This window comes from Schistocerca americana, chromosome 4 (genome assembly GCF_021461395.2).
Source record: "Schistocerca americana isolate TAMUIC-IGC-003095 chromosome 4, iqSchAmer2.1, whole genome shotgun sequence".
NCBI lineage: Eukaryota > Metazoa > Arthropoda > Insecta > Orthoptera > Acrididae > Schistocerca > Schistocerca americana.
Window position 1 is genome coordinate 535,870,097 of NC_060122.1, and position 144,179 is coordinate 536,014,275.

The following is a 144,179-nucleotide window of genomic DNA, read 5'->3' on the forward strand; positions in this document are numbered from 1 at the left end:
CTAGAACTAATAATTCAGCAGTGTTCAACTACAATAGGTTATGTACTAATCAATTGGTCGCTGTGAAATATAAATCTGCACAAAAATGAAAAGCGAGGCGAGGCAGACTGCGAGCGCACAGCAAACGGTCATTTGCTTGCTCCATAGATCACATTCGCGATACCCGATATGCTGTGGCATATGACCTTTGTAAGCGGATTGTAATTCTGTAATTTAAATCTCTGTATGGCTGCAGTTTGGTAATTTGCTACGTTACAGCTGAAAAATGTTGACCACTGGTAGTAAAAGGTTGCAAGCTTTGTTGATCTTCTTATGTATGATATATTTATTTATACACTAATAACTTCTGCGCAAGGACTTCTCTGTGACATGGAAGATGTTATCTGTGAGATCAACCGCAATATGACGCTGTTATCACGTAATAGGGGAGAGAGTGTGGCAGATATGATACGCGAGTTGGGATGGAAGTCATTAAAGCAAAGACGTTTTTCGTCGCGGCGAGATCTATTTACGAAATTTCAGTCACCAACTTTCTCTTCCGAATGCGAAAATATTTTGTTGAGCCCAACCTACATAGATAGGAATGATCATCAAAATAAAATAAGAGAAATCAGAGCTCGAACAGAAAGGTTTAGGTGTTCGTTTTTCCCGCGCGCTGTTCGGGAGTGGAATGGTAGAGAGATAGTATGATTGTGGTTCGATGAACCCTCTGCCAAGCACTTGAATGTGAATTGCAGAGTAATCATGTAGATGTAGATGTAGATGTAGATGTACAAGTACCTTTCTGTTCCCTAATAAGAAGAAACATTTCACGTAACACAAAAAATTATATTTACGTACTTCTGAATAGCTGGAGAAAAACTAGTTGTCGTGAAAAATGAAAAGACGACTGAACATACGTAGTAGATTTAGGTAAACTTTACGCCAACTTCTTAAGGTGCCAATATAAAGCATGATTTTTCACCTTAGGACAAAGTATTCATCTTAAAAGAATTTTTCGAAAAACGTTATAGACTGGCCAGCCACCGCTGCTATATAGCATGCTGAGAAATAAAACAGCTTCAACTGTAAAGTCTTTTTATTCTCTGCCACTATCTGTTTCACAGCACCTATAGCTGCGTCTTCAAGTGCAAATTTGCATAAAAGGGGAAAAACAATCACGTAGAAAAATAAATAATCGAAAACCTAAAATGAAAACGTAAAGAAAAGTACTCACTACAGTGAAGTCATGCTATACGTAACATATTGTGGGAAGACCCAGCGTTCTAAGTCAGTCCCATGCAGGAGATTAACTGCAAAAAATGTAAATGTTCTAAATGAAATAAGATATTGTGGCGAACACTAGCGCAAAACGTATGGAGAAGGGGAAAAATAATTAAGAGGAATTTTACCTAATACCATAATGGATAGGAAGAACATGTAAGAGGCACTCACCGAAGTCAACGTGTAGAGGTGAACAATCACTATCACATGGTATCTAAGTAACAGTCCACCGTCTAAAAACTTTTGCAGCATTAATAACAATATATTAAGGAAAATGGACTGTAGTGTAAGGGTTCCCATGGAATACTGCGAGACATTCTTCTTTCCGTCGCTGTGTGTAGCTGAGACGGAAAAAGGGGAACCGGCCTGTATTTGCTGAGGCAGATGGAAAACCGCCTTAAAAACCATTCACAGGTAGGCTGGCACACCAGAGCTCGACACTAATTGGAACCGGCCCGTATTTGCCGAGGTAGATGGACACCCACCTTAAAAACCATCTAAAATAACAAGTAGTCGTAATCCATGACGTGAGTGTTTAGCTAGCCACTCAGTTAAGTTGCACATGGCATGAAAATTAAACAGACAGAAAGGGAAAATAATTACGTGTAGTTCAGCAACAACAATGAGCAAACGAAATCGTACCCAAATATAAAATTTTTAAAAGCTGTTAGAAGGTAGTTGGAGGGTACGTGGTGCAGATATATACACGAGCAATTGAATTACAGACACTTATTGTGTGACAGAGACAGCAGACCTGTCACCATGGAGGAGGATACCGTGCGGCGGGTCACGTGACTGGAATACTGCGAGACATTCTTCTTTCCGTCGCTGTGTGTAGCTGAGACGGAAAAAGGGGAACCGGCCTGTATTTGCTGAGGCAGATGGAAAACCGCCTGAAAAACCATTCACAGGTAGGCTGGCACACCAGAGCTCGACACTAATTGGAACCGGCCCGTATTTGCCGAGGTAGATGGACACCCACCTTAAAAACCATCTACAGGCTGGCCGGCACACCGGAGCTCGATACTAATCCGCTGGGCAGATTCGTGCCAGGGACCAGCATTCCTTCCCACTTGGGTAGCAGCGTGTTAGACCATGCGGCCAGCTGGGCGGTCACCAATTGGAAATAGTGACAATGATATGCAGCATCATAATTGAGCTGTGCACAGCTCGTGTTCATGCCGTTTATTGCTTGACGTCTTGTCTTTGCGGTATTGCCGTCCCGTTTCTTATTCGATTAACTGGCGTCACTAAGTTGCTGCCTTGCCTGCCCGTGAGTGGCAGCAGCAGCACTTACCGATAAGAGTACTGTCATACTGTCTTTGGAGAGGCCGCTAGTATTTCAGGGTCGTTGTGTGTCGGGAGTTCAATCGGGACGGAGCAGCAGTGAGGTCCGGAGAGCCATGACTCGCCTGACCGTTGCCGACACACATGACTTGAGTGGGGACGACCTTGGTTGGTCGTTCGGTCGATCGTCTCACCGGACGACGTGTATTTGGTCACCGACCGCTTCTGGTTTCTCTGTGTGTGTCTACTTGTGATTCGTCCTTGTTGTTCCACAGTCACTGGTTTTAGTATTGCTCAAGTTGTTTGTGGAAGTGTTTTCGTGGAACCGTGTTTAGCTTGTGTGGTTTTGACTGAATAGCTATTTTAATGCTGCCTGCGCCCTGCATGGAGTCGGTCGGTTGGGACAGAGCAGCGAGGAAGCAGTCTCCACCGCGCTAGGACAGGCCGGGACCGCTAGCGGCATGCATGCGCAGTCAGATTGTGAGGCGCTAGCAGCGAGAGCTACAAGTTCGTTGGCTACCGTACCTGGGCACTGGAGTTGAGTGATCAGTCAACCTGTTATGAAACCTCCGCTGCTGTGACATCTCTTCGTTCATTGCCGGTTGTTGCTTCCTGGGCTGTTGTAAGTAGGCTGTTTAGGTTTTTATGTTGGTAACATCACGTAGCGCTCTGTATGAAAATCAGTGGCTGTGCTGTGTGCAGTCTGTGGCTGGTTGGCATTGTTGAAATATTCTCTATTGTAATGTTGGGCAGTTGGATGTGAACAGCGCGTAGCGTTGCGCAGTTGGAGGTGAGCCGCCAGCAGTGGTGGATGTGGGGAGAGAGATGGCAGTATTTTGAGAGCGGACGATCTGGACGTGTGTCCATCAGAAAGAGTAAATTTGTAATACTGGATATCATGAACAGATATATATACATATGTATATATGATGACTTTTGAACATTATTAAGGTAATACATTATTTGCTAACTATTCTTATCAGTAGTTAATACCTTCAGTAGTTAGAATCTTTTATTTAGCTGGCAGTATTGGCACTCGCTATATTGCAGTAGTTCGAGTATCAAAGATTTTTGTGAGGTAAGTGATTCATGAAAGGTATAGGTTATTGTTAGCCAGGGCCATTCTTTTGTAGGGATTATTGAAAGTCAGATTGCGTTGCGCTAAAAATATTATGTTGATCAGAATAAGTAAAGAGAGTACGTTCAGTTATGCTCAGCTGTTTGAAAATCAAATAACGTAAGAGGTTTATCAGCACAGTAATCCAATAATTTTTCTAAGGGGAGGATTTATATGTCGACCCTTAGCCGAGGATACCTCACTGGAATCTTCTGATTTTTTCTTGTAGTTTGTGTAATTAGTGTAGCTATTGCGCGTAATTGTAGAGAGAATTTCCTTTGTAGTTGTAGTTTTTCATTGTTGTACTGTAAAACAGTTGTGGCATGCTTGTAGGTTTGCATAAAGTATTTCGCAGCTGCGCTTGCAATTAACTAGATATTATTTTCAGTCCTATGTTAATGTGTTTTCTTATTTTACCCTTCAAATTGTGCTTTTCTGTGTTATCGTGTGAAATATTGTGACAGTTATGGCGTGTGAAAAACGTAATACTAGGCTCCGAAGTAAACTCAGAAATGACAGTGAAGGCGAGAGTAGTGTGTTAGCGCCACCGTGTAATGAATTAACTAATGTTAAACACAGTAATTTGGTAATTGTGCATAGCGAAATAGAGCGGATGGCAAATAATGGTGTAAACAGTGAAACAATTAGTGAACAGGGAAGCATTATCGATCGATCAATCGGCAACAGCTCGCCTCAGGATTCCGAAATTACAGGACACAATTTTGCAAATACTGTAGATTCAGGTTTTTCGTCCTCACCGTTTTCTCAAATACGTCAAGACACATTTTCTGCTTTTCAAAATGCGGATATTGCCGGTTCAAATGCACTGCCGAATAGTACTGAGGAACATGTTTCAGACACCACTGCATTGTTATTACAATTAATACAACAAATGGGACAAAGGCTTCAAAAGTTAGATACAACACTTGAACAAAATCAGAAACAACTGGGACAAAAGCTTCAAAAGTTAGACACAATGGAACAACATCTTCAAAAGCTAGACACAATGGAACAAAATCTTCAAAAATTAGACACCACGCTTGAACAAACACGTGATGGTTTAACTCTGAGTTACTTAAAATCAAATCGAAATGCCAGAAAGTCTGTAATGACGTAAAAACACAAATTTGTGAGCATTTTCAACCTATTTTTTCACGACATGAAAATGCATTACAGAATCACGAAGCAGCCATAAAAGAACTGCAAACTATTGTTCACGAAAATCACGACACCTTGCAAGCCAAAATTGACTCAACTGCATCGAACGATTCGGTTACGCAACTTGCAAAAACTCAAGGAAACTTAAAGGACATAGTAGATACGTTTTTACCACAAATGGACACACTGAAATTTGGTTCAGAAAAACACACTGAGGAAATCAGTTCATTATCGGAGAAAGTAGCAGAACTTTCGGATCAGTTCACTAACTTACCTACAAAGGTAGGTGATGATCTGAATGACACAAGACCGGTAGCCTTCACTGACACAGAAGAGTATGAACAAATTAGAAAATTCAAACAAAATCATAATCAACTCAATACACAGTACAAAAGAGAAATTCGGGAATTACAAGATCAGTTGACACAGGTGATACAAGAATTACATATTTCAGAGGACACTCGCGCTCCAATACGGGAAGAGGGACATGGAAATACGGAACAGCCACAAAATAATGACACAGGGCACTTCGGAAATTGTGAAAGAAATTGGCAAGGTACACCGAATTTTGAGATGGAATCGCCGAAACGACGTAACAATGACCGACACGCGACTCACCGACATGATGATTTTGACTATAAGTTGTTTATTACTACACGTAAATTCAAAACATTTCAGAATTCCGGCAACAACATTCATCCACAAGTCTGGCTTCATCAAATCTCTCATTGTTTTCCTCCCAACTGGTCATTAGAGCAGAGATTAGAATTTATGTGTGGCTATTTATAGAATGAACCAGCTCTAAGAATGCGATCGGTCATTCACGATTGTCACAGTGAAGGAGAATTTTATCATGCATTCCTCTCAGCATATTGGTCTCAAGCTACACAAGACCGAGTAAAAATAGCATCATTATGATGAAACACTTTGAACAATCTGAATTTTCCAGTCTTGTGAAATATTTTGAAGACATGTTGCATAAGAATCAGTATCTGTCAAACCCATACAGCCCCTCAGAACTCATCCGCATTTGCTTAGTCAAATTGCCTGAACATTTACGACATGTTATTTTGGCAGGACGTTGCAAAGACGACATTGAAGCTTTTCAGGGACTGTTACAAGAATTGGAAATTGACACTGACAATCGCAGGACGCAAAAACAGGAACACAACAATTACAGGTCACATCTGTCACAATTCCGCCATGAAAGGAATAATAACTGGACACGACAAGGCTATTCTTACAACGCAAATCGTGAACAAAACAGACACCACCCGTATGACAATCGTTGGCAGAGTAGTAATAATTACAGGGAAAGATCACCTCTCCGTGGTGATGACTATGACAGAGACAATCAGAGAAACAGACAATATGGGAACCAAAATAATTATTAGCAGGGGAGACAGAACAATTTCAGACGCAACGGTCCACTGTGCAGTTACGATTCCGTGAGAAATTGTCCACCACATGACCGACAAAAGAAGGAACTATGGAAACTACCGACGTAATGACAGACCTGAATTTCATCAGAACTGGCGAGATTCAAACAGGGCAGGGCCCTCTTGGCAAGGTGAATTTATAGAAGTTAGGTCTCCTAAACCCAATAACGAGGCGCGCCAACAAAGAGACAGTAGGCAGTGTCTCACACCACTGGCAGCCACAAAACGTACTCATGAAGCTGACGACGTAGCTGCCGTGGGTAGTAATTACGTAAAAATGGGAGACATTAGGGACATCTTACTCCAGGAACACGAAATAAAACATAACAACATTGCATATCCTGTGATTCACGTTACAGTAAATGACGTAAAATTTACGGCAGTACTTGACTCTGGCAGTCCCATTTCAGTAATTAGTGAAACAGCCTTTAGCAAATGCAACAAATCGAACGATTGCCCCACACTTCCCTTACGTAAGATTAAACTACAAGGTGCAATCGTTGGAAAAGTGTAGATTTACGCCAACAAAACAACTTAGAATTCTTTAGTCAAAGCCACAGTTTCTCTATGAACTTTCTTGTCGTTCCATTATTGTCAACAGGAATTATATTGGGAGTAGACTTTTTGAATGAATACAAAGCAATCTTAAACTTTCACGTTGCTGAAATAAGTTTAGAGAAAGGAGGTAAGGCAATAGCTTTGAAATTTGAAGATTGGCTCTCAAACCATGACGAGGAAATTAATCGGCTTTACCTTCTGTTAGACAACAGTTCGGAACTTGACACTAACAATCACTCTGCAAGTACTGACAGGGATGATATCGACGGCATATTTGATACTAATGAGTTAATTCAGAATAAAATTCAAACAATTGAGAATTGTAATAACACTGATAGGCAGGACCTTTTTGAGATTTTACAAGCACATTCCACAGTTTTTACTCACAAAACAGGAACAATCAAGGGATTTCAGTACCAATTTCGTGTTCGTGAGCAGACTAAATTTTGTGTTAGACCATACATAATTCCGGCATATCATAGGAACTGTGTTAGAACAGAAATACAATCTATGCTTGGCGAGGGAATTATTGAGCCTGCAGTAAGCTCATACAACAATCCATTACATGTTGTCGAGAAGAAAACAGGCTTGTCTTAGATTCGAGACAAATCAATACTATCATCATTCCTGAAACAGACAGGCCGCAAACGTTGGAAGAATTTCTTCAAAATTTTAATGGTGTAAAAGTGTTGTCTTCTATTGATCTCAGATCCAGCTTTTATCAGATCTAACTTCATCCAGAATGTAGAAAATACACAGCTTTTCTTTGTTTCGGCGTTTGTTATCAATTTCGGAAACCTCCTTTTGGTTTGAACATTTCTTCGACAGCATTCATTCGTGGGCTAAATTCCATATTACCTGAGTTCTTAAAACGTCACATCACCCTATATGTGGACGATATTCTCATGGCAGAAACCTCATGGGAACAACATATTCGCATCCTCAAAAGTGTGTTGCGTATCTTTGCAGAATCTGGAATTACAGTTAACTTGGAAAAGTCTGAATTCGGTAGATCAAAGGTGAAGTTTTTGGGCCATATTATTTCTTCTGTAGGCATTCAGCAGGATCCTGAAAAGTTAGAAGCAATCAGAGCCACTCCAGTTCCATCCACAAAAAAAAAACAAGTCCGCCGTTTTCTATGTCTCGTAAATTTTTACCGTCGTTTTCTGAATATGCAAACTCTAGTTACACCAAAACTTTGTTCTCTCACTGGAAAAAATACTATTTGGAACTGGGACGAATAGACACAGTTGGAATTCAATTCTTTGAAAGAAGCGCTGCTTAACGCGCCAATACTAGCTCATCCAGATCTGTCACAAGATTTCTGCCTTAGCACGGATTCTTCTAAAGTCGGTCTTGGTGTCAATTTATTTCAAGAAGCCATAGAAAATGAAATGACACTACTGTTTAGAAAACCATTGCTTTTGTTAGCCGAGTGCTAACAAAATCTGAAAAAAAATTATTCCGTTACTGAATTAGAAGCTTTAGCTATCGTTTGGGCATTTAACAAATTCCGTTTCTTTCTTTCTGGTAAGCACGTAAAAGTATACAGTGATCACTGTGCATTACAATTTCTTATGTCTTCAAAATTAAATCATGACAGATTAAAACCTTGGGCATTGTTTCTGCAATAATTCCACTTCACAATTGGCTACATTGCCGGCAAGGAGAACATTGTTGCGGACGCACTGTCACGTGCACCGGCTGGACTTGAGAAAAGTAAGACAGAAGGCAACCTCGAGAAAAATTTCAGTATTCTTTACATTCAGAAACCCGCCTTTGAACACTTCATCACCACATCTTTAAAGGACATTGCTCATGAACAAGATAAAGACACGATTTGGAAAGACATCAAAAGTCAATGGCATGAAAAGACACACACACAGATTCGGCATTATTATCTGGTTGGAAACAATATACTCTTCAAACGCTGCACTGTTGATGACAAGCTATGGGTACTTTGCATTCCTGACGATTTTGTTAGTAAGCTCATTTGTTACATTCATTTCAGCTACGCACATTTTAGTCCACGAAAATGTTATCATATTCTTCGGACGACTTGTTATTTTAACAATATGGAAAAGAGAATTCGAAGAGTCTTGTCTATTTGTAAACTTTGTCAAAGGGCTAAATCATCTACTATCTCACATCGTACTCCATTGTTTCCTATCATTCCTTCTAAATTAAAAGAATTTGCTGCTGTTGATCTCTTGGGACCCCTTGTCAGAACATCGAATGGATTTTCGTACGTTCTAGTCGCTGTTGAACTTACTTCAAAATTTGTTTCTTTCACACCGTCACGTAAAGCCACTGGACGGTCTGTATCCAACGCCTTTGTTAAAAATTTCTTATTCGAAGTTGGACACGTTAGTAAAGTCATTTCAGATAGCGGACCGCAATGCAGATCTGATGTTTGGTCACGCATGCTTCGGAATCATAAAATCAAACTTGTTTTTATTTCATTGTACTTACCACATTTTAACCCGTCTGAACGTATTATGAAAGAAATCAATAAGCTTTGCAGACTTTATTGTCACAGAAGGCATCAGTATTGGGACAGATATTTACACTTATTTCAAAACGTGCTGAATGAAATGCCCCATGACTTCACTGCTTTACCACCTATTCTTGTACTGATGAATGAAGAACCATCGAACAGAATCAGAGAGCTTGTACCTATTCTGAATGCACGTAAACTTCGACCCAAAGAAATAATTGATTTGGTTATTAAAAATATAAATTCTGCAGCAGAAAAAATGAGAAAACTTCACGGTAAAGCAAATGCAAAGAAATTTTATATTGGTCAAAAAGTTCTCATTAAAGCTCATTCATTGTCACATAATAGGAAACACTTGAGTCACAAATTCTTTCTGATTTACAATGGACCTTACAGAATCCGACGTATGCCACATGATAATTGCATTGAAGTTGAAACTCTGCGCACTAGGAAGAGTAAAGGATTGCACCACATTTCACATGTAAAACCGTTTATTGACAGATAATCTGCTTTTTAACTTACTCTTTGCCATAAAATTTTTCACTTCACGTTACTATTACGCTTTGTCACACTTAGAAACTGTTAACATGAAACAATGTTTGGAAGTTAACTATCCAGTCTAGATCCTAGGGCACTTATTTAGACAGTAATTACAAATGCATTGTTATAGTGAACCGACGACACAGCGTTATTGTGTGTGTACATTCTTGCTTGTTAGTTGCACGATTACGTAACATCTATAAGGCTCACATACTTAGAACATATACCGCTACTGCTAACGAGATTTTAATGCAACATTTTGGTTTACTTGAAAATACATTTTGGATTTAAAGTACATTCTGAGAGATACCAGATGACACAGTGGTTAGTTTATTTGATAGCTACACGATTATATCACGACACTACTAATGAGTGACACAATTTGCATTGTTGCTTTTGCAGTGTATCTGTTTTATATCTGTACAGTTTTTCTGTATTATTCTGGAAAGTAAGACATGTTTCAGTAGTAACTTTTGTGGTACAGCTACAATGAGACAGCCTTTTCCGTAGCATAACAATACGTTACAGTATAGTACTTTCTTGATCACAGTAATGTACGTAATAACTACGATATCTATACACATAGCATTTTACTTTTGTTTATTACGAGGTAAGTACATTGACTTCTGCAGAACTTTGCTTACGGAGGACGATAACTACGACACTTCGACAGAATTATCTTACAGCAAGACGCACAGTTTAGCGCTACAGTACACGTATCTGAGTGATTAATTTTGTGCATAAAACCTTTATTTATAAAGATTTTTGAATTACAAAGATACAAAGAAAGTTTTCCGTGATACATTTCACTCCATTGCTGTAATCTATAACATCTGAGGGTATAATTACATTTATCCTCAGGGGGGTACACACCTACTTTGTGTGCTAAGTGTGTGGCGAGCGCTAGGAGCCCTAGCTAATATAATATTTGCTTATACAAGTTTACACATCGGTACCATATTTCTCTAACACAGAATTACACAGCTATCTGATTATTTAACAGAGAAACAAACATTTTTTTGTCAGATGTCTACGCAATTACACAGTTGGATAACTTCACACTTATGAAATTGTATTTTGTCTATACTTTGTGAACTGTTCACCTTCTTTCGGAACCATTTTGATACTATGCGAGCTTTGAATGATGTATTTGGTATGGGATCATGATTTTTTAAGTACGTTTGAGGAAGATGACATTATTGAAATGAGCAGAGAATTTTTTTTTAGGTTTTGAAATTATTGCCGAAGGATATGACGTTTTTGAGATTTGACTGAGGTGTTATGATATTATTATTACAATGACGATGTGTGTTATGCTGTTGAGGTATGTTTATGATCAATAAGCTAATGCTATATGAGGAATTTGATTATGCTACTTATTTTTTATGATGAATTATTGAAGAAGTGTCGTCGAGTATGTATATGTGTAATAAGGTAAGGAATAATGAGTAGTGGTTAGGGACTCTGATTTCTGAAAAAGGATGTTGGAAACCAAGAATCATACTTTAAAAGTTATGAAACGTGTGTACATGTGTGAATGTATCACAACACTGCTATTCATGAGATTTCGTTTCTACACATTTCTACTGTAATTTTTAGACCTGTGAAATTTTATTGGTATCAAACTGTCACTGTAGCGGATACCACTGTCGTAAATATTTTGGTAAGAAAGCTAAGTGACCTTGACGTAATGCATTGTGGGCACCAGCTGCGCCAGTAGCCTGGAGATAAAGCCATTAGGTGGAGAAAAAAGAGGCCATTAACCTCGCTATTGACATTCCTTTGTAAAAAGCATCGCAAATACGACACGCTCATTACTTGGAAACATATGATTACACTTTGGAGCTCATACTTTGTGCTACTTACTAAAATGCTTACGAATTTATGGGAAATATTCTCACATCTGCACTCCTGAATATGACAAGTTGCTTTCTAAGAGAGTTGAAAGAATTTCTACTGACTTATGAAATGCCACATGGCTATTGGATGATGTTTTTATGCTTTACTTTGTACACAGTTGCTTATTTCATTTGATATCTGGGTTCTGGCTGTGTTGCAGCATTGGTTTTATAAAATAAAATTAAATGCATTTGCTAATGTGAACACTTTCTGTCAACAGATCTGTGAAATAATAATTTTATGATCCACATTCTTCAAAGAAGGAGCACTTGGAAAGGAAAGAACAATAAGAACAGACTAATAAAAGTAACTGCATACATAATTTTCTTTTCAAGCACTTGGTAATTTTTTTTTGTAGAATAAGTTGTTGTGGTGCACCATTTTAATGACATAGACATTAAGATGTGAATAGACATTTCCCTTGTCCGCATTGTTGTCTTTAGTGTACTATTTCTTCTGCTTGAATTATGTCATATTTAGGTATAAGTTACTGCACTTGCTACTGCTGTTTGCCAGGCATAGTGCTACTGAATTTCGCTTGGTATTACTCTGTTAAGCTATTTTTAACGCTGATTTTTTTTCTTGTTTGCTGCACATTGCCTTATATTAGTTGTAATACTCCTTTTGCTTTGCTAATTTAGATATACTGCTGCTTGCTTCGCCAATTTCCTTTTTTTTTGTCATTGCTGTTTGTGGATTTTTATTTTATTTATTTTATTTTATTTTTTTTTTTATTTTTTTTTTTTTGTTATATTGCATCGTCCCTTAGTATACAGGGTGTTACAAAAAGGTATGGCCAAACTTTCAGGAAACATTCCTCACACACAAATAAAGAAAAGATGTTATGTGGACATGTGTCCGGAAATGCTTAATTTCCATGTTAGAGCTCATTTTAGTTTCGTCAGTATGTACTGTACTTCCTCGATTCACCGCCAGTTGGCCCAATTGAAGGAAGGTAATGTTGACTTCGGTGCTTGTGTTGACATGCGACTCACTGCCCTACAGTACTAGCATCAAGCACATCAGTACGTAGCCTCAACAGGTTAGTGTTCATCACGAACGTGGTTTTTCAGTCAGTGCAATGTTTACAAATGCGGAGTTGGCAGATGCCCATTTGATGTATGGATTAGCACGGGGCAATAGCCGTGGCGCGGTACGTTTGTATCGAGACAGATTTCCAGAACGAAGCTGTCCCGACAGGAAGACGTTCGAAGCAATTGATCGGCGTCTTAGGGAGCACGGAATATTCCAGCCTATGACTCGCGACTGGGGAAGACCTAGAACGACGAGGATACCTGCAATGGACGAGGCAATTCTTCGCGCAGTTGACGATAACCCTAATGTCAGCGTCAGAGAAGTTGCTGCTGTACAAGGTAACGTTGACCACGTCACTGTATGGAGAGTGCTACGGGAGAACCAGTTGTTTCCGTACCATGTACAGCGTGTGCAGGCACTATCAGCAGCTGATTGGCCTCCACGTGTACACTTCTGCGAATTTTTCATCCAACAATGTGTCAATCCTCATTTCAGTGCAAATGCTCTCTTTACGGATGAGGCTTCATTCCAACGTGATCAAATTGTAAATTTTCACAATCAACATGTGTGGGCTGACAAGAATCCACACGCAGTTGTGGAATCACGTCATCAACACATTTTCTGTGAACGTTTGGGTAGGCATTGTTGGTGATATCTTGATTGAGCCCCATGTTCTTCCACCTACGCTCGATGGAGCACGTTATCATGGTTTCATACGGGATACTCTACCTGTGCTGCTAGAACATGTGCCTTTACAAGTACGACACAACATGTGGTTCATGCACGATGGAGCCCTGCACATTTCAGTCGAAGTGTTCGTACACTTCTCAACAACAGATTCGGTGACCGATGGATTGGTAGAGGCGGACCAATTCCGTGGCCTCCACGCTCTCCTGACCTCAACCCTCTTGACTTTCATTTATGGGGGCATTTGAAAGCTCTTGTCTACGCAATCCTGGTACCAAATGTAGAGACTCTTCGTGCTCGTATTGTGGACGACTGTGATATCCGCCGTTCTCCAGGGCTGCATCAGCGCTTCAGGGATTCCATGCGATGGAGGGTGGATGCATGTGTCCTCGCTAACGGTGGACATTTTGAACATTTCCTGTAACAAAGTGTTTGAAGTCACGCTGGTGCTTTCTGTTGCTGTGTGTTTCCATTCCATAATTAATGTGATTTGAAGAGAAGTTATAAAATGAGCTCTAACATGGAAAGTAAGAGTTTCTGGACACATGTCCACATAACATATTTTCTTTCTTTGTGTGTGAGGAATGTTTCCTGAAAGTTTGGCCCCGTAACTTTTTGTAACACCCTGTATATATATCGGAGCGCAGTAGATTTAAGTTAACTTAAGAGGTGGTAGGCTATGTAAGAGAATGAACTGCAGTAAAACAAACCCTGTCCTTTCCTTTTGTGTTATTCCGCTATGTATTTGTGTACCCTTGTGTATTAGTGTTCGTCCTGTCTTTATATGTTTATCTGATAAGTTATATTGCAGAAATTTTCTAATAATATGTTATTTACTTTGTAAAGATGTTCAGACATTATTTATTCTGTTTTGTTTTAATGCTCATGTGTGAAGTTGTTTCGAAAGTTATTCTGATCTTTTATGTCTTTACCTATGTCATAATTCCTGTAACACTGATGTATATGTTATTTCGATTCTTTTGTAAAGCCCGTATTACTACAAATGTTATCTGTATTGTTATGTTCTTTAATGATGTATTTTGTACCTTTGTAATTGTATTCTCATGTCGTAAATTTATTATTGTATAGACACCAGATCTTCAAATTAAGTTTCGTTTCACTGCATACGTTTCTGTTGGTCATAGTATATGCACAATATGTGAAAAAAATGGACTGTTAGTGCTCACATGTGTGTTGATAATTCAACAAGGGACTGGTTAACAGCATTGCTGGTTCTAAGGACATACCAAAAAGTTTGTGAGTGCACAAGTGGTGGTTTATGGACTTGCTATATTGTCTGCAAGATGGTGATTGTGCACCTGCACAGTCGCAACAGATGTCTGCTGGCCATCTCTACAAGGACTACAATGGGTCTACACCTTTGATGATCCACCAATACCATTATTTCTACAAGGACTGCAGTGGGTCTGCACCTCTGGTGGCCCATCATTACCATAACCTCTACCAGGACTACAGTGGATCTGCTCTGTGATGACCTACCTACCAATATTCTTCAAAATTTCGACTGACTCTGCTGTGGGTTTGCTCTGTTGTGGTCTATTACCTGTCTGCACGTCAAGAGTCAGCATTGTCTTTCCGTTGGAAGGACAACGCTACTTCTTTAAGACTGCATGGAAATCCAATACTTGCATGTGCATTTTCTTTTACTGCTCATACTTTGAGAAAAAAACTACAATTACTACTGTGATGAATGATCAGGATCGTCTTCATGGACTGTGAGAAAATCTTTGCTTTTGACCAACAGTGTATCAATAAGTGTGTTCATTTGATATCTTTGTTATTGTAATTATGAAAAAATTTTTCATATCTGTATTGGCCACTGCCCAAAACAATTTGTAAAATTTTTTTGGGGTGCATGGGGCCCATGTAAGTAGGCTGCTTAGGTTTTTATGATGGTAACATCACGTAGCGCTCTGTATGAAAATCACTGGCCGTGCTGTGTGCAGTCTGTGGCTGGTTGGCATTGTTGGAATATTTGCTATTGTGGTGTTGGGCAATTGGATGTGAACAGCGCGTAGCGTTGCGCAGTTGGAGGTGAGCCACCAGCAGTGGTGGATGTGGGGAGAGAGATGACAGAATTTTGAGAGCGGACGATCTGGACATGTGTCCATCAGAAAGAGTAAATTTGTAATACTGGATATCATGAACTGATATATAGGATGACTTTTGAACATTATTAAGGTAGATACATTACTTGTTCTCTATCAAAATCTTTCATTTGCCTATTTATGCCTATCAGTAGTTAATGCCTTCAGTAGTTAGAATTTTTTATTTAGCTGGCAGTATTGGCGCTCGTTGTATTGCAGTAGTTCGAGTAACAAAGATTTTTGTGAGGTAAGTGATTCATGAAAGGTATAGGTTATTGTTAGCCAGGGCCATTCTTTTGTAGGGATTATTGAAAGTCAGACTGCGTTGCGCTAAAAATATTATGTTGATCAGAATAAGTAAAGAGAGTACGTTCAGTTATGCTCAGCTGTTTGAAAATCAAATAACGTAAGAGGTTTATCAGCACAGTAATTCAATAATTTTTCTAAGGGGAGGTTTCACCGTTCCGGCTTAAGAGTGGTTATTGTGCCTCGGCTGTTTATAGACACCAATTTTGAAGACGTAGTGCTGCTGGTATCTTCGTCCTCGGCTGATATTTTCTGTTGCCGTACCGTTGGTCAGGCGTAAGGGAATTGATTAGGTTGCGGGTTGGTCCTTCAGCCGTCCCTGGGTCGAGTTGCCATCCGATTATTTAACCTTACTCTCGGCTGCCTGTCTCACCTCACCTTACGTTAGAGCTACCCCCCCCCCCCCCCCAGGTCAGCCGTTGGAACACTTCTGAGCATAACTGTTCTGTTGGTTTTAGATTGTGATTTTCTTTTTAGTCTGAGGTATTGTGCGAGGCCTTCAGCTGTCTATTAATTTACTTTGTTTTAATTTTGAGATAAGGCCTTCAGCCATCTTAAATTAAAATTTGGAGATTCATTTGTTTAAAACTAACTTTTTTTAAAAAATTAGCTCTATCTGAATGTTTTTATCTAGACCCTAAGCCCTGAGTTGTTCTATGTCTTATGTGTCGCCTTCAGCCGAGTATGTAAGTGAAATATTTTTTAAGTAAGGCCTTCAGCCGCGCATATTCTTTAAAGCAATTTTTTTATAACTTGTGTTCAGGCCCTCAGCCATTCTTGTTTTTGGTATGGTTTTGGGCCTTCAGCCCAGGAGGTATCTCAAGTTTTCTTAACTAGGCCTTCAGCCATATTGCTTTATTTTGATCCTTTTAAGACAATGTGTAATTAAGTGGTTCCTAGGAAAATAAAGATTTGTGTGTTTTGTACAACTGATTATGGCCCCCTCCACAACCATAACCTGATCCGCTCTATCCTGCGAAACCAGATTTCAATAATTTTTAAGAAGTTGGTTTTTTTTTTAAAGTCACATAGAGAGGAGGAACGCATCCAGCGCTAGGAATGGAAGGAGAAGCTATGTTCAGCTCATATCACCTACGTAATCGTAAGTGCACAATCTTGCCCTCTAAGTTAGCAGTATGACAAAGCATCTTACATGTACTGTATTCTGATCTACAGGTATGGAATGTATTATTTTATATCTATTTTAAAGTAATCCTTAACAAGTAGAGAAAATAAAATAAATTATGGTCACTTCCGATTTTTGTTTGGCATTACAATTCCTGTTCGATATTCTCGACTCCAATCTTCTTTATCAGTACACCATGTAAGAGCTCTAGGCTCTTCTAGCTGCAGAGCAAGTTACAGAGTGCTGACAGGGGATTAGGGGATCTTCCTTCTATGCTTTCTGGGAGCGAATTTCACTGCTGGACGCAGTTTACAAATGTTCAAATGTGTGTGAATTCCTAAGGCACCAAAGTGCTGAGGTCATCAGCCCCTAGATTTACACACTACTTATACTAATTTATGCTGAGAACAACACACACACCGATGCCCGAGGGAGGACTCGAACCTCCGGTGGGAGGGGCTGCGTAATCCGTGACATGGCGCCTCAAACGGCGCGGCCACTCCACGAGACCACAGGACACCCTTTGGACAACAACGTGTTGGTGACAGGGGAGTGACCAACGACAGTGGCAGATTTTGACCATAGAGTAGATATGAAGGGCCATTACCTCCACTTTTCTGTCTATAATGCTTCTGAAATTAATGATCCAAACAAACAGAAAGAAAGGTTCATCTTTAGCAAGAAGCCATATGCTTGAATATTTCTGGTACCTCAATTGCAGATTTTTCAGCGCTCATTTAACTATAGGACTCTGTATCTCACAATGAACAAAAATGGATTTGTACCACTATTGAAATAAGCCCTTCATACGGCCTGACATGAAAAAAAAAAAAAAAAAAAAAAAAAAAAAAAATTGGCCCGCATCTCGTGGTCGTGCGGTAGCGTTCTCGCTTCCCACGCCCGGGTTCCCGGGTTCGATTCCCGGCGGGGTCAGGGATTTTCTCTGCCTCGTGATGGCTGGGTGTTGTGTGCTGTCCTTAGGTTAGTTAGGTTTAAGTAGTTCTAAGTTCTAGGGGACTGATGACCATAGATGTTAAGTCCCATAGTGCTCAGAGCCATTTGAAAAAAAATTGGAACATCTAGAGAAGTTGTGAGATATAAACGGCAATTGATAGGAGTGTTTCTACGTATGAAAGATGATGTATATACAATTTCCCTTCAGTGACGCTAGTACCGTCACTGTGAGAATGCAAATCAGGTTTGCTTCAAACACACTCTGTAGCGGTCGTGAGTTTTAGTTCTGTTTCAGATTAGACAAAGATGCCATTACCAGCATCTCACTGTGTTTGAACAAGGTCGTTAATAGGGCTACGAAAAGTGGATGTTCCTTCTACCGTACTTCAGAAAGCCTTGGCAGTTATGTAGCCACTTTCCGTGATTGCTGGCAGCGCTGGTCACGAGAATTTATCGTCGCAAGAAGGCCTCGCTCAGGACGGCCAAGTGGCACTACATAGAGGTAAGACTATCGTGTTCCCCGTATGCTTCTGATACATCGCATTGCATCTGCAGTAGCAGCAGCAATTTGAGCAGTAGTTGGCACCGCAGTGACTCAACGAAATTGGTTACTTCAAGGATAGCTACGAGCCAGACGCCCTGTTGCGTGCATTCCACTGACCTCAAAACACAGCCAATTGCGATTTCAGTGGTGTCAAGGGAGAGATCATTGGAGGACAGGTTGGAAGTCTGTTGTGTTTTCTCATTAAAGCTGCCTCTGTGTAAGTGATGGCCGTGTGTTGGTTAGAAGGCCAGTTGAGGGCCTGTAACCAACCTGTCTGCGTGCTAGACATATTGGGCCTCCATCTGGTTTTATGATCTGGGGTGTAATTTCGTATTACAGGAGGAACACTCTCGTGATTTCCTCACATGGTTACCCCACATACCCTGACTGTAAATGTGTACATCAGTCTGGTGATTCGACCTGTTGTGCGGCCAATCATGAACAGCATTCCAGGGGGTGTTTTCAACAGGATAACGCTCGCCCCTATACCGCTGTTGTAACCTAACATGTTCTGTAGCGTGTCGACATGTTGCCCTGGCCTTCTTCATCACCAGATCCGTCTCCAATCGAGCACGTATGGAACATCATTAGACGACAACTCCAGCGACATCCACGGATAGCATTAACCGTCCCTGTATTAACTGACCAAGTGCAACAGGCATGGAAGTACATTCCGCGAACTGACATCAGGCACTTGTATAGCACAATGTGTACGCGTTTGTATGACTGCGTTCAACATTCTGGCGGTTAGCACCGGTTATTAATGTACCAGTATTTCACATTTGCAATGGCTTACCTCGCGCTTACGGTAACCTTTGATTTTGCCATGTTAATCACTTAAATATGTTATCTAGACAAATATATATTTGAAATTTCGTCACGCTATACTAATTATTTTCTGTTGTTGCGTTTTTCTTTTTTTCGTCAGTGGATCTGTCGATTGAGCGTTCACTAAAGCAGAATAAAATTTTTGTCGCCTATAAGTGTTACCTCCAGGGTCATGTACTTTTGATACGGCGTAAGGTTTGTTTTAACCGATCTGCAAATTTCGAAACGCCATTATATCGTTATAAAGGCAGATCCCTGTCAAAAGTATCCTGGATTTTGTACAATTGTTTCTTAGGAATTTTAACAATTTGCATTCGATACCGGGAACGAACTTATGTACTGGTGTGAATGGGTGAGGGGATGGCGTTCTCTGATGGAGATGACGTGGAGGTGCAGAAGATGTAGGCAAACAATGGTTGACGAAACAATTTATTGACTTTCTTGTTAAAAAGGCGTAGAAATGGTGAGTCCACAGGCGGTGGGCGTCAGGCGGAGAGAAGTTAACCTCCTATATGGACCGATTAGTATAGTCGCTTCCCGCCCACGCAGCCCTGCAGTGGGCGACGTTACTGCCCGTGCCTACCATACTACCTCGCAATGCCGCGCCAGACGGCGGCGCCTCAGCTTTCGTATCTGTGAGCCACATTCAGTCCAGCGGTATTCGGTGGCATTGCCCAGGGTCAAAGCCCGGACCGGTGGCTGAAAAGCGGCGGCTGGCATTGGCGAATTCGAATGCCTCGGGGCTGGGAGGGCCTTAGTTCGTCCCTCGGCCCAAACGAGCTGCCACTGAATCACCAGGTCGGCGGTCATGTCGAGATGGTGGAAGAATGTTGGCGACCTCACGGTGGAAGTTAACACAGGGCAAATGGTTCAAATGGCTCTGAGCACTATGGGACTCAACTGCTGAGGTTATTAGTCCCCTAGAACTTAGAACTAGTTAAACCTAACTAACCTAAGGACATCACAAACATCCATGCCCGAGGCAGGGTTCGAACCTGCGACCGTAGCGGTCTTGCGGTTCCAGACTGCAGCGCCTTTAACCGCACGGCCACTTCGGCCGGCTAACACAGGGCAGAAGCCGATTCGAAGCCCAGCTAGTCTCGTGATCGGCCTGGACAGACGGCTAGCTTTTCTATACGACAGTACAGTCCTCGTTACTACAGGAGTGAGGTACACGGTTCTTCAAGCGCCGCCGCAACATCTCTAACGCTGTCCTTTAGCCCAGACACCGGGTCGTGGTTGCTGACTGCTGGCATCGCATTATGCCGAGCCAGTGCGTGACAACAAGCGTCCGTCATCAGTGTCATTAATTAGCTTGAAACTATGATGAGATAAACACAGTGGCATTTTGCTTGTTGGCGCCACGCGTCACAGCTCATAAGGGAAACTTCCCCTCGCGCCCCCTCAGATTTAGTGGTAAGTTGGCCCAGAGAGTATCCCGTCAAAAACTGAACTCAGTTCAAGCCTGAAAACAGGAAGAAAGTGTATTGAACTGTGAAAAAAATAAAAATAGAAATAGTGAACGGCCCAGGAACAACAAATGCAATAAAGAGCATCCTGTAACAGCAATGGCGTCGTGGTTGAATATTTACGGTGTTGGACTGCCACGCGGGGACACACGTGTTCAGAACTACTTCATGCCATTTACCTTTTTTTTCCAACATTATGAACTATCCGTCTGGTCACTGAAATGTTTGTTCTATTTCTGGAGTCTTGACAGTTGTCATACTGTACATCGGTTACATAATATGATGTACTGTCCTGCGGTCGGCAGCAAGAACTACCAGTCAATTTGAACACATTTTATTACAATTAAAGAAAAGACGCCTTCTTGGCATACAAGGAGCTTTAAACGCAGGACAAACAGAAAAAAAGCAGAACTCTTTGGTGGCAAAACAGATAAGGAAACAAGACAATGGAAAAAAATACTGATAAAAACTACTCTACAAAATACAACGTGCTACTACAAGACTACGGCGCGTGAATACAAGGCTAGGGCCAGCCGGAGCTGTTCCTAGTGGTTGGTAAACACTGCCGGTCTGACAACCTAGGCGTGCTTATAAAGCCAGGCCGGCTTATTTGGAAAGTCTTTTGTTTCTGTCCGCTGACGATGTTTCTCTCCGCGCTCCTGAACAGGAATCGGCAACCCATCTTGCGAGTCGGTTCTGCGGGCCCTCTAACAATAAGGGGCCGCTACGCCATATGAGTCATGAGGTAAGAATAGGTTACCGTCGCAAGTAAATGTGATGAATACTGAGAGCAGGCGAGATACCACATAGACGTCTCACAGAAATGGAAACAACAAATAAATGGGTTTGAACTGTGTTACAACAAAGGAATCCAAGAATCAAGACTTCCAAAACAGAATGCAACTTCAAAAACGTTAAAAACACATGTGACTGTGAAACTGTTGCGTTCATTTGTTGCAGTTTATTTGACAAACTATTATGTTTTCATCATTTCCTTGGGAGTGATCACATTCACATTCATACGAACACCTATACCGGGTAAGGAGGCATATCTCACTCACTTACCAGTCGTACAAATTAAGTGCGTCGATAAGAGATCCTATCATATGAGACACGTACTGTCACTAATGTATGATACAGCAGACGTGTTTTCCGGTGGAGGTCTGACTTATTGCCTTGTCATCAAACGTTTGCGATTCCCATTCGAAAGCCACTTCCTTTTGGCTGCTAATACTGTTGAGTACTTGTGCAAAATCAACTGTCATTATAGGTCTCTACCTCATACCTTGCTGTTGCAAACGGACGTTACACCATGACACAGACACAAATTTGAGTGAAGCGTACAGCGAAGAAGGAAAAAGTAATTGACACGAAGGAGGTTTGAATACAGCTCGCCCGCTTGGCATTCCAACACCGTAACCACCTACCCAAGACGCCATTGTTGTTGCAGGTTGCTCTTTATTGCACTTCTTGCTCTTGAACCATTCACTGTTCCTGTTTTGCTTCTTTTCACAGTCATTATATCTTATGTGTACTGCATTTTATCGTATTGCCAAGACTCTGTTTTAACTAATTATCCTGCAACAGAGTTCCTAAATGTCTTCCAAGTGCGCCAAAGTGAAAGCGTCCGGAAAAATATTGGATTTGGATCTATGACATGTTAAAAATAAAGATTTTTAACACAATGAAATATTTTTAGGAAAGAAATTGTTCCGTTTACACATAATGGTGCCATAACTTAAATCTCCGTTCATCCTTAGAGGAAGTAAAATATTACTAGGAGATACTTATTCTCCATGTCATGCTTCCTCGTATTACAGTTTTCTGTTGAGAATACCTTAAAATAAGCGCAATTGGAGATCTGTGTAATTCGGAGGAAATGACTCGAGCCGGCCACTGTGGCCGATCGGTTCTAAGTGCTTCAGTTCGGAACCGCGCTGCTGCTAGGGTCGCAGGTTCGAATCCTGCCTCGGACATGGATTTGTGTGATGTCCTTAGGTTAGGTTTAGGTTGGTCTAGTCTAGGGGACTGATGACCTCAGATGTTAAGTCCCATAGCGCTTAGAGCCATTTTTTTTTTAATTACTCGGATTATTATATACTTGGTGGTCAGAAACAGTCTGAAAAGCTTGCAGGGGTGTTGCACGGTAGGTTGTGCTGAGAAATTATTGTTAAGAAAAAAATTCGATGCGCTGTGCCGTTTCCGAGTTAATTAGAAGAATAGAATATTAGCCAGTCACGCTGTTGTGTGAGCAGTTTCAAGCAGCCTGCCAGAAACAATTAGTACGATATCCCACTGCCTGTGTTATTCCGAATTACGTTGCATCGTAATTCGGAGTACCGTACTTGTATTCGCATGGCTGACGATATATGGGAGGTTGTGTCTGGCCGGGAGTCGTGCTCGGACAGCCTATTGGTAAGACGGCCGTTCGTGACAAGCGGGAAATCCGGGCTCGATTCCTTGTCCGGCACAAATTTCCACTGTCGTCTTTCCATCATACAGATGATAGTCGTCCGTATTCGCAATTGCGAATACATTTATTATACGAGGGTAATAACAAAAGTAAGGTTTCCTATTTTTTTATAAGTACATAGACCTGTTAATTTCTACAATGGTTCACATCAGTTCATCAGTTTACAGCTCGAACATTTAGCTACACTCCTGGAAATTGAAATAAGAACACCGTGAATTCATTGTCCCAGGAAGGGGAAACTTTATTGACACATTCCTGGGGTCAGATACATCACATGATCACACTGACAGAACCACAGGCACATAGACACAGGCAACAGAGCATGCACAATGTCGGCACTAGTACAGTGTATATCCACCTTTCGCAGCAATGCAGGCTGCTATTCTCCCGTGGAGGCGATCGTAGAGATGCTGGATGTAGTCCTGTGGAACGGCTTGCCATGCCATTTCCACCTGGCGCCTCAGTTGGACCAGCGTTCGTGCTGGACGTGCAGACCGCGTGAGACGACGCTTCATCCAGTCCCAAACATGCTCAATGGGGGACAGATCCGGAGATCTTGCTGGCCAGGGTAGTTGACTTACACCTTCTAGAGCACGTTGGGTGGCACGGGATACATGCGGACGTGCATTGTCCTGTTGGAACAGCAAGTTTCCTTGCCGGTCTAGGAATGGTAGAACGATGGGTTCGATGATGGTTTGGATGTACCGTGCACTATTCAGTGTCCCCTCGACGATCAACAGTGGTGTACGGCCAGTGTAGGAGATCGCTCCCCACACCATGATGCCGGGTGTTGGCCCTGTGTGCCTTGGTCGTATGCAGTCCTGATTGTGGCGCTCACCTGCACGGCGCCAAACACGCATACGACCATCATTGGCACCAAGGCAGAAGCGACTCTCATCGCTGAAGACGACACGTCTCCATTCGTCCCTCCATTCACGCCTGTCGCGACACCACTGGAGGCGGGCTGCACGATGTTGGGGCGTGAGCGGAAGACGGCCTAACGGTGTGCGGGACCGTAGCCCAGCTTCATGGAGACGGTTGCGAATGGTCCTCGCCGATACCCCAGGAGCAACAGTGTCCCTAATTTGCTGGGAAGTGGCGGTGCGGTCCCCTACGGCACTGCGTAGGATCCTACGGTCTTGGCGTGCATCCGTGCGTCGCTGCGGTCCGGTCCCAGGTCGACGGGCACGTGCACCTTCCGCCGACCACTGGCGACAACATCGATGTACTGTGGAGACCTCACGCCCCACGTGTTGAGCAATTCGGCGGTACGTCCACCCGGCCTCCCGCATGCCCACTATACGCCCTCGCTCAAAGTCCGTCAACTGCACATACGGTTCACGTCCACGCAGTCGCGGCATGCTACCAGTGTTAAAGACTGCGATGGAGCTCCGTATGCCACGGCAAACTGGCTGACACTGACGGCGGCGGTGCACAAATGCTGCGCAGTTAGCGCCATTCGACGGCCAACACCGCGGTTCCTGGTGTGTCCGCTGTGCCGTGCGTGTGATCATTGCATGTACAGCCCTCTCGCAGTGTCCGGAGCAAGTATGGTGGGTCTGACACACCGGTGTCAATGTGTTCTTTTTTCCATTTCCAGGAGTGTATTTTTCGACATAATCACCAATTCTGTCGATGCATTTTTGCTGACGCCGTGGCAGTTTCTGTATGCCCATGTCATACCAGCTCGCCGCCATGCTGTTAAGAAAGTTATGAACCTCTTCTTTCACCTCGTCGTCGGAGCTGAGTCGCTGGGACCACAATTAACGCTGACCGGTAGTGTGAGACTCTGAAAAAACTCAAACGGGCAATTCAGAACCGGAGAAGAGGAATGTTGAGCAAGGGCGTACACATTCTCCACGACAACGCTCGCCCACACATCGCTCGGCAAACCGATGCTCTCCTGCAGCAGTTTCAGTGGAACATAATCACCCACCCACCCTATAGTCCTGACTTGGCTCCCAGTGACTATCACCTGTTCCCTAGGTTAAAAGAACATTTGGCCGGAAAGCGATTCAGCTCCGACCACGAGGTGAAAGAAGAGGTTCATAACTTTCTGAATAGCTTGGCGGCGAGCTTCTATGACATGGGCATACGAAAACTGCCACAGCGTCTACAAAAATGCATCGACAGAAATGGTGATTATCCAGAATGAGACATTCTGGAAACATCCCCCAGGCTGTGGCTAAGCCATGTCTCCGCAATATCCTTTCTTTCAGGAGTGCTAGTTCTGCAGGTTTCGCAGGAGAGCTTCTGTAAAGTTTGGAAGGTAGGAGACGAGGTACTGGCAGAAGTAAAGCTGTGAGTACCGGGCGTGAGTCGTGCTTCGGTAGCTCAGTTGGTAGAGCACTTGCCCGCGAAAGGCAAAGGTCCCGAGTTCGAGTCTCGGTCGGGCACACAGTTTTAATCTGCCAGGAAGTTTCAATGGTGATTATGTCGGAAAATAGCTAAATGTTCAAGCTGTGAACTGATGTAAACCATTGTAGAAACAAACAGGTCTATGTACCTATAAGAAAATAGGAGACCTTACTTTTGGGATTACCCTCGTATGTCACTTGTTCTCATAGCGTAGATAAAAACTCACGATCTGCTCAGCCTTTGGCTCGGGTTCGATCTTCACTCCCATGCTATGTCCAATTTCTGTACCACTCTCTTGTTCACTTTTACGAAACCAAACTAAGTACACGTTTGGCGACACCGTAACTGGCGGACCGCTTGAATTTCCGCTCCTAACGACCCGACTGGCTAACTTCAATACTAATTGACTCGGAAACGGCGCAACGTATCGAATCTTTTTCTTGGCAGTCATATGTCAGCACAACCTACCCTGCAACAACCGCACAAACTTTTCATACTGACCAACCTGTACAAATATTATCTGCATGTAAAAACTGCTCTAAATCTGTATACTTTCAACAAATTTACTAATAGCGCTCTGCCAACGATCTGGCTTACCCATCAGTTGCGTTGTAACCCCGTGTCCGAACACTTATATAAGGCAGCCCTACAAATTTAGCTCTTCATTTTATTGTGTCTCGACACACATTGAGCACCACGTAGAGAGCCTCTTACTTGTGTGACGCAATTATACCTTTGTTACTTCACTATGAAAGGTGAAGTTTTCTCATTTGATGTTTTTCAGTTTGCATCCGTAGGAGCAACAATTATTCACAGTTTCTGCTACTAATAAATAAATGCGTAAAAGCGTAGCAAATAACTATAATATTAAAGTTCCGTTATTAGAACAAAACATAAAAAACAGAAGTCGCATGTCAATTGCTGTTTGATTTTGGCGGCATGAGCCGCAGACTGTTCTCGCTGCACAGATATTCCCAATCTGCGTCTGTAACAACAGGCAGAACCCTCAACGCTGCATCAGATCATTCACATACATCACTCGGCAAACGACGAGCAGTCATAGCATGCAGAACCACCTCACAACGGGGTACAGCTAGTGAATTTAACCATACATCATTACATATTCAGATACTAGCGTGAGCACAGGAAAACAGTCACTGACTGCTCGAGTCCTGAAAAAAGGAGAAAGAGAGAAATTATTGAGTCACTTGTGGGTGTTAACCGCCTCACAAAAAAGTGATGCACACGGAAGACAGGGTCGGATATAATTGTAATATCATACACGTACACACCGTCAGTGCGTATGTAAATCATTAGACTCGCGGTTCTCTGTAACATGTAGAACATCCAACAGAATGCAGCAGTGTTGTTTGTGTTTAGTGTTGTTACCAGTTCTGGTAGCGTATACACGAGGCGTGAACGGAGCCAGAAGCTAAGTGATCATTGTGAAGGACAGGGAGATGATGCGCACTCGTGTGCGGCAGCGTTATTAGCGCCTGACACAGTTTAAAAAGGGTCCGCATGTAGCTCTGCATTTGGCTGGTTGGTCGAATTGTGCAATAATCAGATTTGTGGGGCACTCGGATGAGACAGTTGCTCTACGTTGGACTGCTTGTTCGCAAGCAGTTCAACATCAGGCCACTGCGAGGGTAAGCATCTAATACCTTCAATGTTGCAATCTTGGGCCCTTTGACAGATTAATCTAGTTCATGGCGAATTTGCCCAGACTTACAGGGACCATAAATTCTCAATTAATATTACTTACGAGCTCTACACATCTACGCAGGAAGCAATGCATTCTATCTAATTCTTCATTTTCCTTTAGTAGTTCTATGACATTAATGCTTCCTGTGGCAAATCTGTAACAAATCGGTAACAACAGAAAGTGTTCGTAGTTTAGTTGGTAACACCTTCATGAGGGGTGCGGCTTGCCTAATTTGTTGCAGGTATATCCCTCAATGGAAACAAAGGCCCACTAAGTTCTACTTCATACTGCCGAAGACTAATTTTGGCACGATGTTTCTCGAAAGAATGTAGACCAAGAACTGCTGAATACCCGTCGCCTTCAGTGTACTCTTGGAAGTCTCTCGTTTCAATATTGAAACTGAGGAATGTTCTATCCACCAACTCTGCGCTATTATCACCCATTCCACTCAATTTATAACGTGGGGACCCCAGTCTCTTCCTGCCTATGAGGTACAGACTGATGACTGACTCGTTTGCACCTGTGTCCACCAAACGTTTATGTCTTTCATCTTTTACACAGCCTGAAAAAAAATCCATTTGCACATCTTCTTATGCAATGTTACGTCCTCGTGGGAATGTTCTCCAAAGGTCAAAACCTCCACTGGCATTTAACAGTTGCCATTTCTTCTCAAAGTCCTGTGGTCAGTCTCCAGTTTGGTCACGCTTTTAGCATCAGGTTGCTGACACTGCTTCTGTATGTGGTCTTAACGTCCTCTTCTATGGGGTGTCCCAGAAATGCAGCAAAACACTTTGAAGGGTTGTCAAGGATGCCTTGAGGAAGAAAACGAGGATAGAAACCTTTGTCCAGAAACCTCATCCAGTGACGTTACACAGGATCGAAATTATAGATGCCAGCCCCTGCCACTATGCCATCCCTTCAGCAGCAAACGTGACTTTGTGCACTGATGCACCACAGGCAGAAGGCCTTGTAATGTTGTTTCTTATTCAGTGATCGCGACTGATTGCCACGATCGCCAGTGAGAAGCTGATGTTGATGCTTATGTTGATTCTGAATCACCATCTGAATTGTTACTTTCTCACTGACAGGCGTTTTCATTTACTGCTATCACCACAGACGTACAGTAAATCCAAACAGAGTAGAAAGGAAAGGAAAAAAACACAACCTGCCACCCCAAACAAAACTTCAAGTCCACACTTACTTAAAAACTTTTACTGATTTCCACTGCTGCTGCATCCTCTTCCGTTGGTCGCCCACAACAGCCTCTAACAGTTGTTCTGACACCAAATGTAACAGGTTGTTGTTATGGGAAGATGCCGACAAGCAGTTCTCTGCTGGAGGCTGGTGAAGGCGCTGACGATGTAGGCAGTCAGTCTGTTGCCAAAACTCTTAATTAATAATCATATACGAACGTAGGGCAATGCATCTGCAACAGGCGGTCAGTAGATGTCAAGTGGTAGCCAAGGCTAGGCAGGCGAGTTCAATAGGACTACCCAGGCGATGAACATGGAGCTGCAGGCTGGAGAGTGGTGGTGGATGGCTGTCGTTGCTGGGTTGTTCAGAACTCATGGCTAGGCCTGATCGACAGAGACGGTGATAGATGCTAGTAGCCCCAGGCTAAGGCAGTCAGCTCTGGTCAGAGATTCATGGCCTGGAGACGGCAAATATAGCAGTGTCGTAAGTATGGTGGAAACTGGAACGGGCTGTATGTCATAGTAGGGACCAGTTGTGCCAATGACAACGAGATGGACCTGGGGATTTAAATACTGCGTCCCAGAGCTGAGTTTGTAGAGGAACAGTGTTTCTGTGTCGCCTAGAAATCTCTGGAATGGAGACCGATAGCTGTTGTAATATATGCAGTGAAATGTTAGCAATTCGTGTTGCTTCTAATATTTGTCAGAGATAAAGTAACCATGCATAGGAGCTTGTAGTACGAGATGTGAATTTCTGTCACCTTCGAACATGACAATCTGGCCACTGAAAAATGTGATAAAAGTAATTACGTCCATCTTAAATTCCCACTTCACTCCTGTTCTTGATAGCTTACGCTAATTATTGAATCAAGAGAGGTATATGTATTATTAAAGTAATAAAATATTTTACATTAAGAGTCTGTCACGCCTATGACAACTCTTTACCCATCTGCATTCCCAAGCCTCGTAATATTTATCAAACAAAGCTAAGGAATTTAAATGCCAGAGAATGGAAAAGACGTCTTAACAATTTATAGTGTGCTACGTGTCTTACCTGAATCGGAAGTTGTTTGGGACAATATAATCTCAGATCCATCAAGGCAGAAAGAGAGACTTGCAGTCTTGTTATTCAAATCAGAGATTATCTTTTATCGCAAAAGCTCCCAAGAGAATTGATTTCTCTGTTTTCTGTGTACCACCAGATAGGGCAACCAGTGGTAATGTCTGTTATTTTGTCTGCCAAGTGTTTGCATATCATAAACTATCGACCATGTCCAAAATATGTTTTGAGTTGTTGACGTATTTTGCAGTTTACAGCATTATAAGCTGGCTTGCGTGAACCTTTAAAAAAAACTTTAAGAAATTGGTGAACTGAGATATGATACGTTAAAGGAGTTTTGTTATCATTATTGCAATGTTATGCCAACACTGGTTCCCATCAGATCACCGAAGCTAAGACCTTGTATAGTCACCATCTGGGTCTGCGGAGTACTGCTGGCAAGTGGAGTGCACTCATCCCTTGTCAGGCCAATTGAGGAGCTACGTGACTGATAAGTAGCAGCTCCAGTTATGGAAACCGACATCGAATGGGAGAGATGTGTGCTGACCATGAGCCCCTCCGCATACGCATCCAGTGACACCTATCGTCCGAGGATGACACGGCGGTCGGTCGGTACCATTCAGCCTACCGAGGTCTGTTTGCACAGAGTTTAACGCAATGTTATAAAAAATTCTATGTTTCTATGTTTCATGATCTGTTGAGTGGGCAGCTAATAAAGGGAATACAAAAATTGTGGAACGTCAAGAGAGGAGAAACGATTGTCTGTGGAGCATCATGTGCAAACTAACAAAAAGTTATGTTTGTTCTTAGTGGCTTACTTGCATCCAAACGGAATGCTTAGAACGCCTCAAAATTCAGTTAAGAGTGCTTTATTGGTTATTAAAGTAGTTTTCGTGTTATATTAATAATTTGCTGCAATTCAAGTGCCAAATTAGCAGTCTGACGCAGCAATAGGCCCAGATGCTTTTAGACTGTTTTTTCGTACGAACTTACCGAGCAGCTACCACCGTCTCGAAAAAGAGAATATAGTAATACGAGTAGATCACAGTATTAATTATTTTGGTATTAAACTCTTTCATTTTCCAATTTTTGGCCAGATCCAGGCTATAGTAAAGATTGCCAAGCAGATGATCGTGGAACCTGAACAGGTTAGCGACATAATATTGAATCCTGAAGTGGGAGGAACTAGCACTCAGCACTAGCACTCAGGTAGTTGATGGATCACATAACAGAACTTTTTAAGCAACTGGAATTAATGTTTTCGACGCTGACCAAATTGGCAAAAAAGCCGGATGCTAAGTCGACAGATATTTGAAAGATGTCTACTGAAACTACGGAGAGTTCAAAAATGCAGGAAGCTATTGCTATCGAAATTAGGGATAACTCAAAAAGACTGGAAGCTACATGTACCGAAAATTCGAATCTTTCAGAAATCGCAGAAAAACAGAACACACACTAGTCCGAACTTATCGAACTTTCAGAAGGACAAAAGAATTTAGTAAAGGAGTTATCTACTGAAATATCACGATGAAAAGTACGCCCAAGCTATACACTTATTAAATACAAGGGGACATAATTGTTCCGATAGTCAAGCAGGAAATGAACTGTGTAAAAAAATTAGGGCTAAGTTTATCGTTATTGAAAGATATTGTAAATAAATTAATAGGAAATGTTAAATGAGAGATAGAAGAAGTAAAACATATGAAAGACATTCAGTCCATAGCACACAGTTCTGTAAACAATTTTACTTCCGAACGAATGTTGATCTGGATGTAGCAAATGCAAGCTGTACCAGCGACTACTTTATTGCACAATGTGCAGCGCAATATATGGGCTACGTCATTTTATGCCGTGATGTTAATGTGACGTCGTCAATTTCAGAATTGCTACCAGACAAGAAGTCTATTCATCCCGTCAGATATATTCGCTTATTTCGTGGGACTATGCCAAAGTCCAGGTCAGATGATCAGAAAATACGTTTTTGTATGGCATTATTCAGGGCGAAGCCACGATGTCGGCCACAGAAGCTGCAAAATAGGACATACGATGAGTCTGAAAAAGCTTTTCTGGCAAAGTATTTGTCCGACAGAATACAGAAAAGTCTTTGTAAAGATGTATTCAACGCAGAACCCGTTTCAAGTCTATCAAGGCAACTTGTGCAAATAGTTCGGAAAATATATTATTAAAACAACATACTTGGATAATCTAGTATTTCACAGAGATGTGCTCCAGATAGTAAAAGCGATACTGTTGGTGCACAAACCGTAAAAATTAATGCCTGTGTCACAAACGAATATGGAAGACTTTTTATCAGTATTGACTTTATACAAGAAGACATTAAGGCCGTGTCCAACAATGGACAATTTATCAGAAATAGTAACAAGAGAAGTGCTTAGACCAGAGTAAAACGATGGTTGATGGGTGGGATAGCAGCGAAAACTAATCAGTCCAGCCGGTATGATTCGAGGACAGAGGTGACATCAGGGTCAAACTATATTCTAATGGTGCTAAATGCGATAGTTGGCATATACCTGTACCACAGTCCCCTCTAATATTTATGTAGGCGACATCTTAACCACGATGGTACGGATGCCGGTTACCTCCACGTACTTATACTGAAGAATGCGCCAAAATATGCATGCACTCACTTTACCCGTTAACAATTTCAAGAATATGGGTGCAACAGGGACCATATCTGGGAATAGCAAATGGCAGATTCGGGTAACAAGCAGAGGTTAGGTTGTGGCTCCATCATCAAAGTCAAACCTAGTACAGTGATGGTATCAACATATTGGTCTCTCGTTGGGAGAAATGTGTTCCTTTCTAGGGTGGCTATGTTGAAAAATAACCATGAAGTCATGTAGAATAAAGATTGAGAATGTAGACATTCTTTGATAGGCAATATTAATGAAAAATGACATACCATTACAATTCTTGTACGGGGGAAGGTTACTTTATGTGTTCAAAGTGATCTCAGTTAGCAGCCAAACAACGTCGATGCTGCTGAACTTGTGACCAAACTATGGCTGTCAGTGTTGCCAGTGTGACATCCACACAGGAAACCTTGATAGTTTCTTTACAAGTGGCCTCAGTTAATAAATTTCATTTTTCAACGTCTCCCATAGGTAGAAGTAAGTTTTGCAGACCATGGTGGGTATTCAATGGTTCCTCTTCGACCTTTCTGTCGTCCAGATAGATTTTCATCCAAGTAGGTTCTGACATCTCTGTGATAGTCAGGAGGAGCGCAATCTTTTTATGGTTGATAACTTTCAGTGTCAAACATCTCTCAGATGCCAGGTAAAATAGATGTCTGCAGCATATGAAGACACACCTCATCAGTTATGATACTTTCAAAGAAGACTGTGCGAATCAGATCATGTGAAGGCAAACCTCACCACACATTAATACCTGGTAGATTAATATGTTTGTCCACGTGAATGTGAGGATTTTCAGGAACCCAGTACACTCGTTAGTTGCGGTTTACGGCACTGTTCAGTTTAAATTGCTCCTCGTCAGACCAGATAACCATCCCTGCAAACCATTCATCCTTATGAAGCATGCCTTCAAACCACTCACAGTACTCCAGCCTTTGATCTGTGTCGTCCTCGTTCATAGCATGCAACAATCATGAAATGCACACTTTCCACTTTATAGCCTTCAGAATTCGTCATATGCTTGATTGGCTTACCCTGCTTTCATGCGCACCCTGCTTCACAGGTTTCTAAGGTGACCTAGCAAAATGATGCAATGCAGCAAATGTTGCATGGCCTGATCTTTCATTAAACATATCCTGAACAGTGCCATCGGCTTAAAATTTATCCCAAATATGATAAATTGTTGTACATGTTGGTAGCTGAGTTCCATACACATTATGCCATTGCTGCTGTGCCTCCATCACTTCAATATGACCTTGCATAGTTCAAACAACAAACTTACTACATACATTGCTGCACTTTCATCCACTGGGAAATGTGCGCCAAGATCTGGTCTATGCTACGGCGCAAAACTGCAACGATATCTCATTGTATTCCAAAGATATTAACTATCGAAGAGTGTCTACATTTTTCTGGACCCCTCTGTCTGTATATATATAATGTTAAAGAAAAATAAGTTTATGGGTATATCCACATAACAGCAAAGCAATTAAAATAAATTTAGGCAGCAAGAATTATCCATTTTCCATGTAATAAGCTAGATACCGAGGTTTAGCAACTGCTGACTTCGAGTTGTTATGAGTCCTCAAAAGGACCTAAAGCTACTATCAGAATTTTGCTGGTTATTAAGAGGGAGTTCTAATTTTGTTGTACTGCTCAATCTTGCTGGTGATTCATTTTCTTGCTGGGATTGACACAAGTAGGTGCAATAGAAAATACATAGTCAAATAACAAATAGCAGCATATGTGTTCCATATTTAAACAATGCCTGTGTGCATACTAGACACCAGCTAAGAGCATATGTAAACCAGCCCTAGGGCAGAGGTGCTTAAAGAGAATCTACATGCTTAGATTAAAAGAAATGCTTGTATAGGTAGCATAATATTTCATTGGTATCAGGATAATTAGCAATCATGTGAGATTTTGGATAAAAGTGTAACAGAAAATTATTTTGTGAGGAAATGATACATGTCAGAGAGATTTGTATATTGCAAATTGACAATATAAAAATCTAAAACGTTAACTAGTCTAACTAAATATATGTGAGCTGGTGCTATGCCATGGACCTGAAGGGAAGGCTTTAGTTGTGGACTCTAAAAATAAATTGTTAATCCAAGTTACTTGCAAGCAGTGGCCTCAATGGTGAAGGCATTTCTTCAGTGATGTATAAATGATAAAAGCACTCAGCCCATGAGCACACCTGCAATATGTCAAGAAGAGCTTTTCTACATGCCACATGTAGACTGAGTGAGATCTCATTACAGCAGGTAACTGTCAATCAGGTTACACGGTGTCATTGTTAAGGAGAACAGTGTGTGCTTCTGAGACTTTTAAATTTGATAATGTACATGTGTTGCTAAGACTGCAAACTGGCTGGCTGTATATATATATATATATATATATATATATATATATATATATATATATATATATCTGTGTGTGTATGTGTGTGTGTGTGTGTGTGTGTGTGTGTGTGTGTGTGTGTGTGTGTGTGTGTAGCAGTCATAAAAAGTAATAAACCTTTTGTAAACAGAGAGTGTTCTATACACCAATAGGTGATGGACAATAATTGTTTTTAACAAGGGGACAAATTATGTTATGACAAAACAATAGAATATAATGTAGACCTTACCTCCCTAAGATCACGACTCTGGCTTTGCTGCTAATTAATTATTGCTGTGCTTTTTCCTCCATAGGAATCTGTTATTATTTATTTGTTCTTGCTGCCACAACCGATCGGTGGCACTCCCACAAGCTGTAGCCTTTGCTGCTGTTGTGAGAGTTCCTTTTCATGTGTCAATATGTACACCCTTGTCTAGAACAACAGAATGCTGATCCACTGACGAATCAAGAGGCTAACAACAACTCCAACTTAACATATGTAATTTAAGCAACTAATGAAAGAATTTGGTAAAACCCACGGCTTTCCCATAAAAATTACTTATCAAAAGAATAAACTTAAGAAACAGTTCAATGTAAGGCCAAAGATTTCATTCATGATTTTGCCCAGTTTTCTATCGAACATAAACCAAATAGAGAGGTACAGTTAAACTGATCAGAGACTGTATGAGAAATCTGATCTTAAAATCTGTAATGTAAACAAGGATCGACAATGCAAAGAACTATGGACAAGAATGTAACATCAAACCAATCTCTGAAAGAAAAAATCCCATAAAAAATAATCTAATAATATCTGTAACCTAGGTAATCAAAACTGTATCCGCAAAAAAGAAGCTATGACCATATCTGTCAGCCAAAAATAATCAGAAAGAAGAAAAGATAAAACTTGAACTTGGCCACATTAGCAACCATGTAACATGCCAGAGAGTAATGTCAGAAAGGTGTCAGCCTTCTTTATCCTATACATAATGTCTTCTGGCATTCACTTGCACTTCATGGACAGTGGTATAACCACCATCACTTTATATAAATCTTCATCTACAACTTGGTGCATAGTAACAGAATTACTTGTATTAGTGATATGTTTATTGCATTATTCCTGGTTATAACAATAACCATGTTTAGAAGCTTGTAGCGTGAAATATGAATCTCTGTCACCTTCAAACATGACTCAGTGGCATTAAAAAATATAATAAAAGCCATTACAACCGTTTTAAATTTCCACTTTGGTTCTTTCCTTGACAGCTACTGGTATTCATCGGTGCAAGGAAGGTGTATTTATTCTTAAAGCATTAAATTACACACTGATCAGCCAGAATACTACTGTCAATGTAAACCCATCTGAGTGATATCAACGTCACCAAGTAAGAAATGATCTGCTAGTCAGACACACACATGGTGCATGTGGTATCAGTGAGCGAGCTGTCCATTTGTAGAATGGGCAAGTTGCGATCTATCTGAGTTTGACTGAGGGCAGATTGGGATGGCCTGTAGGATCAGCATGTCGCATCTTTGAGGAGTGCTGTGGTGAGTGTCCTCAACATGTGGCGAAATCGAGGTGAAACCACATCTAGACGTCGTTGGATCGGGCTGCCATCACTCATTACACATGGCAGATGTTGCAGGTTGGGCAGACTGTTAAAACAGGACAGGCAGCGAACTGTGGCAAACATCAGACATTAATGCTAGGCAGAGTAGAAGCGTATCTGAACACACAGTGCACCAAACACTCGAGACGATGGTCCCACTCAGCCAACGACCCACAGATGTGCCAATGTCAACATCATGACATCAGCAACTATGACTGAAATGGACACGTTTAGTACTGGACGTTGACGCAGTGGGAGAGCATTTTGCGGTCTGATGAATCCCAGTGCCTTCTTCATCGTGCCAATGGGAGAGTGCTAATCCAATGTCTGCCAGGGTAACAGCACTGCTGGAAGGAGACAAGCTGGCAACGGACGCATTTTGCTCTGGGGAATGTTCACTTAGCCGTCCATGGGTCCAGTGGAGTTCATGCAAGGCACCATGACGGCCAATGAGTATTGTACACTGGCTGCACACCGGTTAAACCCCTTCATGACAATCATGTTTCAACAAGATAATGCATCATGTCACAAGGCCAGGAGTGTGATAGAGTGATTCAAGGAACACAATGGCATGTTACAATTGATGTGCTGGTTCCCCAGCTGTCCATATCTGTAACAGAACAAACTCATCTGGGACGTGACTGAACATACGGGAATTAGGTGACTTGTGTGTGCAGATGTGGTGCCAGCTCTCTCCAGCGACCTATCAAGGCTTCATCGCTTCAATGCCCCGACACGCCGCTGCTGTTATCAATGCCAAAGGTGGGCAGACCAGCCATTACGTAGGTGGTCATAATGTTCTGGCTGATGAGTGTAATCGTGTTAAAGCTTACATACATATTCTACATTCTCATTAGGCTCCTTCACGCCTCACAGTATTTATCAAACGAAACAACGAATTTAAGTCCTAGAGAACGGAAATGAATTTTCAAACAATTTCTAGTTTACTACGTATTGTGTCTTGTCTGATGGAAGTAGCTAGAGAGGATACAGGCTCGAATCAGTCATGGTAGAAAGACGAACCTGCAGCCTTTAGTGGCCTTCACACACTCAGTATTTATTGAACAATAATATTGTGTAACTATATTGCGAAAAACTGCAGAGACCATGAACGGCATAAAATTATTGAGTTATGTTTATGTCAGGACATATTGTTAGAACTCTGCCTTTGTGGTGAATGTGTTGCACTTGATGATGTAGAATTCACATGTACTGCATCTGCAATCGCTGTGTGCTAAGAAGAAAAAAGAAAGCATGACAATGGGTGAAAAATTGACTTGGTAGTCGTTCTGCACATGGCCATAATAACATACAGAGACCACTTGAAGCAGAGCCAGATGATTATAGAAAAATTTTAAAAATGATCTAGAAACCTCTCTGTGGATTGGTACCTTATGTAAAGATATTGTTGGCATATACCCGTCGGATTTCACTTTTTGTAATGCTGTGAGCAATCCATAAACATGAAAAGAGGAAGATACATTATTGTAGAGGATAGGTAGGTAGTGCCACGGTGTGTTCCTGCAATAAGCAATTCAAGCCTCTGAAATGAACAAATAACTGGTTGCAGTGTTACTTCCCTGTACTTAATCACTTTTGTTGAATGTTTCTACAGATAATTAGTGGATAAGTATTAAATATGTAATGAAACTTCTTCCCTGAACGCACTTTAACAGACGATTCCTTTCATCTGTCATTCCTGATGTACACATATTCATGTGACTTTACTGTATCAGTATCCACAAATCATGAGGTCTCAGCAGGAACAGCCTTGTCCTGCACAATACCAGGCTAACACAGTGCAATGTACGATTATTTTACAATGTATTGAGCGAGTGTCAATATTTTTAAAGCTCTACAGACTCATTCAAAAATGGTTGGTTCAAATGGCTCTGAGCACTATGGGACTTAACTGCTGAGGTCATCAGTCCCCTAGAACTTAGAACTACTTAAACCTGACTAACCTAAGGACATCACACACATCCATGCCTGAGGCAGGATTCGAACCTGCGACTGCACTGGTCGTGCGGTTCCAGACTGTAGCGCCTAGAACCGCTCGGCCACTCCGGCCGGCTCCAGACTCATTCAGTGCATCACCCAAATCGTCTATACCACTATCATACAGTAAATATTATTGTACAATACTCAGCATTGTGCAATAAATATTGAGTTCCTGAGGGCCCATTTACTAGTCACCACAGAGATTATCTTTTTTTGCAACACTCAGAAAAGAATTAATTTCCCTGGTTGCCATGTGTCACCAGATAGGGCAGCCAATGGTAATATATGTTATTTTGTCAGCTACATAGATTTGCACGTTATACTGTGATCTGGCAGCTGTCATGGGTAGTTGGTCATACTGTATAAGCTTCCTGGCACTCCAGATCATTGGTACGCAAATGGATGCTGACGTAGAAGTGGGCACTTTCTACTAACTTTCGGGGGCATCGTCGGTGATGTATCACAGTAGCAGCCTGATTTCATTTCTAGGCTGCTTTCCATGCCGCTAGACTTTAAACCGCTACACAAGTAACACAGCTCGATGAAACGTGGGCCATACACAGTAAGAACTACTACAGTACAGTATAGAAGATAACTGAAAGAAACGCGCAATTAGACTAATAGAAACGACGCTTTTATTCAAAGACGATAATTACACTGCAGTCACCACGATTTATAATGGTCCCTGGATGTTAGAAAAGGAGCACATGCTTCTTAATAGGATGTGTGTTCAACGCAGATGGCAATGCAATGTGCTTCCATGGTCTCCACAAGGTTGGTAAGGAGTTCTTATGATAGGGCTTCCGATTCCTCCACCAACGCATTTGACAACTGTTGAATGGCCGTTGATGCATATGGATGTGCTGCAGTACATGACTCCATCACACCCTGCACACGCTTTATTGGATGTAAGGTGGATGAATCGGCAGGTCAGTTTATTTGCTGTATATCATCTTGTTCCAGTACCTCTTCCACCAGCATTACTCAAAGGAGTCGCTAATTTTCATCCCTAAAAGTGAAGTCATGGCTGTATGCTCCCCTCAAAACACACATGTAAGGCAGAAGTGAAGTATCACAGTAACATTGATCAGTGAGTGTACCTTTTCAAACATTTGGAAGTCAGTATGGCCCTTCAACATTATGCCCCCTCCCCCTACACCATAACATCTGCATCACCAAAACGATCATGTTCAATAATGTTCCTGAGTGTATTTCATGTTCCTATCTCTTATCATGTGAGGGCACATCCGGAATCACTACCCACACTAAATACACTCTCATCTGAGAAGAGCACATGACCCTACTCTCCATTGGTCCAATCTTGCCAATGTGTGGGTGTCAAAAGAACATGACATAGCCAAAGAGGCCACCTGTGTGCAGGCCTGTGCCACTGTTTATTGTAAGATTGTGTGCCTTGCAAGCATGTTAAATATGTTCACAATAGCGTCGACTGTTGAACGTGGGTTCCTCTTTGCCTGTTGCTCAATGTAGCAGACATGTACTCCTGTAGTTAGCTGTGGTCAGCCACCTCCTCTGTTTCAGACTGGAGTGCTACATCATCAGACTTCAGTGTGCTTCCAGTACCCTGGCCACCTCCTCTGCTTCAGACTGGAGTGCTTCATCACCATACTTCACCCTTCTTCCAGTACCCTGACGATTCTTCTCCATGTGAAGTCATCCAAATGTTCCTCTGGGCCATGCTGTTATGAGGAACGCTACCACAGCGCACCTTAACTGATCACTGACTGATAAACACTATCTTTTCCCATTCCTTCGAGTGCCTCGGTTTTCTGGACGAGCCTCATTTGGCTCTATAGTCACGCTGACCTTACGCCATGTGGCGTCTAGCTTCATGTGCACGACTGGGCAGCATCTGCCAACATGCTTCCACACTTTCATTCATTTCCACCAAGTTGTTAATATGTTATGTTACTTTATCTATCTTGTCCAAGTCTGGCAAAGCAGTAAATATACAAAAGAAACTTTTCAAGAAGGAATATATAATTTCTGGAATGGAGCTACAGTAAGTCTAATGATTTTAATAAGATTTTATTCTGAACTGTTTTCAAATTATTTGGGTGTGCAAAAAGTCTTTCTGTTCAGCCATTTTTGTGTTCTACTTTTGAAGATCTTCAGAGGGACATGAGTTTTCAGTGAAAGTTACGACCTAAATAGCTTTGTACTTACATATTTATAAGTATATCTTTAATGCTGATGTACAGAGTGACTTAGGCTATACCACTTATTGTTTTCTTCTGTGTGCAAAAGGTAACTGTTTATAAAGAGTGATAGGACCCATATTACATTTTACGTTTTAAGGTAAAGCTCCCAAAATATTTTACTTTGAGAAACTGCAGACATATGTCTGATGGGCCTCTTCTGTTAGGCAAAAATATGTCTTTCCCCTGAAGGAATATGTGCTGAATATCATTCATTCATTCCTTCACTCCCGCGATCAGGCCCAGTGAACCACGTGCCACCACAGTTAGAGCTCTCCATCTGTCTCTGTCTTCTGCTATCTGTCTCTAGTTTTCCGTGACTCGCAGCCGCAACGAGTCTTCTCTCACTCCATCAATCCACCTGTTTCTAGGTCTTCCCACTGGTCTGCTGCCTGATGGGACCCAGTCCATTGCAACTTTGGGCCACCTTGTTGCCTCCATTCTACTTGTCTAGCCCATTGCAGTCTTTTGCTTCTCACCACTCCCGAGATGTTAGGCTCCTTGTATAGCTCTTCTAATTCTGTGTTATGGAATCTTATCCGTTCTCCAGTAGCCTCATCTCGGACTGGCCCAGATATTTTCCTGGGGACCTGTCTTTCAAATGTAAGCAGTCGGTTAAGTTCTTGTTTTCGAGTGCTCCAAGTTTGAGAACCATAAAGTACTACTGGCATTATTAATGTCTTAGACAACCATAGCTTTAGTTGTTGAGTTTTAATATAGGGTCTCGAGAGTGATAGCATCTGTTTCCCACCTCCAGATGCGCTTTTATCTCTGCTTTAGTTGATGTTACTTCTGTAAAAATTGATACTAGATATTTGAACTCTTTCACGTGTTTATGCCTAGTGTGGTTCACACTTAAATCTTGAGAGTTTTGGATCCTTCTTCCTATGGTCATATACTCTGTCTTTTGAGAGCCAATTAGTAGACCAATATTAGCTGCCAATAACTCGAAGGTCTGGATACTTCTATTCAGATCTTTTTGTGTGCTGAAAATGGTGAATGAATAATGGTTCAAACAGCCCCCCCCCCCCTCCTTATTGGGTCATTACCTGCTATACATGTGTTGTAACCTCAAGCCGCTGCCTCACAAAAGTCTACCTGTTGATGTCTATAGGTCAATTCGCCCTGGACATCAATGGAACTGAAGGCAACATCACCATCAAATGGAGATGTGTTCACAGATCAAGGAACATCAAGACAGTGTGACTTCACTTATCCCAGTACTAAGGGATAAAACAGAAGTTATGAGACACCGTTATTGGAATGTAGTACGAAAAGTATGGAATCAACAAAGATAGAGTTTATTACTAGGCCTACTCAAAGCAAATTTACGTCCAATGTTCTAGAGAGGGGCTGTTTGTTAAATTTCCTGTATTCAGCTGAGAAGTGAAAGAATAGAAAAAGTGTTTTCTAAACATTTCTAAACATCAACATCTATTTGGTAGAGAGAATATTTACACTTTAAGACATTAATCATTATGGTTTGTTCTCTTTCTGAGTATCAAATAATATCAAAACGAACTGTATTTTTCATCTTCAATAGATCTTTTTTTTCACTGTTCAAAAAGGATTTTCATTGAAACATGTTCCATTAATTTACATCCTCATTTGTGCACATACACCACTGTTGTAGAAGAATACTCATTAGAAAAAATCCAAGTCCTCAGGATACCTTTTGCAACATGTCATGGAAACAAATAGAACAGCAATATAAATATTTAAATAACGCAAAAGAACAAAATTCACTATTATAACATGAACGAGTACAACGAGAATACGTCAGATGTTAGTAACTGAAGCCTGTCTCCCCCCCCCCCCCAACCAACGTCATAGTCAAAATTCTATTCCCAAAAATCGTTGATGTTTCCATCACGTTCCATTGTGATTTGTTGACCATTTCTGCCATTGCCACTCTTTGGAATTCAATGAGGGTTATTTTGACGTTTTGGTCACCAACATCTAGTTGGAATAGACCAATGTGACAGTACATTTGGCAGTAACTAATCGAACAGTCCCATGACAAAAAATCTTTTATGTGCAGACCTTATCACAATTCCAAGCATAACAGACATAAAACTAACCAAGCAAAAGTAGTTAAAGAAATCTTTTATGCTCAAGTTCAGTCTTCCTGTGATATTAAGATCACTTCACAGTTGACATGAACGGAATGTCAAAACATTCCAAAATGCATTCCACATAGCAGCGTTCACATAAGCCATCAATAGAAAGGAATGGGATGTCAACATCGAGGTCTCTCTGGGAGAAAGTAGATACTGGTGGCTTTGTCTGCTAGTATTGGAAATTAAGTGCACATAGTGCTGACAACATCTAATAAAGTACTTTGTTTCTGTTGCTGACAGTTTGGTATTATCAGGTTTAGTAACCAGTGCAATAGAATATCTGAAACCAGGCCTACATATAACATTGGTGAAATGGAAATGACACTCACTTCTCCCAAATAGGTAGCATCTATCATAAAAACCTTAAAATCAAAGTATTCCAGTGGTTATGGTAAATATCAATGAAATTAATCAAAGAGTGTTCATAAGAATAGAGTTCTATCTTAAGTCATTTGTGTAGCCAATGTCTTATCAGCAGAATATTTCCACACTGGCCAAAATATGCTGAAGTTACACCTCTTTACAAGAAGGGGATAAAGAAATACCGTCAAATCATCGACTGATATTACTTTTGTCAGCTGTTTTAAAATATTTGAAATGTTGCATTCAAATTTCTTCTTAGGTATCTAACTACAAAAATATATTGTGGAAGCCACAGTTTGGCTTCCTTAACAGTTCCGATATGGAGAAGGCTGTTTACACGTAGAGTGAGAATGCACTTAATTCATTAGATAACATATTAGAGGGGATTGGCATTTTTTGTGACTTGTCACAGGCCTTTGACTGTGTGACTCACAGCATTCTCTTAAGTATATCAGAATGTTATGGTGTCACAGGCAGTGCCGCAAAGTGTTTCAAGTCTTACATAACTAACAGGAACAAAGGGTGTCATTGTGCAGTACCTCTGGAGTAAGCAATCAGTCTTCATCTGATTGGGAATTAATTAAATATGGTGTTCCTAAGGAGTCCATCTTGGGTCTACTGCTTTTTTGTGTGTGTTAACGACCTCTCATCTATTACTTTGCCAGATGCTAAGTTTGCTTTGATTGCAGATGATACAAACATTGCAATAAATAGCAATTCAAGTACAGATTTGGAAATGGCTGCTAATCAAATTTTCACTGACAGTAATAAACAATTTAAAGATAATTCACTAAAATTAAACTTTGAAAAGACCCACCATATGCAATTCAGAACCTGTAAGAGATTTCCTTCCAGCATATGTACAAAATATGAAGACATGCAGACAGAAGCAGTGGACAGTGTTAAATTTCTGGGATTACAACTCAATAGTAAACTCAGTTAGGAATGGCATACCACAAACTGCTGAAGTACCTAAATAGGTCTGTATTTGCAATGATAATGATGCCAGATCTAGGAGATATAAATATTAATAAACTTGCAAACTTTGGTGACTTTCATTGTATTATGTCATATGGGATCATATTCTGGGGTAACTCATCAAACCAAGAAAAAAGTTTTAGAGTGCAAAAGCATAGAGTGCATAAGACTCATTTGTGGTGTAAATTTAAGACCATCATGTAGACACCGGTTCAAGGAATTGGGTATTCTAACCACTGCTTCTCAGTATATTTATTCCTTAATGAAATTTGTTGCAAATAATATGTCTCTAATTCCAACCAATAGCCCAGTACATAGTATCACTATTAGGAATAATCTACATAAAGACCTAAAATCTTACCTTGGTCCAAAAAGGGGTCCAATATTCAGGAACACTCATCTTCAGTAAACTACCAGCAATCATTAAAAACTTGGTTTCAGATAAAGTACAGTTCAAACAGAGTCTGGAAGACTTTTCAATAGTTAAGTCCCATAGTGCTCAGGGCCATTTGAACCATTTGAACTTTTCAGTACGCAACTTCTTCTACTGTAGATGAATGTCTTAACAGGGCCTGTTAGATCAGCTTAAGTAAAAATGTCTGTTAGATTTCAGTTTTGGCAGTACTTGGTCACAACAGTCAAGACTAGGTATTTTGTGTGTGATAAATTTATGAAAAACGTGTAATTATCATTTATTCTGACAGTGTACTAATTCTGTAACTATCAGCAGTTCTAGTTTACTGTGACATATTCATGAATCTTCACAATCTGCTGATAAATGATCGGGGAAGTGGGCATTATATTCAGATATTTTATGTTTTTTAAGTTATACTTCCTGAGATTTTCCACATGCATGAGAATCATCTCATTTTTGAGTTTATGCAACGAAAACTGAACCTAGTCTAACCTATTCTCACGTCACTTATGTTGCGGCAGTAGATTACATAGCTTCATTTCTTCTTTGTCTTCATTTTAGTGTTTGCTTTGGTTCTGTAATATGCTGCAAATATTTTTAAATCAAGAATCGAAAATTAAGAATTCGTCATTCATCATTTTACAACGAAACAGGCTTCTTCATTGTTGTGTAATACAGGATGAAGTAATACTTATGGGTTTATAGTGATATAAAATAACTTCAATTAACTGTAGTACACATATTAAGCATTATAATAATAAAATAAACTTCAGGTAAATTTCTAAGAGCTAGTGTCTGTAAGTTATACTATAGTGTAGTATGGTACAAACACTTTGCAATAATAATTGGACAGAGTATGTAGGACATGATTATACAAAATATACAAGCCTAATTATACAAAGCATAAACATATCACATAATGATGGAGGAGATTATTGTTTAATGTCTCTTCGATAAAACGGTCATTAGAGATGGAGTACAAGCTCGGATCAGAGAAGCATTGGGAAGAAAATCATCCATGCCCTTTCAAAGGAACCATCCCATAATTTTCCTGTAGCGATTTAGGAAAATCATGGGAAACCTAAATCAGAATCTCTGGATATGGGTTTGAACCATCATCCTCACAAATGCGAGTTCAGTGTGCTAACCGCTGTGCCACCTGACTTAGTGGACATAATGACATGGTAGATCATAGGAATATTTGTTTAGTACTAATATCCTCTTCAAGCATCTCAAATAATTATTTAATATGATAAAGTGGGTGACCTGATAATCAGATGTACCACATGATTGTAAAAAATTTTAGGTCCATAGACCGAACAGACTGGTACTTTCTTGAAAATTCTGAGTGTGTTCACTTTGTAAGAATTTCCTGTACTTGTTAACCTGTATCTTGGTATATCTAAATTAGCCTTAGCTCTGTTGCTGTGTTCATGAGTTTCCCCCCTACAGCAAATCCTGAAATATTATATCTAACATAGAGAAAAAACACATATAAGTATACATTTATAATTTTGAGTATTCTGAGCCTGGAAAAAATTATACATTGGACTTTTATTGTCTTTTTAAAATGTTCTTAATGTCATGGGATTGTCCCCATATAATCAGACTATACAACATACGTGACTGGAATAGTCCAAAGTATGTCATCCTAAGGTTATCCACATCTATGTCTATGTGATATAAGGTCAATAAATCCTTAGCTTCGAAATAAAGTATGACACCCAAGACACTTTTTCCGATATGTGATTGATATGGAGTCAGCGGAGTTTGGAGTCAATGTAAATACTTTAAAGTCTTACTGACTTATTTTCTATTTCATTAGACATTCCGTGATTACTTGACTATTTTTTCCATGAGCATTCTTCTAGAGGCCTGAAAGCAAAAAAATGATTTAGATTTTCAATACTTGGACAAAGGAAAAGCCTATACTGTGTATAAATAAGAACATAAATAGCGAGAAGACAGATCTATTGAAGTAGAAAGTACAGATGTTTTTATGTTATTCAGAACTTTAAAGAAAAATCACAATGGGTAAGCTATTAAATGCTCTATATTTTGGCTTATATATATTATCTGATGTGTCTGTAGGCCATGGTATATTTCCTCTATCAACAACAGCACGATGTTTTCAAATGTTTGGACAATACTTTTCCTATCGTTTCACTTCTCAGCACTTTGTACTACAAACTTCTCTTGTGTAATAGTGGAAAAGAATGAAAAAAGTTATTTAAATTTATGGCTCATCTTGATTAAAAGAAAGGATTGGTTATTGAGTGATAGAACACATCCTGAGTCATCTACGAATCGTCACTTTGGTAATGTAGGGACAGTGAACTAAAAATTAAAGAGGGAGGCAAAAGCTTGACTACAGTAAGCGGGTTCAAACGGATGCACGTTGTAGTCATACTCCACGCTCTTGGCCTATGACACGGAACTTTAATGATTGCAGAATCTTGTGTTGGTGGCAGTCAGTGATCTCTATAGTATGGCAGCTGTTGATGACAGAGTGGAGGCAAAGATCCCGTTGCAAAGATCCAAACTTGTTTTCGTATGTATAATCTTTGGCACCACGGTGTTTTACTGTTTGCATGGAGGTAGGAGTTTATTTGTGGGCTGTATGTGTTGTGTACTGTAGAGACACTGAGTTGTTTTGAAAAATACACTGAAGTTGTCTTTCAAGATACGTTCTTGTAGCATATTTTAGCCTTACCTGTTCTGTATGTGCTGTAATCCAGTAGTAGTTGTGTTTCGTGAACATAACCTGTAGGCTTCATTTCCGTCACTTGTGAGCATTTCATTTAATCTTTGCCTTGTAAACAGCTATTAAGTTTTCAGTACCACTTAAATATTATTATTTTAGTAAATACGCGTAGTAATGTACACACTGTAATCACAAGTCTTCGTAGCGGAGGATGTGTTGTTATCACTCACTATGAAAGTGTTATTAGCTAGATGAGCCTTTAGACATTCTGTCCAGAGGTGAAAATATGCAAATGCGGCCATGAAGGAAAGTAAGACGTTTCAGTTTGTTATTGAATTTCACAAAGAATTCCCAGGGTAAGGAAGAAATGAGACGATCTCGCCCATCATTCAAGTAAACTGAGTCAGTTTATGCAAACCTGATAACCACTCAATTCATTTGGCACTAAAATCATAGATTTCGTGTCAAAGATTATTTTTCGATGAGAATCGTGAGCGAGTGAATACAGTGTGGATTACCCATAATACTTATAGAACATTGTAGAGTGTGATATGTAATTTGCTTCATTCCTGTGATGAAATATCTAACTTATTACATACATTATAATTCCAGTTGTGATCGTTGTTGGAGCGCTCTTGTAACAATGACGTCATACTTGTCAAAAAAAGATGTAGAAGAAATGAAACCTTATGTAGACAAAGCAGTCCAAAAGTTTTTGGGCTTTAGTGAACCATCAGTAGTGACTGCAGCTCTTAACTGTCTAGCATCTGGATATGACAAGAGAAAAACCTCAAGTAAGTATTAATATTGTATGATTCGTTCTGTACAAAGTGTTTACAGTGTTACATATCCCATGATTTATGTAATAAGAGAGAATTTAGTATCCATGAATGCTGTTTTTTATGTGTATGGTATATTTACAGATAGAAACAAAACATAGAATTAGCAGATTCTGTCTCAAAAGCCCAAGTAGCATATATAAATTATGTAACATAAAGTAGGACCAGAGGTACCATACACACAAACTAAGTAGAACTGTGTGCTGTGTCTGATAGGAGGAACTATAAAGGCATTTCTCGTTTACGTTCACTCCCATCAGCCACTGCACCAAGTGGCAGTTTAGTGTGCATACATAGTACTGTTTTTCACATCAGAAGTTACAGTATAATTAACCATAGGCATACTTCATGACACTGATAATTTTGATGTGGAGTAATTAGAAACAGGGATGGGAGCTGTGTTGTGTATTACTGATTTGTATGATATTCATCAGGCATGAATTGGTTGTTGTTTTCCCGTGTATAACTGGGCCCACCTGTGTACTTCTTGATCTGGTGAGATGGGACAGTGGGTGAAATGCTGGAGCCGTTTCAAGTGTGCAAGTGTGTCGCTGTGAGATTATGATTCAAAGGATGTAACTGACTTGTAATTAAATGTTATCAGTAGCTATCTTGGTGGAAATACGGAAGTGTCCGATTCCACCCGTCTGCTTTGACCCATGACGTCACAAATATGGCGGAAACGACCATCCACTAAGACTCCAATATGGCGCCTATGATGTCATTACCTAAACATGACAACAAACACGAAAATACATTGTAAAACCAACAAACACACCTTCCACAAAAGCCTAATCAAACTAACAGGACAAGTATGGGAAATTGGGAGTTTTTGGGTGGAGACAAACTAAATATAAACACATGCCACTACATCCAATGAAAAAAAACACTAAAATAACAAGACACCATAACCTTCCCATATTCCACTACACATAAAATCTACTGGAATTGATCACTTCCCTTGACCTATGTAGGTCAACAGCAACTAGTGATACCACACTATAAATCTCAACACTTTCACCACCACCACCACCACCAATTTCGGCCAGCAGTACAGACATTTGCAAAAATGTTATGAGGGGTGACATGTTATCCCCCATCTCAGCATGTAACCGCGAACTGTTAAATTTCACTGTCATATCGATGCCTAACAAAAAAAGCCACAAAATAAATTAAATGCCTTACCACATGACAATCGGCAAACCAATACACCAATTGACCTATCAATCACATAAAAAAAAAAAAAAAAAAAAAAAAAACTGCCATCTGGTTTCTGTACAAATTATAAATAGCCTTTCGCTCCCTGTATTTGACCCCTGCCACCTTGAGAATTTGAAAGAGAGTATTCCAGTCAACATTGTCAAAAGCTTTCTCTAAGTCTACAAATGCTAGAAATGTAGGTTTGCCTTTCCTTAATCTAGCTTCTAAGATAAGTCATAGGGTCAGTATTGCCTCACATGTTCCAATATTTCTACGGAATCCAAACTGATCTTCCCCGAGGTCGGCTTCTACTAGTTTTTCCATTCGTCTGTAAAGAATTCTCGTTAGTATTTTGCTGCTGTGGCTTATTAAACTGATAGTTCGGTAATTTTCACATCTGCCAACATCTGCTTTCTTTGGGATTGGAATTGTTATATTCTTCTTGAAGTCTGAATGTATTTTGCCTGTCTCATACATCTTGCTCACCAGATGGTAGAGTTTTGTCAGGTCTGGCTCTCCCAAGGCCGTCAGTAGTTCTAATGGAATGTTGTCTATTCCCGGGGCCTTGTTTCAACTCAGGTCTTTCAGTGCTCTGTCAAATTCTTCACGCAGTATCCTATCTCCCATTTCATCTTCATGTACATCCTCTTCAATTTCCATAATATTGTCCTCAAGTACATCACCCTTGTATATACCCTCTATATACTCCTTCAGCCTTTCTGCTTTCCCTTCTTTGCTTAGATTGGGTTTCCAGCTGAGCTCTTGCTATTCCTACAAGTGGTTCTCTTTTCTTCAAAGGTCTCTTTAACTTTCTTGTGGGCAGTATCTATCTTACCTCTAGTGAGATAATCCTCTACATCCTGACATTTGTCCTCCAGCCATCCCTGCTTAGCCATTTTGCACTTCCTGTCGATATCATTTTGAGACGTTTGTATTCCTTTTTGCCTGCTTCATTTCCTGCATTTTTGTATTTTCTCCTTTCATCAATTAAATTCAATATTTCTTCTGTTACCCAAGGGTTTCTGCTAGCCCTCATCTTTTTGCCTATTGGATCCTCTGCTGCCTTCACTATTTCATCCCTCAAAGCTACCCATTCTTCTTCTACTATATTTCTTTCCCCCATTCCTGTCAATTGTTCCCTTATGCTCTCCCTGAAATTCTGTACAACCTCTGGTTCTTTCAGTTTATCCAGGTCCCATCTCCTTAAATTCACACTTTTTTGCATTTTCTTCAGCTTTAATCTACAGTTCATAACCAATAGATTGTGGTCAGAGTCCACATCTGCCCCTTACAATTTAAAACCTGGTTCCTAAAGCTCTGTCTTACCATTATACAGGGTGTTACAAAAAGGCACGGCCAAACTTTCAGGAAACATTCCTCACACACAAAGAAAGAAAATATATTATGTGGACATGTGACCGGAAACACTTACTTTCCATGTTAGAGCTCATTTTATTACTTCTCTTCAAATCACATTAATCATGGAATGGAAACACACAGCAACAGAACGTACCAGCGTGACTTCAAACACTTTGTTACAGGAAATGTTCCAAATGTCTTCCGTTAGTGAGGATACATGCATCCACGCTCCGTTGCATCGAATCCCTGATGCGCTGATGCAGCCCTGGAGAATGGCGAATTGTATCACAGCCGTCCACAATACGAGCACGAAGGGTCTCTACATTTGGTACCGGGGTTGTGTAGACAAGAGCTTTCAAATGCCCCCATAAATGAAAGTCAAGAGGGTTGAGGTCAGGAGAGCGTGGAGGCCATAGAATTGGTCCACCTCTACCAATCCATCGGTCACCGAATCTGTTGTTGAGAAGCGTACAAATACTTTGACTGAAATGTACATGAGCTCCATCATGCATGAACCACATGTTGTGTCGTACTTGTAAAGGTACATGTTCTAGCAGCACAGGTAGAGTATCCCGTATGAAATCATGATAATGTGCTCCATTGAGCGTAGGTGGAAGAACATGGGTCCCAATCAGGACATCACCAACAATGCCTGCCCAAACGTTCACAGAAAATCTGTGTTGATGACGTGATTGCACAATTGCATGCGGATCCTCGTCAGCCCACCCATGTTGATTGTGAAAATTTATAATTTGATCATATTGGAATGAAGTCTCATCCGTAAAGAGAACATTTGCACTGAAATGAGGATTAACACATTGTTGGATGAACCATTTGCAGAAGTGTACCCGTGGAGGCCAATCAGCTGCTGATAGTGCCTGCACGCGCTGTACATGGTACGGAAACAACTGGTTCTCCCGTAGCACTCTCCATACAGTGACGTGGTAAACATTACCTTGTACAGCAACAACTTCTCTGACGCTGACATTAAGGTTATCGTCAACTGCACGAAGAATTGCCTCGTCCATTGCAGGTGCCCTCGTCGTTCTAGGTCTTCCCCAGTCGCAAGTCATAGGCTGGAATGTTCCGTGCTCCCTAAGACGCCGATCAATTGCTTCGAACGTCTTCCTGTCAGGACACCTTCGTTCTGAAAATCTGTCTCGATACTAACGTACCGCACCACGGTTATTGCCCCGTGCTAATCCATACATCAAATGGGCATCTGCCAACTCTGCATTTGTAAACATTGCACTGACTGCAAAACCACGTTCGTGATGAACACTAACCTGTTGATGCTACGTACTGATGTGCTTGATGCTAGTACTGTAGAGCAATGAGTCGCATGTCAACACAAGCACCGAAGTCAACATTACCTTCCTTCAGTTGGGCCAACTGGCGGTGAATCGAGGAAGTACAGTACATACTGACGAAACCAAAATGAGCTCTAACATGGAAATTAAATGTTTCCGGACATGTGTCTACATAACATATTTTCATTATTTGTCTGTGAGGAATGTTTCCTGAAAGTTTGGCCGTACCTTTTTGTAACACCCTGTATAATCTATCTGAAACATGTCAGTATCTCCAGGCTTCTTCCACGTTATACAACCTTCTTTTATGGTTCTTGAACCAAGTGTTAGCTATGATTAAGTTGTGGTCTGTGCAAAATTCTACCAGGCAGCTTCCTCTTTCATTTCTTACCCCCAATCCACATTCACCTATTAATTTTCCTTCTCTCCCTTTTCCTACTGTCGAATTCCAGTCACCCATGACTATAAATTTTTCATGTCCCTTCACTATCTGAATAATTTCTTTTATTTCATCATACATTTCATCAATTTCTTCGTCATCTGCAGAGCTAGTTGGCATATACACTTGTACTACTGTAGTAGGCGTGGGCTTCGTGTCTTATCTTGGGCACAATAATGCGTTCACTATGCCTTACTCGCACTCCTATTTTTTTATTCATTATTAAACCTATTCCTGCATTACCCCTATTTCATTTTGTATTTATAACCCTGTATTCACCTGACCAAAAGTGTAGTTCTTCCTGTCACCGAACTTCACTAATTCCCACTATATCTAACTTTAACCTATCCCTTTCCCTTTTTAAATTTTCTAACCTACCTGCCGGATTAGGGGATCTGACATTACGCACTCCGATCCGTAGAACGCCAGTAGTTCGAAAGCTAATATGATGAAAAAGATGCATGCGTTTGTATGAGCCTATATTGAATTTTTAATTTTATTTGGTTCTTTGCACATTTTTACTATCAAAATGTCTATACATGCAGTCAAATATGGTACCAAGAACTGCTTTGCACCTGGACACTTGAATCTCCAGACAGTTTTCATGGACATGGGACAGGCTTCAAAAACCCAACTCAAACATTAATAAATAAAAGTCTAAGTAATTGTATTCCATAATACAGTGAGTTATAGTATACCAGAATATGAGGGTAATTTACAATTAATCGTCAGATGTGCTTTCAAGATTACAAGCTGCCTGGTGATATTTTCACAGACTTGGGCAACATAAATTAAAATGACAACTACTGCATTGAATGAATGCGTTTCCTCACATGCATAACGAACTTCAGAGTTTGTAAGGAACAACAAAGTTCATTGACATTTTGAAAAATTTCTCTTTCTTCTGACTATTGGAAGCAAAACATGTATAAAGCACATTTACGTACATATTGGTGCCGAAAATCGGTGATGTCTGATTCAATGTATCGCGATAACTTCTTCACGAGAAGCACTTTCTTGTTTGTTGTCAGTCAGAAATGAATAAGTTTGTAGGTACGTGATAAAGTTTTTAACTTGACTATAGAAATAAGTGACATAATACTTGCTGTAATAATAAAAACTGTTGTTGGTGGTGGTGGTGTTGTGGTCTTCAGTCCGAAGACTGGTTTGATGCAGCTCTCCATGTTACTCTATCCTGTGCAAGCCTCTTCATCTTCGAGTTACTACTTCAACCTGCATCCTTCTGAAACTTGTTTACTGTGTTCATCCTTTGATCTAACCTCCACAGTTTTTCCCCCCCAGTACTAAATTCGTGATCCCTCGATGTCTCATTGTGTCTCCTACCAACTGATCCCTTCCATTAGTCAGGTTGTGCCACAAATTTCTTTTCTCCCCAATTCTATTCAGTACCTCCTAATTAGTTACATGATCTACTCATCTAATCTTCAGCATTCTTCTCTAGCACCACGTTTCAAAAGCTTCTATTCTATTCTCGATTAAACTATTTATCGTCCACATTTCACTTCCGTGATGGATACAATCCACTTCCATACGTGGCTACACTCCGTACAAATACTTTCAGACAAGACTTCACGACACTTAAATCTATATTTGATGTTAGCAAGTTTCTCTTTTTCAGAATACCTTTTCTGTTCACTGCCAGCCTACATTTTATATCCTCTCTACTTACGCCATCAGTTATTTTTCCTCCCAAGTGGCAAAACTCATAACTACTTTAAGTGTTTCGTTTCCTGATTTAATTCCCTCAGCATCACCTGATTTAATTTGTCTACATTCCATTACACAGTGAAATAATGTTGGAAATTCAATAAAAGTACATGCAAACATACATGTGTTACCTTTCAAATGTAATATTACTTGTGTTGCAGAAATATAAATGGAAAAAAAAGAGTAGTAGGAGTCAATCCAGCTATCTACTAATTATTGCAAACCACGTGACTGCTGTCAGCTCGTGCTCAGTGTCACAATACACCAGTGCATCATAGATGCATAAAACTTCTCTTGTGATTTTCTCAAAATTAACCAAGTAGTAAGCCTTATTACTTGCACATTGTGTTGTTCTAATGGACTACTGAAAGTGCATGAAGTTTGAAGTAAATCAGTGATGCGAATGTTGTGGCATTCCCTTTTTAGTACTTTTCTTTCTTCTCTTTTTAAAACTGTGATAGCAGTTTTATCTTACTCAGTTATGGCCTAAAAATTCGATGAGAGAATGTGTGCCATGTTTACTCGTGGATAAAGATTAAGAAATTTTTTTTAACAAAACAAGAGCAACATACACTATACTTTACAGTGGAACCTTCAATTGAGTTTCTGTAAATCCTCTTACAGTTGTTTATGTCATGTCTCTCTTTTAACTGTTGAATTACATTAGTACTCCAGTTTCTGTATTTTACAAATTGATATGTGTGTGGTACTCAACTCTTGCATAGTTGAATTCTTGGATTTGAACTCTCTTGATGTTGCGAGAAGAACCTGTAAATAGTACACCCCATTGTTATTCATGCATTATCTTAAACTCTTTATTGCCCTTTGTGTTGTTAACTCCCTAGATGAAAAACTTCTTCTTTGGAAACCTCAATTTTTCTGCTGATTTTTATGTAGTGTCGTCTGTTTGATAACATCATTCATTTGTGATTTTTGTGTTATTGCTGGTACTACTGCCATTATCGTCAAAGAACTGTCATCCATACTGGTAAATTAGATTGCATTTTGTTCCAGATAAGTTGGCTTCACTCCTCGATGAAAAGAAAGCAGCAAAATTTGCGGAAAAGCTGTTTGATTTGGCTGAAGACATAAAATCTGCGCAACGAAATAGCAGGAAACGCCATCATGAAAATGATACAAGGCAAGAAGATAGTTCCAAAAAGGCAAAAACCAAATTCACTGAGGCTGAGGCTCCAACAATTCCAGCAGCTGCTCAGCCAAGCCCTGGACAGCTTACAGCCATTCAGGTGAGTTCATCTTTTATACATTAAACTCTACAAAACTGTATTTGTCTTTCAATGTAGACTTATCATGACAGTTAAAAAATGAAACATTGCATTTTGGGGAAAATGCACCGGATGTGTCCTGCCAAAAATTGGCAAATTCAAATAAGGAGCTACCTCATATTTACTTACTATCCGTTGATGTTTTGTGTGAATGTAACTTTGCGTAAATAGTAGAAGAAAAACATAAAAGGACTACTAAAGAATACAGTTGATGTTTTTTGTAGTAGAAGAGCTCAATGTCAGTAAATGCTATGAAGGCTTGTACAGCTTGGGGGCAATAAGAGCGGAAACCGGAACTATGGGAATGTTGACTCTGCAAAAGAGTTAATCCTTGCTACGATCAGAGTTGTTTGACTCCTTCCATATTGCATTACACTTTGTCTTTCAACAGTGCAAAAAAATTCTTTTACTCTTTGTATTAGAGACCAAGTACTGATTCTGAACAGCTACGGTGGCACACTGCTCTGTTCTTTCCATGAGGAACCAGATAATGTGCCACTTTTACCACACATTTAGCTTTCTGAAGATAAGTTCCGACCTGCAATTCTGCCTCATGATCCACTTTTTTTCTTGGCTGAATTTTCCCTTGCTAAAATTGTGGGCTGAGTTGCTCTTGGCTGATCCGTTGTGTGCTGCAATTTTGTAGCGTGTCTTTACAAGCAGTAGATCCAGCGAAAAGAGGAAAGATGCTAACTTGACTATCAGCCACCTTCTAGTACGTGGTTTAGGATTTAATTACACAGGTTACCTCTAGTGCAACCTCTTCTTCCTTGGTAAATATAATTCGTCCCAGTTAGTGTATTCTTCGTAGATTCTCCTTTTACAGTTCACTCATCAGACAGCTGATCTACACTGCAGCTTAACCCCGTAGCTTCCTCCCGATTTCATTTAACATTTAAAAAAAGAAATTGGATACGTGGTCCTAAAATAATTTTCTAAATAGGACAGGTTTCCAGATTACAGAAAACTCACTGGGCTACATTAAATTTGTCAGGAATTGTGCACAAAAGTGTAAATTTGTAATCATGCACAGATTTGTGTACTCCTGCTCAGTAGTTGTTCATAAACTGTATATTATAAAATAAAACAGTAGACTATTAAACCAAATGATAAATAATATTGCATTTCTGCGTGTTTACTCTAACTTTAATTCGTTTGTTGTTGTATTACATACATATTATTTCTGTATTTATTTGCTTTTTTTCCGCATGTCACAGAAGGTAACAATTTTGAATTTCCTGTTCAAAGTTACTTTTTCTACACAATTTTTTGTATTATACAATAATTCAAACAGCTTGGGAGAATTTGTAGGTGCTGCAATCTGCGCAACATTGTTTATGCATTTATTAGTTTCTAGTGGTATTAATTCTTCCACGAACATCATTTTGCTCCTCTTCTACTTCCTTTGTTTCTTCCTGGTCATATTCTTTGTTGCAGATTTCTATTAAATCTGTTGCTGAAGAAAAAGTAGTGTGAGTTGACAGATAGTCACCACTTCGAATATAGTCATCTACACTACATGAAATGTTTCACGTTTTAATTGATTCAGGATTGCTTCTGCATTTTCTTGAGCTTCAATGGCTTACAAACCCTGCTTAATTGAAGCCGTTTTAACAGTTTTGAGCTTTTACCCCCTTGCTGCATCCAGGACAGAAACTAACCCGCAGGATCAAATGCACTTTTGACTTCTTCAACCCTAAGAATAAGAGGCTACATCAATAATTACCTATGATTGGACGTGAGAGTATAAATAACACCTTGGTCCATGGGTTGTGTTGATCCTGCGGTCTCAGTGAATCAAGACACAAAAGAATTAAAGACTTAGTTGCCAGTGGGCATTGATTTAAGTCATTAGGGAAAGTTGAAAATTTATGCTGGACCAGGATTCGAACCCGGGTCTCTTGCTTCTTGGCAGGTGTGCTGACAACTATTCCATCTGGACATAATGGTCAACACAACTGCATGGAGTAACCTAACTTGCCTCCTGTCAGACCCAATTTCTTAACTTGTCCACTACATCACTAGTGTGTGGATAAGTTGAGACAGTGGATCTGACAGGAGACATACTTGCGTAGTCCATGCAGTTGTGTTGACCACTGTGTCCGAATGGCACAGTGGTCAGCGCATCTGCCTAGTAAGCAGGAGATCTGATTCGAATCCCATTTTGGCACTGTCACATCCAAATGTCCCACAAATCTGGATATTACATGATTTGACCAACTGGCCAAATTGAGACCCACAATGAGGCCATTTCAAGCTCTGTCAAGTGATGATAGCATTCTGTCATATGAGTACACAGCATCTCTGTGTTTTATCACAGTGATCACTCAACATGTGATGCTGTTTTCGCCCCTTACACACCCTACTAGGCCTGGTAACAACACTGATGCATCCTTATGGCCCATTTACCTGTTGCAGTGAATTGCAGGTCTTAATAATCATTTACATACCCGCTGATGATGCATAAGTGAATGAAGTTACATTCGACCATGTCGTCTGTGTGCTTCATCTTTTTTTGTCAGGTGGAACATACATACAGTAATCAGCAGCTAAGGACTATGACAGTTGTCTATCTGAAGCCAGTAAAAAACATTTGGCAACATCTCTTTTTCAAGTCACACTCCACCAACTTAAGAGCACCAGATCTTGCTATGCCAACAAAGTTGCCATGCTTTGTTAGGTATTGTTGGTCTTGGATTCTACAGCCATTACATCCCACATTACTAGTTGTTGCCATCTGTAATCTTGTTTTAATAATATTGTTTTCACTATTTGATTCTCTATGTGTAAGTTGAAAAGCCTGAGAAATAAAGCTAACCACTCAATGTAATCTGGAGGTATTTGCTAAACAGACGCATAAACAAGATTGAACTTACAGCATGTGCAGATTTATTTATTTTTTTTTTTCATTAAAAATCAATTTTGTGTCCTTTGTACATCACAACTGCTATAGCGATACCGAAAGGTAGAAACAGACGGTGAAGAGAACCTAAGTACTAACAGCATCATTCAGATTCAGAATTGTTGTAGATGATAGTTGGGGACAAAACTAGATAGGTTCAGTTTTGGTAAAAATGTGTATGAATAAACAAATCCTAATGATATGTGGACTGGTATGAAAACAGAAGTGATTTCTCAAAATAATGTCCACCTGTGTTGTCGTTGTCTCTAAGTTTCATTTAAACCTGTGCATGGATTTCTGCATCCTGATTTCCTGCAGTTCTATAGGAAAACAAGCCATATAAAATTCCTGGATTATTTCTGAAACTGAGTAGTGATTGCAATCAGTAACATCAGTACTGATGCACATGGAGAAAATGTAAATTACACAGAGTAAACTTTGCACTTTTTCTCCTTAGGTTCATTACTGTAACATTAAGGTGTAATGTATCAAGTCATTGTACTGTGTATTTCACCAGATTTCCTATTGTATTGAGTGACAGTAGTGAGATTTTGTAAATAGTGCATGTAATGGATCTGGGAAATGTGTTATTTTTTACCGGATTTGTCGATGCCAAATTGTAAATGTTTTCTTATATTTTTGTCAGAATATTTTTTTATTGTAATTTGCCTTATTATATGCTAATTTACTTATATTTTTGAGAGTGAAAGCATATTGATTACTGTTAGTAATTGTGACGAAGAATATCAAAGAGACTGATTACAAGTGGAAGCTTGTGTGTTGTGTAAAATGTCTTTGACACTAGAGTAGTTTTTGACTGTAGTCAGTCGGCAGTGAACTCTTGGTGTCCATGGTGTTGACGGTAGAACAATGCGCAGGTTGCCGTCATAAATAATTTGTTAGTGAACAGAAAGAATGAATTATGTTACCACTTTTTTTATATAAACTTTAAGAAGAAACCACATTCGAAGAAATGGTATTTGAAGCACCAAAAATGAGGCAAACACATTGAACCAGGTCATTTCTGCAACCGACAAAACTGCATTGTGGAATCATACTTCCACTAGTCAACTGAAGCCAAGACAAATATTGCCGTGTAAACATTTCACGGAAGAGGTACTGTCACGAAATATGCCAAATTTAAGTAAATAAAAAGTAGTGACCATATTTCAACTGGGGACTGTAGCCGGGATATTGTGTTCACGAGATCTTCAACAGTGCTACGAGGAAGAAAATTTTTGTGTGTTAATACCAGTTTCTTCAGAATGTGTGTTACAGTATTTGTGTTCATCGGGAAGTAAAAGTTTTGGAGAAGAAATGTTTCGGCAAAAAAAAAATTTTCGACAGAAGAAGTAATTTCAAGAATTTTGGTCAACAGTCACATGGATGGAAAACGTGGATTTGCAACAGTAGAAGAGTGTTCCAGATAAGTCACGGAACCCTCGTATTTTGTTAAAACAATCTTTTTATCTTGTTTTGTATTTTTGTGTATAATTTTTTTTTCTTCGCAATGACTTATGAGATTTTCAAGAGTATTGTGCCTAAAGTAGAAAGTGGTAATTTAATAGACTTTGAAAATCAGGACAGGTCAAATGAAACAGAAAGAACCAATCAATTTGATTTAAAAAGTTTTCTTGTGAATTTCACGAAAGAAATTAAACAATCAGTTCACGACAATAAGACTTACTGGGATGAAAAAATTGATAACATTTTGTTGCAAGTCCCAGCAGTCAATACCCAAGTGGGCGATCTTTCGAACAGGGTTGGCAGTGTTGAGGAAACAATTGAATCTGTGGAAGCAAAAGTAAATGAAATTGATGCTAAATTGAGTGATGAAATTAATACTGTAAAAAATGAGTTACTGGCAGATAGGGAAAGAAATTTAATTGATTTTAATGAGATAAAAGGGGAAATTAAAAATTTAGATGAGAATACAAAAGTTTTAGTAAAGAATGTACAACAAGCAACTGACAATCGTTTGGTTACTCTAGAAAAAAGAGTAGAGTGCAATGATTTAGAAAACAAAAAATCTGTCAAAGAATTTAGCGTAAAATTGAAAGTTTTGACATTGAATTTCAAAGCAAAAATAACAATATCAACACATGCAATCTTGTATCTAATATTCCAGTGAAGCACTTTTCGGTAGATGGACCCTTACATCCCATTGATTTTTATACAGTATTGTAAGGATTGTTTTTTTACCTCACTCACCAGATGATATGAAAATTAAATTTGTGAAAAAATTCTTGGAACCTCGAAGCTTTGACTTGGGCAAACCAGATTGTAACTGTGGAGGTGACCTTCTCAGAATTTGAATCAAAATTTCTGGAAAATTTGTGGGATGATCTTAAGTAAACTAGAATCAAAAGTGAATTTTTGAATGGGAGAAACTATAGAGAATCAGATGGGAGCATGAAACAATTTTGCAAAAGTGAACTTCAAAAACTTATTCATTTAACAAAACCTTTGGATGACTTGATCAAAATTGATACCTTAAAGAGAAGATTGCCATCAGCAATGCAGTTGAGTTTAGTTCATTGTCCTGATAGTAATAAAGAGCAGTTTCTCAATTTATTGAAAAGTTGGATAGGGTAACAACAAGAACACACAGTGGGTTTACTCAGAAAGGTAATGGTCAAAATTGGGGAAATGACAACTTTCAAAAAAGGGAACAAAACAATTATCACGGTCTCAGTCAAAATTCAGGGGGATATAACAATTCTCAAAAGAAGGACCATAATTTTCATCCAAAACAAGAACATGATTTTCGCGGAAATAATCAACAAAATAGAGAATAGTTTAGGGATCAAAATCACAAAAATTTTGATAGAGATCAGTACAATAGAAATTACCAACAATCAGGTAATGTTTGGCATAGGAATGGGAACAGAACTGTTGATCAGAGACATTGGCAGAACCACAATCAGCAGTTCAAGCAGGAACAAGTTGTAATTCAGGAAATAAAAAACGAGTAGACGCCCCCTTGAAGGTCCGCAAGGTTGAGGCAGAAGGTGAGCATGATGAAAGGACCAATGGATGTGACTATCATAAACCCAAACATGACAGTTCCAAACCTAAGCTATCACATGAGGTCATTAGTTGTTACTTATTGAAGAAATTTCAAGAGGAAAATAATGATGATATTGATAAAGATAAAATTTTCAGTAAACAAGAACATACAATAGATAAAAGTAATTGTGATTCATTTAATTTGACAGAGTTTTACACTGGGGCAGAAAAGAACAACACTTTGTCAGATGATGTAATTTGTACTAGTTCAGAGACGTGTGTGAATGAAAGAGAGAATGCATGCTGTGAGAATTAAAATATTGGTGAAAGAGATCTGGTAACTTTAGAAAGGGGAAATAATATTTTAGGGGATAATTTGAATGTGTGTGACCTGAATATGTATAATGATAGTGATGTTGATGATAAAGTTGATAATGATGGTAATGGTATTGATGATGATGTTGAGGAAAGGTGTTTCATTAGTTTAAATAGGGAGTTGGGTATACACATGGTTGAAAATGGATTAAATAGTGAGAATATTATAGAAATTCCCAGGGATGTTACCAGGATGAATAAGGCTCACAAGCTGGGTGTATGTGAAAGTGTGAATTTTGATGTTGTTGGTAAAGAATCTGACAACACAAATAATGATGACACATGTATAACTTCTAGCCTAAGTGAAACTTTTACAGATACTAATGACACACACACACATTTCTTATGAATATATGGCTGAACAGTGAAACTATTTCGTTTGACAAGAACTTTAGAAAGATGCTTATTAATGTATGTGAAACTGTATGTCCTGAGTGGTGGAAAAAGATGAGATATTTTATTTTTGAAAAGCTAAAGGATAAGTACTCCAATAGTATACAATGTGATTTGGATGAAAATTCTTGGCTATTTGAGATAATAGAGAGTACTAATGACAATTTTGTATCTTGTGCAAATTTTATAACTGTGACAAATAATACATATAATGGTATACCATATGATTCTGATAAGTATAGGTTTGGGGAAATTGAAAGTGATTTATTACATGAGGATACAGGTTCTGGGAAAAGTGATCAGTTTTGCAGTCCTTATATAAAATTTCAAATTAGGTCATGGATTGGTAAATGTTTAATTGATACAGGAAGTGAAATCTCGGGAATATCTGAAAGGTTAAGCAAGAAATTGAAAGCGGGGAAAGATTATGTTGAAATGCCAGTTGTTTGGGTAAAGATAAAAGGTGCTACTGGGAAGAGCAGTAAATTGGTAAAAAGCCAGGCTTTAGTGACATTTTTAATTGAAGGCAAGTTGTTCACACATGGATGTTTTGTAATTCAGGAATTTAATGAGGATTTTCTTTTGGGTATGAATTGGATAGTAAAAGTAAATACAGCATTTGATTGGGTTGGAAAAAAACTTTTGATAGAAACTAGTGAAAGGGAATACATTCAGACAAATTTTGTGAACACACTCGGTGATCAGAGTAATGGAAATTTTGACAGTATCAATTTACTAAAAGAAAATAGATTGGAGAATATTGAAACTCATAGATTTGATACTGATGAAGTTGAATTTGGGAATTTAGTACATTTGAAAATTTCAGAAACACAAAATTTATCTGGGGAGCAAAAACAACAGTTAGAAAATCTGCTGTGGGAATACAGTGATGTTTTCAGTGACATACCTGGTAGGGTAAAGGGTTATCAGTGTGAGCTTCAGGTAAAACCTCATGAACCATTTTTCATAAAACCATACAGTATTGCAATATCAAAAAGACTTGCTGTTGAGAAAGAGCTGAAAAAGATGGAAGGATGTAATATAATAGAAAGGAGTATCAGTGCATATAATAATCCTCTAGTAGTAGTTTCGAAAAAAGATGGTGGAGTTAGATTGGTTTTGGACTCTAGACACTTAAACAAAATTTTGTTCAGACAGACAGACCATCCCGAAAATATTGATGAGTTACTCTATAAATTTACAGATATAAAATATATGTCAGGTTTGGATCTAACTTCGGGTTTTCATCAGGTACCACTTTCGGTTAATTCTAGAAAATATACTGATTTCTTGTACAATGGTAAGAGTTACCAATATTGTGTTGTGCCATTTGGGTTAAATTCTTCTGTTTCCGAATTTATAAGATCTTTGGATCATGTACTGGGGCAAGAAATTGCATCTAAACTGATAATTTATGTAGATGACATTTTGGTTACAGGGCAAAATTGGGAGGAACATTTTTCGATTTTGAAGTCAGTTTGTGAAAAACTTAGAAAATGGGGGACGACATTGAAATTAGAGAAATGTAAATTTGCAGTTTCTGAATTAAAATTTTTGGGTCATGTTGTCACAGACAAGGGAATTTTGGCAGATCCAGAAAAAAATTAAAGCAATTTCAGAAATTCCTATTCCTAAGACTAAAAAACAATTAAAGTCGTTCTTTGGGTTATGTGGTTATTACCGAAAACATATAAGTGATCAGAGTCTGAATGCACCATGTTTAAGTCAGTTACTTAAGAAAAACACTGTTTGGGTTTGGGATAAAAGTCGTCAGGAAGAGTTTGATAAAATTAAGCAAGAGTTGAGGAAGCAATACTTATTACACAGACCTGATTTTAATTTACCATTTTGTTTGAACACTGATAGCAGTAATTATGGGCTTGGAGCAGAGTTATTTCAAGAAAGAGTAGAGAATGGAGTTAAGATACATTGTACCATAGCATTTGCAAGCAGAATGTTGCTCAAGCATGAGAAAAATTATACAGTCACAGAGAAGGAACTTTTGGCAATTCATTGGGCTTTTACAAAATTTAGAATTTACCTTATTGGACATAAAACCATAGTATTTTCAGATCACAAAGCTTTGAGTTACTTACGAGAGTGCAAATTATACCACAGTAGATTGACCAGATGGGCAATATTTCTGCAACAGTTTGACTTTGAAATCAAACACACAAAAGATTCTGAGAATGTAGTAGCTGATTCACTTTCAAGGTTACCAATTGGGGGAGAAAAGGAGATTTTTGAACAAGAGGAGGAAAAGCAATTTAAAATTACATCTTGGGTTGTCGGGTGTTCTGCCGGATATCAGCGTCGTACTTGCACGATATTTCGGTCACGTAGCTCGAGACCTTCATCAGGTCGCACCTGATGAAGGTCTCGAGCTACGTGACCGAAATATCGTGCAAGTACGACGCTGATATCCAGCAGAACACCCGACAACCCAAGATGTCATTAGATCGCCGGGAAAGCCTGAAGAGTTACATAAATTTAAAATTAGATACTTGAAAGGGGTGGAAAATGAGAAAACAATTAGAACTATGTGTAACAAAATTAGAAAAAATCAAAATTTAGATCAAAGTTGGAAATTAATCAAAGAATGTTTAGGCAATAAGGGGTATGAGAAACTTGATAAATTTTGCAAATTACATAAGGGGATTTTATTTCGGAGATCAGATGTAGATTCTGATAATTGGAAACTGTGTTGGCCAGAGGCAGATGCTGGAAAGCTGATCATTTACATACAGGAAAGTTTTGGTCATTGTGGGATACAGAAGTGCATTCAAAAGATACAACAAAATGTTTATTTTTACAATATTGGAAAGAAGGTAAGAAAAGAATTGGCAACCTGTGACAAATGTCAGAGTGTTAAAGTGAGCAGTCAAAGATGTGGTGGAGAAATGCAAAACATTATTCTGGAAAAACCTTTAGATCTTATCACTGTGGACTTATATGGAATGTTACCAAAGAGTAATGGTGGTCACTGTTACATATTTGTTATGGTAGATGTATTTTCAAAATTAATTAAACTATATCCAGTGAAAAAAGCTACTAGCCATTAAATTATAATAAAAATTGAAGGAGATTATTTCGCACAGGTGGGTAAACCAAAAGCTATATTATCAGACAATGGTTCACAAATTTGGAAAAAGCTTATTGAAAGATCAAAATTAAAGCATATACTTATATCTGTTTATTCTCCATCCACCAATCCTGCAGAAAGATATATGAGGGAAATTGGGAGACTTTGTAGAACCTATTGTAGCCATAAACATCCAACCTGGTTTGAGCACGTTCGAAATTTTGAAGATATTATGAATAGCCTACAACATAGTTCCACAGGATTTTCACCGTATGAGATTATGTTTAATATTAGACCTCCAAATCTTATATCAGAACTTATTGAATTTCCTAAATGTACACCTTTAACTATGCAAGAGAGAGAAGATATTGTCAGGGAAACTATGAGGAAACAAGGGGAAAAGAGGAATAAAAGACATAACAATAGGGTAAAATTAACCATTTTCAAGATTGGGGATCTTGTTCTGGTCAAATCTCATGAAAAATCAAAAATGTTAACTTCAGAAATTAAAAAATTCTTTGATATCTATATTCGACCTTTTGAAGTCATAGAAAATCCACGCCCTAATGCTTATCGTTTGATGTACCCTAAGTCAAAGAAATTATTTGGTCTCAGGAATGTTGTCTCTTTGAAACTATGTAAACAGAAATCATAATTTCAAAATTTAAATAACCTATTATCTAAAACAAAAGTCCTCCACTGGAATATGCTTGTTAGAACAAAACTACCTGTACAACCAAGTACGTATATTTGCATGTATAAATTAATAATTTGAAGTCACATGTTAATTGAAACTGATGAAAAAACACTGTTGTAACAAAGAATGAGAGAAAGATTTATTCTTACTTTTTTTTAAAAAAAAAGTCTCCCTAGTGAGCATTTCTGAATTTTTCTAATTTTTGGAAGCTAAGTCTTCCCTGTGGGTGGAGGCATGCATGTGAGGACATGCATGCAAAGGTATAAGTTTCAAAACCAATTTTAGATAAAGCCTCACGATATATGAGCAGTTTATTATTCTTTATACTGATGTTGTGGGGAGCGAAAGTACTCTTCACAAGAATGTGACTTGTAGTAATATTGTAGTAGAGAGGCAAGTGTACATAAATAATTGCAAAAAATTTAGATAATACTGATGTATCTTTAGCTGTACTAAAAAAAAGAAAAAAAGAAAATCATAAGAAAAAAATACAAAACAAAAAAAACATGAGTAAAAAAAATATAAAATTCCAAAAAAATCAGAATATATATATATATATATATATATATCTATATATATATATATATATATAATGGAAGGAAACATTCCACGTGGGAAAAATTGTGTTTGTTTGTGTGTCTATCGACCTGCCAGCGCTTTCGTTCGGTAAGTCACCTCATCTTTGTTTTTATACTTAATTTTTCCCACGTGGAATGTTTCCTTCTATTATATATATATATATATATATATATATATATATATATATATATATATATATATATATATATATATATATATATATATATATAAGGTAAATATATAGGAAAAAAACCCTACACTATATATGTCCAGTATCATTTTGACTGTACAATGTGTAGGCATAATGAAATTAACATTAATATGAAAAAAAAATTCAATCTTATTCTAGAAAATGAGTTTTACCTTTCTATTATTTTCAATCTGTATGCCGTATGTTAGAATATTTCTCATGTATGTTTTATACCATGTATATTTGTCATGTTAAATAATTTCTTTGCTTGAATTTTTTGTGTATGAAATTGATGGGGAAGTATCATTGCAACAACAGCCAGTATCAAGTCCACAGATTCAAAGAGTCCAAATTTGGAAGAGGTTATCAGACTGCATCATTAATGTACTAATTGTGTAATACACATCCATTACTGAGTGTGGTCGGGATTTTGTTGTATATGTTCGTAACAACAAAAGCCCTGGGGAGCAGTTGTAATGGATCTGGGAGATGTGTTATTTTTTACCGGATTTGTCGATACCAAATTGTAAATGTTTTCTTATATTTTTGTCAGAATATTTTTTTATTGTAATTTGCCTTATTATATGCTAATTTACTTATATTTTTGAGAGTGAAAGCATATTGATTACTGTTAGTAATTGTGACGAAGAATATCAAAGAGACTGATTACAAGTGGAAGCTTGTGTGTTGTGTAAAATGTCTTTGACGCTAGAGTAGTTTTTGACTGTAGTCAGTCGGCAGTGAACTCTTGGTGGCCATGGTGTTGACGGTAGAACAATGCGCAGGTTGCCGTCATAAATAATTTGTTAGTGAACAGAAAGAATGAATTATGTTACCACTTTTTTTATATAAACTTTAAGAAGAAACCACATTCAAAGAAATGGTATTTGAATCACCAAAAATGAGGCAAACACATTGAACCAGGTCATTTCTGCAACCGACAAAACTGCATTGTGGAATCATACTTCCACTAGACAACTGAAGCTAAGACAAATATCGCCTTGTAAACATTTCACGGAAAAGGTACTGTCACGAAATATGCCAAATTTAAATAAATAAAAAGTAGTGACAATATTTCATGCACCAAGTGGCACAATGGAAGAACAGTGTGAAAATATCCATCTGGATATCATGATGTAGACTTTCCGTGAGGATTCTGACCCAGATTCCTACCTTTTTGGCAGTTTGGAAGGATAGGGGTGGACCCTGTAACAAACTGAATCTTTGAATCTGTCAGTCATATGCATGTAAATAGTGTTAAGTAATTTGTAGCACATTGCCCATGAAAGATGTGTGTACATAATAATATTCGTTGCTTTTGGTACTGGAAGTAGGATAAGAGGAAATTGTCAAGATTTCAGGGAGTACCGTTATTATTGTGTGTTTCTGTTTTGGGAGTTTTGCCCTACAGAAGACTATTATTATATTTAGCAGAGGAAGTGTACAATAACTTATTTTAAACACATCAGCTAAGGAAGATTACCTAATAGAAATGTGCTTCTGAGACAGTTCATGAGACATTCCTTTCACTGACCAACAGTTTTATGTTTTAATAAAGCCAGTATATTTTTGGAAAATGACATACATTAATTTATACCATAATATAAGTAACAACTCATGTCTTCCTGTGGCCTTAAATTAATATCCAGTTTCACAAATAAGGAAAGCTAGCTTTTATGTTATTCTTCCATGCAGTTAACAGAAAATCGATAAGTATTTTTTTAGAGACTTGGATAATGACAGAGGCCCAGGAAGACTGAAAAAAACAAGGCTTATTATTTCTGTTCCAGAGTTCTTCATCGATATACTAGAGACTCGTCCCAGCTTCGCATAGGTACTACTAAGTATCTTTGGCCAGATGACTCGTTTGGCATAGTGGTAACAAATTATATACAAACATCTCTCATGAATCTGACTACCTGTTGGTGAAAACTGTATCAAAATCCTAACAGTAATTTCTTAAATGAGCCTTTACATACAGGGAGAAAAAGACAGCAGGGAACTTTAAATTTTACATATGTATAAATGTGTAGCTATCAGAGTTAAGAACTTGGTGGACAGAATGAGGAACTTGCATTGCTGTGCAAATGCTATACTGATGTAAGCTAATAGAAATGGCCCCTGAAGAATGTTCTGTGCATTGATAGTAATGTCAAAAAATTGAATTAAGCATTGGTGCAGTTCAGTTATTTTGATGTTCACAATCATACTCGACATTAACTCAGTCTGATTTCTGGTCTGGACCGCCAGAGATGGCAGTCATATGTGCATGAGGTTTGTGTGTGTGTGTGTGTGTGTGTGTGTGTGTGTGTGTGTGTGTGTTCTCTGGAGGAGGCTTTTGATGAAAGCTAAATGTGTAACAATCTCTTTTTGTTGTGCTTGTCTGCAGCTCAACATGTGATCTTTAATTGAGAAGCAATCTATCATTTTTCTAATGTTGTTTATATAAAAAAAAATAATACTTCTCTAAGGCAACACACTTGTAACTAAAATATATAGAGATTGAAAAGGCAGTAAAGATTCTCAATTTTTGCGGCAACTTTATACACAGAGTGCTTTATAGAATGAAAAATTAGGAAATATTGAAAGGTTTTGCGACAGCATGGTACTTTAATAAACAGAGGAAGAATGATGTTCAGAATTTAAAGGAACAAAGGAATTAGTTACACAATCAACCATTATCTGTTCATATTGTTGGAAGAATAATTGAACACAGTTTCTGACAGTTTTTGTCATGGATACGATAACTGGCTCTTATTAACAAAATAGATTTTTTCATATTTCTTTCACTTTTGTTTAGTAATCTTCAATGTGCATTCTGTTTTTTTCTTTTATAGATCAAAGAAATGATGGCTAATGCTCAAAAGATGATTGAAGAGAGAAAACGTGCATTAAATGCACTTAGAGTTGATGAAATTCCTCCAATGCGCTCTATGTATGGACGAGATGATACACAATCGATGAGAAGTTCAGCATTTTCTACAGCTCCACCTAGCCTGTCGTCTGGAATGAATCGTGGTGATCCTGATAAAGCTAGAAAGATTGCACAGTTGCAGGTGAGACCATATCACAGATTGGCAGTAATGTATTTTCACAATGAATGACTATAGAAGTAGTTTCTTTCTCTATTTACTTTTGATAGAACATTGTGTGTACAGTAGGATGCAGAGCCAAGCATCATGCTGCAATAAGGTGCTCCTTAGATTACGTGTTACATTTCAGACCTGATGCGACAATGTACATTATGACCTTCATTTCAAGTACTGTAGTGTGACATGTATTGTATTTCTCTTGAACTCAAGTCATCTGAAATATAAAATGGCTGAAGTGTTTGATTGGGTGACACACAATAGTGTAGTGTGATATAGAACTTAATAGAATGATTCGTAATCTACATTAATAAGAAGTTCTCTTAAAGCTACTTATTGAGAGAGGAAATGTATAATGGTGTGCATGTTAGGAAGTAGCTGTGTGATTCATTCGGTGCAGAGAGGGGGAGGGGGTGATACTTTGTGGTGTCACCAGTGGGCTACATGTCTCTGACCCACACCACATGTTCCCACAGTCATCAACCCTGATAACTGTCACTGCTGGGGTAGGTGCTACAGCAGCCCACTGTTCCTGTTTGACTCTCTGTAGTGGAATTTATACTCTTGGGAAACTTTCTCGTTTCTTAACTTAATACCTGCCATGTTTGCGTCATGCCACCCATAATGAACATTGTAGTGCCTAGGTAACTCCTCCATAAGTAAACTAACACAAAAATCAACACTAAATGTTGTACACACAGCTTGAAGAGTGTGCTACAAACACTAAACAGTGGAATGACACTTTTGGCGGAAGCGTCACAGAGTACATTGCTCCTGGCCTCTGTGCATTGCCTCAGAACTTACCTTTCTCTGTGAAATTAACTAAAAAATAAAGTTCGAGAGTATAAGATAAAGCAGCACATTAAACCATATGCTCATGATCACAAGAATGGATTTTCCCAAATTACTCTCAGAAAATACCGAGACGGTTTTATCAATAAAGTTGATTCATTAGGTAAGTTACTCGCATTAATTTAGGCACATTCTGTGACTGGAATGATGCCAATATATTAAACCATTTCAGGCACAAAAACATACTAATATGTCGTAATCATGCACTTTCTGGTTATTCAGCCAAGAAAATGGGAATTATTGGAAGTATTGGACTATTGTACATTGCTTAACAGCATCCGTGGCTGAGAAAGCTGCATCCTCGTGAATATATCCACTCATAAATCATTTTGTTTGCCCTTCAAGTCCGTGAACATGATAATGCTCCTTTAAATGAAGAAACACTATTGGGTGGACACACTTTTTACTGGGAATTAAAACCTGAAGATGTTTGTGCATAATAAACTTTTCTTCCATAATCATCTTTACGTAATTGGTTTTCAATCCTTCCAAACTTTGTATGTGAGGTGACACACTTGCACACATTTGTGACTGGTTACATTATGAGTTTTCTGACAGCTGTGCATGGATTCGCATCTGATCAGAATCACTCATCACATCCTTGGTCATGTTGTCTACATAATCACTTATAGCAGATTGCCATTGCAAAAAGTCTAGTTGGGCTTTAATATCACATATCCCATTTACCAGTTCTTTACTTCGGGTATCCTTCCTAGATGTGACATTTTCTGCAGCAGTCTGCACTTCTGTGGCTGTCCCTGTTGTCTTGTTCTAAGGATAAATCAGAAACATGGTCTGATAATTGTTTTACTGTTGTAACTTTACGTTTGTCCTTTACCTCATTAGTTAAAGTTCCAATAACTTCTGATATATGTTGGTTAACCTGGCACAAATCTGGTATTTGTTATCCGGTGTGGGATGTAGTCCAGCAATTTTATTTCACAAAACACTCACTTTTGCCAATCAGATCAATTTATTCTTGCTTAGTTGATCCTTGTTTTTCAGTCATATCCTCCTGCTTTTCAGTGAGTAAAGTAACTTGGTTAAACACTGCATTTACTGGTCCACCCATCTTCTCGATCCTGTAGAAAAGTCCCGTCAAAGGATTGTCCATTGGTTTCTGCTGACCAGGTGGTGCAATATTGTGTACAACTGGTTGAACATGAACTTCGTCCCTATCTTCCATTCTAGATTGCTGTCTACTCATAACACAATAAATTCACAATAAATAAAGAAAATCGTTTTCTCTCTTAATTAGAGCAATATCAGTCCCCTTCACTCCTATTAGATTTTTGTAATTCAGCAATAGGTCTACAATAACACAACAAACAAAAAATAATGTAGCAACACTTATCAGTCTGCAATGTCACAGTCACAGTTCCAGATAAAAACAAAACTTTCACAAAATAACTTCAGTCTGCTTGAGAATTAAATTACCAAAGCTACTCTGAAATATGAATAAAGTCTCCATCCTTGGTACAAGCAAAGTGAGAAAGAGGATAAGCAGTTGCAGTCTACCACCATAATTGACAGCAGCGGAGCCCTTGTTGATCAGTCGACTCGTGACTTGCTGCTCTCCTGGTCCTCCACTCATACATTGAAACATACAAAAATATAAGGGATTAACACAGTTGCATAAAAATAAGCTTAATTTACTTTGGTAAATTCTATAACAAATTTCCTTTTGGGTCCTGTCTGTCGCCACTTAACGTATCCCTCTTATAAATAATATTACTCTTAGTAATAATTGTATAGTCTAGTGCCAAATAATAACTACTATAAACTATACCCTTTACAAATCAGTAAATAACAGTCAGCAGTCTTTCAGTGCACCAGATAAATTGTAGTCTAATTGAAGTTTATTGGAAGTTTAATAATCAGTACTTTCCTTATTGGTAAGCAGAAACTCTGTGTCATGCTCTTTGTTGTGTACGCCCTATGGTAAGCTTGCATGTTACTTTGTAATAAGTTAGAGTACTAGTCCACATTGTCTCCGGAGACAGATTTTGTAACAACAGATCATGGGCCACCAGTAATTACCCAATAACTTAAAATAAATTTTCCTATGATGAAATTAGGACTCTGGAAATGAAAAGGACTTAAAATTATGCCACTCTGTACAAGATAGATATTGTTCTTTATACATTCTATAATGATGCTGAGGGAATTAGATTAGCAAATGAGACACTTAAAGTAGTAAAGGAGTTTTGCTATTTGGGGAGCAAAATAACTGATGATGGTCGAAGTAGAGAGGATATAAAATGTAGACTGGCAATGGGAAGGAAAGCGTTTCTGAAGAAGAGAAATTTGTTAACATAGAGTATAGATTTAAGTGTCAGGAAGTCATTTCTGAAAGTATTTGTATGGAGTGTAGCCATGTATGGAAGTGAAACATGGACGATAAATAGTTTGGACAAGAAGAGAATAGAAGTTTTCGAAATGTGGTGCTACAGAAGAGTGCTGAAGATTAGATGGGTACATCACATAACTAATGAGGAAGTATTGAATAGGATTGGGGAGAAGAGAAGTTTGTGGCACAACTTGACTAGAAGAAGGGATCGGTTGGTAGGAAATGTGTTGAGGTGTCAAGGGATCACCAATTTAGTATTGGAGGGCAGCGTGGAGGGTAAAAATCCTAGAGGGAGACCAAGAGATGAATACACTGAGCAGATTCAGAAGGATGTAGGTTGCGGTAGGTACTGGGAGATGAAGAAGCTTGCACAGAATAAAGTAGCATGGAGAGCTGCATCAAACCAGTGTCAGGACTGAAGACCACAACAACAACAACAACAACAACAACATTCTATAATACATTATGAAATACTTCATTTTAGTCATCAAAAAATAAATAATAGCACAGTAAATATCGGTGATCGGTTAGTGCACTAGACTGTTGCAGCATTGATTATATAATCCCTGGTGTATGAAATTACTATGCTTATTTCATGATACACTCTAGTACAGTGTAATGTATGCTCCATGTTTTTCATTCCGCTTAACATATATTGATAAATTATTAATGTTTTCTAAGGCTCAAATCCAGTCCAAGTTATCGTCAGGAGTTCTGCCAAGCCTTCCACCTCTGAGACCGGCTGTTCAGGACAAACCAACACCACTCATTCTGGACGAAGAGGGCAGAACAGTTGATGTTACTGGCAAGGAAGTTCAACTGACACACCTGGTTCCAACCCTTAAGGTAAGAATCTTGAGTGAGGAAGTATTTACGTGCATTATTAGTAAGTGCATGGATAAAAAAATCTACTCACCTAGCAGCCACTTGGCACATAGTTTTTTGTATATCCAATTACTTATATATTCAAAAATTGATCATTTTCATTGATATATTATGGTATTATTGTAACACAATACATTTATATTAAAGGGATGGTTGTTAATATTGGGGTTGAATGAAAAACAATGCCTCCACCTTTGTTAATTGGGTTTGGGTGGGAATATTTGAATAAATCAAATGCAGAAATAATCCTTAGAATGTGATCTTTAATTAGTAATATTCACTTTTCCACATAATCACCAACCAGTTGGATACATTTCTGCCAACGATGAACAAGTTTTCTGAAGTCATCACGGAAGAAGTCGACACTCTGTTTCCGCAACCACAGTCTCACAGTACCCTCAACCTCTTTATAAGAAGCATAATGGTGTCCCCGCAGATCGTCTTTCGTTATCGGGAACAGATGGAAGTCAGACAATGCTAAATCTGGACTGTAGGGAGGGTGCCATACGGAGGTGAGATTCAGTCTCTGAAGTTCTGCTGGTGGCACGTGAAGTGTGTAGTCTGGCATTGTCATGCTGCAGGAAAACATTTTCCTTTTCCTTTCAGACCCTTGTTAGCCGTCATTTCAGAGTTCGCAACATTGTGATGTAATGCTCTGAATTGATTATTGTTCCACGATCAAGGAAATCAACATTTTGCTTGTGACGCTCAGTGGTTGCTGTCACAGGACGTAAGTCTTTGTCTGTCACACTGGTCAGATGTTCCCACCTCAACATCTTTAAACTTACTCGCTCAATGACACACACTACTCACATCAACACAATCACCATAAATTGCTTTCATTCTCTGATGAATCTCCTACAGGGTGACACCTTCTGCTGTGAAGAATTCAATGACTGGATGTTGCTTAAACTGCATTGACCGACCGTCTGCACAGGGTTCCATACTTGACACTAACACAACCATTCAGTGCTAAGGCTTCCCGCCGACTGGAACTGTAGAGAAGAGACTATGGAATAAGCCAGTACCTGCCGCATACCAATGCTGCCAACTGTTGAATAGTTACGAAGGTGGAGGCATTACTTTTCAGTCAACCATCGTAACTGTAATGTGTGGCATTTGTTCATGTTTGATTTAATTATTCGTATTTCTGTTATGATCATTATAGTTTGTGTCAGTACTATTGCAACTTTTGTATTGATTGCAAGAACCAGTATTAAATGAAGAATTTTGGAATATTTCACAGTTTCTCATATGTTGCCCCTACAGGAACAAAATTAGACTAATTACAGTCTGCACAAAGGTATTTAAACAGTCTTTCTTCCCACATTCCATACACAATTGGAAAAGGAAGAAAACCTAATGTATAGTACAGCGGAAAGTATTATGTGCTATGCACTTCACAGTGATTTGCAGAGTATGGATGTAGATTTAGATGGTGTTTATCAGAGGTGGTCAAAACTGATCTCATTGCAGTGCTTGCAATATAAAATTGTTTCATATAGGAATGGAAATAAATAAATTATGAACTATATGATAACTGTTTCTCCAGTTGACATTATGTTTCAACTTTCTCTTAAATAAAAATGAAAAACTGTGTTATGTAATTGACAGTAGTACATCCTACTCTCTCAACTTATAATGCTTGTAGAACTCTTAGTCATAACTGCAATGTACTGGGAGTTTCGTGATCTGTGACTCTTCTATGTACCAGTAAAAGCATTTTGTGTTTGCAGAAGACATTATTATACATCTTTATTATGTAAAAATAAAAGATTTTTTTATTTTTACTAATTGATACATTAAAATTTTGTGATACTAAGGCTTCTTTTTAACATATGGCAGCAAATTCGATTGTTTTTTGATGATGTTCTTCCATCTAACATAACCACCACCACCACCCTACTCCCCCCCCCCCCCCCCCCCCCCAAAAAAAAAAAAAAAAAAAATCAATACCCAAGTTCCTACTTGTTCATGGTTCAAAGAGGATCCAACTTTGCATTTTGTATATTAGCTCTTCTATTAATAACAACTCACTAACAGACTTCCGTCATATTTTCCATTCTATATTCCTATTGCTTATTTATATCTTCTTTTTCCACAGGCAAATATCAGAGCTAAAAAACGTGAGGAATTCAGGCAACAGCTACAAGACAGAGTTGTAGAAGACCTCTCTGAAACACAGTTCTTTGACCCCCGTATTGGCGCAAAACCTGCTGTTCGTGGCAAGCGTGCTTTACGTTTCCACGAGCCAGGAAAATTTCAACAGCTGGCCGACAGAATGAGGATGAAGGTAAGCTCCTTTCTTGCTGAACTACTGTCTGGTAAAGAAAGAATTTGTGCCAAATTTAATGGCAACGAAACAATACTTGGAGGTCTAAAGAGGTATATATGACTTTAATAATGGAAGTTATAGTGTAATCGAAACTGTAGGACTAAAATGCCTCCTTTTGGAAATATCAGAAAACCAAAGGAAGAAATAGATGTAGAACACTTCCCTGTAATAGCAAAGAAAAGTATGTCACTTAGAAGCTTGCATCAGGACCTCTCTCTCTCAGCTGCCAAAGAATTGATTGCTTTTTGGTTGACATTCATGATGACATAATAAAAGCAGAAAGTCTCTGTAACAGCACTGCCTAGTGATTTCACTGAATTGGTCGTAAGAAGCTCTGTTGACTTTTAAGTTGACCACTTAGGTTCCTGCAAGACCACACTCTCGGACATCACAGTGTATTTGAAAATAAACAGCCAAATATGTATGACAAGCAAGAATATGAATGTTATTGCTGCTTATTCCTCTCACAACAATTTAAGCAGTGCTTTTATGTTCTTGACTTACCGCACCCTCAGAAATCTCACCGTAGGCAGAGAAACGTCCAAATATTTGTGACAAGCCAGAATATAAATGCCATCACTGATCTCTCATTTGCAGCAATTTCATCTTTTGTTTTTTAGGTCACAAACTCAAAGAAACTCATTCCTGAGAGGATGTGCTCTTATGTGCTATAATATTGAATATTGCAGTACATGCTTGTATTATATTGCATTATATTACTAAGAATGTCCCAGCATCTGTTACAAATATGAATAAGAAAAAAAAATAGTTTAGAGAGTTTAGAGTAGGATGCAAACATACTTCCATGAACTCCATTATCCCATGCCTCTACTCATTATGCCCCGGTGAACATTGGAAATTCAGACATTATCTGTCTTTTTGCAATATCCTGAAACCATTTACCATAAAGTGCCATTAACTGACATTAAGTATAACAACTTCTACCTAGAGTGACTCATTTGTTATAAATCTTCAGTGCATCATTGCACTGAAACGGCACACGCCATAACACACAACTTATAATATGAACAAAATGGAATACGATGAATCCAATATGGTGTCTGACTGCAGTCGAATTTTGTATTCACATTGAATCATGAATGTTTCTCACTGAGCAAACCCACTTCTTTGGCATCCTCAAGATGCAGTATGCATCAGTATCGCATTATTATATTATCTTAGAGTTCTGTCTTTGTTAAAACAGTAAGGATGGTTTGCTCTTTCCTTTCCTGTCTCTTTGTTTCTATAAATCATCCTTTATTCTGATTTTCCTTCATCATTTGTTAGAGGAACATTTATTTAAACTCTGTTTGTTTCCAAAAATGTCTGTTTTCTTCAGTCTGATTTCTACCTTGCTTGTTAGCTGTGTTGTTCCCATTTATTAATTCATACTGTAGTCTTGATGTCAGAGTTAGTTATTTATGTAATATTGAAACTTGGTGTTGACTTACAAAGCTGATTTAAGACCTTATATGAAATATTGTATACATTTTTCAGGCACAACTCGAGAGACTTCAGAATGAGATTGCACAAATTGCAAAAAAGACAGGAATTACTTCAGCTACAAAACTCGCTCTAATTGCACCCAAGACAGAGCACCAGGAAGATGAAGTACCTAATGTGGAATGGTGGGATGCAGTGATTTTGAAAGATGAAAGGTAAGTCAGGTTATAAATCAGGCACCTGCATGTTTTACACACGTCACCTGACAAAATTTTATGGAAGAGCTACCAGTATTATTTTAATACTTGTTTGCTCTCAGAATGCTAATGTAATAGCTTGAGACAGGAGACGGATTTTCGTTTAACCTTTATACAAGTTGAACATTTGGTATTTGTACTTGACATAATGGTATTGAGATTAAGGTTTGAGAGGCGACTTCAACAGATCAGGAACAATACACATGGAACCATGCTGGTCTCTCTGGGCATGGTGTCCCCTAATTGATTTTTAATGTATTGCAAAGGAATTAAATACTGTCTCTTTGTGACAGCAATTCAAACTGTTTACTCTCATAATCTCAACAAACTTTATAGTGACATATCGTAAACTGTTGATACAATTGGGGAAGGGGTAGGGAGAAGCACTTACTGCCTTGTCAAGATCTCAGCAATCAGTGCTTTGAAGAGCTCTCATAGGGAGGCACACACAAAGCAATTAACTTTTATTGATTTATTTGTGTTATGAAATATGGAGGATCTTTTTCGCACAATACTAACATGAAACAAGTTGACACAATAGTTAAGACACTAGATTCACTTTCAGGAGGAGTGGAATTCAAATCTATCTTCGGATATCCAGATTTATGGTTGCAGTGTCTTCCCTGAGCCAAATGGTTCCCTAAAATATCGTCCGATTTCCTGTGCCATTTTTTGCCCAGTCTGAACTTGTTCTATATCTCTCATAATTTTGTGTATTAAAACATCCCTGAAGAGCCCTACCAAATGTCTGATTAAAATTAAAATTCAACTTTTATGCCTTCCTTATATTGTTAATTTTTTGACATGTAAAAAGTTTGGCTGTGACCTGATGAGTTTCAGATGCGCGATTAATGCAGATCCTGGCTATCAGTTTTGAATCTTTAGCCTTTAAAATGCTGAAGCAGAAAATATACCACAGTGCTTCATACAATTTGTAAAACATGGGGATGTGTTAGTTATGGTAATGATCATCCGTTTATCCTTGCAGGTACTTTCATGTATTTATTTTAAAATTAACTATGTAATCCTTGTATTTTGTGTAGACAGTATTGGATAGTTTTCATAATTGTTTGGAACTGGTTGATACACAATTTTACTACTTTTTTATTTCGACTATCAATTTTAGTCGAATTCGGGCCACCCTTGGGCCATAAAAGTTATATTCAGCTGCAGGAACTAATCATTCTTGAAATATTCTATTTAGATATAACATTAATGTGCCCAGAACAAATTAGCCTACTGTTGTTCCAGGCATATTAATGTTCACTCTACAAGTCAGAGTTCATGTTTTTTGTAACACATGTTATACCTAAATAGGACATTTGCAAAATGATAGTCGTGGAATGGATAATTGAATACTTCTTTTATGGGCGAGGAGGGTCTCAATTTGACCAAAACTGACAGCCAAAATAAAACAGGAAGTACAACTGTGTATGACATGATGCAGTTCCTAACGTAGTGTTCTTTTGGTAATGTCCCATCACATAAACTGTTTGTCCTCATTTCATTAAATATTCATTGTTGCATTTTTTCTTTGTATGTGTATTACTGCATCATTTTTAGGGCAAAATTGTTAAAACTAAACTAACCATTTAGAACAAAACTACATCACCAAAGGGCAAGGCCTTGATTCTTTATGCTTAGGCTACAATTTTACAAGTAGGATGAATTTCAGTGTTAATAATTGTTACCTTATTGTCATTTCTCAAACGTCTTTGATAGATAAATGTTTCAAACTTTGTTTGTTCCCTCAAAAGCCACCCTCACATGAGATGTGTTCTTCATCTTGTACGAGGGTTGCCCAGAAAGTAATGCACCACACACACACATATATATATATATATATATATATATATATATATATATATATATATATATATATATAATGGAAGGAAACATTCCACGTGGGAAAAAATATATATAAAAACAAAGATGAGGTGACTTACCGAACAAAAGCGCTGGCAGGTCGATAGACACACAAACAAACACAAACACACACACAAAATTCAAGCTTTCGCAACAAACTGTTGCCTCATCAGGAAAGAGGGAAGGAGAGGGGAAGACGAAAGGAAGTGGGTTTTAAGGGAGAGGGTAAGGAGTCATTCCAATCCCGGGAGCGGAAAGACTTACCTTAGGGGGAAAAAAGGACAGGTATACACTCGCACACACGCACATATCCATCCACACATACAGACACCTCTCCCTTAAAACCCACTTCCTTTCGTCTTCCCCTCTCCTTCCCTCTTTCCTGATGAGGCAACAGTTTGTTGCGAAAGCTTGAATTTTGTGTGTGTGTTTGTGTTTGTTTGTGTGTCTATCGACCTGCCAGCGCTTTTGTTCGGTAAGTCACCTCATCTTTGTGTTTATATATATATATATATATATATATATATATATATATATATATATATAAAAAAGAAAGATGATGAAACTTACCAAACAAAAGCGCTGGCAGGTCGATAGACACACAAACATACACACAAAATTCTAGCTTTCGCAACCAATGGTTGCCTCGTCAGGAAAGAGGGAAGGAGAAGGAAAGACAAAAGGATATGGGTTTTAAGGGAGAGGGTAAGGAGTCATTCCAATCCCGGGAGCGGAAAGACTTACCTTAGGGGGAAAAAAGGACAGGTATACACTCGCACACACACACACACATATCCATCCACACATACACAGACACAAGCAGACAATGGATATGTGTGTGTGTGTGTGTGCGAGTGTATACCTGTCCTTTTTTCCCCCTAAGGTAAGTCTTTCCGCTCCCGGGATTGGAATGACTCCTTACCCTCTCCCTTAAAACCCATATCCTTTTGTCTTTCCTTCTCCTTCCCTCTTTCCTGACGAGGCAACCATTGGTTGCGAAAGCTAGAATTTTGTGTGTATGTTTGTGTTTGTTTGTGTGTCTATCGACCTGCCAGCGCTTTTGTTTGGTAAGTTTCATCATCTTTCTTTTTAGATATATTTTTCCCACGTGGAATGTTTCCCTCTATTATATATATATATATATATATATATATTTCCCCCCCCCCCCCCTCCCCTGCAACAATTCTTTATTGAACATAATGAGAATTATACACACGAAAGAATGGTGTTTGATCCATACATCCTATTTTTCCATATTATCTGCACCCTGTTCTATGGCCTTCCTCCAGCATGAAACCAGGGCACGTGTGCCCTGTTGGTACCAGTCCTTGTCCTGGCGGCAGAGCCAGTGCTTCACTGTGTGAACTTCCTTTGCTGATTGATAGATGCAGCACCAACTGCCAAGTCGTAATGCGTCTGTCCTTACATCAGCTTGGTGCAACATGTCAGATGTGACAGCCATGGACGGTCTCCTCAGCCGCTGCAAATCGTGAAGCTCTGCCGAACCACATTCTGATAACCTCACTCTCCATGGCCAGCAACTAACTGTACTTTTGTCTACAGCAGATGCTCCATAGACTTTGCATAAGTGTTTGTGAATTTCTCTGCAGTGAGAAATTCAATGAAGGCACAGTGCTTCTGATGTACATCACCTACAGGCACAATTTTGAAACTGTCCTGCAGCTACACTATCAGTCAGAAGTGACGGAAACTTGGCGCAATCACTCAGGAAACTTTGAATAACACATACATAACATTTCGCATATGTAGCATTGTTTTCAGCTGAGAAAAAAAAAGTGGTGTATTCCTTTATGGGCAACCTTCATAGCACATTGTACATGGTATCCATCATATTTGATACGCACTCAAAAATGATATACGACATCTTATAGACTGTGCTCCGCACTGTGATTTGTGAATTGGATGCATGTAACATAGTTGCTTTAACTCTGTTAGCCATTGTTGAGGGAAAGGAGAGAAAATCGCAAAGCAGACGTTCAACTTATCAATTCTTGAGCAGCAAATTGCTGGTAGAGGAATGCTACGTATACTGCACAACAGTCTGAGAAATGTACTGGTAGAAGTTATTCATTAACTAAATTTGATCTGCATCACATTTTTTGTTTTAAACTGGATATAGGTAAAGTGCCTAATGTCAGTTGCAGCGTGCATAATATCCATATTCTCGGAGTTGTAATGTCTCCCACCTTTCAGAAGTAACATACTGCATCAAAATAGGTTCCAAGATCGAGATTTGTTTCATAATTTCCAATGTTTTCGTGTCCTGTGAGAGGTCACCTTAACACTAGTCAGGCAAGTATTTAGTCTAAACGTCAACTGATGATAACAATGAGCCTGCACCATTTTAGGTACTAACCTCAAACTAACACTTGGATTGAAATTTGTGGTGCTTTTTCTAAAGTAAAATTGGAAATTAGACTTGCAGTGTTCACTCACAAGTGAACCCATTTTTCCTTTTCATCCTCAGAAGGTGTAATTTTTTTACATCAAGCTGTTCTTCACAACATATTCTATAGTATAAAATGCTATTTGTTGAATAATTACACACACACACACACACACACACACACACACACACACACACAAAATAGAATTGTTCATATGATTATAAGCAGGACATGTAGAGATAATTAATCGACTACTTGATTGTTTTGCGAACTTGTCTGGCCTGATGAAAGAATTTTAAAGTAGAAATGACAGGCACTGACTTTACACACTTTTCAGTCATTTTTCAGACATCCTTCTTGTGTTAAGCTATCAAAAATATTATGGCTTTGTATCTCACATTTGTTTGTGCCTTTAACTATTACTGCTAATATAATTACATACATTTAGCATGTAAAATTTATCAGGTTTCACCATTCTTATTCTTACAATTGATCAGGTATTTGAATTCAGTAATGTAGTTGTACGTGCAACTAAATAAAAATACTACTGATACATTTTGTTCAACAGTGAGGCGGTATTTGGTAAAAGAGGTTACACATGATGTTATAATTTAATTCAGCTCATTAATAATAGCGATCCTCCTCACTTTAGTTGTGGCAGTAACCATTAAAATTTTCTGGATTTAAAATATTCAGATTTTTGTGTAACTCGTCCTGCCTAAAGTGTATACCATTTTCAGGTTTACAGTAAAAGATGGAAAATTTGAACTAAAGGATATGGCTATCAGTCACCTGGTGGAACACCCAACACAGATGCGACCTCCAAGTAAGTGAAATGTTTTATAAGATATTGGGAATTAATGTATAATGTGTTTTAGATTAAAATTAGCATGTCAATGCTTTTTGCTGTAAGAGAGCTTAAAAGCTTAAAAACAGTGAATTTTGACAGCAAATCTAATGAAAAATAAAATATGTATGCTGTTTCATGTAATGTTTATTATGGACATTCAATAAATGGAGGTAGTAACACCACTCCAACCTCCAGCCTGTGTTTTCGTAGGCATGCGGGGGAATCGAAATGTTTTTCCCCAAGCTAATGGCATACTGATGTCTGAATTGATTCGTAAATCTTTGTGTGATAGCAACTTACTATAATTCTTAAACCTGTATCAGATCCTTCTGTGCCACTTCAGCTATTATTGCTGCTACCATTATCATGAACTCGGGAAAATTCGTTTCAGAAAACTATGAAATTTCAGAGAGACAGAATGGCTGGTCAGTACTTATATGAGGGGTGACTGAAAAGTAATGCTTACACCTTCGTAAATCTTCAGTAGGTGGCAGCCTTGGTATGCGGCAGATACAGGCCTGTTCTGTAGCCTCTTCTCTACAGCTCCAGTTAGCAGGAAGCCTTAGCATTGAATGGTTGTGTTGTTACAGTGTAAAGTATAGAACCTTGCGCAGATGATCGGCCAATGCTATTTAAACAATATGCAGTCATTGACTTCTTGACAGCAGAAGGTGTCACCCCAAAGGAGATTCATCAGAGAATGAAAGCAGTTAATGGTGATTGTGTAAGTGTGAGTACTGTGCGTCATTGGGCAAGTAAGTCTAAAGATGTTGAGGCGGGAACATCTGACCTGCTTGACAAACAAAGAGTTGGACATCCTGTGACAGCAGTCACTTAGTTTCACAAGTAAAATGGTGACAGATTGATCCAGGACGATCATCATCATTGTTACGTCACAATGCTGCAAACTCTGAAACGATGGCTAAAAGGGTCCAAAAGGCCAATGCCCAACCACGCACTTCATGTGTCACCACAGCAGAACTTCAGAGACTGTTCTGCTGTAATTTCTGCACAGCGAATTATGAGGCCATGGTCACTACCAAACTGTGGCCAAGTGCAGAGTTTACCACCTTTGACAGAACCCGCTGCCGAGCAAAGTGTGCTCAATGTCAATGGCTGTTTCAGAACCTGTGCTGCTTGGAACCTTCTCTACAACACCACCATTTCTGAATTAAATAAATGGGAGTTGTCCTTGCAACACATCCTTCGGTGCTGTAACTCACCTGACCTCAGTCTTTGCCAGGCCCTGCCCCACATCCACCTCCACCCTTGCCCCCTTACCATAACTTCACTCATCCTGCACCCACATCCTCTTCTCCACAGGTTCCCTCCTCCTCTGTTCTGTCTGAACCTCCCAGTTCATTGCTTCACATTATTGTACACTCTGTCTAACACACACCGTCTGTGGTCTGGGTGAGTGGGGTGGGTGCATGGGCACCCGTGCCCTCTGAGTATGTACCTCATTCTAGCTCTGAAGAGAATTCGTTCAGAAGCTAGCAAAGTTCTCCGTCTTGGTTTTGTGACTGTTGAAGGCTTGGCATCACAGCTATTCAGTGAGTCGTCTTTACTTTTTAAACTATTTATATTCTACCAAGGACTCTCCATTACAAAAAATACTTTATGTTAACTGCACTGTGTGAATTTCATGTAAATCATATAACAGTCTTCTCATTTTTATCTCTGTCCTTTTACCAAGAATAATTTGCTCCCGTGTGATTGTCACAAACCAAGAAGAATAAAAATAAAATAGTATTTGGTGGCAGAAAGATATTTTATCCCAAGAACATTAAATAATTATTTCTCTCCATTTGGCAAACAGTTGTTTATTTTTATTGTGTTTCTTTTTCTGTAACTTGTGACTATTTAGTAAGATTTTCTTACCCAACCTCTGTCACCTTTGCATATTACCTAGTTAACTGATTCTCATGACACTCAGATGGTAAAAGATATTCTACTTTTTATGCAGCGGATCCTTTAAAACCCGTGTACATGCCTGTGTTCCTTACAAAAAAAGAAAGGAAAAAGCTTCGTAGACAAAACAGAAGAGAAGCGTGGAAGGAAGAGCAGGAGAAGATCAGATTGGGCTTGGAGCCACCACCTGAACCAAAGGTAGTATAATTGGACATACAGATTGATGTGTTTAATGACATCAACTTATAATGATTTTCCAGCCAAAAAAAAAAACTGTTGTTTTTATAACAGGACTAAAATTACATGTAACGTTTACAGTTTATAGTTATTAAATTTAATCAATAAAATAAACAGCATGAATATCAACTCAGATTAAGGTTTTGCCATTGATTTTTTAATAATCAAACTGTTGTATTTGTAATTAGCATCTGCACATTTTCAGAGTTGCCTTGTTGACATTTTCGAAGATTGACATACTTAAAAAATAAGTTTCCATGTCTTGACAAGTAACCTGCTGGTAATGGGAGTGGAGCCATGTTCTGTTATTGAACCAGACTCATGGTTAAAATAAGGGAAAGAGAAATACTGCGAAACAGGTTGTCCCAGAAAATTTAATTTGCATATTGAATGACACCAAATGTACTGTTCGCTGTCATGAATATAAGGTGTATGATTTATGTCAAAGAACAGATAACTGTTGCCTCCATATGTGTCCGCTTGTGTTCGCTCGTGTGTGTCTATGTTCTAACCGGCCTGATAATGCTGGGCACTTCAATCAAAAACTGTATGAAACGGTTTTATTGATATTTAACATTGTATTTACCATTTTCTACTTTAAACCTTTCAACTATTGATAGTTTTGCCACAGAAACTGTATCTTAAAAATACTTCATTAAAGAGAAGTCTATTGGTGTGCAATGAACAAGCAAGTTAATCAACAGAACTTTGCCAACCAATCTATATCTTCAGAATATCTGCATTAATACAGTTAATTAAATCATTGTGATTATTGGGAAGTGCACTAACTTTTTGTAAACAGGTCTCTACTTCTCCAAACCTTTTACCAGTGAAATTTTTGTCAAGAAATGAAGCCGTAAGATGACAGTTACTCGTGTACTATACATAACTTTTTGTAACTTAACATTAATTTTATAGCAGCATGCAATTTTGGTGGGGCTCTGCAGTTGTGTCTGTAAATTGTATCACTCAGCTCAAATGTCTTGTCAGTCAATTTAATATAAGAATGTTGCATTTTCTGCACAATGTTCCAGCTAACACTTTCATTGACAGTTGGATTAAATTTGCAATATATATTTTACAGTGACCCACTTTAAAATCAGACAAGCACTTGACTTTGAAATTTCTGGCTCATTAACCATTTGCTGTGTAGCCTTCTTTTGGAATTGGAGGAGGATGCTGAGTAGTTGCCATTTTCGTACAACACAGGCCTTCCAGCAGGTTATTCATGGATGTCTTGAATACTTCTAGTTACTCGAGACTTTTCTCATGCATGAGAAGTTATGTATTCTTTTGTTAGAATTTTGTTTCATTCGATACTAAACTGTGTTTTCACTTAAGTGGTATTTCGTATTTCCATTAAAACTGCAGTACAATTATCCTTTTCCTCAGAGCTTGGCAATACTTATGCCAATATTTCAAGTTAGTTATGCCTGTAAAAACAAGAAACCCTGAGCCAAATTATAGACAATCAAAGTAATTTTTTTTTTCTCAAACTGTCATACACCATAATCTTAGAGTAATCAGTGTCCCTTGCTGTTTCTTGTATTGGCTTTATTACATTGATATTCCTGAAACAATACCCCGTGGAAAAAGAATGGATCTGCACAAATACCCAAACAACAGAGGCTGATGTTATTGATTGGCAAAGTAGTTCTGTAAAGCTTAGAAATATGAACAGTTAACATTTTGCTATGACTGACTACTTAAGTTTTAGACCAATTTTGCTCCTGTGCTGTTGAGAAATAATTAGCAGAAAGGTGGAAGGAGTATATAGAGGGTTTATACAAGGGTGATGTACTTGAGGACAATATTATGGAAATGGAAGAGGATGTAGATGAGGATGAAATGGGAGATAAGATACTGCGTGAAGAGTTTGACAGAGCACTGAAAGACCTGAGTCGAAACAAGGCCCCGGGAGTAGACAACATTCCATTAGAACTACTGATGGCCTTGGGAGAGCCAGTCATGACAAAACTCTACCATCTGGTGAGCAAGATGTAGGAGACAGGCAAAATACCCACAGACTTCAAGAAGAATATAATAATTCTAATCCCAAAGAAATCAGGTGTTGACAGATGTGAAAATTACCGAACCATCAGTTTAATAAGTCACAGCTGCAAAATACTAATGCGAATTCTTTACAGACGAATGGAAAAACTGGTAGAAGCGGACCTCGGGGAGGATCAGTTTGGATTCCGTAGAAATGTTGGAACACGTGAGGCAATACTAACCCTACGACTTATCTTAGAAGAAAGATTAAGAAAAGGCAAACCTACGTTTCTAGCATTTGTAGACTTAGAGAAAGCTTTTGACAATGTTAACTGGAATACTCTCTGAAGGTGGCAGGAGTAAAATACAGGGAGCGAAAGGCTATTTACAATTTGTACAGAAACCAGATGGCAGTTATAAGAGTCGAGGGGCATGAAAGGGAAGCAGTGGTTGGGAAAGGAGTGAGACAGGGTTGTAGCCTCTCCCCGATGTTATTCAATCTGTATATTGAGCAAGCAGTAAAGGAAACAAAAGAAAAATTCGGAGTAGGTATTAAAATTCATGGAGAAGAAGTAAAAACTTTGAGGTTTGCCGATGACATTGTAAGTCTGTCAGAGACAGCAAAGGACTTGGAAGAGCAGTTGAACGGAATGGACAGTGTCTTGAAAGGAGGATATAAGATGAACATCAACAAAAGCAAAACGAGGATAATGGAATGTAGTCAAATTAAATCTGGTGATGCTGAGGGGATTAGATTAGGAAATGACACTTAAAGTAGTAAAGGAGTTTTGCTATTTAGGGAGTAAAATAACTGATAATGGTCGAAGTAGAGAGGATATAAAATGTAGACTGGCAATGGCAAGGAAATCGTTTCTGAAGAAGAAAAATTTGTTAACATCGAGTATAGATTTAAGTGTCAGGAAGTCGTTTCTAAAAGTATTTGTATGGAGTGTAGCCATGTATGGAAGTGAAACGTGGACAATAACCAGTTTGGACAAGAAGAGAATAGAAGCTTTCGAAATGTGGTGCTACAGAAGAATGCTGAAGATAAGGTGGGTAGATCACGTAACTAATGAGGAGGTATTGAATAGGATTGGGGAGAAGAGAAGTTTGTGGCACAACTTGACTAGAAGAAGGGATCGGTTGGTAGGACATGTTTTGAGGCATCGAGGTATCACAAATTTAGCATTGGAGGGCAGCGTGGAGGGTAAAAATCGTAGAGGGAGACCAAGAGATCAATACACTAAGCAGATTCAGAAGGATGTGGGTTGCAGTAAGTACTGGGAGATGAAGAAGCTTGCACAGGATAGAGTAGCATGGAGAGCTGCATCAAACCAGTCTCAGGACTGAAGACCACGACAACAACAACATATGATCATAACCTGTTATGCAGGTTTTTCCATGTGCAGTCTTGTGGATTTGTGGGTAATTTCCTGTAGCACAGTCATACCTTGTACCTTGCTCTTGCAAAACAATTCTTCATTGATTTTAGTATATGAACCAAAACTAAAATGGATTAGGATCAAATAGAAGAGAACAAAATTTTATTTTCACGTATTTATGTGTCATGTTTTGTGAGAAAGACTGTGAAACATGATGCTGTGCAGAGAGGAACACCACATTCTGCACACCAGTAAGATGTCTCTTTCGAAAAATTTCTTCTCAGGCAATCTCCACACATCCTTGTCGGGCTTTCCTCTTTTTTTTCGCGGTTGACAAAAATTCTGGAAAATGCCTTGCTATGGGGTGAGTCACTTTTAATGTTTGAGGAATATGTCCGGTTGATGAACTTTGTGGAGAGCGGTACAACTAACTGTTTTCCAGAACTAATCATGAGTCATTATAGCAACTATGACTATAAAAGTTTAATGAATCAGTCAAGAAGACTGGGAGAGTGTTTCTGCTAGATAGAGCAGATAAGCAGTTATTAGCATCTCACTTAGACATTGAACTGGCATCACTTAGTTCCAGTAACATGGATGTAGAAGAATTATGGGCAAAGTTTAAGCAGATTGTAAATTATGGTCTGGAGAGTTATGTGCCTAGTAAGTGGATTAAAGGATGGGAAAAAACCACAATGGTTTGGAGGACACTGAGAAGGCAGAGGCTGTTGTGCTCTCGGTTCAAAATGGAACTCACAAATGACAAGTGAGGGTTGTTAAGAGATTCAGACATCTGTGAACAGATATATCCACAAACACCACCACCTACCACCGTTAAACATTAACAAAAGACCTGGCAGAGAACCCGAGGAAATTCTGGTCTTATGTAAAACCTTTAAGTGGGTCTAAAGCTCCCATTCAGTCCCTTGTTGATCAGTCTTGTATGGCAGTTGAAGATAGCAAAACAAAAACCGAAGTTTTAAATTTCACATTCAAGAAACTGTTAATACAGGAGAATCATACAGACATACTGTCATTTGACCATCGGACAGACTCCTATATGGATGACATAGTAATAAGCATCCCTGGTGTAGAGAAACAACTGAAAGATTTGTAAGTAAGTAAATCACCAGATCAAGGTGGAATCCCAGTTCAATTTTACAAAGAATACTCTATGGCATGGGCTCCTTACGTAGCTTGCTTTTATTATGAATCTCTCGCCCAGCACAGATTCCCAAGTTACTTGATAAAGGCACAGGTCACTCCAGTATATAAGAAGGGTAAAAGAAACGGACCCACAAAATTACGGACCAACACCCCTAACTTGGACATAATCTCAGATCAAATATAATAAACTTCCTTGAGACTGAGGAGCTTATGTCCACAGTTCAGCAGTGCTTTAGAAAGCATCGGTTGTGCAAAACTCAGATTGCCCTTTTCTTATGTGATACATTGAAAACTATGGCTGAAGGGCAACAGGCAGATTGCACATATCTAGATTTTCAGAAAGCATTTGACATGGTGGCCCATTGCAGGCTGTTGACGAAGGTACAAGCATATGGAATAAGTTCACATATATGTCCGTGCCTCAAAGACTTCTTAAATAATAGAACCCAGTATGTTGTCCTCGATGGTGAGTGTTCGTCAGAGACAAGGGTATCGTCAGGAGTGCCCCAGGGGAGTGTGTTAGGACTGCTGTTCTCTATGTACATAAATGATTTGGCAGGCAGGGTGGGCAGCGATCTGTGATTGTTTGCTGATGGTGTACAGTAAGGTGTCGAACTTGAGTGTCTATAGGAAATGTACAAGATGACTTAGACAAAATTTCCAGTTAGCCCTAAATATGGGAAAATATAAGTTACTACGAATCAATAGGAAGAGCAAGCCTGTAATGTTTAAATACAGTATTGCTAGTGTCCTGCTTGACACAGTAAAGTCATTTAACTATCTGGGTGTAACATTGCAAAGCGATGTGAGATGGAACAAGGATGTGAGAACTGGTAGGGAATGCGAATGGTTGACTTCAGTTTATTGGCAGAATTTTAGGAAAGTGTGATTCACCACTAAAGGAAACCGAATATATGACGCTGGTGTGACCTATTCTTGATTACTACTCGAGCGTTTGGGATCCGTACCAGGTCAGATAGAAGGAAGACATTGAAGCAGTTCAGAGGTGGGCTGCTGGATTTGTAACCAGTAGGTTCGAACGACATGTAAGCGTTACTGAGATTTTTCGGGAACTCGAATGGGAATCCCTGGAGGGTGGGTGATTTTCTTTTCGAGAAACACTCGTGAGAAAATTTAAAGAACCAGCATTGTAGCTGACTGCCGAACAATTCTGTTGCTTCCAACATGCATTGCTCGCAAAGACCACAAAAATATGAGAAATTGGGGCTCATACGAAAGCATATTGACAGTCATTTTTCCCTCGCCTATTTGCAAGTGGAATAGGAAAAGAAATTAGTAGTAGTGGTACAGGGTACCCTCAGCTCTGTACTTTATGGTGGCTTGTTGGAGTATCTATTTAGATGTATACATAGATGGGCTGAGTCCCAATTGCTGTTTTTCACTACCATGGATTTTCTAAAGAATATATGCATTGAAGCATACATACGTCATCCAGTAAATGATGAAAAAGATTCTGATAATATCTTTTAGTATGTTCCTGGCCATTTTATAGCTTTGCAGATGAGAATTGCTCCTATCTGTGCCTTCTATATTTGTACTGTAATCCATGATAACACTTGGCTCTTGTATGATGCCATTCTCTGAATTTACTTTAGGAAATGAATTGTAATGTAACATGCAGTCCAAACAGCATCACTCTTGTAGTGTGTCATCAGCATCTGCTTTTTACTGTAGGCCATCACATATTCACCCTTCTTTAGTTTGTGATTTTTATGAAGTCAGGGAACTCCTTTCTATTCTGCCACATGGTGCCATCAACATTGGCATTCTTACATCGAAGTAAATACAATAACTCTTTCCAAACAAATCACCAGCAAGCTCCAAAACAATGCAAGAAATTATTTTCTCTTTAGGTTGCTGTCTGCCATAATATGTGCCCTTACCAGTACGAACAATGAAGTCCTGTATATATCCTGATCAGTTTCCACATAGTTTATAAAACTTGACAGCAAATATGCTACACTTTCAAGGAGTAAATTGGCTCCATTCAATAAATCTTTTCCAGTGCAGCAGAGGTTCATCAACATGCAAACTGATTTGAATCTCCATTGCTGATGTTCCATAACTGTCTGAAATTGGAATAGTTTTCTGCTCACAGCACCTAAGAGATCATATGATGTATTGGCCGCAAAGTGGAGAAATTTTACCAAGAGAGGAAACTTTTTTTTTTTTTTCCATGATTTATTTTCCTAAAGAATGGTGTGCTGGCTTGCGCAAAATTCATTGAAGATTAAACATCCTTTGGATGTTGATCTTTCTTTTCATGCTTGTGGAGAAAAATTGGAGAGATATTCCATCTTACGCCAGACACCATTTGCTTGGTTTTTCTTTACGCAATCGTGCTTCAGCGTTTTCTGTGCTGTCTTCAACAGTTTTTCTTTTATTATTTATTTATTTGTTGCTCACCCTTACATGAAGTTAACCAGTTATTTTGTGCTTGTACCTCTATAACTACTATACATTTTACAGACCATCGTGATTTTTGATTGTGTTGCATTATTTCCTGATATTTTCAATGTGTTAGGACACTTACTTGAATTGTTAATAGAAATTTTGGTAGTTACACATGCATTTTTATTTATTTTATCACACAAACACAAGATTTCAGTAATTGTATAGTGTGTTAAAACAAATCTTTGAAGAAAGTCTTCACTTCATCATATGTTGTGTCTTGCCAGGAACAAAAGATAGACCCTGCTGCTAAATTGGGATGAAAAGCAATGCATTGATATACGCATAAAATTGTTTGGTCAGTTGTTGTTTTGCACTTCATTCTGTAAAATAATGATACATTTATGACACTCTTACCAGGAAACAAAAAGTACTGGCGAGCTGAACTAACATGCACAAAAGCATTTTGCGGCATCTGTTGCAATACTGCATGATCATAAGATGACATTGAATCTAAATCACTCTCCATTTTCTTCACTCTCTGTCTCTTACAGACTATCAAAGCTGTTACCAAAGTAGTCATCGCTGTCTAAAAGCAACTATTATATCTCTGGGTCCAATAAATGAATGGCCCCTTTTTCCCATTGCTGAAGGTCATCATCTTGTAAAAATAAAACTAACGACACAAAATGCATGGTTTTTGTCACTTGGCTCAACAAGTGTGCTAGTAAAAACATTGCAACTAGCTGAGAAAACATTATTTTGTCCAACGAGTGGCAGCATATAGTGGGGGAAGCATCAGCTAATTACATTATAAAACCTGCCAGCCTGAAGCTCATCATTCCTATTAGCTACAGCTATAGAATGCTGCAGACGAATATATTTGTCGAACTCACTGAGAATGAGCAGGCCATTGATGATATAGCTGTAATGTTCTGTTAAAAGTTTATGGTGAAAATATGTGTAAGTTTGAAAATACTTCTTCATCTTAAAACAATTTGTTTGATATTCCTGTTTAGAACTATAGTTACAAAAATATTACTTCATGTGCATGTGTTTCAAGTGTTACTCTTTCATGTTTTGCTTGAATGACTGAAAACTGTCATATTACTTTTCTTTTGTTTATTTTTAATTTTATAATTTTCCTTTCCTGCAGCTGAGAATATCAAATCTCATGCGTGTATTGGGAACAGAAGCAGTTCAGGACCCCACAAAAATTGAAGCTCATGTCCGAGAACAAATGGCAAAAAGACAGAAAGCTCACCAAGAAGCTAATGCTGCCAGACAGTTAACAGCAGAACAAAAAAGAGAAAAGAAAGTACGGAAACTGAAGGAAGACACAACTCTTGGTGTATTTGTTTCAGTGTATAGGTATGACAAGTTTTATTATAGGTTTAAAATACTGTTAATGTTTCTTGTTTCTGAGTGCACCCCCAAAGACATGAACTATTTCGTAAATTTCACATAGGTATTGGGATTACTTTATCCTCAGTAATGTTTGGTGTTTCTTAAAATACTTGAAAAGATAGGCCAAAAACTCTTTCTGATTGCATAAGGCCATGCCAGTTTTTATATCATTTGTATTGAATATTATTTATGCTTGTCATAGCCAGTATTCCTTTATATTTAGATCATTATTTACTGTGTCAAACTAGCTATTTATAAAGCGGTCATTATGTTTGCTGGAATAACAATGTATATGTAATATGGTGTTTAGAGTCAGGTTTCAGTAAATATTGTGTGGTGGGTTTCTAAACAAAGAACTAGCTGAATAAACTCGGTACAACTGGGTATCAAACACCACAGCTCAGCTTCCTGGAAGATTAATACTGTGTGCCCGACCGAGACTCGAACGCGGGACCTTTGCCTTTCGCGGGCAAGTGCTCTACCATCTGAGCTACTGAAGCACGACTCACGCCCGGTACTCACAGCTTTACTTCTGCCAGTATCTCGTCTCCTACCTTCCAAACTTTACAGAAGCTCTCCTGCGAACCTTGCAGAACTAGCACTCCTGAAAGAAAGGATATTTTGGAGACATGGCTTAGCCACAGCCTGAGGGATGTTTCCAGAATGAGATTTTCACTCTGCAGCGGAGTGTGCGCTGATATGAAACTTCCTGGCAGATTAAAACTGTGTGCCCGACCGAGACTCGAACTCAGGACCTTTGCCTTTCGCGGGCAAGTGCTCTACCATCTGAGCTACCGAAGCACGACTCACGCCCGGTACTCACAGCTTTACTTCTGCCAGTATCTCGTCTCCTACCTTCCAAACTTTACAGAAGCTCTCCTGCGAACCTTGCAGAACTAGCACTCCTGAAAGAAAGGATATTGCGGAGACATGGCTTAGCCACAGCCTGGGAGATGTTTCCAGAATGAGATTTTCACTCTGCAGCGGAGTGTGCGCTGATATGAAACTTCCTGTTAAGTGGACCACAGCTCAGGAACTGTATTCTTGGTATTTGCCGAAGTCTGAAATAACTCCACTCTTAACTTTTTATGGTTTATGGTTTTTTTGCTACACTGATTAATAATTTACTGAGCATTTATAATGCATTTGTGGCCAGCTGTAGCATTTATAATAATGATAAACTGATAAGTAATATTATTATTGTTGTGCTGTAAGGTAAGTGATTTAGTAAAAAATACTGTCTGTAAACTGAAATTAAATGTTTGCTCTGTAAATCTTGAGGTTGTTTCTATTAACTACTCTCAACCTTGTAAGTTGGGGGAGGGAGAGTTACTTATTTTTTAGGATTATAATTGGAACAACATAAAGTGAGGCTAAGTTAATTTGATTCATTGCTGTTCTTTTATTCATTTCTGAGTCCTGTTTATTGGATGTCACCTACCATCTTTCTTGCTTTATATTTACAAGCACAATTTATCCTAGAAAAATGGAATCTTAGGAATAAAATAATACAAACACATCAGCATTGTTGTTATTATTTTAAAAATTCAGACATTTGCTATACTTAGCATGAAATATGCTATTGAATAGGTTTGGTCTTTAGTTTTAGCTGCTGATGTAAACGTATTTCAATATTTGTGTAGATGAGTCTGGTGTTAATCCAATCTCACTGACATGTATGTAATTATCATTTACAATTTTTTGTAGTTTGTATGTTTCACCAGTAGCTGGTCTCATACTAATTACTGGCCTTTAATAACTTACAGTGACATACTAGTGAAAACAGTCAATTTTTGACAAAATAATTTAATTGAATAGATAAAAAATTCCACTCAGCAAGCGACCGCAGAACACACGCATAAAAGAGGGTTGTAATTAGACAAGCTTTCAGAACCAGTTTCTCCTCCTTCAGACAGAAGGGTTGAAGGGGAAGAAAGACAGGTGAAGGAAAAGGACTGGAGAGGTCAAGCAAAAGGGGTAGATTTCAGGAAAGTCACCCAGAACCACAGGTCAGGGGACACTGACCACACAGGATGAGAATAGTCTTTCCTTATCATCCCATGCAGTAAGTCTTCCCTGACCGGAGGTTCTGGATGACTATCTCAAAATCTACTCCTTTTCCTGTACCTCTCCAATTCTTTTCCATCACCCCTGTCCGCAGCTCGTGGTCGTGCGGTAGCGTTCTCGCTTCCCACGCCCGGGTTCGATTCCCGGCGGGGTCAGGGATTTTCTCTGCCTCGTAATGACTGGGTGTTGTGTGCTGCCCTTAGGTTAGTTAGGTTTAAGTAGTTCTAAGTTCTAGGCGACTCATGACCATAGATGTTAAGTCCCATAGTGCTCAGAGCTATTTGAACCATCACCCCTCTTCCTTCCTCTTCAACCCTTCTGCCTGAAGGAGGAGCCACTGGCTCCAAAAGCTTGCCTAATTACAACCCTCTTTTATATGTGTGTTCTGCTGCCACTTGATGAGTAGATTTTTTTATCTGTCCAATTAAATTAGAATGACACACATATTTTGTTTCATAGATTGTGTAAAACTTCAAATGGAGAACCTGTAAATTCTCTTTCTGTGAATGATGCAGTTAATATTTGAAATAAATTATTGTACATGACATTTGTAAAATATAGTAAGCTGTGCCATACCATGTCATTCATTTTTATAACACTCCATCACAAGGAAAAACCTCCACCCCCCGGTAGCTGAGTGGTCAGCGTGACAGAATGTCAATCCTAAGGGCCCGGGTTCGATACCTGGCTGAGTCGTAGATTTTCTCCGCTCAGGGACTGGGTGTTGTGTTGTCCTAATCATCATCATGTCATCCCCATCGACGTGAAAGTCGCCGAAGTGGCGTCAAATCTAAAGACTTGCACCCGGTGAACGGTCTACCCGACGGGAGACCCTAGTCACATGACATTTACATTTAAAAGGAAAAACAATTAAATCATAGCTATTTAAATCAAATTTAATCTGTTTAATGGACTTTGTTACTTTTTTGCAACTGTTAATCTCCTACATTATTTTGTTCCAGGGTAAATGAATTATCAAATCCTGCAAAGAAATATAAAGTTGAAACAAATGCAAAACAGTTATTTATGACAGGTTGTGTAGTCCTTTTTAAAGACTGTAATGTTGTAGTTGTGGAAGGTGGTGCTAAACAACAGAAGAAATACAAGAGATTGATGTTGAATAGGATAAAGTGGGAAGAAGATACTGTGAAAGATAGTGAAGGAAACGAGCACCCAAACAAATGTGTGTTAGTGTGGGAGGTAAGTGCAGACAATGAAGTTTGGAAATGTCATTGGCAGATATTATTACTTATTTGTGAAGGATTGTAATGTACACAATACAAGCTAAGATCCATGGTTTTGTAGGCATGATAGTCCATATAATTTTATTGTTCCCACACTCTCTCTCTCTCTCTCTCTCTCTCTCTCTCTCTCTCTCTCTCTCTCTCTCACACACACACACACACACACAGTGTTGCATCCAAGTGTTTTTCGTGAAACTTAAGTAGTTTTTCTATGTTTACATACATCATGTGCATGCGCGTGTCCACAGACATTGTTGTATCCAAGTGTTGCTCATTAAACTTAAGTAGATTTTCTACATTTACATGCATCATCTGCATAGGGTTTCTTACCATTCAGTTCACATATGGAACAAGCGAAGAATGAATGCTTATGTGCCCACTGCTCATAGTCTAATCTTGCTTCCATGGACCCTACGGGGATGAATGTAGGGGCCATAGCGTATTCTTAGACTCCTTATTTACAGTTTTGTGCACATAAGAGGGCAGGTGTGGCAAGGAGTAGTGCACCACAGTAATGTCATTCTGCCCAATCACCCTGTAAGTGTTTGCTTCAAGGTACACAGAGAACATTTAGCATTGCTTTTCATGTTAGTATATGTATGGTGAAGTTACTTAACCAGTGTAATGCTCATTATTGGTGGCATAAAGCAAGCATGACAAATATTACATAAAGAAGTGACGGAGGTATTTTCCCAGGCACATAAATTCTACTAGGGAGTGTCAGAAGCACACACACCAGTCCGGCATAGTGCCTCCAGTGTTGGCAGTTGCAAGAGTAGGCAACACGTGGAAGGTGAGGCATGGGACAGAGATGGAGGGTGCATTGGTGACACCCCAGGTTATCTCCTCTCTTTGTGCAGAATGCTTCACATGCTGTCATCTTAAGTGCACATCACTATGGTGGTTATTTTCAAGACTTCATAGGCAGGATCTTGTAGGTTAGTTGATCTAATAAAGTTTCTGCCAGTTCACATTTTTCAGCATTTCTGTGATTCTCTTTAGTATGTACAACAAACTGGTGACCATTCGTGCTGACCTACATTGTACTCATTCAGTATTCACTGTCAGTCCTATGTGGTATGTGCCTCACAAATGCTGGGAGCAGTCTGCTTTATAGGCTGACCGCCTTATCGCAGTATTTTACCAATGAACTGAAGTCTTCCAGTTTTGAACATGGCTGTCTCTCAACAACCGTGTATAAGTTTCAATGGAGAAATACTACAGCAAACCATTTGGCTGTGATATTTCTCCATCGGAACCGAAGTTTGTCATTTGCTTGTTCAATGACTGAACCTTTCTGAACATTCCATTGCATATTCCCATAATTATTACACCTAGATATTTGTACGAATTGGCTGATTGCAATTCTGACTCAGTGATACTGTAGTCATCAACTGCTTTGTTTTTCAATTTTGTGAAGTAAACAACTTTACTTTTATGGTGAATTACCAGTCTTCCCGCCAGCTTGAAATCTTATCAAGATCTGACTCTATATTTATGTAGCTTTTGTCAAATAGTATTCGTTACAGTTAAGCGCATCGTCTGCAAAAGGTTATAAATATTTTCTGCGAAGTCATCGATGTACGTGTACGTGCACATTAAGGGCCATGGGACACACCTGAAATTATTACTACATCTGTTGATGAGTCTCCATTCAAGGTAACGAGCTGTGTCTTATTTACGAAGAAATCCTCAATTCACTCAATTTTGTTTAATATCCCATTTGATTGCAGATTCATTAATAAGCTTTCACATGGTAATGAGTCAAATGTTTTGCAGAATTAGTGTGAGATGTTGCTATAATAACTACATAATATTTGTACAAAGAAGGTGCTCACCATCTTCACATACTGATTTCAGCTAGAGAGCTGTTTGTGGTGAGCCAATCAATACAATAAATTCTTAGAAAAGTGCAGGGGCCAAGAGGAATGAAATGGCTGTAATTTCGTAACAAGGGAATTTAACATCCAGAGACACCTATTGGAGAAAATTAGTTACAGAATCCACAGTAGGTAATTTGGGAAGTTCAGTCACAGGCAGCAGACTCAGTCATAAGTGCCTCTGCAAAATTGTTATTGATAGACCAGCCATCCTGGCCTAGAGCAACTACCGGTATTTTCTTGTCAGATTCATTGTTCTGCCACCTGTGATGATTAACTGATTCTCTGCACATATTTGACTACTTCTGTAAGATAAAATTCCAATAATCTACAACTTGCAGTTACATTTACAATGTTGCATGGCTCAGATTCCCCATTGTGAAGATTCAGATGACTTACCCTTTGATGATGATACAGCCTCTTCCTCCTCGTCCAAGCACCTTTGCTTTTCCAGCTGGCTGTTATAGAAATTGACTTGCCAGCACAGTTCTCTACATAGTATCAGCACTTGAACACGATGAGCAGGTGTCTTATGGAAGTAGTGTGGCAATTGCAGCAACATCTGACATTGTGCTCAAGTAACATCTAAACAATATCAGAAATGCAGTCCCTTCTCTCACATTTTGCCAAATTTTGAAAGTTATTGTGTAGAAAAGTAGTGACGATATGAAGTCAGCAGTTGCGTGTGTGACACAGAAACTGCTAACAAATAGAAATTTGCATTTTACGATAAATGCAAATATAGTTGCACATTCTGCCTCAAAATGCAAAAATACAGAATTATCTAACAGGTGCTGTTTCATTGAAGATTGTATCTAGATGATCAGTTTCATCAGGGATAGTTTGAAATAGTTTTATTTTCTGAATTTAATTATCACAGATGTAACCAGTTTTCTGTTCATGGTATAGCATATCATCTGGTGAAGCCCAGTTTGGAATGATAATGACATAAGAACGTGATAGCAAAATAAAAAATGCACAATCACTATGATGGGTCAGTGTGCTCGATGCTCTGGTGCAGTGCCAGCTCTGGGCAGTTGAATAGTGTCTATGAGGTACATCCCATGTAATATGGTTCAGCGGCACCCTCAGCATTGCGTTTGCTTGACCCATTGCACCATTGCAGAGTTCGACTAGCGACAGGAGCTTTTAGGATGAGTCCGGTGACAAGCATACTGGTGGAGGCTGTAGTCCATTGAAGATCAGATGTGCACAACTGCTCGGCAGTTACATTGCACACATTAATAGCTCTCCTGAATATCCTAATTACCGTCTTCTTTTCCCAACCACGGCGGTTCACCTCCTGCATAGGTGGCCCAGGTCAGGGCTAATGATTGCAGTTCACGTGCGATCGCTTCTGTCTGAACTTGAGTCCTTCCCTTTCCCACCTCTCCTCGAGGTCCATTCACGTACACCTCCGTGGTGTAGCTGTAGGCTGAAGCTTTGGCTTGTTCTTTCGAGTGGCCCTAAAGACTCCGTTAACCCTGCGGCTCTCCGCTGTCACTTTCTCTCGATTCTTTAAGTGTTCTGGGGCTCTGAAGTGATTTACACTGGTGGTTCGATGGCTGATGGTAATGTTGGCTTCGCCTTTGTCCACAAAGGCCATATTGAACAGCATTCTTTGCCTGATGGCTGCAGTGTATTCACTGCAGAGCTGGTGGCCATATCTTGTGCTCTCCAGTATATCCGTTCATGCCCTGAGGGATCGTTTCTTCTGTGTACTGACTCCTTGAGCAGCCTACAAGCTATCGACCAGTGCTACCCTCACCATCGTTTGGTGGTGTCCATCCAGGAGTCCATCTATGCCCTGGACCGGTCCCGTCGTTCAGTGGTGTTTGTGTGGACCCCAGGACATGGCATTCCAGGCAACGAACTGGCCAAACAGTCTACGCGGAAACTGCTTCTGCAGATGGGCATCTCTGAACCTGATCTGCGTTCTGACTTACGCCGTAGGGTTTTTCAGCTTTGGGAGATGGAATGGCATAACAGTACGCACAACAAACTGTGTGTCATTAAGGAGACCTTGAATGTGTGGAAGTCTTCCATGCAGGCCTCTCGCAGGGAATCAGTTGTCCTCTGCTGGCTCCGCGTTGGCCCCACTTGGGCGATCCACAGTTACCTCTTGCGCCGTGAAGACCCGCCTCAGTGTCGGTGCGGTGCCCGCTTGACCGTGGCCCATTCTCTGGTGCACTGTCCCACTTTGACTGCACAGGGATGAAATCTTGTGTTACCGGACTCGTTGCTGCTCATTTTGTCTGACAACTCCTCATTGGCTGGTTATTAGTTTTACATTTTATTCGTGAAGGTGGGTTTTATCATTTGATCTAAGTTTTAGCGCATGTCCTTTGTCCCTCTGTGTCCTCCACCCTAGTGCTTTTAGGGTGGAGGTTTTAATGTGTTGCAGAGTGGCTGGCTTTTCCTTTGTCCCTCTGTGTCCTCCACCCTAGTGCTTTTAGGGTGGAGGTTTTAATGTGTTGCAGAGTGGCTGGCTTTTCCTTTTTATTCTTGTGGCCGGCCAGCCACTGCAATCTCTTCTGTTTCTAGCGTCTGTTGTTTTCTTGTCCTCTTTTGTTCCTTGTTTTCGTTGCCTTTCCTTCGTTCTTGTGGTTTTTCCTTTCTTTCCGTTTTGTGTTATGTATCTCACCTGTTTTATTCTCACACTTATGGCGTTGTTTTATTAGAGACAAGGGACTGATGACCTCCCCCTCTTTTAAACTAACCAACAACCATGTAATACAACATAGTGCTCAGCTGTGATACCTAACAGCTCAGAGCAAAGAAATGTGTGCATTTGGCTGCTAGCTACAGTTCAGAAGTTAATATAATGTGAATGCATTGAACATGATAGTTTTAAGTGGCAGGTGTTTTGAACTGATGTTGCATCAAGCACTGGTAGAGGTTGGGCCTGAACTATTTCTGTTTAAGGCACTGCCAGTGTCAGCAAGCAATTTTGCAGTAGCCATTACCAAATGCTCTTTGTGCGTTGCTCATTGTTTTCTTTTCTTACTTTGAAATAAGTGAAGATACCAATTATGATCCACCACTCTCATAACACCATCTGCAACTATACTGCAAACCACCATGTCTCATTGTACCACTTATTAGGGTTTATTCCTGTTCAATTCACATATGGTGTGCGGGAAAAATTATTGTTGGAATGTATCTGTGTGTGCAGTAATTGTTCCAATCATATCTTAAAGATTCCTATGTGAGCAATATGTAGGGGTCTGTAGTTTATTCCTAGAGTAATGATTTAAAGCCAGTTCTTGGAACTTTGTTAACTTCCTCGGTACAGTTTACATCTATCTTTAAGAATCTTCCAATTCATTTCCTTCAGTATCTCTGACACACTCCCAAGGATTAACCAGACCTGTAACCATTCATGCTGCCCATCTGAATATGTTAAATATCCTTTCCACACACTTGAGTAATATTCTAGAACTGGTTGCATGAGTGATTTGTAAACAATTTTCAGTGTAGATTGATTGCACTTCCCCAGTATTCTACCAATGAACAGAGGTCTACCACCTACTGTACCTACTAGTGAACCTATGTGATCATTCCATTTCATATCCCCACAAAGTGCTGCACACAGGTATTTGTATGAATTGACCAATTCCAACAGTGATTCATTGATATTATAGTCATAAGATACTACCTTTTTTGAGTAGAGGGCAAAATTTTACATTCCTGAACATTTAAAGAAAGTTACCAATCTCTGCACCACTTTGAAGTCTTATCAAGATCTGACTGAATATTTATGCAACTTCTTTCAGTTAGTACTCCATTATAGGTAATTGCATTGTCTGCAAAAAGCCTGATAATTAATATTGTCTGCAAGGTCATTAATATGCAACGTGAACAGCAAGTGTGCCAATACCCTTCCCTGAGGCACACCTGAAGTTACTTCTACATCTGATGAAGACTCTCCATTCAAGATAACGTGTTGCATCCTCCCTACCAAAAAATCCTCAATCCAGTCACAAATTTCAGTTGGTACCTCATATGATCGCACTTTTGACAATAAGCATAGGTGTGGTACTGAGTCAAATTCTTTTTGAAAATCAAGATATAGTATTTCTGCCTGATTTCCTTGATCCAAAGCTTTCAGTATGTTGTGAGAAAAGAGCAAGCTGTGTTTCACATGATCAATGTTTTCGAAATCCATGCTGATTGACATTGAGGTCATTCTGTTCAAGATACCTCATTATGTTTGAGCTCAGAGTATGTTCCAAGATTCTACAACAAATCAATAACAAGTATATTGGACAACAGGTTTGTGGATCACTTCTACTACCCTTCTTGTTGATGAGTGCGACCTGTACCTGTTTCCAAGAACTGGGCACAGCTTTTTGTTTGAGGGATCTACTATAGATTGTAGTTAGAAGAGGGGCCAACTTAGTCACAAATTCAGTATAGAATCTGACAGGGATTCCCATTGAGCCTAGAGCTTTGTTCAATTTAAGAATTTCTGCTGTTTCTCAACACCACTGACACTAATAGTTATTTCATTCATCTTTTCAGTGGTACAAGGATTAAATTGGGGCAATTCTCATGGGTTTTCCTTTGTAAAAGAATATTTGAAAATGGAGTTAAGTGTTTCAACTGTTGCTTTGCTACCCTCAATTTCATTTCCTGTCTCATTCACTAGGGGCTGGGCACTAACTTTGGTGCCACTAACAGCCTTTACATATGACCAGAATTTCTTTGGGTCTGTGAAAGATCACTTGACAATATTCTGCTACAGTAGTCATTGAAGCCATCAAGCATTGCTCTTTTGACGGTGAAACCCTATTCATTCAGCATCTCTCTATCTATAACCCTATGCTTTGTTTTACACGTCTTATGCAGTAATCTGTGTTTCTTAAGAAGTTTCTTTATAGTGACAGTATACCATGGAGGTTTCCTCCCATTATGAACTGTTCTACTGGGTGCATATGTATCCAGTGTGTGGTCAACTATTCTTTTAAACTTGAGCCGGAGTTTCTCTATATGCTCTTGTCCTGTCCTGAAAGTCTGAAGTTCCTCATTGAGATATGTCACTGATGATTTTTTATCTAGTTTACTTAGCATATATAACTTTCTGCTTGTTTTAGTTGTCCTTTGTGCGTCATTGTTGGCACAATCACGTCATGGTCTCTGATACCATTTTCAATGTGGACATCCTCAAAGAGAAGGGTTCAGCGATTCATTGGACAGATGTGTTACTTCTGCTTTTCCATAAATGCAGAGCACTCTGCTGTCTTGCGAGAGGGAGGCAGGACTTGCTTCCCCCCTCTGCTTCTACCCCTCTGGCAGTAATAATTGTAATTCATTTACAGTTGGTTGGACTGCTAGTTTATAGTGTTCAGACTAGAAACCAGACAAAACAAAACCTGTCAATGCATTTTGACCATGTCTAAATTCATCCCCTAATATGTGAATAATTTTCAGTTCTGTCTCTATACCTTGCCTTGTCAGTTCTGTCTGTACAGCATTCTACATATTCAGGTCCCAACACATAGCCAGTCTGCATTTGGCACATTGTGTGGTGTTTCTAAATGTGCTTTTAGGTGGGCCATTTTGGATGCAGTAGCACTGCTGTCAGTCGACGTTGCTACAGTGTGGCTGCAGTATGGCTGGGCAGTTTTTGCAGGTAGCTGCTGAGGGGTTGCCAGTGTTCTTCACCAAGGGTGGGAATATTTCATATAACAGGGCAATATCTCTATCCTCGTTTGAAAATGTTTTCCTCTGTCCCAACCTCTGCTTCTTACTTCTCTCACCAACAGCACTGCAGTCATAGGTATGAGTGAAAACAATACAAATTTGCTATTCTTTGAAAGATTTTTATGTGCATTTGTATTGCCACATGTTTTGTTATTGTGAGTTTGTGGTTTACAGCAATGGAGAAGTGGACAAATAAGGAAACTGTTAATTTTATAAATGTGATTTATCCACAACCAGAGCTAAAGATTGGAACATGAAAAATCAGTTTATGAGCTGTTGCCAGTGAGTTCGGAATTACGCTTGATGACACACAACCAAAAATTCCATAGTCTTCGAAGCTTAAGCCAGATGCGAACCAAAAAAATTGTGTAAGAGGAGTGAAATCATAGATGGCTCTTCATCCAAATGGTTTACATTTGATGCCGTGTTGTTCATACTATCTCGAGACATACCTGAAACACATATTGATAGTGCTGGCGGATAAAAATAAAATTTTAGAAGATTGTATTCTTATTTCGAACTTCCCTTAATGAAAGTTCGTTACATGTTCCATAAAACATTTGATCAATTCTTTTATCAAAATGATGTGGCATGAGCCAGTTTACAGGATATGAATACAAAATTAGTGTTAACATTAATGAACACATTATTATTATTATTATCTAAATGCACAAGCTACCAGTTTTAAAAGGAAATTTATCCATGAAGCAGGAGGAGTTGTCCAGGAGAAATGACTTTAGATTAGATTTAAAATTTGCGTTACTGTCCGTCAGACATTTCATGTTATTGAGGAAATGTTCATATATTTCTGTTGCTGCATATTGAACTCCTTCCTGAGCCACTGATAGCTTTTATAATGGATAATACATGTCATATTTTCCTGTAGTGCTGTAGGTGTGGACCTTACTGCTCTTGTCAAGCTGTAATGGATTATTTGTGACAAATTTCATTAGCAAATACATGTATTCTGAAGGTGCAGTTAAAATATCTGTTTCCTTGAAGAGGTACCTGCGTGACATCTGTAGGTAAACACCACATATTATTCTTACTGCTCATTTTTGTACTATCATTTCTTTCTTACTAAGTGGTGAGTTACCCCAGAAAATTATTCCGTAATACATGGGTGAGTGGAAATATACAAAATATTTCAGGAGGTTAAGTTGTTCGTGTCCAAGATTAACAATTATATGAAGAGCAAAAGTAGCTCAACCCTCGAGCGGGATTGCCTACGTATAAAGTGCACCAAGCACAAATAGCATTGTTTTGTACCGTTCTGTTGTCGTTATACAATTACAAGCCTGCATCTATTCCTTCATTATTGCTTCAACTAACACAGTGTTGAGCTGTGTCATTATACTCCCAGGTGAGCAGCAGACCCAGATTCCAAGCTAGCAGTACAACACCCTAAGGAGGCAATTGCCTGCTTGATTATTAGTAATTGAATAAGTGTTGGGCAGGAACTGAAATAACTGTGCTGTTCAATGCGCAAAGTGGGTCATTAATGTGTGGTAACACCTGTTCGCGGCAACTGAGTGCAATGAAAGTTTATTTTATTATTGTTTAATTGCACAATGATTAGCTCATCAAGTATAAGTTTATTTTATTGTTGTTTAATTAAATTGTGATTTTGCTCATACATGTGTAAGTGTATGAAATTACTGTGCTGTTTAATGCACAAAGTGGGTCATTAATGTGTGGCAACACCTGTTCGTGGCAACAGAGTGATAAATGGAAGTTTATTTTATTATTGTTTAATTAGACAATGATTAGCTCATCTAATATAAGTTTATTTTATTGTTGTTTAATTAAACTGTGATTTTGCTCATACATGTGTATACTTTGGTAGCATAAAGACAGCTGTCCTTCACATGTGTACGCCCTCTCGTTTTACGAAAATCAGTGCACCTGCTGGATGGTTAATAGTTTGAGAAGCTCAGTAATATTTCAGACCCTCCACCAAAGCATTAAAGTACACACTTCTGGTACCATAAGGCTTGTTGATGAATAGTGAACTTGAAAGCGGTACATTAAACTTCTGCATGAATCATGACAACTAAAAACTGATGGATTATCTCCAGTTGGGTTGTAACTTGTATACACTCTTTCATATCTGTATGGGTTTTAGAAATTCTCAGACAAACTGTTTGTATGAGATAGTTGAAATCATGTTTCAACATTCTGCTAAAATTCAGTATCTGGTATCCAGCGTCAGTTCATTAGTTAAATTTTTTGAAGCATTCCACTTCCCTAAATAATAACAATTATTATTATTATTATTATTATATTTGCATCCTTGAAGCGTGATTCCTCTTCTTCTTTCTAACTTTGATTTCTTGTGTGGTGGAAAAGCTGTCGAGCCGCACTCACTTCCACTAGCTTGTGTTCTTTCATTTTGTGGCAATACTGTGATCCTTTGTAAACACTTCTGGCCTGGAAATATATTGCTGGGCAGTACTGGCTGGTAATGTTGTAGTCATATGGCTGCAGTGTTGCCGGATGACATTGTCAGGATATATTGTCAGAATATGCAATGTTTATGGCCCGTTGTATGTTCCTTAATAAATAAAGCAAATTATTAAGTGCTGCTTGACTCTAGCACACTCAGATTCCTTCATTCACAATAAAAACAGGCAACTGTGTAACACAAAAATCATGCAAATGTGTTTGTTTCCTAGTGGTGCACTTACAAACCTGTTCTGCCAAATTCTCTTCTCTTTTTTCCAGTAAAGAATTTTAGGTAATGGGAGTGCCACTTTGCATAGAAGTGGTGTGTGCTGCTCACATTTTTTGTTTCATTATCAGAGGGAGACTAGCTGGATGGCACAGTTTGGGCCAGTTTATATCATTATCAGAAAGGGAGGATGTGTCCTCTAAGGCAGAGTTAATGAAAATCTCACTTGATATAGTCAGGGAGACATAGAAATTTGTTATTTTGCCACCTGTACTTGATACCTATACTGGATATGACTATAATGTGATATATTATGAAACACTATAGAAGTAACACTGTAGAAGTTGACATACAGTGATTTACTGTGTACCACTGTAGAATTTGGCAGGAAACATACAGAAAAAAAAAAATAAGTCATGGAAGAATCCAAGAACTCACTTAAATTACTATATTAACACCAGATTACTTCTTCTCTTTATGCTGAGACTTATCAGTAACATGGATGACTTTCAACTATCCAGTATGTAGGTGTTATCTTCTGTCACTTGATAATGAATCTTATTAATCTTTGTTCTGTAATGTCGTAAAGTCTCTGAATGTATGTTTCAACATTAATAGTGGTTTTTATTGCTAATATGTTTTGAAGTTCCCAAACAGATGGATTCTGTTTCATGCCCAATGTTTTGATGTCTGATGTCTGAGCCAGCAAGTTGAAGGCCAGGTGACATGCACAAATAAGACCATCACTTTGAGCAACTGACTTAGGTCACTTAAAGTATTGTGTACAAAGCTGAAATTGTCTACTAAGCCTTACCCCTGAAAACGTGATGAATCAGTCACACTGAGAAAAGTCAGAGATCGCCAAGAATTTTATTGTTTAGTCCTTTTTTTATTAATACATCAATTAATTGTATAATACATCTTTCCTGCACCTCTCAGAAACTCATGACGATCCTTTGGTGGTTCTTTGCATGTTTTTCCATGTCCTGACATTTAACTGAATAGACCGGAAGCTATTTGTTTAGCAGGCATCGTCAGTTGTGTTCACTAACGTCAGTCACCAGTGACTAATGTGTCTCAGCTACTGGTTGTGCCTTGGATTTTAATGCAACATTTCCTGTGTTGTCTTGTTGTGATAGATACACTCAAGGCAAGCCTCATCACTCTAATTATCAACTAGCATGATATAAAATAGAGAAGAGTTTTGCACTGAAACCTAGTTGGATTCTAATGGTTTGTTAAGGCCTGATTTTTCATAAGAGACAATCGGAAAGTTTACGTTAGAGGGCTTTGCAGCAGCGTATCTGTAACATAATGCAACTGTGGCACAAATATATAAGCACTGACATCTAGGCAAGGGATTAGTGTGCATTTGTGTCTTTCAGAATGTGCATGTTACTGAGTGTTTCCACCACATGCTATTATTCATCTCTTGGCTACCGAAGGCAAACAACGATAGACATCCATCAGAGAATGAAGAATGTGTCTGTTGAAAACCACCATTGTGGAATTATCCACCAATTTCTGTGCTGCTGCTGCATAACAACACCAATCTCCCCATTGCAAATGTCATAATGCAGAAGTTACACAAACTCGGGTGCGACACACTCGCACTCGCCCTGTAGTCCCGATCATTCATTATGTGAATATCATGCCTTCACTTCCTTAAAAGAAAAAGAGCCTTAAAGGTTCAACGATTCCTGTCAGGCGATGATGTGCAGCAGATAGGTGCAGATTTCTTCATACAGTAGGACATGCTGTTCTTATACCTGAAGTGTCAGTGGGATGACTGCCTCATTGCTCACAGCGAGTTCACGTGATATACTGATTCTGGACAGTATGGCCTTCAAATGGAAACTTTTTGATATGGCCCCTTATGTTTATTAGTTGCTAGTACTGATGAATTTTCTTGAAATGTTAGTTCACAAAAATTATTTATTGTTTTATGTAATATGTCCATTGTTTTTCTTCTCACATAAATAACTGAATTTTTGTTTTCTTTTCAGGGAACAGTAAAACAGAGAAATTTTGGGGAAATGAAATTCAAAGTTTGTCCTAGTGAAAAACTTGCACGGGAACATTTTAAAAAACATTCTGTAGAACATTACTGGGATCTAGCATACAGTGGTGCTGTCCTAGAAGCAACAGACGATGTCTAGTCATGAGTTCTCCAGACATGTGGAGAACATATTTCACATACGTAGTTGTTACAAACTACTCTAATAGTGAAAGCAAATAAATTATTGACTATTCATAAATTCATGTGTTTTATCAAAGTGGCTCAGATTATTATTGAAAGCAGTGAAACAGTTTACTGTTCTGTTCATAAGATTTTTGTATTTGTTGAGTATATGTACATACAAAATGTATACTAAAGAATAAATTGTCAACATCGCCAATGTTATTGGCATTGTCAGCATGAGGAAGTGTACATTATTTTCAGTGATAGGGTAAGGACAACTTGTGAACTGGAACAAAGAACCAAGACTATCAAGAATAGAGTAGCCATTAGAACATGAAGGCTTCAGTTCAAAAGAATGCTGAAAGGTGATTAATTGCATCAAAAGGAAAATTTCCTTGACAAAATTTCTGGAAGAGAGAATGACTGTGTGCTAATTACCTTGAATAGGTGAAATTGTAAGTTGTGAGTGACAAGATGTATTATCCTAGCTTTTGAAACTGTTAGTTGCTTTGTCAGGTAGGAAGAAGGGATAGGCTGGGGGAATGTTAAAAGGAGAGATATGTCAGTCAGACCCTAATATCAGAGGGATCTCCCATGTGATCCCTCAACCTGTGAGCTAAGTGATTTGCCCCCCTTTCTAATCACTCTTTCTTCCACAGGGATGGACTGTTTCAAAAGCTATGATGTCTGTTGTAATACTTGAAATTTTGCATCCTGAAGGTAGTTAATGGCCATCCAGTCTGTCTCCCATGTAATTTTATAGTTGCAATAACATCAGCATAAATGAAAAATAATCTTCTTGTTCTAAATCAGTACAACAGTCTGATATTCACGTCCATAAATATTTTAGAATATTGCTGTTTTTATATTATTCTTTGATGCCAATTTCTCTCAGCTTCCTCAGCCAAACTGTTCCATTCTCCTTTATGTGATCAACCTTATACTTTCAGAATCATATTTATTTGTTCATAAGATTCTGTAAACACCATCATTGAAGAGAAACTTAGTAGATGTATTCTGTTGACAAGCCCAAGATTTTTCAAATGACAACCATTCTAGAGTTCTGCTCACTGAACAGTGATGAAATAAAAATCACAATCAATCAAGAGCACAACTTAAAGCATATGGTTGTTTATTTAGAAGACAACACCAGTGGCTCTGAGGCAGTCAGTCACTGGGTGGGCAGTTTGTGAACTCCTTCAGTGATAGCTGTAAGAAAGGCAAGTGCCAGATTTGATTCAATGACCAAACCCTAATTAAATGTATTTGGACAATGATGCAGAATGCTTGCAAAACACTCTTGGACTTATTTTTGGGTATTGTTCATTGGAACATTATTAGTTAACATTAATAGAGGTATAGGAAAGACTGAAAAGAGAGCTGTGAGTTTCATCGCAATTTTCTTTACTAGGAGTAACGGCATCAATGATGCAATTTCAGTGACAGATGCTACAAGAAAGGCATATGCAACACAGAGGCTTATTGTTGAAATCACACAAACGCATTTCCCAGGAAAAGACAAGTCGCACAGGTTTCTTTCGTTTATTCATTCTTATGAAACGACCACAGCCATAAAATCAAATAGACTAAAACGTACATAAGAGTTCACTGACAGCTGTTCCCTTCTAGATGCACTTTTTTGTGGGGAGGGGGGCGAGGGAGATCATGAAAGTATTACAAGATCTGTCCTCTGGTACACACTCTCAGGTAAGTTGCTGAGTACAATTGTAGTATGTAGGTTAACAACAACAAAAAAAGATTTTCAGTATTTAATTGTTACAGGAAACAGTTTTCTGCACAGTACGAGTGGAGATGGCTAATTCAGGTGCCAGCCCTTCAGTTGACCATGAGAAACAATCACCTTCGACACACATTCCTACATTAACAATGACCATTTTCTAATGTGTACACTGGCTTGCATCCCAAAACCATTTAAATATGCACCTTCATCAAAAGTAAAATCAAACATCACCAGAAGAGTGGAACAAATAGTATTGTTTATTGTGAAAACTGTAAGAATTTTGTAAAGAAGTTGTTTTAATAACAGTTAACAACTTCTGTTGACAAATGACACCACAGCTTGTATCAGCATTGCACATGTAAGCCCATCCTCTACAAACAGTCTTAGCAATCACAGCAGGATCTTTTCAACATGTCCACCACTTGCAGTAGCGAGATAGTGCAAAGAAACATTTTTATTTTCAGACTGAAGTGTCGTATGAAAGTTTGTACCAAGGACAAGATTCGAACCTGTATCACCTGTTCACTGGGCAGATAAGCTAACCACTTTGCCATTATGGCACAGAGGCTTTGCACAACTGCACAAACTACCCTAGCACACCTCCCTCCTCGGTCCAACTTTCCACTCGTGCCCCAGCCCATTTGGTACTCCTCCTAAACTTGAAGAGCATTGCAAAGGCTCTGCAATTGTATTGCAATAGCACGTCAGCATCTAATGAAATGGAGGACCCTGCCAGAAACCCAGGCATAGGTGCTGTAATCAAATGAAATTATGTGGTTCCAGAGGCATGTTCAAGTTGCAAACTTCTACGGTGTATATATGCTGACTGAAGCCACGAATGAAAATTTGTACCAAGGGCTTGTTACAAACTTTCATTCATTGCTTCAGTGTGCATATATACACTGATCAGCCAGAACACTACGACCACCTACCTAATAGCCAATATGTCTACCTTTGGCATAGATAACAGCAGCAATGTCTTGTGGCATGGAATAAATGAGAGGTGTTTGATCGGGTTCAGATATGGCGAGTTGGGGGGCCAGTATGTCAATTAGAACTCACCACCATGTTCCACAAACCACTCCATCACACTCCTGGCGTGTGACGTAGTGCATTATCATGTTGAGAAGTGCCACTGCAATCAGGTAACATGATCATCATCAAGGGGTGTACGTGGACTGTAACCAGTGTAAGATACTCCTTGCCCATCATAGTGCCTTTCAAGAACTCCACTGGACCCATGGATGTCCACATGAATGTTCCCCAAAGCATAATGGAGCCGCCACCAGCCTGTCTCTGTCCTGTGTACAGGTGTCAAGGAGCTGTTCCCTCGGAAGATGACCGATTCGCACCCTCCCATTGGCTTGACGAAGAAGGTTTCAGGATTCATCAGACCATGCAACCCTCTGCCACTGTGCCAACATCCACTGCTGATGGTCACATGCACATTTCAGTCATAGTTGCCGATGTTGTGATGTTAACATTGGCACACGCATGGGTCGTCAGCTGCAGAGGCCCATCGTTAGGAGTGTTCGGTGCACTGTGTGTTTACACACACTTACACTCTGCCCAGCATTAAACTCTGATGTTAGTTCTGCCATAGTTCATCACCTGTGTTACCAGTCTGCCCAGCCGATATCTGTAATCAAGCGTGGCTGCCCAACCTCACAATGCCTGGACCTGGTTTCACATTTAGTTTGATTTGAGTTAAATTTGGCATCACATCTTGTAGGTTTCAAAGAAAATGGATTCAGTTGCCACGCAGATTTTTGATTTAAGCTTGTCCAGCATAGTGGAATATTTCTGGCTGCCTCACGAAAAGTAGTTGCAAGGAGTCAGACTGGGTGAATATGACTGCCAGTCCAACACTGCAACAGTAAATCTGGGGTGATCCATCATAATTATTATTCCAAAGCATACATTAAGAAAGCTAAACACAGTTCGGTACAATGTGCTCAGGTCCTGTCTTGCGTGAACCACTCGGTGTCTCGTTGATCTTCTACTGTATGCTGTGCGGCTGTAAATTGTTCCAAAAATTGCAATGTAACGTTCACTTGTTATCAATTAAAGGGCTGATAGTACCCCAAACAGTAACTTTGAGAGAATACAATAGTTTAGCTTCTCATAAAGCAGGATTTTCAGAATCCTGAAATTGCTTGTTTTATGTATTCAGAAATTCATTCAGATGAAAGTGTGCTTCATGAACCAAATGCGCCAAGCATGAAATCCTTCATTATCAATAATTGTGAGAATCTAGTTCCCAAGATCCACTCTTTTGACTAAAGTAGGTATAAGTAGGACACAATGATTTTGAATGGAAACATGTAGACTGTTTCTGAGAATCAGTCTCTGCTGTTCTCAGAATCAGTCTCTGCTGCAGTTCTTGAGATGGAGTTCCCTGGATGTTGCTGTGTAAGCCCAGGAAACTGTGACAACATTTTGGGAGTAACTACAGTTGGACTAGGAATAACTTTCCCCAATAGATCATCAACCAAAGTGCTTGTCCGTTCAACTTCAGGAAAGAGCTTGCTAATAGTTTCCACTCGGCTGCGTTTGGTACACTGAGTAATGTGTGAACTCTGTACCTCCATGTCAATGTAATAATGTGTTCTAACCTGTAGCATTCTAGTGCGAGTAACAAATGTAAAATGGATTAATAAATGAAAAGCACCAGTTTGCTTTTGCAAACTGGTGCTTTTCATTTATTATAATGTTGTTCTGCCAAGAACCAACAGAAGATTCTGTTAACATGTTAAAATGAATTAAATGATTTCAACCTCTATCTGTGGCATGCTAACATCCTTTCACATTTCAGCAGTGGATCTGATTGCTGCAGGCTTCAGAGTACAAGTTGTGATTACACCACCATCTGTTAGCAGCTTTTGTGACTAATAGTTAAACATTTCTGTATAAAGTTCTTAGAGTTTTCACAATAATGTTCATTGGATTCTTCTATTGATATTTCTTTTTGTGTTATTTAACATGAAAATTAGGGAGTCCTTTGTTTAACACCCTTTATAACTGAATGAATTAAACAGATCTGCCAGCCATTGATAAAAATTAGCTCTACAGTTGGCCACTTCTAAATGAAAGTAACTGATGTTTTGTCATGCTTCTTATGTTTCATGTGGACAATTTTGCATTGTATCATCATAGTGAGGTTGTCAAGTGTTCACAGGAAATTTAATATTGCTAGAAAACTTGATGTTCAGAACTAGTGAACAGGGCCATATTTGAAACTATATTCCTCCAATAGTCTAGAAATTGTAAGTTCCAAGTAGTTGAATATACACACATCAAAAAAAGTTTTGCATCACCTTGATTCTGAGAGTTCCGGAGCCTGTACAGAAAATTGGAATAGAGATCAACATAAACATCATTTTCGCCCTTTTCATTGCTCATGAAAACCACACATCGCATGTTGTACCACCATACAGCGAGACCTTCAGAGGTGGTGGTCCAGACTGCCTTAGACACTGGAACCTCCAATAACCAGTAGGATGTCCTCTTGCATTGATGCATGCTTGTATTCATTGTGGCATACTATCCACAAGTTCATCAATGCACTGTTGGTCCAGATTGTCCCACTCCTCAAAGGCGAGTCAGCGTAGATCCCTCAGAGTGGTTGGTGGGTCACATCGTCCATAAACAGCCATTTTCAATCTATTCCAGGCATGTTTGATAGGGTTCATGTCTGGAGAACATGCTGGCCACTCTAGTCGAGCGATGTCATTATTCTTAAGGAAGCCATTCACAAGACTTGCACGATAGGGGAGCGAATTGTTGTTCATGAAGACGAATGCCTCTCCAGTATGCTGCCAATGTGGTTGCATTGTCGGTCGGTGGATGGCATTCACGTATCGTACAGCCATTACGGCGCCTTCCATGACCACCAGCAGCGTACGTTGGCCCCACATAATGGCCACCCCAAAACTTCAGGGAATCCCCACCTTGCTGCATTCGCTGAACAGTGTGTCTAAGGCGTTCAGCCTGACCGGGTTGCCTCCAAACATGTCTCTGACGATTGTCTGGTTGAAGGCATATGCAACACTCATCGGTGAAGAGAACGTGATGCCAATCCTGAGTGGTCCATTCAGCATGTTGTTGGGCCGATCTGTACCAGGCTGCATGGTGTCATGTTCGCAAAGATGAACCTCGCCATGGACGTCGGGAGTGGAGTTGCACATCGTGCAGCCAAGTGCGCACAGTTTGAGTCGTAACACGACATCCTGTGGCTGCACAAAAAGCATTATTCAACATGGTAGCGTTGTTTTCAGGGTTTCTCTGAGCCATAATCCGTAGGTAGCAGTCATCCACTGCAGTAGTAGCCCTCAGGCAGCCTGAGTGAGGCATGTCATCGACAGTTCCTGTCCCTCTGTATCTCCTCCATGTCCAAACAACATCACTTTGGTTCACTCTGAGACGCCTGGACACTTCCGTTGTTGAGAGCCCTTCCTGGCACAAAGTAACAATGTGAACATGATCAAACTGCAGTACTGACCGTCTAGGCATGGTTGAACTACAAACAGGAGCTGTGTACCTCCTTCCTGGTGGAATGACTGGAACTGATCGGCTGTTGGACCCCCTCTGTCTAATAGGCGCTGCTCATGCGTGGTTGTGTACATCTGTGGTCAGGTTTAGTGACATGTATGAACAGTCAAAGGGACTGTGTCTGTGATACAATATCCATAGTCAATGTCTGTCTTCAGGAGTTCTGGGAACCGGGGTGATGCAAAACTATTTTGATGTGTGTAATTAAAGAAAGGTGCAAATAATTAAGAAACTGACTGATTGTCAGTTTTGTGTGAGGTGACTAAGGTCATGAAGCAGTCTGCACATCTCACATCTATTGACTCACAGTTCTTGATATCTTTGAGTGTTTCTGCATGTAACACAAATCGTACTTAATGAGACTTCCTAGTCCCAAGACTGGAATGAGCTTTGCTTCAAACATACTGCTTTAACTGAAGATAACTATCTACTGTACAAGAACTTTCATTAGAGATTTGGGAGGACAAGAGACAAACACATGGGGCATGCTAAGCAAGATATCTTACAAGCAAATAATCCAACTTCCTGCAAAACTTGATAAATGTGTGAGGCCATGCCAAAAAGTAATGCCTCAGAATTTTTTATGTGGAAACTCTTACAGCTTTTTAACTAAAACAAAACAAACTGATTACTCTTCATATCTACATATTAATTTCTCGACAGTCACCCTGGTAGTGAACATGTTTCTCCCAACCAGAGACCAGTTTGGTTATACGGTCACTGTAGAAGGTTTGTTGACGGAGCCACAATCTCAGCTGTGCTTGCATACTTCATCACTATTAAAGTGAAGTCCTTGAAAACTACTACTGCACAGGCCATGAAGGCCCCTAAGGTACCGACCGGCCACCGTGTCACCCTCAGCCCACAGGCGTCACTGGATGCGGATATGGATGGGCATGTGGTCAGCACACCACTCTTTCGGCCGTATGTCAGTTTCTGAGACCAGAGTCGCCACTTCTCAATCAAGTAGCTCCTCAGTTTGCCTCACAAGGGCTGAGTGCACCCCCGCTTGCCAACAACGCTCGGCAGACCAGATGGTCACCCATCCACGTGCTAGCCCAGCCCGAAAGCGATCTGACGGGAACCAGTGTTACCACTGCGGCAAGGCCGTTGGCAAAGTCTTTGAAGGCATTCTTTAAATTCTGAAAACATGAAAATGAGATGGGGCCACATTGGGACTGTGGGGAGGATGATCAATGGTAGTGAACCCAAGGCATTGGATTGTTGTTGCGGATGTCACAGCATTCGTGTGTGGTCTGGCATTGTGGTTCTGAAGGAGAGGGTGCTACACATGCGAGTGAATCCTGGTCCTATGTAAAATTGCTAAGTGGGTGTAAGGCTTCCATCCAGTCACTTGTTGGCCAGTCTGGTGTGGGAGTTGAAGGTAGCAAAACAAAAGCCGAAGTTTTAAACTATATATTGAAGAAATTGTTCATGCAGGAGAATCTTACAAACATACTGTTGTTTGATCATTGAACAGACTCGAAATGAGTAAGTCACCATGTCTGGCTGGAATCCCAATTCGATTTTTCAAAGAGTATGCTACAGCATGGCTCCTTACTTAGCATGCGCTTATCGTGAATCTCTTGCCCAGCACAAAGTTCCAAGTGACTGTAAAAAAGTGTAGTTGACTCCTATGTACAAGAAGGGCAAAAGAACAGACCCAAAAAATTACAGACCAATATCTGTAATATCGGTTTGGTGCAGAATCATTGAACATATTATCAGTTTAAATTTAATTAATTTTCTTGAGACAAAGAAGCCTACATCCACAAATCAGAATGGTTTTAGAAAGCTTCACTTGTGCAAAACTCAGCTTGCCCTTTCCTCCCACAATACACTGCGAACTATGGATGAAGGGCAACAGGCAGATCCGCATTTCTAGGTTTCTGGAAAACATTTGACACAGTGTCCCATTGCACACTGTTAATGAAGGTACAAGCTTATGGAATAAGTTCACAGATATTTGATTGGCTCAAAAGACTTCTTAAGTAATAGAACACAGTATGATGTCCTCGATGGTGAGTGTTTATCAGAGATAACTGTATCGTCAGGAGTGCCCCAGAGAAGTGTGGTAGGACCACTGTTATTCTCTATACACATAAATGATTGGGTGGGCAGCAATCTGCGGTTGTTTGTTGATGATGATGCAGTGTATGGTAAGATGTCGAAGTTGAGGGACTGTAGGAGGATGCAAGATGACTTACACAAAATTTCTATGTGGTGTGATGAATCTCAGCCAGCTCTAAATGTTGAAAAAGGTAAATTAATGTGGATGAGTAGGATAAATAAACCTGTAATGTTCAGATATAGCATCAGTAGTGTCCTGCTTGACACAGTCATGTCATTTAAATATCTGGGTGTAACATTGCATTATGAAATTGAATGAGCCTATGAGGATTGTGGTAGGAAAGGTGAGTGGTTGACTTCGGTTCATTGGGAGAATTCTAGGAAAGTGTGACTCATCTGTAAAAGAGACCGTGTATAGGACACTAGTGCGACCTGTTCTTGGGTACTTCTTGAGTGTTTGGGATCTGTACAAGGTCAGATTAAAGGAAGACATCGATGCAATTCGGAGGCAGGCTACTGGATTTGTTGCAGGTAGGTTCAAACAACATGCAAGTGTTATGGAGATGCTTCAGGAACTCAAATTGGAATCCCTGGAGGGAAGGTAACATTCTTTTCGTGGAACATTATTGAGAAAATTTAGAAGACTGGCATTCAAAGCTGCACAACATAGGCTTTGTGTAGGGACCGTGAAAAGATATGAAAAATTAGGGGGTCATATGCAGGTATATAGATAGTCGTTTTTCCCTCTTTCTATTTGCGAGTGGAACAGGAAAGGAAATGACTAGCAGTGGTACGGGGTAGACTACACTACATGCCGTAAGATGAATTGTGGAGCGTCAATGTAGATATAGATAAACGAACTTATCAAATTCAAAACTTGATTACAGCACACTGTTTTTCACACACCAACATAGTTACATTACACACTGCCATGCTATGTGCAACAATTTGGAGACCCCCCTGTTGTGACAGAGCTGAAAATATGTAGACATGAACTTTAAATATGTAGTGTGTTCATAATGTTTGTTTTATTTAAAAATCTTTAAGCATTTTCACATAAACTCAGAGACATTACTTTCAGTATACTCTTGTATCTCTTATCACATCAAGTCTCATCACATTTATTAGTGTTGAGGATGGTGGTCACATTGTTTTTCTCAAGACATGATGTCTAAGGGCTCTGTGACCAGTTTTAATATAACGAGGATAGGAACTGTACGGGTTATTTTGTATGTTTTTTTAATTAACAATTTTGACCTTCGTTATGGGTCATTCTCTTACCCAGTATGTAATTATGTAAAAGCACGGCTTGTCAGCAGGACAAAGATTCAGTCAAAACTCAATCTGAATCCTAGCCCTGCTCAAGAGCTGTGCCTTGCAATAATTATATTTTGAATCTACATCTACGTGATTACTCTGCTATTCACAATTAAGTGCCTGGCAGAGGGTTCAATGAATCTGAAGATGATAATCCTAATTAAGTACAGATGGGGCAAATAAAGTGCCCCAGAGAACAGTGCTCCAGGGTACAAAGAAACACAGCGGAGGAAAGGAAATACATTACTAACCTGACAATAGCAGATGTTGAAAGTGACCATCATGCATGTCTTGGCACAGTTGGGGCTTGGTCAGCAAGTTGCTGAAGGCAAATCAAAGCTGGACTACTGCAGTCACATCCAAAATGTTCTGCTGCTGTTCTTGAAGACTGTGAGGGTTGTTGCGATCTACTGTAGACTTTGAGGGCTTCCCAGACAAAGTAATCACACACGTACAGATCAGGTGACCTGGGTGGCAAACTAGGGCCGTGACCACATGCACTACTCGTCTGCCTGATCAACATGATATGCCGGTCTCTTGTGGCAGGCATCCGGTTGATTTGGTAGGTCTCTGAAGCATTTCCTGGTGTACTGCAGCCACAATTTTTTTGTATGCGGGCACATTTTGGAATGTTTTTCGAATTGCTTGAAACAGATCATGTCTGATGCCCTTTTCAAACTAAGTGTTGCATGGCACTCTTTTCGGGCACTTTGGCACAGTTAAACATTCAGCAAACAACTGACCACACTATTTCCACGATTTTGTTGTCACACACATTTCAACAAGGAACACCCACAGCTCCACTATGAGTACCATCATCCCCTTTGAACTACTCCACTTTTGCTGACACACACTGAACCAGTGTGGACCATGTGGCAGGTGAACATGTGGTGTGCGCATCATGGGGTGCAGTTATATGCATATATTCAAGTCCATTCGTATCCACTTGTCTGGACAACTTTTATTTGTCCCACCCTATGTTACTAGCGTCAAATGCATAGAACCTTTAAATAGTGTAAGATCTTTAGCACTGTGTTTTCTCTGGCATATCAAAGACATGCCAGCTAACAGACTGATAGTGCCCATCACTACTGTGGAAATCATAAAAATTGTGAACAGGCATATGAGGTGTGATTATAAAATAATAGAACTATTGCCATAAAACATTTTATTTCAAAAATGTACATGTTCAGTTACTGTCACCTTCAATATACTTCCCTCCTATATGCGCATTTTCCATTAATGGAAAAAGTGTTAGAAATCTTACTCTGTGAGCTCCTTGATGACACACCGAGCGAGGTGGCGCAGTGGTTAGCACACTGGACTCGCATTCGGGAGGACGACGGTTCAATCCCGTCTCCGGCCATCCTGATTTAGGTTTTCCGCGATTTCCCTAAATCGCTTCAGGCAAATGCCGGGATGGTTCCTTTGAAAGGGCACAGCCGATTTCCTTCCCTCGCCCGAGCTTGCGCTCCGTCTCTAATGACCTCGTTGTCGACGGGACGTTAAACACTAATATCCTCCTCCTCCTCCTCCTCGATGACACATGCCACTCTTTTTTCCAGTACTCCTATGGACTTAAATCTTCTTCCTTTTAATGTAGATTTGACCTTGTGGAACAGACAAAACTCACATTGTGCTAGGTCGAGTGAATAATACGGGTGCTGTGCTTCATTGGAGACCTCTTGACAGATTATTCGGTATAAGCCTGTGAATTATCTTGATGCAGAACTTGTGACTTATTCTTTTAGAATTTGGGTCATTTTTTCTTATTTTCTCACAGAGTTGAGCAAGAACATCAAGGTAGTATGTTGATTAACAATTTGACCGCCAGGAACCCAGTGAAGATACAAAATTCCATGAATATCAAACAAAAAAAAAATGAATCTTAATTTGCTCCTTCGAACTTTTTCTGCTCTCGGTGAAGCTGGGCCCTTCCAGTACATGGATTGGTACTTAGTTTCAGGAGAATACGTGCAAAATCAAAAATTTAGGATCATTTCAAATGGTATTCAAAGTGTCAGCACAAACATTTTCATGAGCTGCTTTTTGTTCATCGTGACAGTTTTGCACATTCTTTTCTGATGTTAAATTATTTAGGTAAAATTTGCCTCATGCATATTTTGTCTACAGTTTCAGCAATCAATTGAATATTCAACTGATGGTCAGACCGAATCAAATTATCTACATTTTCAATATTTTCATCCATTTTGAAGTTGAAGGGTGTGAGTTATCTCCAACATCGTCTAGGCCATCTTGGAATGCTTCAACCACTCAAAAACTCGAGTATGTGATACAATTTTTGCCATATGCTTCTTTTAGTAAAACATAGGTTTTGTGATGTTCACCTGCTTTATTTCTTTGTTGATAGTCCTCGGTGTTGACGTATTGTATTGCTATATTGGCTGAAAAATGGGGGGTGGGGGGGTGGGGGGGGTGGAAGTACAACACTGATTACTGCAAATGATGTAGCCGACAGTTGCACAGTTGTGTTTCACAGTTCTTTACTTTCACTGTTTACAACCCCCCCCCCCCCCCCCCCCCCAGTTTTACACAGTTATATGGCCACTTCACTATGCAATGAATACCTAACCACACACTGTATGACACTATTTTTCAAATACATTGAACAGACACTGTCATTGTTTTAACACACGGCCTATTTGTGTTACACTAATTCCACTGTTAAATTAACGCATTATTGTTACTCTAACTGATACAGACATCCTGTCTGAAAATCAGCCATGAACTGACTGTGCTGGGATCAAAAATCCATCCTTTATATATCCTCACAATAATAGGCAGTGAAACTATACATTGTTCAATGTTTAAGTTACAGAAATTACAATTAAAACATAACTCATTCAATTAACTGAATACATCTAAAATTTGCTCCTTTTTAACAGTTCCTTCTATCACAAAGGTTAGACCGAATTATTTGTTTAAATAATGAAATTAACAGATGTAGTTATGCAGACAATGCTTCTGACAAGGCTTATAATTATTTTGGAATTAATTAAGGGCTGGCTTTTCTAAAATGTTTTCGAATAGAGCCAAAAAAATACTTAAAGACTCCTAGTAGTACTTCTTCCAAATTTTTATAATTAGTACAGAATTTATAATTGTTTACTAGTCAACAATAGAATTTAAGTCACAAAACAATTACTGATTTCATCCTTTAACAAAAGATATTAATTAGGAACAGTCAAAGATAAATTAGGAAATTAATTACATACACAAAACTAAGCACAGAATTAGATCTGGTGCTGTATTTCTCAAGACTGAGTGCCAACTTTTCTCTTTTATGAAAATGCAGATTATACTCATGTATGTTGATTAGTCAAAAATGTATTTAAGGAGGCAGATGGCAAAACAAGAGAGGAAGTAAAGAAATCCCAGCTTCTGTCGTCACAGTTTCGGTAGCAGTTATTTTCGAATTTCATGTGAAACTTAGAGATAATTTGATGATCTGTTATTATACTTACCATTTTTCTGGCAAAACAAAACAACAGCTGTTAAAAAAAAAGGCGACAGCCACACTGATTTGTCTACAGACAACAGAGATGCCGCATTCAGCCGAGAATGCTTCACACTGCACAGCTATTTGTTGTTTATCGTTGGTGGATGCGTACTTATTCTGTGACAGTATCAGTCCCATTTTTTTATAGTCACACATTGTATGAAGGAATCTGGCCTAGATCATGTAATAGTAAAATTTTGGCTGTTAAAGAAAATCCCTAACTATCTGACTGATTTCAGTTATTCATAACAATACTCATTATGTGCTGATCTTCAATAAAGGTGGGGGGGGGGGGGGGGGGGGTCAACTAAGCTGAACATTCAAACTATTTGCGTTCTTACAATTAAGCTTACACCTCCATGCACTTCAGTCAGTGCTTCCTTCACAGATTGTTTAACTGACCAAAAACACCAAGAAATGTTGGACCAATATACGCAGCATAATATGCATTTCTAGAATTAGAGAAGACACTCAACTCTCTCAGATGAATAAGTTGATGTACTACCTGTGGCCAGTCTGTTGTTAATATTCTTACATAGCACCCTGATCCAGCCAGTGAGTATTTAACCACAATGTTCTCTGACCAGCTGGCTTTCTCCAACACTTCTCTTGTGACAATCTGAATACATCAAATATCAGTATCATCGAAATCAATGCTGTCCCGTTTGCTGAAGAGATTTGCAGTAGCACATACCACTGACATTGCTGCATACTGTTGATGTTAAAACTGTCAATCTCCCTAGGGGAAAAAAAAAAAAAAATGTGGAATCCTACCTATGATGTTATTAAGTTTGAAATTTGAACACCACAAAACAGAACATCTGGAATGTTCCTATTCCTGAACATTCTAAATCAAAGAATAAAATAAACAGATGATCAACATACATCAGTACGGTAGCCTACCTTGGTTCCTATTTACAAAGTCATGAATGAGCTCAGAGCAAAGCAGTCCGTATGTGGTGGTGGCAGCTCATTAATGTTACAACAAACACACATGTATGCATCAAACATATCCATCCATTTCATGAACTGTTATGGTCTACATTCTAATCATCCAACCTTAACATTTTTGCTCTCCATAGCGTCTGCAAATTATGCTGAGCAGTGATAATCATTGTCAAAAGTGCTTCACTGTTAGGTAAGTAAACATGCTTTATTTTAAACTAGGCATTCATTTTCCAACTTCAAAATATAACTAGTGACATTGCTCAACACATTTGGTCCATCTTTCATTACACTAAAAGTGACTGGAGGCTTGCTGGTTGGGGCATGTCTGCACAGTGGCATCCACTACTGGACAAAATTGTATAACCTGCCAGTTAATGACAGGTGACAGCGTGGATTACCTAAACAGAAATAGCAGGACATTCTAATTGCTTTCATGATGCTGAATATTAGGCACTGAAGCTGTGAATTATTTTACTATGGAGCACAAAATTTTTTTCACATTAATGTTCCACTCAGGTATATTTGTTGCTTGCTTTATTTGCAGTTGATTGTGAAGCCTTCTACACTTTCATCTTAAACACATGCATATAAATACAAAGTAAGTTAGTCCTCAGCATAAACATTAAGATGTTAAATACAGTTTACAAGCTGAGTTGTCTTCCAGAGCATAAACAAGTCTGATAGTGTCACAAACACCCTTGCCTGTATGGCATTGTCCATGCTGACTACATTGTGTCAGCACAGCAGCTTGGTGGAGGTGTGGTGCTGTAGGGAGAAAGGGGGAAAAGCAGCTGAAACTGGGACAGAGAGGTAGCTAGAGCAAGGGGTAGGAATGTGGTGCTAGTGACCTCCTTACAGATGCAGGCAGGCGAAGTTGTGTGCAGCACATGACGACATGGAGGAGTGGATTAGGAAATAGAAACAGAGGAAAGGGAGGCTACAGTGAAGAGGGTGTTGCTTAAGGATGAATGGGGCAAGGGTTTAGGTGGGTTATGGGCAGTGACTTGTGGAGACAGATTGGGATGATTACAGGATCAAAGAATACATCACAAGGACAGCTCACATCTGTGTGTTGCAGATAAGGTGACATTGGAAGGGAGGGGAATCCAGATGACGAGCTGGAAAGCACCCACAGAAATCAAGTACACTGGGGAGGGGAAAAAATCACAACACAAAGAAGAAATTGTGTGACACAAACAAACGTTGGTAGGTGTGTTTCAAAATCTGAAAGATGATGTCTTTTCCAATTTCACCACAGTCACATAAGAGTGGTACTAGTAATACCCACTGTGAGGATGAAAATCAGGTTTTCTTTAAATATACACTGTTACCAGAATGAAATTTTCACTCTGCAGCGGAGTGTGTACTGATATTGAACTACCTGGCAGATTAAAACTTTGGAAAATAGTAGACAAGGTACTGGCAGAACTGAAGCTGTGATGACAGGCCATGAGTCATGCTTGGGTAGCTCAGTTGGTAGCACTTGACCGTGTAAGGCAAAGGTCCCGAGTTCGAGTCTCGGTTCGGCACACAGTTTTAATCTCCCAGGAAGTTTCACACACTTCACAGTTGTGAGCATTAGTCACCTTTTGAGACTGGTGTGATGAGTTGGTGTTAGTGAAGAATGCCTTTTACGGCAACAAAGATATCGTTATCAGCACCTAACTAAGTTTGAATGAGGTCATGCAATAGGGCTACAAGAAGCTGGATCTTCCTTCTGTGATATTGCAGAAAGATTTGGCGCAAATGTAGCCACTGCACATGACTGCTGGCAGCAGTGGTCAGGGGAATATAGAGTCACAAGGAGACTGGGTTCCAGGCGGCCACATGCCAATGCCAAGAGGGAAGACCATCAAGTTCAGTGTATGACTCTAGCACATTGTACTACCTCTGCAGCAGAGGTAGTACAAACCAAACCCCTGCCATTTGCAACTTAAGTGGCATCAAGCAGAAGCTCCTTGGAGGACAGGGTGGAGGTCTGTTTTGTTTTCTGATGAAAACTGGTTCTGCCTTGGTGCCAGTGATGGTCATGTGTTGGTTTGGAGGAGGTCAGTTGAGGACCTGCAACCAATCTGTCCACATGCTAGGCACACTGGACCTACATCTGAAGTATTGGTCTGGGGTGCAATTTCATATAACAACAGGAGCACTCTTGTGGTTGTCCAACACAACCTGACTGAAAATTTGTATATCAGCCTGGTGATTCAACCTGTTGTGCTGCCATTCATGAACAGCATTCCAAGGGTGTTTTTCAACAGGTTAACACCTGCCCGCATACCACTGTCATAACTCAACATGCTCTACAGCATGTAGACATGTTGCAAACTTGAGCATCATCCACAGCCATCATTAACCGTCCCTGTATTGACCAACCAAGTTCAAGAAGCATGAAACTCCACCCCACAAACTGATAAGCATCACCTGTGCAACTCAACGCAAGCGCACATTCTGGTGGTTACACCTATTATTATTAATCCATCAGCATTTCTCATTTGCAAACCTGTGATATTGTAATGTTAATCACTTAAATATATTATCTAGACAAATGTATTATTGTAATTTCTTCACTCTACATTAATTATTTTTCGGTGTTGCAATTTTTTTGCCATCAGACTATGTTGTACTAACCAGTCTTTTCTGCCCCTGGATGGGCAACTCTGCTCTAGGCCACATTTTAGCAGTGGCAATTCATTTGGTTGGACACTAGGTTGGTGATCATGCCCGTATACAATGATGAGCTAAAATTTCACAGGACCTGGTATATGATATGGTTGCTTTCACAGGTGTCCCTGTCCCCTACAGAATAGGATAAGCATGTGATAGGACTGGAGGATATGCTGAGTGGGTGTATGGGACAGGTCTTGCACCTGTGTATGACCCAAATGACAAGAGTTCAGCATGCATCCTATCCAGAGATAACTCTATTCAAATGTGTGTGAATGCCTAAGAGACGAAACTGCTTAGGTTATCGGTCTCTCTCTCTCTCTCTCTCTCTCTCTCACACACACACACACACACATACACACACACACACACACACACACACACACACGGGAGGACTCAAACCTCCGGCGGGAGGGGCTGAGATAACTCCATTATTGGCTAATCCTTGCACTCCACATGTAGGTTGCACTGGTACCAGCTAGTATTAAGGTTATACCTCAATAAGTTTCATGTACTATTTATCAGAGCTGGACATTGCCTTACTGCCTACAAATACAGTCATAATCTTTGTTTCTATGCCTAGTGTATGTTACCAATGTGACCATAACACTGATTAAGAACAATAGAGCAAGGTTAAGAGTGCTACTCACCACATACAGGGGGAATTGAATCACAGACAGGCACACTGAAAAAGAATGCTAGATGTATTTAGTTATCTCAATAAGGCCTTCATCAAACTCAGAAAACATACACATTCACACAAGCTTACTTTAGACACGTGACCACTGTTGTCCTTGTGTGCTAAGGCCTTAGCGCCGGGAGATGACGATGGCCATGTATGTGAGTTGAGCTTGTGGGTGTTTTCTCTACATCTGATGAAAGACTTAGTCCAATATACCAGGTGATCAAAAAGTCAGTATAAATTTGAAAACTGAATAAATCACGGAATAATGTAGATAGAGAGGTACTAATTGACACACATGCTTGGAATGTCATGGGGTTTTATTAGAACCAGAAAAATACAAACGTTCAAAAAATGTCCGACAGATGGCACTTCATCTGATCAGAATAGCAATAATTAGCATAACAAAGAAAGACAAAGCAATGATGATGTTCTTTACAGGAAATGCTCAATATGTCCACCATCATTCCTCAACAATACCTGTAGTCAAGGAATAATGTTGTGAACAGCACTGTAAAGCATGTCCGGAGTTATGGTGAGGCATTGGCATGGGATGTTGTCTTTCAGCACCCCTAGAGATGTCGGTTGATCACGATACACTTGCGACTTCAGGTACCCCAAAGCCAATAATCACAGGACTGAGGTCTGGGGACCTGGGAGGCCAAGCATGACGAAAGTGTCGGCAGAGCATACGATCATCACCAAACAACGCGCGCAAGAGATCTTTCACACTTCTAGTAAGATGGGGTGGTTCCCCCCCCCCCCCCCTAATAAAACCCCATGTCATTCCCAGCATGTGTGTCAATTTTTACCTCTCTATCTACATTATTCCGTGGTTTATTAAGTTTTCAAATTTATACTGACTTTTTGATCACCTGGTATGAATATATCTAGCATTCTTTTTCATTGTGCCCATCTGCAACTCAGTGCCTCCTCTATGTGATGAGCAGAAATATGTCCTTTCCGTATTGATACTTAATAGATTTTCCACTTTTTTATTAACCCTTTCTGAGGGTTAAATACGCTAACCATTATTTCATCACATTCTCTCCCATGTATAGTTAATGCCTGTTTAACAGGATGTGGCTATGGCTTCCGAGTCCGTCCTGCTTTCCGTGTAAAGCATTAATGGTGGTGTCTGACTCCTTTCCCATCACCTTCTTTTACAGTTCTTGCCACTAATTTTATATCAGGACATTAACATATTCAGTAATTTTTGAGAACATTGCTCATGGAGACCTGGGGTCTGGCAAAAATTATTTTAAATATGAGCAAAACAATCTTGACTGCATAAAAACATTTATTTTGTGGTAGCTGGTTTCAGTCAGTTTTTGACCATCTTCAGACCTCATACCACGACAGTAGGCAGTGGTGGTGACTGGAGTGGCTGTTATAACTCCACAAAGGTCAACATTGACATTTGTGGACTTATAATAGCTGCTCCATTCACTGCCACAGCCTACCATCACGATACAAGATCTGAAGAGGGTCAAAAACTGACCATAACCAGTGCCCAAAAAAAGTATTTTGCAGTCAAGTCTGTGCTCATTTTTAAAATTAACATATTCCTATTAAGTAGTCCATTTTCACAATGTGGCATGTTTAGATTCTTAGCTTTAGATTTGTGCTATGATTGCAGTGATAATGTAGGTACATAATGCTTCTCATTATTTTGCATCATAATGGCTATGTTGTCCGCCTGCTTAGCTGGGTGGTAACATGCTTGCCTCCCATGCACTGGGCCTGCTTTGGAGATTTGCTCCTCTCAGGGACAGGGCGTTGTGTTGCCCTCTTCATCATTTCATTTCATGCTCATCACCGACCGCAAGTCACCCAATGTGGCACAGAATGAAATAAGAACTTGCACTTGGTGGCTGAACCCGACTGGGACATCCCAGTCAACAATGCCATATGATCATTTCATTTTTTATTATTTCATGGCTATGTTGATGACTATTACTTACTTTGTATTAACATGCAGTTGTCTGATGATATGACCATAAAAGGCTTTCGAATCAATTGAAAATAAAGTAAACAAACACAGGTGGAAAATTAGTACGAATAGAACCTTTTGCACTCAATAACAAAGTTTACAACTCCACAAAGATCAGCCACATAATTCAACAGATTCAGCAGAGTTCTATTCAGAGACCAGAAGCACACTCTGAATATGTGGAACAATGTTGGTAAAAGTATGTGAAAGTTACCTTGGTATAGTGAATCAGACACTGATAGCTCAAGAAATTCTGACACAGTCAAACACTTCTCTCAAGCAGACTGTGGGGGCAAGCATTATCAGCAATCAACAACTTCAAATTCCAAGTTCCGGTAAAAACTGAATCTTGCGAAACAATGTCTTCTCACCAAAACCAGCTTTTCTGAATTGCACAGGTAGGAACTTTCCCTGCAATATATCTCATGTTCCTGTAACCTACCAGGCCTCAACCTTCGTTAGTCTTACTTTTTTTTTTTTTTTTTTTTTGTGGTGGTTTTAGGGCGCACAACTTCAATGGTCATTAGCGCCCTGACTACGTTAAGAGAATGCACCGTGAGGCACAAGTTGAAAACAACAACTAAAAGGGAAAACACGATAAAAGACAGACTGACAGGCATAGGATTAAAAAACAGCATCATCAAATGTCATTAGAGAGGTTTGTCAAATTGATAAAACGAAGAACACGAGCAGCTGCTCGTGGGTCATCCGCTAAAATGGCATCTAAAGTACATGGCAGGTTAAGATCTAGACGCAGTGTGTTAAAATCCGGACAGGACATTAAAATGTGGCGGACCGTCAGCAATTGCCCACATGGGCAGAACGGCGCCGGCGCAGCCGTCAGCAGATGGCGATGGTTGAACTGGCAGTGTCCAATGCGTAACCGGGCCAAAACGACCTCCTCCCGCCGAGAAGGGCGGGAGGAGGACGTCCAAGCCGCGGGAAGAGGTTTCAAGGCCCGAAGCTTGTTGTCTGTAAGTGCAGCCCAATCGGCATGCCACAGCGATAAAATGCACCGACAAATGACCCTGCTACAATCTGATGAAGGGACACAACAAGCTGTCCGAGGCTGGAGGACCACAGCCTTGGCCGTGGCATCTGCAGCTTCGTTCCCAGGGATACCGACATGGCCAGGGACCCACATAAAGCTAACCGGAGAACCGACGTCCACCAGCTGCTGAAGAGAGCGTTGGATCCGGTGCACGAAAGGCTCTGGATGGCGCTCAGGGAATCGGAGCAGATGACATAAGCAGAATGTCGGTGGCGGCAGATGTAAAGAACAGCCTGGTAGAGGGCAAAGAGCTCAGCTGTGAAGACCGAACAATGGCCATGGAGCCGGTATTTGAAACTTTGTGCCCCGACAATAAAAGAACACCCGACCCCGTCATTAGTCTTTGAGCCATCTGTATAAATGAAGGTCATATTGATGAACTTCGAACGAAGTTCAACAAAACGGGAGTGGTAGACCGAACCGGGGGTAACCTCTTTAGGGAGCGAGCTGAGGTCAAGGTGAACGCGGACCTGAGCTTGGAGCCAAGGTGGCGCGTGGCTCTCGCCCACTCGAAAGGTTGCAGGGAGTGAAAAATTAAGGTGTTGAAGGAGGCGACGAAAGTGAACTCCAGGGGGTAGCAGGGCAGAGACATACAACCCGTATTGACGGTCGAGAATGTCGTCAAAAAAGGAACGATAAGACGGGTGGTCGGGCATTGACAGTAGCCGACAGGCATACCAACAAAGCAGTATATCGCGCCGGTAGGTGAGTGGCAATTCGCCAGCGTCAGCATGAAGACTCTCTACGGGACTAGTATAAAACGCTCCGATCGCAAGTCGTAAGCCCCGATGTTGTATGGAGTTGAGGCGGCGTAAGATGGATGGCCGTGCAGAGGAGTATACGAAGCTCCCATAATCCAGCTTGGAGCGGACGATCGACCGATATAGACGAAGCAGGACGGTTCGATCCGCTCCCCACGACATACCACTGAGAACACGGAGGACATTTAAAGAACGGGTACAACGGGCAGCCAAATATGACACATGTGGAGACCAGCTAAGTTTCCTGTCAAATGTAAGACCTAAAAATTTTGTTGTCTCCACGATTGGGAGAGCAACGGGACCGAGTCATAAGGACGGTGGGAGAAACTCTTTGTAGCGCCAGAAGTTAATACAGACCGTCTTCTCGGCAGAAAAACGGAAGCCATTGGCAACACTCCAGGAGTAAAGACGGTCAAGAGAACGCTGAAGACAGTGCTCCAGGACACGTGTACACTGCGCGCTGCAATAGATGGTAAAATGTCCACGAAAAGGGAGCCTGATACATCAGCTGGGAGGCAATCCATTATTGGATTGATCGCGATGGCGAAGAGAGCGACGCTCAAAACTGAGCCCTGTGGCACCCCATTCTCCTGGCGAAAGGTGTCTGACAGGACAGAACCCACACGTACCCTGAACTGTCGATCCATTAAAAAGGAACGAATAAAAAGAGGGAGGCGACCGCGAAGGCTCCATGTATGCATGGTGCGGAGAATGCCCGCCCTCCAACAGGTGTCGTAAGCCTTCTCCAAATCAAAGAACACAGCCGCAGTCAGGCGCTTCCGCAAGAAGTTATTCATAATGAAGGTCGACAAGGTAACCAGATGGTCAACAGCAGAGCGGCGCCTACGAAATCCACATTGTACATTGGTAAGTAGGCATCGAGACTCGAGCAGCCAAACCAATCGAGAGTTAACCATTCGCTCCATCACTTTACAGACACAGCTGGTAAGCGAGATGGGTCGATAACAGGAAGGCAAGTGCTTGTCCTTCCCCGGCTTAGGAATCGGGACAACAATAGACTCGCGCCAGCATGCGGGAACATGTCCCTCAATCCAGATGCGATTGTAAGTACGAAGAAGAAAACCTTTACCCGCAGGAGAAAGGTTCTTCAGCATCTGAATATGAATAGAATCAGGCCCTGGAGCGGAGGACCGTGATCGGCCAAGTGCGTTTTCGAGTTCCCGCATTGTGAATGGGGCATTATAACTTTCACGATTCGAGGAGCGGAAGTTAGGTGGCCTAGCCTCCTCTGCCTGTTTGCGGGGGAGGAAGGCAGTGTGGTAATGAGCGGAGCTCGAAACCTCGGCGAAAAAGCGGCCGAAGGCATTGGAGACATCCTCAGGGGCCACAAGGACGTCATTCGCGACTGTCAAGTCAGAAACTGGTGAGTGGACCTTAGTGCCAGATAGCCGGCGCAGGCTACCCCAGACAACAGAAGAAGGAGTAAAACTGTTGAAGGTGCTTGTGAAAGCAGTCCAGCTGGCTTTCTTGCTTTCTTTAATAATACGGCGACACAGCACGTAATCGTTTATAATTGATACAATTCGCCACTGTAGGGTGGCGTTTAAAGGTGCGTAAAGCACGTCGACGAGCACGTAAAGCGTCTCTACATGCTGCGGTCCACCAGGGGACCGGTACGCGACGTGGAGAAGAAGTAGGGTGAGGGATGGAATATTCAGCAGCAGCGAGAATGACTTCCGTGAGGTGTGCGACCTGACGATCGCAGCTTGTGAAGGTTTGATCCTGAAAGGTCGCCCTGGAAGAGAAGAGCCCCCAGTCTGCCTTGGAGATGGTCCAACTAGAGGAGCACGGAGAGGGGGTATGCTGCAGGAGATGGATAACACACGGGAAGTGGTCGCTCGAATATGTATCAGAAAGTGCATACCACTCAAACCGGCGTGCAAGTTGGGGAGTAAATATAGAGAGGTCTAAATGGGAATAGGTGTGAGATGTGTCCGAAAGAAAAGTAGGGGCGCCAGTATTGAGGCAGACAAGATTGAGCTGGTTGAAAAGGTCTGCTAACAGGGAGCCCCTCGGGCAGGATGCTGGAGAGCCCCAAAGGGGATGGTGGGCATTGAAGTCTCCAGTTAACAAAAATGGTGCAGGTAGCTGAGCAATAAGTTGCATCATGTCTGCCCTGGTAACGGCAGATGATGATGGAGTGTAAACGGTACCAATGGAAAATGTAAAAGTGGGGAGAGTAATGCGGATGGCAACTGCCTGCAGGCCGGTGTGCAACGTGATGGGATCGTAGTAAATATCATCCCGGACCAGCAACATAACCCCTCCATGAGCCGGGATACCTACCACAGGGGGTAGGTCAAAACGCACAGAGGTGTAGTGTGCCAAGGCAATTTGATCGCATGGGCGTAGCTTCGTTTCCTGGAGGGCTACGACGAGCGGACGGTGCAAGCGGAGCAGCAACTTCAAGTCCTCTCAGTTGGAGCAAATGCTGCGAATATTCCAGTGAATAAGTGCCATCGTAAGAAGAAAAGGAAGATGAAAGAAGGGGTCACCTCGAAGGCAGCTGAGGGCCTGGCTTCGAGCGAGCACTGCCGCCGCTATCAGTAGGCGGACAGTCATCGTCCATTGGGTCTATAGGTTCATCGGCCATCTTGGGAAGATGGCCGGGAGGGGGAGCTTCTTCCGCCGGTTAACGGCCAGATGTTCGGCTACCAGCGGTGCGGCCAGGCGAAATGGATGACGGCCTGGGGCGGCAACCGCTGGGTGGCGCAGGAGAAGAAATGCGCCGTGGCGGAGAAGGAGAACTGTGCTTCCTATGAGCCTTCTTGGAAGGACGTTTGGTGGAAGTACTGGTCGAAGGCTGGGAGGTCGAGGTACGTAGGAAGTTTGCACGGGACGGTTCCTTCTTGAAGGCCCGTGCATCTGACTTCTGGGTCTTCGTCTTAGCAGAAGCTGATGAAGGGGCTGGTGTCTGTGGGGTGATGGGAGGAAGAGGAGACGTCGACCGTGCGATCTTAGCACTGGCCGAACGGACGACCATGGTGCTGAAGGTCAGATCGCATGTCTGGGTTGCCACCTCCCTGGTAGTCCGAGGAGAGGCGAGGACAGTACTGTATTTCCCCGCTGGGAGCAGCGTGGGCTTCCTACTAGCCAATAGCTTGCGAGCAGCCGAGGTGGACACTTTCTCTTTGACCCGAATTTCTTGGATACAGCGTTCTTCCTTGTAGACAGGACAGCCGCAGGAGGATGTGGCATGGTCACCCTGACAGTTCACACAACGAGGAGACAGAGGTGGACAGTCACCCTCATGGGCATCCCTGCCACAAGTGACACATTTAGCCGCATTGGAACAAGACTGTCGAGTGTGATTGAAACGCTGACACTGGTAGCAGCGCGTAGGTGTCGGGACATAGGGGCGAACAGAAATAACCTCGTAGCCCGCCTTGATGCGCGATGGCAGCTTAACACTATCGAAGGTCAAGAAAAGTGTCCGGGTCGGTACAAGGTCATTGTTGACCTTTTTCATGACCCTATGGACAGCCGTCACGCCCTGCTCAGCGAGGAAAGATTGAATCTCCTCGTCAGTCAATCCGTCGAGGGAGCTAGTATAGACTACACCATGAGACGAATTCAAAGTTCGGTGAGCCTCCACCCGGACAGGGAACGTGTACAGGAGTGTGGCCCGAAGCAGTTTTTGTGCCTGAAAGGCACTCTCAGTTTCTAGTAATAAGGTACCGTTACGCAACCTGGTACAAGATTTGACATATCCGGCTATGGCATCTACGCCCTTCTGGATAACGAAAGGGTTGACAGAGGAAAAATCCTTTCCGTCCTCAGATCGAGAAACGACGAGGAACTGTGGGGCAGGCGGTAGTACTTTTGTCACTGGTGGCTGGTCATGTTTCCGTTTTTGGGCAGAAGTCGAGAGAGATGGAGTGAAATCCATTGCGGAGGAATCCCCCATGATTGCCAGCGTCTCCGATGGCGCGCTCCTTCCTTATGGGGACCCTCTCAGAGGGCACTCCCACCTTAGGTGAATGTTTACACCTCAGATCACACCTCCCGAGAAACAGACGGAGGGACCAATCGGCACGGTCAGAAGGTATCAGCTCTGGCAATCACCTCTCCCCGGCCCTGGCCTTTACCAGGGGGTACGCGCGTGCCTTACATGTCTACCCAGGGCGGGGAATTACGCGTTACCCCGTCACCGGCTATGCGTGCGAACGCGTGGGTCGGCCTTCAGGCGCGCACAGGGAGGAAGGAAGAAGAGGAAAAAGGAGAGAGAGAGAGAGAGAGAGAGAGAGAGAGAGAGAGAGAGAGAGAGAGAGAGAGAGAGAGAGGGAGAGGGAGAGGGAGAGAGAGAGAGAGAGAGGACAGACTGTCTCAAACGCCGAGGCAGAGACCAGAGAAGGCAAGGAGAAGAAGGCAATGAGAAGGCAATGAGAAGGCAAGGAGAAGAAGGCAATGAGAAGGCAAGGAGAAGAAGGCAATGAGAAGGCAAGGAGAAGAAGGCAATGAGAAGAAGGCAATGAGAAGGCAAGGAGAAGAAGGCAATGAGAAGGCAAGGAGAAGAAGGCAATGAGAAGGCAAGGAGAAGAAGGCAATAAGAAGGCAAGGAGATTTTGCAGGGGAAAGAGTAAGGAAGACAGTGAGGTGGAGAAGAGCAAAGAAAGGAACCAACCAAAGGAAGGAAGAAACGAGAAGTGAAAAAGCAAAATGACCGCAAATAGAGGTCGTGGAACCGTCCGTCTCTGGACGCAGGCGCTAACTACCCCTTTGAGGGGGAGGGACTCCTTTTAGTCGCCTCTTACGACAGGCAGGAATACCTCGGGCCTATTCTAATCCCCGGACCCGCAGGGGGGTCGTTAGTCATTGTCCTCACCCAGCCAGCCCCTTCCGTGTTCCCATTCTATCACTACACAGCCCTTATTCCACCATCGCACCCGTCTTTTTAGTCCTCTCCTTTTTCGCTGCCCCTCCCCCCCTCTTGGCTGCCCTCCATCTAACCTGCAGCACTTCACTGTTCCACCACCCCTACCCTACTATCCCTCCCCCTCTCCACCCCAGCCTCCTCCTTGCCCCCATCTACTCACCACTCCCATCATGCTCACAATATTTTGCAGTGTCTAGAGAAATGGATCTGCTGCACAAGCTACCCCTATTGTAATGCACGCTATAAAAGCAACAGTAACATAACTATAATTTTGTCACATCAAGTCCTTTCATAAAAGCTGTACTGTGATCTAATACCAAAAAAACCTCTATATTCCAGCAGCCTTACCAATATGTAGTCACGTGTACATGTGTGAAAATGAATCATTTTCCTAGCTAATAATACATTGAAGCTCTGCTGGTTTTTTCATTATATAATGTTAAACTATTGCTAAAATATTGCTGAAGTGTAGAGTTATAGTATCAAATAGAGTTTTTGTTGTCATTGTAACTGAGCAATAATTTCTTAATAGTGGCCAATCGTAGCTGTCTTCGTTTTGGTCTCATACAATACACAGTACAAAAGTTGGAGGGGGGGGGGGCGGTAGAGAGGAGTATGAAAAATGGTTTGGTCTATGCAGTAAAAATGCAAGAACAGGAGAGTTGTTTGCACAGGTCAGTATGGAAAAAAGTGTCCTTTACCTCAAAGCAATTAGAAGGGGACACCATTATACAAAAAGTATTGACTGAAAGTAGTGTGATCGTAAATTTAGCTGATAAATTTGCCATAGAGGATTTCTTGTATTCAATAAAATAATAATAACCACAATTAAGTAATTGCATTGAACACACTGGATTTTGGCAAAGGAACTTCAGTTTCATAAATAAACTACATATCTATTTGAATAAAGGAACAGAAGCAGAAACAATATTTTAAAAAAGGGGGGGGGGGGGGGGTTTGACACAGACAGCTGGAAAGATGAGATGCACACAGTGTGTAAAGTTTGAATGGTGATATATCTCTCCCCACCAATGTTGTATTACACTTTAATTTTATATAGAGCATACAGAATGTCAATGTAAATCCAAGAATAACTGTACAGTATGAAGGAGCCAAAACATTACTGACAATACCAACATGTAGTCAACTGAACTAATGTTTACTCCAATAGCCTCACTAAACCGCCATGACCTTGCTTGAGCATGCGCCCAGAATTCTTTTTGAGTTCATCACGTTATATGTAGTTTAGTCACAGCAAGCATTTCATGGGCCACTGTTTAATATAAGCAGAGTACTACACTATCATCTGCTACACCTCACATAAATTGTACCACATTTCATACAATCACATGAACCTAAGAAATCATAACAAACTCTGAAAGTAACACTATCTCAGCTCATTTTCTATGAAAAGGAAAATATTGCTGATTTTTACTGTGTGCTACAGAAAACATTTGTTGTTATTTTCATCCTGCAGTAGAACCTGTGTGTCGTTAGTGAATGATCATTATCATATACGTTATGGCTCAGAAGATATAATTTGATATGGTTCATTTTGAAGATAACTTTAAAAACAGCTCTTGTACGTCAACAAAAACCATTTCCAAGTGACTACAGTGAGCACTATAAAGGTTAAAGGAATAAAACACAGGAAATTTCCATTCTAATTCGTGGCACATGGCCACAAATATATACTGGAAACAATTTTTAATACCTAAAACACACTATTATACATTTTTTAGGTGTGAAGGTTTTTGTTTAGATTTACATTGTTATTAATTATTTACAGTGCTTTACTAAAATATTTTTTAGTATTTTGCAGATCTGCACATAAAGTCACTAAAATTAAGCTATACAAACCCGAGTTACATCACTGTCAAGTCATACATGCATTGTATAAAATAATACAACCTTGCCATTACTTAACGTAATAAATGGAACACTTAGTTCCCATGTTTACTTTACTTAAAGACAATTTTGTACCTTTATACTCTTTCATGACACACAAGAGTAATTTATGAGGTATTCAAAGAGCACAGCTTTGACATTAAAAAAACTGTTCAGGAGGGGAGGCGGCAGCACTTTCAAGTGGACTCCAAATCACTTCCCTTTACTGCTCAATCTGTAAAAGAGCGTAGGTTTCCAAAAATCGGCTTTAATTTCATTACCAATGAAAGGAGACCAGGTCTTATATGCACCCAAGCCAGTTAGCTTGAGCCACTGCCATTACAAGTAATAATAGGTTTATGACTGAAAATTCATTTTCTTTCTAAGAGCTGCATTATTACATATCAGTTGCTATGAGTATCTTCTTTCTCCTTCAGTGCATTCACTTCTCTCCTGATGTCAAGTATTACTTGTGCAAGGGCTTCAGGATGAGCACCACGCTCAATCAGTCGAATGCAGAACGCCAGTGTGACAGGATCCAAGCCTGTATCTAACAGTTTTGATATCTCCTGAAGAATTTGGAATGCCTCATATGACTCAACAATGTTCTCGACACCAGAGTCATTTCTTAAAGACATTTTCATTTTACCTGGGAAACTACAGAAAACTGTAATCAGTGCACTAGCATCAACAGTTCTTCTAGATACTATAAAAACAGTATTGCAACAGAATCCAGTATTCTATCAGAAAATATATTACTGTTTCAATGTAGGAAAAAAGAGGTGGGGGTGGAATGGGGACATTTCAACAATTTTTGGTTATAACTCCTCTTCTTATGAAACATGAATTTACTTAATAATTTAATTTTTTTCTTTTTGAATTGGTACTATTAATTTCTTTAGCATGTTACACAAGGTTTTATGTTTACCCCTACCATGGAGCACTATTCAACAGAAGATTAGTTACCTTTCAGCACCTACATAACAACAGCTCTTCTTATTTTTAAATGAAATTTATATATATATTTGATTGGTTATGTGCAGCATTATCATTACTAATACAAAATTGAAGAAACAGAAATATAACTGACCCCACAAATTGTACTTAGTAATTTTTGTCCTTTCCTCTTCAACTTGCCCGATATATAGGACTTTGCTGAAAACTCCATATCTTTCACTTGCACTTGCTTACATTTTTCTGTTGCAGACCAAGGAATGAAGCTCAAACACCTAGATTTTGTTTGCTAGTACTAAGTTGATATTCAATTGTTCATTTAATTACAATGCTGCTGTGTGATAGTAGTTCCCCTCCTTGAAATCTTCATTGTAGTGGAAGCCTAATCTGTAGGACTCCAACATGTTTTGCAGTTTTTGTTATAGTAAACACTAAAAGTGAAAGGTAAATTGAGACACACTATCTTAGTGGACAAATCTCCGACACATACTCTGATGTATATTATGTACATTTACTGCACATAAACTACAGAAACTGCAAAAAGGAGAGGGGTGGATGATGATTTCACTACCTAACTTTTACAATATACAGCATTTAAAGTACCAAATATAACATTCCTGCTGTATATTCAGTTTTCTGTGAAATCTACGTGAATAGTTCATTCATAACAGTCAAAATAATTCTGCAACATTTGCTTTATTAAAACCTGCTGCTCATGATTTCAGGTTTTCTTAAGGTGCACTGTTGATATTGGCTCATGAAACCTTTTAACTTATTCTGTTTATGTCCCAAGTGCTTTGTAAGCTGTCATACTTATAAGTTAGTGAGATGCTAATATTTTTAACTTTTGATCATCAAGCTCACTGCCTTCATCAGCAGTGAATACTTCTCCACATTCATACTTTGGGTGGAAATTTGCTAACATTTGTGTCCGATTCATGGCCTTTGCATATTCACTTCCAGTTTAATATCTTCTTTTTTGAGTTCAGGTCTTATTACCCAACCTAAATGCAAACAAATTACTTTCCATTTATTATTCCATATATAAACATATTACTGCCAAAATAAATTATTTCAATGAGCTGAGATTACATTTCAACCATGTGAAATCATCACCCCCCCCCCCTTCCCCTGTTCGAGCACTTACTCAAATTAAGTTGTTTCATGTGGTTTATACTATTTTTTTCAATGCAGAATCTTGTAATTGGGTGAGAATCTCATTTACCTCAGTTAATACTGAGTAACAAAAATGCACTATTGAGAAATAGAACTGAACTTTTACCCTTTGAAAACTGCACCACCAAACAGTATTTATAGAATAGCTTTTCCTATTATGGATAATGATGGAGTGAAATCCATTCTTAGCTATTGTCCTTATGGTGAATTTATAGTTTTCCTTTCATTCAAACACATATTACAGTATGGAAATACTGAAACTGTTAAAAAGTGGCCTAATTGAAATGTACCTCCTTCACTACCTCAGAGTTAAGACTGTCATGTTGCATCCTCTCCACTGCCTACTTATTATTAAAATTAATTCATTTAATTTTTTTGCCAATGAGAACTGCTAAAATTCAACTGGATGTGCATTATTGGTAATGCATGCATAACAACTGGTGAACTTCCCAGTGAAATTCATTTGCTGTTTGCTTAGTAATTTGATACTCTTGTCAATCTCCCGGGAAATAAAGCATGTATGAAACACTAAAGAAAATGGGTTCAACTGTAAACAAAATTCAAAAGGATCGAATATAATACGGGCAATTTAAAAAGCTTTGGCAAAATATATTTTGGAAAAAAAAAAAACAAGAATGGCGTGAAGCTGTAAAATTTGGAACAATGTTCAAAGAAATAAATGATTTGTAAAAATACAGGCTGAATCACAGTACAGCTGATTCAGTTCATGGCTTGCGTTATAGAACAGCAACACCCTTAAAATTGGGATTAAAAACACAAGGAGAAAGATAGCTGTTCCTAAATTACAACTGTTGTAACCTCATTAATGCGCCAATGTGGTACCTTTACAAATAAAAATGAACGTATATAACAAGATAGGCAGATTACAAATAACATTGAGGAGAAAGGTTTCCGCCCACTGTATTATCATTGTCTTACACAATTATGGGAAATACCCAAGGAAGCACACCACGCATGTACACCTATAATGGACTGACACAACAAGAAATGTCGTGTGCCATCGTTGCTCACAACGAATCACGCTATTATTTGTGGAATGTCTGCTGACGGTCTGCCTCCTCGTACATCTTCCCAACAGTCGCTATCACTTGACAGATACACCACATTCTACGAGAATAAAATACGCTCATGACATTCGTTGTTGTTAAATCTACTCCCAAAAATCTAATGTGTACCTGTCAAAATTAATTCCAGGAACATATGTATGCGTATTATTTTTCAGCAGGCTAGATTATTGGCTCAAGATGTCGTCAATTAGGTTTTATTGCATGAACCACTGGTACAGCAGGAGTTCGCCCAAGGTATATTCAATTCCAGAATTTACGTTAAATGTGGATATATTGTATACAGATCTTGTTTTAAATACACAAGTAATTTAAATACTACCACTTCCATTCGAATTACCAAAGCAGTTCGCTACAAAAATATTTCGCATACCCTGAAAATTCACACTGCATTGGATCGAATACATATCGAACGAAAATAATCAGTACTACAGTACTGCGCTTGATTGTGAAAGTTTCAAAACACTGTAGGGATAAGGCTTCCGCATTTCCCTTAAATTACTTAAGGTTTGAATCTGGATGTTTCTTAGCAACTAGAAGTAAATTTACAAACACTAGACAGCTCAGTTGTGTGTCTTACGAAAGACTGATGCAAAGGGAATGAAATCTCACATTTACCCTTAACCACATATGAACTTGCTTGTTTCTACAGTAGACTCTCCATGAAAGGTGGGGGTTCATGTATTTATGTAAAGACACATATTTCATTTAAAGACAGAAATGACCCTACTGCAATAATAGTTGATAAACATTTTGAACTCTCAGGTACTGAAGTAACAGAACACAGCATTAATGGTAATTTGTGTGTTCCGATCACCGAGTAGTGATGTGGATATTTTTTTCTTAAAACTAAATCAGACACCGCTGAGATACATTGCTCAGAAACAAGCACAATCGTCTGTAGGGGGCCTCAATATCAATACCACGAAATCAGATGAAATCAGCCATGCTTATTTAAATGTTTTCTACAGTTATGGCATGACTTCACTTGTAAACTGTCCCACTAGAGTAACCAAATAATCTTATACATTGATAGACCATGTAGCAACAGATATAGACAGAAAAAAATGGTATATACATGTTCAAGATCAAGGCTTATCAGATCATTTATGTCGGATATTAAAAGTAAATATTTGTGTAGAAAAGCCCCCTAAATTAAAAGTATGCAAAAGGCTCTAGTCAAAGTCAAGTCTGCATGAATTTTCATCCCAAGATATAATATGAAGGATGGGAGGAAGTCTATGAGGAAACAAATGTGAACAAAATGTTTAATAGTTTCATGTCCATTTTTAAATAAAAAAAGCGTTCCCCAAAACTTTGCATACCATTGCAACTTGAGAAAAAATATATGGATTACCAGAGGTATAAAAAAATCCTCTGAAACTGTTAGGTATTTCGTTTCAATCAAAAACAGACTGACCCAGCCTTTTTGCAATTTATAAAAACTGCAAGAGAACCTACAGAAAGGTACTACTAGCCGCTAAAAAAACTCACAACCATAAAATAGTACAGCAGGCAGAAAGCAAAAGCAAACCAGCCTTGGATATTATCAAATAGGAAACAAGAAACACGGGGTAAAAACATCTGAACTCACAAATTAAGAACAAAAATAGACAAATGAACCACCCAACAGAAACAGCTAACTTTGTAAATGTGTAATTCAACAGTATCGTTAAGAAATTACAACAGAACTTTCCAGACAGGTGTGTCTTACTCACACAGAACCATCCACCAAAATAAATGGCACTCAATGCAGCAACTGAGAAAGAGGTTGCACAAGTTATACATCAATTAAAAAATAAAAAATCAACTGGTCTAAATGGAACCCAAGCTTTTATCTTTAAAGAACGTGAAAATTCCATAAAAGCTCCATTAAGAAAAATAATCAATGAATCATTCAAATCTGACTGTTTTTCCTAAGCACCTAAAACAAGTGAAAGTAATACCCATACTTAGGACCACCCAATTAGCCCTGTAGTCTAACGCAGTCTGTGGACGGTTTTGAAAGTGGTTTTCCATCTGGCGAATGAGGGCTGGTTCCCATTATTCCGCCTTAGTTACATCTCAGCAATTGCTGCGCAAACACTGTCTCCATGTGCACACACACCACCATTACTCTACCATAGGAACATTTGGAGCCACACTCGTCTGGTGTGAGATGTTCCATGGAGGAGGGGGGTGGGCGGGGTCCACAGGGGGCCGAACCGCACAATAACCCTTGGTTCGGTGTGTGCCGGCAATAGGGTGAGTGGACTGCTGTAGCCTGTTGTGGGGTTGTGAACCACTGGGGGCTATGGCACGGACGAAACCTCTCCATCGTTTCTGGGTCCCCACTTCAATACAATACAATACTTAAAAATGGTGATACAGAAAATGTAGAAAACTACATACCACTCTCTATGCTGTCCACCATTTCCAAAATTAAAGTACTGAAAAATACCTTAATGCAGTATCTGAATAAGTTTAACCTTATTTGCAGAGAACAACATGGTTTTGGGCCCAAAAGAGATACAGAATCGCCTATTACACAGCTTACAAAGCTCATTATTGAGGTACTGGATGAAGGTAACCATGTAAATGTAATTTTCTTTGACTTATAAAAGGCATTTGATACAGTGGACCACATAATTTTACTATACAAATTAGAGTTAATGGGAATAAGAGGTGTGGTTAAGAAGTGGTGTTAGTCCTACCTAGAAACCCGGATGTAGCATTTTGAGATTTCACATACTGCAGAAGGATTTCTAGTAAAACACTTATCAGATCCAAAAACTATTAATATAGGCGTCCCACAAGGTAGCATATAAGGTCCAATCCTTTTTCTTATTTACATTAGTGATTTTCTGCAGAGTATCAGATGTGGGGGAAAATACTCTTTGTTGATTACAGCAACATAGTGATCACAGCCAAGATTCCAACCCACCAGACATCAAAGGCAAATGCAGCCCTCAAAAATGTTCAGGAGTGGTCATTGAAAAATAAAGTAACTTTAAACGTAAAAAAACTAATTGTATGTACTTCCGGTTGAATAAAAGACATAATGATGGTAAATTAACAATTAATGTTGATGTACTAGACTGTTAATAGATGCAAAATCTTAAGGGGTGAAGACAGATTATCAGTTGAAATGGACAGAACATGTAAAAGCTTTAACAAAGAGACTAGCCACAGCATGTTATGCTGTACGAGTACTTTCCTCAAAATGACATATTTTGGATACATGTACTCAATCTGGGAATATTCAGTCTGTCTTCAAGGTACAGAAAATAGCTGTATGGGTAATAAAAAATAGCAGTAATAGAGCTCATTGTACTGATTCTAACTGTCCCATGTGAATACATTTTCCAGACTGTAATGTATGTAAGGAAAAATATTCATCTGTGTTCTACAAAAAGTCCAATACATGACCATGAAACTAGATCCAGCTACTACTTATACCTACAAGAAAACGAAGTCCAAAACACAGAACAGTATGCTATATAATGGCCTAAAACTGTACAACAGGCTGCCACAGGAAATAAAAGGTGTAAATGAACTTCATATCTTTAGCGAAAAGCCAAAAACATATTTCTTAAGTAAAATCTGTTATAAGGTAAATGAGTATTTAGAATAATTGTAGATAGCAATTTAGTAGACACAAATACACATAGGCCTGTATAAAGCAACAGTATATGGCATGATTATAAATACTGTAAGAATTGACCTGTAAAAATTGTAAGAATTGAATTGTAAACATTGTAAGAACCCATGTATATTTTAGTTCATAAGACATAATTGACGACATCCATACATCGTTATTATATGGATGAATAAACATAACAATCAATCAGTTTGAACAAGTTCACAGCCATGCT

General features: G+C 39.6%; 1 protein-coding gene across 3 annotated transcripts; it reads left to right on the forward strand.

Annotated features, from left to right (window-relative positions):
• Positions 1-46,919: 46,919 nt before the first annotated feature.
• LOC124613248 (U4/U6 small nuclear ribonucleoprotein Prp3) lies at positions 46,920-109,268 on the forward strand. Of its 3 annotated transcripts, none has more exons than XM_047141935.1 (12): positions 46,920-46,940; positions 47,660-47,841; positions 54,937-55,169; positions 69,273-69,491; positions 73,408-73,572; positions 75,716-75,904; positions 77,444-77,604; positions 82,661-82,746; positions 84,737-84,879; positions 93,028-93,242; positions 96,308-96,545; positions 108,853-109,268. In XM_047141935.1, exons 2-12 carry the CDS (start codon positions 47,691-47,693, stop codon positions 109,003-109,005), a joined length of 1,953 nt encoding a protein of 650 aa, XP_046997891.1. In that variant the 5' UTR covers positions 46,920-46,940; positions 47,660-47,690; the 3' UTR covers positions 109,006-109,268. The 3 variants fall into 3 exon arrangements, with proteins under 3 accessions (XP_046997891.1, XP_046997888.1, XP_046997890.1); XM_047141932.1 differs by lacking the exon at positions 46,920-46,940 and adding an exon at positions 46,947-47,109; XM_047141934.1 differs by lacking the exon at positions 46,920-46,940 and adding an exon at positions 46,968-47,131.
• Positions 109,269-144,179: the final 34,911 nt, after the last annotated feature.

Excerpts from the sequence above, each read along its gene's own strand:
- LOC124613248 (XM_047141932.1), top strand. The coding sequence starts at position 47,066 with ATGTGCTGTAATCCAGTAGTAGTTGTGTTTCGTGAACATAACCT. Across the intron at positions 82,747-84,736 it reads AACACAGATGCGACCTCCAA|CGGATCCTTTAAAACCCGTG; the intron begins GTAAGTGAAATG and ends CTTTTTATGCAG. Across the intron at positions 84,880-93,027 it reads AGCCACCACCTGAACCAAAG|CTGAGAATATCAAATCTCAT; the intron begins GTAGTATAATTG and ends CCTTTCCTGCAG.